The following is a 144,179-nucleotide window of genomic DNA, read 5'->3' on the forward strand; positions in this document are numbered from 1 at the left end:
TTTTTCAAATTACTTTGTGGAATCTCTTGAGATACTTCTCTCAAAAAATTTCTACAGGAACACCATAAGAAATTCCTGCAAACATTTCTGGAGCATTTTCTGAAAGATGTTCTTGATGAATTCCTTGCGGTTTTCATGAAAGTATCTGGAGTAGGAATCCCAAGAAGAATCGCAAGAAGAAACCCTGAAGGAATCCCAGTAATAATTCCAGGAGGAATTGCTGGAAAAACCTCTAGAGGAAATCCTCTAAAAATTCCTAAAGAAATGCTGTAGGACAATTGTATGAATTTCTGAAGTAGTTTGTGGTACGATCTCTGAAGGAACTTCCTGAGAAAACCCCGGTATCCTTGGAGGAATTCCTGAATGAAATTCCACTGGAAGTTTTAGGAGATCCTTGGAAATTGTTCTGAAAGGATTACTGAAGAAAACTTTAAATTAAACCTTGGTTTTATTTATGAAAGAATCTCTACAGGAATTTTTGAAACAGTTCTTAAACGATTCCTAAAGTAAACCCTAGAGAATTTTTGGGAGACATCCCTGAAGTAGTTTCTGGAAAAAGGGGAATTTCTAAAACATCCCTGGAAGATTTTCTGAAGACATTTCTCAATCCCTGTATTCACTGGAGGAAATCCTGCCGGAATTTATGTAAGAACCCCTGGAGACACGCTTGGAGAAAGCCCTGGAATGATTTCTGAAAAAAATCCTATGGACTTTCTGAAAAATCTCGAGGGGATTTTTTGACGGAAATCCTGCAGAAATTCTTAAATAAATCTCTAGAAGAAACCTTATGTTTTGAGAAATCCCTGGTGGAATAACTGAGAGAAATACTTCAATAATAAAATTGAATATTTGGAGAAATATCTGAAGGAATATTTGGAGAAACTTCAGGAGTAATTTCTCAAGAAATGTCTGGAGTACTATACGGGGTAATCTTTGCAAATATCTCTGAAAAAATATCTGGAGGTGGTCAAGATTTCCCGAAGTAATACCTCGAGGATTTCTTTTAGGAATCTATGAAATAATTTCTAAAGGAATTTCTAAGCTTACACCTTGAAGAATTTTAGGGTTTCTTGGAAAATCCATCGTGGAATTTCTGGAAGTTTGTCCAGACGAATATCTGAAAATCACTGGAGAATGTTCTGGACAAATCCCTAAAGGATGTTTTGAGGAATATCTGGAGAAATTTCTGAAGAGATTCCTGGAAGAGAGAATATTTTCAGAATCTCAGGAAGATTTTTTAAGCAATGTCTAAAGAAAATCCTGAAGGAATTTCAAGAGATACTCCTGATAGCAACAGGATAGTGCAGCTTGGACGAATTCCTGGAGTAATTTCTAGATAAATTTCTGAAGGAATGAAATATATAAATATAAATAGCTTAGCTTAGCTTAGACTGACTACACATATCAATGGTTGCTATTCCGTGATTGACCGAAGTCAGTGAAAATGCACAAAGAATCAACTAGAAGTTTGGCTGGGATTGGCCATAATCTTCTTCAATGTGCATAATTCAGTGCCTCTATTTATACAGGGTCAATAACGGCGCCGGCCACGTCCTTGCAGTCAGGTGGGATTGGGGGAAGGAATGTTAGTGTGTAACCTTTGCTATTTGGAGACCGTGTTTGCCTCTGCATCTCCACAAAGGTTACTGGGAGGGATGTTTGTTAATGGGAAGGATCGTTGGGTCACAGGATTCACTTTGATAAGCGATTAGACCATGATAAATAATGATTTGTGAGATATATACATGCTTATATGTAAATATAAAATTTTCATTTGATATGAACAATTTCTATGTAGTGGAAAATTATGCCGACACTTGAGGTGACGAACCATTCAAAGTTTGTTGAACAAATACCTAAATGTAACATTCCTACAGCTGTCAGGACGAAAGCATGTGTTATTATATTTTACTTATTTGAAAAGAAACAAAATACTTGATTGGTTGGAACATCATAGAACACTCTTATTCTTATGCCGACACTTACAGTGGCGAACCATCCAAAGTTTGTTGAATAAAGTGAACTTTTCGCAAGTCTACACTTGTAGTGTCGAACCATTCAAAGATTTTTTTTTAATTACAAAAATAAAGGTAAAAAGGGGTGTTCTGAAAATAAAAAAAAAATGTGAAACATAAATAATTCATGAATCAGAGTTTGTGTCGACACTCACAGTGACGAACAATTCATAGTTTATTGAAAATTCATATTTACGTCCCACAATTGTAACGATTAAATGTGCAGTCATACATATTTTATAGATTAGAAATAGTAGCATGAAACGAGCTCACCAATTGATTCTTTATCCTTCACTGTGCAGCTACAATCCACTCTCAGCCTCACTCGTTTGCTCGGCTATATAAAAGCACTCAGAAAAAAAAAGGCGCGCGACCCGAAAAGGAAAAAAAAACTTGGCTTTCTTGACGCACTGCCCAGCAGCAAGCGTCAAGGTCAAAGGATCAAAAAGAATTAACGGATCACGCCACTTTTTCACTTACTAGACCGACGCGCGACATGTTTGATCCTGCCTCCGTCGCTCGCCCCCGTAGGAGCAAGTGTCAAGGTCGAAAGATCAAACAGAACTCGGAATGAAATATATAAGTATAAATAATGAAAAAAATTGGGGTGGGTAATGTCTGTTACATAACCGCGGAGTTGACGTAGGACTACTATGGACTCAACTTCGATCAATTCTGGGTCAGACTCCAACAACAGTGCGATAGCTTTCTGCAGGTGATAGGATGTTTAATGATAGATGATAGGTGCTGTGATTGTGAGTATTCAATTACGTTATGGTTTTAAGGAAGATCTGTCATTTGGTATGAAAGCGTTTTCAGAGTTTCGGATTTGAAGACACGACCGCATGACTTTAACTACGCCATGTGATTTGCTGCTTTTGAATTTAAGTCAATTGTCATAATTGCAACCTTCCTTTTGTTATTTTTTTTTTATTTGTTTTATTTGGAGCAGGGAAAAGCCTCTCGGAGTGAAGTTCCTTTTGAACCTCTTCTCCGAAAGGCATAAAACCTCCTCTTCTTTTCTAAGTAATTTACAATTCATTAGCACTTACAGTGAGACTTAGTCTCTTTGAAGGAAGTGCCATTGCCACTACATTTAAATACTTTTCACTAAAGTAATGATCTGCTGAAATTAACGAAATTGACGAGGTGATAGATGCGTCCCATGTGACCAGGAGGTGAGTGACTGCAGAAGTTATCTGTTGTACGGTGACTAAGTTTGCGCATGAGTACGGAGCGGCGATGCAGTTCAAGATTCGGCTGAAAACTGGAGCAGGATTCAGAAGCAGAAAGATTAGGAAACTTCACGTTACTTGCCTGCAGTTGCAAACCCCTACTCCCTCTCCAAACCACGCAACCGGGAACGACGGATGACTGCGATGAATGCACTTCCGATGCAGATGCGGAAATGACTTGGTGTAGGTTGGAGCGAGCAAGGGCTCTCAAAGTGCCTGATAGATGCAGATGCGTAGATGGGTTGCTGTAGGTTGGAGTGAGCAGGGGCTCTCGAGGTGCCTGATAGATGCGTCTCGTGTGACCAGGAGGTGAGTGACTGCAGGAGTTGTCTGTTGTACGGTGACTGAGTTTGCGCATGAATACAGAGCGGCTTGAAATGGTTTGCTACGCCTTCTCCAGTTGGAATGTCTTGTCCATCAATTTGGAGAATAACATCATCGTTCGACTTATTGGAATTCCCAAGGGTTCTGTTGAGATTTTTCCACATTTCTTTTTGGCTGCTACCGTTGAACATAGTTACATAATACGCACGTTTAGCCTTTTCTTTTTCCTTCTGCACGCGTCTTGACACATGATCGAGCATCCGTTTAGCTTCATTATCGGTAGGGTACCTACGGAACCGTTTAATATAATTTTCTTTTGATCGTATCCATTTCCAGAGGTTTAAAGTCATCCATGGACAGAAACCTTTGATCCTTGCCTTCACTGTTACAATTTTTGAGAATCTGGCGCGGCAGTCGTTATATGACTGTACGACATATTTCAATTTGTCTTCTGCAGAGCCTTGCGGCATCTGATGCACAGAAGCAACAAAGGCGTTGTTCAGCCGCATATGATCCACAATAGTTGTTTTCAAAACTTTTTCCGACAGTGGTTTAAGCAGCGAGAATGTTGACAAGACATAGCAGTGGCCACTTATTTCACAGTACAGTGAATCCACAATTAAGAATCACCCACAATTTATGAATCAGCTGCCTTCAAAGGACAAAATAACAGTAAAAAATAGCACAAAACATCACGGAAACATTTTCGCTTATAATTTATTTTGAGTAAAATTGTTTACGTGATGTTTTGTGTTGATTTTTGTTGTTATTTTGTCATTTAAAGTCAACTGATTCATAAATTGTGGACGATTCTTAATTGTGGATCCACTGTATACAGTTTCATTAACCACACAGGACTGCAGAGCTTCTGAACATATTACATGGTCCAATATGTTGCTACTTGCCAGCCTGGTTGGGTATGTATTTGTAGGTGTGAAGTTGTAACAATTCAACAGACTTAGGTATTCTTGCACAATGCTGCACGTTGATATGTTGATTGGAATATTTATGCCCCGATAATCGCGCAGACGTAGGTCCTCGATGATGCAAGCATAGACTCTAATTTAGAGAAGAAATCATTTGTGTTATAGGATGGTGGACAGTAAAACAGCATGCAGCACAAACGGCGATCCAGCGACGTCCAGGCGAATTTGAAGATGATGGAACCCGTTGCAATGTTCATTGGATATTTCTCTATATGCAATTGATTCTCTGACATAAATAACCAAACCACCTCCTTGAGAACCTTCACGACACGAGAAAAGACTTTTGTAACCCTTTATAGAATAAATCCTTTTACGATCCTCCTTGATCCATGTTTCTCCTAACACCAAAACATCAATATTTCCACGAATCGTTGTCAATACTTCCTTAATACGGTCTAACTTATACAAGTTATTCATACCTCGTATATTTAACTGCAGGATTTTTAATTTAAAACGACAATTCATTACGTTCAGTTGATTTTTATTCAATTCAGAGTACTCATTATAAAAATAATTAGTCATTACAATAAGGAGTTCCGGTTTATCAGTTGTCGACTTAATTTAAGGCAGTTTTTATGCTTCAACTTATGAATGATGTTTGGGATTTCCTGATCCAGAATTTCCTGACTTGATGAACTCATGCAATTGTTGCTTAGTCAGAATTTGCTCAACATTAGAACCCTCATGACGCTTCATTAAGATTTTCCCGCTTCTTCCTGGCCAGATAAACTTCATCCCTAACATTTCTTGCTTCTCCCTGGCTTCTTTCAGTAGTTCTCTTGCATATGTGGTCATTGCATCTCGGATGGTTACTCTACTTGTCACTCCAGAAAAACCTCCTGCGATCTCCGATACCATCAACGTACCGTGCTTCCGCTTACCATCAAAGAACACGTTCTTGGCTTCCTCCGAATTAAATATGACGACTATTGGCGGACTCGAATTAGTAGATGAGACGGCCAAACGTTTAGCCTCAACGATCTCTTCGTTTTTCATCGGACAATCACAAGCTCTTCCTATACTGAACACAATATCCATAACATTTTCAGTCTCAACGAGTGGTATCCCAAGTATGACAGCATGTTATAATTCAGAATAAAATGGTTTGTGAATTTAAGAACAGTAAGGAGCTCTCCGTTTAGCGAAATGTCCCAGTCATCGATATCGTCTACGCCACCGTAAATTTCAATTTGCCGTATTGTCAATTCTTCTTCTTCTTCTTCTCAGCTTAGTGTTCAATGAGCCCAGTTATTAACTGCGAGCTTTCTTTGCCAAAGTTGAGATTTTCGCATTCGTTCATCGTGTGGCAGGTACCATGAGACTTTATGCCCAGGGAAGTCAAGGAAATTCCAATTACGAAAAGATCCTGGACTGACCGGGAATCGAACTCAGACTCTTTCAGTATGGCTTTGCTTTGTAGCCGCGGGCTCTAACCACTCGGCTAAGGAAGGCCCCAATTGAAAATTGTGAATTGTTCATAACAAATTAGATATTGTATGATGGTACGAGAAGAATTAAGAGATTATAGCAAGTATGTGGTATACACATGAGAAAATATTACACAATTAACTCTTTAGTACACATTTGTTGGCCCTGAAAAGGGCCAATTGAATTGTTGAATTTGAATAACACGGACTCCTTTTGACGGCACACTAGTTGAAATCCTGCTCGCTCGATGAGGTTTGCGGTGGCGATACGATGGGTGCTTCAACAAGCGGCTTTGGCTGATTTTCTACAGCCATCTCGTACAAATCTTGCGTTAGCGCATCGATTCCTTCAGGGCCAATTCTGGAAGCGTGAGTCAATTTAGAAATCTCGAGCGATTTCACAATCCAGACGCTGGATTTGCAGCAGCTTGATGATCAAGAGCTCTGTGACACAGGTAGCGAAGAGCTAAGCAGGTTCGGCGGAGCTCTTATCAGCCCGAAAGCAAAATTAGAATGAAACCGAATTCAACAAAGGAGGTATGCTTTATACCCTTAGAATATCAGATAATGCTCCTCCTTTTCGTATTCTTCGCTTTCTGATCTGAAGGGGGGTCCTTCGTTATTGATGTCTGTGCCTGAGAAGCACGCCCGGTCGGAGCATGCCGCTCTGTTGCCTGCTGAGATGCGATCCAAGTGGAGAGTCAAAAGCAAATGACGTCAACTTTTCTCTAGCACCCCTATTTATAGATTTGCTTGAAATCAACGCTCTCTTTTAAAACAGTTTTTTAAACTATTTGGACAGGTATGTGGGATTCAGTAAGTTAACGACATGAACTTTTGATACCTTTTCTTTCGATTGATGTGCTAATCAAGGAATTTCATTAAGCCAGCAAAAAGTTATGAACGTTTAAAATATTTCATGCCAACGTAACGCTCTGTATAGAGAAGAAATACGTAGTCCTACGTCAAAATGTGACTTCTTGATGCAAATAGTGAATAGTGACCCAGTCACTACAGAGGGAGTCGCTACCAGTCCTGAGAATTCTTGGAGGAATTACTGGAGTAATTTTTCGAGGAACTCCTGGAAAAATTACTCATAGAATACCTTAACCAGTTTGTTAAGAAATATAAAAGATCATTGAGTGATTATTTAATAAATTACGGGACATTATCGATAAAGTATTTCAATTATTTCTGGTACAATGAAAAATTTCTTGATTGCTTAGGAATCTCAGGGCCCTGCCGAACATGCTGATGGATGGAACAAAGTGGTGGCCAATAAATCCGGCGCAATCGAACCGCTCTACGAGCTTCGCGCATCCAACAAGATTAACCGGCATTGTTTTCCTCCTGTGGATTTTTAATCGAATTCACTTCTCGTGGATCATCGTCCGGATAGCCGTAGCGGTAAACGCGCAGCTATTCAGTATGACCATGCTGAGGGTTGTGGGTTCGAACCCCACCGGTCGAGGATCTTTTCGGGTTGGAAATTTTCTCGACTTCCCAGGGCATAGAGTATCTTCGTACATGCCACATGATATACACATGCAAAATGGTCATTGGCATAGTAAGCTCTCAGTGAATAACTGTGGAAGTGCTCATAAGAACACAAAGCTGAGAAGCAGGCTCTGTCCCAGTGGAGACGTAACGCTAGAAAGAAGAAAAGAGAAGGATCATCGTCCAAGTGATTTTTTTGCACCAAGGATCGTTTCAGAAACTTTATGCTGCTGCTGTTCCTTGCATTTGCAATTGCCATCGTAATTGGGACCGCGAACAATATCGAAAATATTCTGGCTCATAAACATCATAACATAAACAATCTGAAATTTGACAATTTGTTCGTACAACATTCCTACAGGCAGTACGATCAGTTCGCCAAACATTTGGCTGCGCCCACCGGTGCTTCGAGCAAAATCAAACTTGTTTGATTTTGGCCGTCCGATTCATCAACCGTCAAATCGTTTTTTTTTGACATCCCTGAGATATCTCAGGCAAGTGAGTTGTGAAAATATTGTATAACATTGCTGCCAAACCAAAATGCTGCCTTGAGGAACACCAGCTCTAACAGGAAGTCTTACAGACTTGAAGTTCTGATAATTAACCTGAAGTGTATGATTTTACAGATTATTTTGGATAATTCTAACAATGTATGTTGGAAAATTATTGTTTTTTAGTTTTTCAATCAATGTCATCATTACTTAAAAAATAATGTAAGAATTCGACTAATTCACACGTTTGGTTTATCTTCTTCATCAACAGGCAGTCGCAGTGCGATCAAGCAGAAGCTTGGCATAAAAGTGTACGACCAGGATCAGTGCCGCACCAAATTTGCTGCCCTAAAAGGCGAAGTTACGCCCAAACAGCTCTGCGCCGGGGGCGACTTAGCCAAGGATTCGTGTCAAGGTGATTCCGGTGGTCCTCTGATGAAGCTGCAACAAGTGTGGACCGTGGAAGGGGTCGTGTCCTATGGATATCGCTGTGGAATAGAGGACTGGCCTGGCGTTTACACCCGTGTGCAAGCGTACATAAACTGGATTTTGGACGAAATCAGGAGCTAACAGGTGCACTTCTAGTGCTGAAATCTGACCGGTACAATGTTTTATTATTAGTGAACAGGATTATGAGTGAGTGTTTCGAAAATAGAAATAAATCTTGATTATCCTCGATGTGTTTCTCGCCGGGATTTTTTTAAACCCGGTTTGAATTATTGCAGTTGGCCTTAGGAAAATAGAAGAGTCTTCGATGAATTCCAAGGTGTTCGCTGTGATCGCTGTATTGTATGCTGAATGGAAAATGTAATCAATAATTAAATCCAATAATATAAAGATGAACTAGCTTTTGTTTCATTCATGACGATCAGTCATTTTCGGTTATTGTTTTTTTTTTATTCAATGGTAATAGCGATAACAGTTAAGGTGAAGATGAATCGAAGCAAAAGTTCAAATTTTCAAGAGCACAAATCTAGAGAACTGACCACCTGTTTGAGTTGCAAACTTAATCGATTGGTCATCACCAGCTAGTGACCAATCGATTAAGTTTTCAGCTTAAACGGATGTTTGGTTCTCCAGATTTGTGCTCTTGAAACTTTTAAGTTTGGCTTCGATTCATCTTAATTCAATATTAATATAAAGCTAACAGTTCACATAACCAGTGGTTATTAACCACCCACTCAAAAAGTGTTATCACTTTTAAGTATTGTGGCATGTCAAGAGAGTATTTGATTTTTCTACATTTCGTGGCACCTTTCTGCTTATAAAGTGAAGAGTTATCAGCCTATGTTGTCATTCCGTGGTTGATCTGAGTAAGTTAAGATGGACAGACCTTTCAAGACAACCTTGAGCAAACGTTCAGTTTTATCGCCTTAAGTTTTAAAACTTGTGCCACTTCTCTTCAAGATAATTGAGATGAAGTTCAGGATCTCTAAATTTTTCCGGCGAAAACACGACATTCTTCCTAAGATAGGTAAGCACAACATTTCCTTTGGGAATTGAAAGAAAACCATGATTCTCTTAATGCAACTCAAGATCTCCTACCTAAATTCTCCAAGTTTTGAAATACTGATCACGAGCGGCGACTCCCTTTGTTTCCTCACTTGAATCAAAGAGCCTGGGCTAATGCATTAAAATGATTGCTCATTTTGACATTTCGCTGATTTTCAACATTATCCATTTTATCCTTAATGGAAAGCGCGCATGCCGAAGAAACATCTTATTTTCATTTTTATTCTTTCTAGCGACCTTTTCAGATATGTGGTCTTCGAAAAGGTTTTTTTTTCTTCTTAGAGCGGTGTCCAAGGCACAAATCCTAACAGGTATCGTAAAAGGATCAATAGCACTGAGAAGAACATTTTATTCCTTTAGATACTTTCAAAGTTTCCGTCAGCAGAGATAATTTGTGTACGCACGGTACGCACTAATTTTGATAGACAGATAGTTCAAGACTGTTCAAGATGCAAATCAAAGAAACTACCGCGCCACCATTACACGCAGAAGATGACCGTTGCGGTTTCAATTTGCAAACCAATCAAAACTTTGTCACGCCCAATCATCGTTTTCGTTTGATGCGGTCTATCGTTTTCATGCTGAAACGTGCCACAACGCCAGACGCACAGTGGTCCAAAGGTGGCCGAAAGTTAACCATCAAGCTGTCGCGCTATTGTACTTTGTACAACAGCTGTGATTTATATGTTAACATTTTACAACAAAGATTTCTATCGACATCAAACAAAAATGTATTCCTCAAAAATCTTCTTGAGAACAATACTCAACTATTTCTGTTTACAGTATGATCCTTTATAATGCGGTTGAAGCAGGTATCAGGTATCAGAAGGCCGGCTCCAGAGGCACGTTCCCCGCCATTTGGGAGATTTGTGCCATCGCCATATTTGAGCCTATTTCATAATCTACCCGATGGGAGAGGAAAGGGAAGGGAAAGATGGGAGGAAATAGGAGTGGGGTCCCTTGAAGAGGGAAAATCGCATAAGCGAATTGAGAGCATGTAGCTCCATACCACAATGGGTTCGAACAGCGCCCTAAAAAGGACACTGCAAAACACATGAGCGTAAGAGAGCCTATAGCTCATTACCACAGCGGGTTAAGAATAACAGAATGTCCTAAAGATTCAGGTTTTTGAAATCAGTTCCACTTAATAAGTGTTAGCCAATCAATTGGAATCGCAATAAAGCGAAGATTGGATAATTACATATCAGGTGATAACAAGTTCCATAATCGGAATCACAACTATCACACACAAATGTATCAACACACTGAATATTTGCCATGTGATAGTTGAGTCGGCAGTGACCAGTCAAGGTTGTAACCAAGAGACTGCAATTCTGCTTTGACAGATTTGTTAAATACTTAGCCACCTTTGGGATGGCTCAGTAATGTACAATTTTGTTTGACGACATGACTCAAAATTATTCCAATATTGCTGGTGCTGTGTTGCCGCCAGGCCCATGGCACGGGACGTAGCGTAGTCAACATCTCCATGTGTTTACTCATTTTCTGGTAATTTGAATCGAGAGTGCAATCAGAATGCGAAGTTTTGTTTAATGTTTATGATCCATAATCGAGCAAGTGTCGCAATCAAATCACTGATTGCTTGCTTGGAGGCTTGCAGGATGCCTTTTAATGTTTGCTCTCCATCCAAAACCATCGAAATGTTGAATATGCTTCAACTTTTTGGCACATTATTAGCTGATTTAACAATATCAAAAATTGATAATCAGACCACAACAAACAATTAAACAAAACAATGGTCTTTATTTTCACAGTTCTTACAACTGACAGTGGGCGATATTCACTTATCGCCCGGGACATGCTGGCTACGAAGAACACTGTGTATCTATATATGGTTGTCATGGGCCTGGTTGCCGCCCAAGAATTTCTGAAGCTTCACCCAGCACTTCGAAATTGGAATAGCTGCCTGAGAGCCAATGAAGTCATGCGATGCTCCATTGCGAGCTAATTCATAAGCCAATCAATTCCCAGCAATGGAAGAATAGCAATAGGACCCATATAAGTTTTACAGAGTTCACTGAATTCAGTTCCTCTAAGTGAGTTCGACGTGCGATACCAAGCTTAGACCTTGAGTTGGCTTAAGCAAGAGCTTTAAAAGCAGCCTGACTATCTGACATATTCCTTTACAAATAGCCAGACGTCAACTCGTCCCGCGAAGTGAGTTGTGAGGAACAAAGTGACAAGCAATTGTGGGATTCACTAGAAGCAAGGACAATTGTGTCCCAATTCGCCGGAAGTGGAAACATTCAAATCACTAGGATTTCCAATGGACGGAGAAAATTCATAGAATTTGGTCACAACCAATTCCCAGTTTGTGAAGTATAACAAATGCAAAGTCTGCGAATTTACATTCATATGTTCATATAGAGATGTAGCGATGATCAGATAATGATTCATCATCTGATACATGCCAATTCGTCAACTCGTGACTAATTCTGTTCAAGCAGAGCATTATGTCTAACATTTCTTCTCTAACAGATACCATGAAGGTTGGGCGATTCCCTAAAATAAGTAATCCAAGTTTTGAACTACTTAAGCATTCCATCAGACTGGAGCTTCCCTAATTGATATCTGAGCTGCTCCAGATGATGTGATGAGTATCAGTATCACTACCCACAAATCAGCAGAAGGCTTTTTCATAGGCAGTGAACGACAACTCGTTTGAAATCATCCATTGGGGATGGTTCATCATGTGGTAAATACACCACAAAACGAAACACGTATTTCCTATTGAGGTCACACTCAGAAATATCAATTGTGACAGCACATACATCTCTGGTTGTTAACTCAGAAACGAGTGTAGCAACGTCAGCGCTATTCACGAGCACGCATGCACGAGGTATAGCACGCGAGTTTGCCATTTCATGTATATGAAAGTAACAAAAACTGGGTCCACAATGATAATAAATCTTCCACAAGGTTACCTAGAAAAAATCATAAAAGTAAGGTTTTTGCGCCATTTGAACTGTACCATTTGCATGAGTATACAAAGATTGATCGTTGCTGATATTTTATGCTGAAGATTAGTCTAACTAAGCTATCCTAACCGTAGCCACTACCCAAACTAGGCAGGATTAAGCTTTTCACAATCTCAGCACGAAAAAGACCAGCAGCGAAAAAAACAGATCGGTATCTTTAAAAAGTCGCCAAAGGCGAAAAGCACAGAATACACTGTGTAAAACGCATAATGCGAAACCATTAAGGTGAAAATTTAAACTAAATTTCAACGTATTAATAATCCCACCCTTATTTAGCCTCAGGGTTGACACTGAAGAAGGGCAGCCGATTATCTCGGAGAAACACAAGGTCACCTGCACCATTGCTCCGGGTAGCACAGGAAGGGCATAATACTGTAGAGGGCGCCCTGGTACTCCACAGGCTGCGTTTGCGGTTAGGTTTTATTTAGACCCCCCTAACCATTCATTCTTAGGCACGGTAAGCTTAAAGCCGCATGAATTAAGGGTCACCTGTTAGGTAGACTTTTACCACCGGATCAGGCAGTCCGTAGTGTTAATTCTTAGCAAATTGAAACAACTACTACCGACACTACACGGCTATCTAGGCTGATCGGGAAAAGGAAGTTAACATTGATGATTAACTCCTGACGTGCCCAAACAGCCCCGAAAACAACAAAGATTTCTACCGACATCAAACCAAAATGTATTCCTCAAAAATCTTCTTGAAACAATACTCAACTATTTCTGTTTACAGTATGATCCTTTAAATGCGGTTGAAGCAACAAATGTATATAGAAGTCGCATAATAATGAACGCACTATATACAGTTCGAGTAGACTACTATTTGAAATCCAAATAATTTCAAAACATGGGGTCTTCAGTAAAGTTGGTCTGGAGGTGGTACCTCATTTAATTAGGAATTTGATCGCTAGTTTGCGCTAGTGTGCATGAAACTTTTTCTTGTGTTTTGCAGATATCTCAAAAGCCTTTCCATTCAGAAAGATGGCGTTTCAGACAAAGTTGTTAAGTAACTCAAGGGCTATCATTGTTTGAACAAGTTGATTCAGAATTTAGTTATCAGGCGACGCTAATGAGCATGAAATTTCTGTTTAGCAGATATCTTAGGAGCCGACTATTTAGAAAGAAGGCGTCTTTGGCATGGTTGTTCAGTGGCGCATAGACTATCATTACTCTAGGCCAGAGATTCGAGATTTTGCCACCAGGTGGCGCAAGTGGCCATGAAACTTTTGTTCTACGGATATTTCAAGATCCTGACCACTTAGAAAGATAGCGTCTTCGCCAAAGTTGTTCAGTAGCTCAAGGGCTATCATTATTTCAGCCAATCTCGAATTCAAAAACCCTACTAAATATAGCCCTTGAGCACTGCCTAAGGCGCCATCTCTCTAAGTGATCGGGCTGCTGAGATATTTGCACAACAATTGTTGCATGCTCATTGACGTTCTATGGAGGCAAAATTTAGAATCAACTAGCTTGATTCATGATTGCCCTTGGCTTATTAAACAAATTTGCCGAATACGCCATTTTTATAAGTGGTAAGCGGTTTAAGTGGTCAGGCTTCCTTGCTCACTATCGCTGCCTAATGCCAACATTTTAAGTCAACTACCTCTAACAATGATAATCCTTGAGCAGGTTAAGCCCTAGGATATCATCAAAATAGTTTCATGCGCAGTAGCGCCACTCGGTGGCAAAAACTCGACTTTGTTTGGCTCAAATAATCATAGCCGTAGAGCTACTGAACAACACTGCCGAAGACGCCATCTTTCTAAATGGTCAGGCTCCTGAAACATTTGCAAAACAAAACTTTCATGCACACTAGCGCCGCCTGGTGACGGAAAAACGACACTGAATGATCACCGCATGTCAGCCCTTTATCCCCTTAACAACTTTGTTGAAGACGGGAGTCAGTAGTGTTGGATCCGTTGAATCTTTTGCATGCTCCTTGTGAGCGAGCGACGGAATCCGGATCCATTGTGTCCGATTCGCGTTACGCGGAAGCAAAAACGAAATGCGCCGGAGTAAAACAAAAAAAAAACGCGTCAGTAGAGTTTGATACGTTGAACCTGTTGTATGCTCCTGTCGAGCGAGCAACGAAATCAGTATCGATTCTACCCCATTACACCGAATTCCATTACCCCGAATGCCATTAACCCGAACGCCATTACCCCGAATTCCAAAACCCCGAACGACCCATCACCTCGAATGACATTACCCCGAATTCCGATATGACGGGGAAATGTCATCAATATCATCATGTCAAGATAATTGTAAATTCGGGGAAATAGCATTCGGTGTGATGGAATTCGGGGCAATGGTACATTCTGGGTAATGGAATTCGGGGTGATGGCATTCGGGGAAATGTCATTCTGGGTAATGGGGTAGAATCATTAGTATCGTGTCCGGTTTGCGTAGTAACCGTACTATCAGTGTCGGTCATTCGAGTATATGCTCACGTATTCATTTCGAATTATATATTTATTGTTTGCCAAAACGAATCCTTTCCCATATCCATACTCCCAGTGTTTTCTTGTGGAAGTCCAGAGGACTCCTCGGCTTCTGTAAAGCAAGTAACACGTCAACATTTCCCTCCCATTCCCAAACTGACCTGCATTCGGACGCAGCCGGCGCCGGTATTGTTTATTATAATAATGAGAGCACCAGTACTTACACATTGAGGATGCTACTGATCCCGAGTAGTGTCTGTTGGTTCCCTGTGTAAGTACAGCTGTTCTTGCAATAACGGAGTAGCAACTGCGGGCGGTCAATCATGCTCATGCTCATGCTCTTAACAACTTTGTTGAAGACGGGTTTACTGTATTTAATCTAGATCACGAGGTATTGCATGTTGAACATGGAAAATCAAAGGTGTTGTGCAAAGTACAACGCACGACCAGGCTTCTTCCTTGCCTTTGACTTATCCTCTTTCTTCCCCTTTCAATGATCAACTACAAAAGAAAAGCGATATTACCCACACACAAACTGAGCGTACGAGCTCTGCCGGATGAAGAGTTTACTCGTTTGTGTTTGCTTATTTTCAATCCCACAGTAGTAAAGAGTTTGTTTTGACAACCTCAGTGCTTAAAAGAGAAAGAGATTATTTTCTCACTTTATCAGTTAGGGGGAGAGCATTTTTTCCTATTTCTCAGTTCGGAGAAGAGCATTTCCTGACAGCTCTTCATCGTCTCTTTGTAGCTCTTTGCCCAAAAGGGAAATCATGCTCTTGCGTTGACGGAGAAACCAACCTCAGTTCATCCCAAAAGCAATGATGATGTGTTTGCAAAGCTTCGCAGTAAGCTAGAGCTGTCAAATGGACGATGTGCATTTGGATAGAGCCAACGTTTCTCTCCACTCTCTCAGCCACGGATTATTCAACCAACATCGAATGCTGGAGCGAGATGGATCAACTAGGTCCGAGCTCTATAAAGACAGCAAAGAAAAAAACACATCGAATGCTGACTCATTATTGTTGTGAGCGTACGAGGTTGCTCCATCTATCAGATCGAGATGATCAAAATAAAGCCTGCGCACGACTACTCGGGTTACAAAAATTCACGCGACAACCGAAAGGTTAAAGGGCACAAGCACCATCTGGCATAGCGGAGCCGAACTCATTTAAAATTTTATTACAATTTCTTAGACAGCTTAATAAAAATAACATTTCTGCGTGTCTCAAGGATCAAATCATGAGTCTCCAGTAAATTTGAGGTTCCTGAATCTGAAACTGCTCTAAGAAGTGTTTCAGAACGTCAGGATTTCAAGCTACAAGTCGCCAAAGTTGTATGAAATACAGGTTTTATTAATGTTTATCTTCTTCTTCTTCTTCTTCTTCCTCTTTTTCTTCTTCTTCTTCTTGGCATTAATGTCCCCACTGGGATAGAGCCGGCTACTCAGCGTAGTGTTCTTCCACGGATATTAACTGAGAGCTTTCTTTGCCTTAGTTGCCATTTTCGCATTCGTATATCGTGTGGCAGGTACGATTATACTATATGCCCAGGGAGGTCAAGGAAATTTCCATTACGAAAAGATCCTGGACCGACCGGGAATCGAACCCAGACACCTTCAGCATGGCTTTGCTTTGTAGCCGCGGACTCGAACCGCTCGGCTAAGGAATGAATGTTTATATGAAATTTGAATTATTAGGCAACAATGAGTTCAACTACACATGTTTGTTTAAATTGCAATCACATTTTGTCGCTTCAAAAATCAATGTTGTTCAAATTGAACAAGTCATGTATTTTAAAGTTTTAGAAAAAATGCACAGTGTGCACACCAATAAAAACATCATTATTTTCATTGCATACAAATATTATAGTTGGTTTTATTGAATGCATAATGTTTTGAACCAATTAATGTTTATTAAGTTTGTGCACGTGCGGTTGTTTCCTGGGTTGAAGTCTCGAAGGGAAGTAAGCCACAAAAAAAATTCGAACAAAAAATTAGACCAAATATTCAGGCGAATGTATTGCCTAACTGATAGTTCCATAAAAAAAATTCTATCAAGCAAAAATGACGGCCAAAAAATTTGCGTGCCTACACAATAACATAAAGTTAAAGAATTGAAATAGGCATGATTTAAATGTATCTTATTTCAATATCATTATTAGAACGAATGTTTTATTATTTTTGAATGAAGAAAACAACATCAAAATGGGATTCAAACAATGCCAAATCTAACAGTTTAACATACAAGAAAGTCTGCATGACAAAAATAATTGTTGGATTGACAAACATGTCAAACATGTTTGCAAAATTGACAAACATTTCGAGTTGAATTCAATAAAAATGTTTGTTAGCCCAGAGGATGACAAACAGGTTTGTCGAGTTAGACCCAATTTTTGTTGACTGTGCAATCTATTTCTCTGTATCCAGGTCAATCAAATGTTTAAGCTATCTAATTCCCCTAGCATAAAGAATAAACTTAATCTTTCATGTAGGATATTTAGTTTGGTAAAACATGCGTACCAAATTATTCGTTTCCTTTATATGGTATGACACAAAACGTTTGTAAAACATCAAAGAATATCTTCTGAGCATCGGATGTATTATGAACTATATTTATCATTGATCTTTAAAGCATAGTTCTAAATTTAGCAAATAAATTGCCATAAAAGCTGGTAATTTTGCGTGCAAGTTGATTGAAATCGTTTAATAATGAATTTTCAACAGACAACAAGCATAAGCATAAATGACCGTAGTTGCTACTACGTGATTGACCAGAACAATCGAAGTTGCACAGAGATTTAATGAATAGGGCTTGGGATTAGCTTACCTTTCTCAATGGGCACAAATCGAGAGCTCAAGTTTTAAAAGTCAATAACGGCGCCGGCTTCGTCCTTACGGTCACCGGGGAAGGAAAGGAATGCTAGTTAGACAACCGTTGTTGCCGGGCAACCCCTGACTCACAAAGAGGCAAAGGCAGCACGCTGCTCTAGAGTATTTCACCGAACTCTAATGATTCTGAGGAGTATTATCAAGCCTGACAGTAGCTGCGCGTTTATCTCTACGTCTGTTTGAGCTCCTAATTTGAACAACATTTGTAACTTTGATCAAATTTTGTGTGAAGTGCGGCCACTGTGAGCCATTAACTATTCTTAGAACGTTATTAGCGAGCGAACGCTACTGAGAGAATCTCCATAAATAATTCTAGCGTAACACGACTCATTCATAAAAGATCAAAACACACATTGGCCGAAAAACCACTACTGATCAATCGTTTACAGTCAGACGAATGAGCGGGTTAGGAAAGGGGATGGACAACTAGCAGCAGGTGTTAAGTAGACGCCGCCAATTTAGCGAAACTACCTGGTACCAGGTGTCAGTCACCGGTCAAACTTCGTTCAAGGCAGATTCTTCGCGACTTTCGTTAGACGGAATTCGGTTGCTAAAAAATTCGCGGTTCACGCCTTTGTTTGCTTGTTATTCGATTGAAACAAAGCGGTGGTCGCTTCCCTTTCACCACTCGAAATCATAGTTTGAACGGGATTTCAACAAATGTGTTTGTGCAACGTGGTAAAGTGAATATGATGGTGTACAAAATAGTGACACTTTTATTAGTTGTTCCTGTTATTACAAGTTCACCGTGGGTGCCGTTATCAAACAACGGGTTTCGATTCCCCAGTGAGGTTCACCCACAGCCGGAAGTGTACATTGAGAGGATAAGCAGCTTTGACAAGTGGGCGAAGTATTATGCGAAAGAGCCGGTTCAACGAATAGTATTCTGGGACGACGATTTTGGTAGGTAACGTTGATGATAATTCACGTCTTGTATGAACAAGTAAATCATTAGAATTGAAAGCAGGGTTTTGAAAAATCTTGAAATTCACTCTACAGTAGCCAAGCAAAGCAAATCACAGTCAGCAAAGCCAGTGAATCTCACGCCCATCGCTGCTGTAGTCAAAAAGCCTTAAAAAAAACACCCGTTGCTAAGGGCAACCCAAAACTACTGTAGAAACACGGCATAAAAATTAACAAGGCAGGCTCTTTACTTATGTAAATATCGAGTTTGATTGTAAACATGTGACGTCACTCCTATCGTACCATATACCTGCCGGACCACTACATCATTTTTTCGTAAATTTGTTCGAGGTGGATAGGAATGACGTCGTCAAGTAGCTGTCAGTTTTCGGAATATATCACCTTCTTAATGTAGTACACCGTGCTGTAGAAAAATGTTTCATTTCCCGGATTTAGAACCTTTAATGAAACTAATGATTTAGGAAATTCATGCACGTAACATTGGCTACTTGATGAGATTCACACTCTTAAACTACTGTACCGGAAAGAACCACGGTAATTTTTCGAAATTAAATCATACTACTATTTCCATTCCCAGCACTGACTAATACCGTTCTCCGTGATAACATTGCACATTGGTCTCAAAGCCATATCTAGGAAGACAAAAATGATTATGCCTAAACCGTCAATTTTAGATATACTTTGTCTTCGACAAAGTTTCTCCATATTTTTCAGACATTTTTTTCAGTGATGTGAAATTAGGGTTGCCCACATGGTTTACGAGATCAGCACATAAACTTTTTTGCTGACACATTTAGGACTACACAATGTTCTACAATGTTTTAGAATAACCGATTTGGAGCAACTTTGCCGAAGAAGCCAAATTTCTATCTCTTATGGTTCGCGAGTTATGATTTTTTTTAACAGAAAAGTTAGGGTGGTACTGAAAAATCCGCTTTTTCTTGATAACTTATTATACAACAATTTCTCGCAAAAACTTTGTTCCGAACACTTTCAGAACTTTTGATTGCGCAACTTTTGGCCAAAGAAACTACAGTTCTATCTCTTATGGTTACAGAGCTATCAGAAATTGTCTTAGAAAAAAAAGGTTGTTTTCAAATGCCGAAAGGCGCTAACGGATCTTCAATCTTTTGTCGCCATTAGAAAGATTATCTCTTTCTCTGTTTATGGTGAAAAAACTGTGAGGATGTTTTTGTTTGAAAATATTGACAAAATTTTGAAAATAATATGTTTTTAAACGAAAATTGTCCATAACTTGAAAAATAATGGAGATAGCTCTTTGGTGCCTTTAGCAAAAATGTTCCATAATTGAAAGTTCTGAAAGTGTTTCAAACAAAGTATTCATTAAAAAACAACGCTTTAAGATATATTCACCGTAAACCGATTTTTATACGACAAAGAAAGCGAAAAAAGAGATATTTGCTAGAACAATCGAAATAACCGTATGGAAAGTCATTAAAAATTGAATACACATGTATTGATATCGATCATAGTAAGCGGAATCTAAGGAGTTGAAAGAAGGAAAATTATTTGCTGGAGCAGTTTTCAAGTGATCAAGGTCCACCTTCTGATTCGTTACCTTAGACAGACATTTGGGATTTATACCTGATTCTTGTTCAAGATTCATGCATTCTTCAACAGGCAAATGCTGCCTAATTTGTTGTGGCAGATTTATTGGATTTAATTGAATTGAATGGGATAAGTTGGATGCCCAGATAGAAAAAATGCAGATACTTCTATATTTCTATGAGAGGATATCACGGGAAGTAAGGTTTTGGTAATTTGAAGGAATTCTTCAAAGTAAACGTTTTGTTATCGTTTAGGGTTGCACATTGGTCCCAAAACCATATCTAGGAAGACAAAAATGTCTTCGGCAAAGTTTCTCCATATTTTTCAGACATTATTTTCAGTGATGTGAAATTAGGGTGGCCTACATGGTTTACGAGATTAGCACATAAACTTTTTTGCTGACGCATTTAGGACTACACAATGTTCTACAATGTTTTAGAACAACCGATTTGGAGCAACTTTGCCGAAGAAGCCAAATTTCTATCTCTTATGGTTCACGAGTTATACTTTTTTTTAACAAAAAAGTTAGGGTGGTACTGAAAAATCAGTTTTTTTCTTGATAACTTTGTATACCGTTTTGTTTCAAATTCCGAACAGACTCATATTTCGAACACTCGTCTTTTGTATGGAGATTTGGTTGAAATGTTTCGCTGAAATATGTCATCAAATTACAAGGAAATGGCAGTCAATTGCATTTCAATTTTAACGTCTTACAATCTATTTTATCCCTCGGGAGCAGTGATTCTCTAGTTCGAGACCAGTAGAACTAGCTCAGATAAATTTATTTACAAAATTAATCATTTGAATACGATTTATTCGTGCTGTTTGGAATTTGAATCAAGGTGTTCGGAATATGAGACAGAATGAACACAGTGTTCGGCATTTGAATCAAAATGTTGTTCCATACTTTTACGTAAAAAACAATACTGAACAAGTTCAAATTAACAATTTAATCGGCACACCCGACAGCTAACAGACTTTGCGAAGAAATAAAAATTTTCACAAATATCAGCTAATTTATCCCCATCAGATGCATTTGAAGTAACTGTTGGCCTTAAGTGTTCGGAATATGAGTCAAAACGGTACAACAATTTCTCGCAAAAACTTTGTTCCGAGCACTTTTAGAAGTTTTGATTGCCCAACTTTTTGCCGAAGAAACTACTGTTCTATCTCTTATGGTAAAAGAGCTATCAGAAATTTTCTTCGAAAAAATGGTTGTTTTAAAATGCCGAAAATCGTCCATAACTTGAAAAATAATCGAGATAGCTCTTTGGTGCCTTCATCAAAAATGTGCAAAATTGAAAGTTCTGAAAGTGTTTCATACAAAGTATTCATAAAAAAATCAACGCTTTAAGATATATTCATCATAAACCGTATTTTATATGGTAAAGAAAGCGAAAAAAAGATATTTGCTGGAACAACCGAAATAACTGTATGGAAAGACATTTAAAATTAATAATATGTATTGATATAAGATCGATCATAGTAAGCGAAATCTTAGGAGTTAGGGGAAATTAATTGCTGAAGCAGTTCTAACAGTGATCCATGGAACATTAATCCATAAACGAAGCCTTGTTATTTCACGCGACATAAAGTTTTTCCAGCTAACATATGCCGTAGTCGGTTAAGGCCCAAACGCAATGATAGCGGAACGGCAACGGAAAACGGAACCGGTTCGCCAGCATGAACTACAACAAGCGTGTCTACTCAGTGTTGGTTCAATTTCATTCGTTGTCAGCTCGGTCGAGATGGTGCTATTCATGCTGGCGAACCGGTTCCGCATTCCGTTGCCGATCCGCTTTCATTACGTTTGGGCCTTTATAAATTGCTACCGCTTCGGCTTACTAAGCAGAAGGTCGTGCATTCAATACCGGTCCAGTTTATCATATTTTCAACCTACTATGGGCCAGGAACGCAATCTGGCGGGACAAAATTAATAACACGGTAACGAAGCGTTTTCGGTATTTGGTGTCTTCGGCAAAGTATTTTGTAACAACGAGGACCATCTACTGACATAAACGGATAGTTCGTCAATCGTCCGCATAGGTGGCGCCACAATCTAACTTTTTACTGTGACGTTCTAGAGACTTGGCATGTTCGGCAAAGTTGTTCATTTTGATAAAATAAACAACTCTCTCGAAGACGTCGAAATTCCACAGCCTACTGTTGCGAGTAATTGGCAAAATTAGAGAAAATGAGTGAAAAAACGATTTTAGCACCGAATTTGACATTTTTCCTAAGAACCATGTCATATAATATATTTTGCTGATAAATATGTAACAAACACAAGCTCTGGTGGAAAAAAAATAATAAAACGACGCATAAAAATTAAGAAATTATGTAAAAACTTAAAAATAGAGCAATTTTTGAACCTTAATATCTCTAAAAGCGCAAAAAAACGCGAGCTCAAATTTTAAGGCAACATAGAACAAGACTTAATGAAACGGTCGTCAAAATTTTAAACAGGTATATATTGGTGTTTTTGAGATATTTCATTTTTAACAATGATTATATTACTCCAATACAGTTAAATTTCCTTGAGTCAATCTGAAGGCACGATCGACTTTCAGAAATAGCGAGTCATAGAACAAAAACTTCCAGAAAACTGTTTAAAAACAGCCATTATGGCAGCCATGAAATTCAGTTCAAGTGCATTTCCTTGAGTTGATATCGAGTAATGTAGATTAAATTGTAGATTAAAACTGGGTACATATTGTTTTTCTTTTTATAATTCACATGATATAGTATGCCATGAAAAACTTGATCATGTGTCAGTTAATTGTTGTCATCATGGCTCGATGTGAGCAATTTATTTTGTGAATGTGTTAGGGGGAGATCCCCCAGTACCGAACACTTAAGCCACTAAATTCATAATTCGAAAAATATTGGTTACATGTGCTCGTGTTACCCATTTATGATAAATATTATCATTTTTATAGTGTACAAAAATAAATTTGATAATATAAATATGAATTTTGACATTGCATTTTTATGATGTATTTTAGAACCAAACTAATTACAAAGATATCATATAACAAATCAAGCTGTCCGAAACTGTGGGACAGGAAGCGTTCAACCAAAATTGTAATTTGTCCATATTTAGTTCAATTATGGTACAAAATACATTCATACTATCAAATAAGGATTAGGTTCGAACATGCTTGCATGATTCAAATTTTTTTTTCATATCTTAAATAATTACTAAATAGGCTCAAAATTAAGGCAAAACGCCAAATTTTTCAAAATTTTCAAACTTTTTTGCTTTTTTAAAAAGGCATGCATATTTCAAGGATGTGTTATTCTACGCAAACATCAGTCTCCATAATAGCTACCTTTTCTACTAATACACCATCTTACTTGTACCATGATTTCTCAATTTTTCGACTTTGTCCGGTATTGGGTGCTGTCCGGCACTGGGGGACCTCCCCCTACTTTTAATACGGAAAATCAAATTTAAAAGTATAGCCATGTCAATATCTCTAAATATCAAAATTTCAGAGTGCACGGTCTCTTGTCCAGAGGCTTGTAGATTTGTTTTAAAACGGGAAGAGCGTTGATCCTTGAATGTTTCAAAACAGAGGATACAGATTAAAGATATCACTTTGGAGATTCCTTCCATTTTGAGAACTGTTATCTAATATGTGTTTAATCACCGGATTTGCTTAAATTTTGAGCTTCCGGAAAACTGTAACAGACGAATTTGAGATGAAATCCAAAGCCAGCTTGTACTGTGAGCAGGTATAATAATTTCATGAAATTTTAAAATGAATTTTCTATGAAAATAATGTAAAATTTAAAAAACATTTACGGTGTAGTATTGACAATCATCCTTAATCATCTAGTTCTAAACAAGGATTTGATCAGAGTATCAACCTGAAAGTTTGTAAGGATGCTTAAAATATATCCCGAGCCCGATTTCATCTTCTAAACTCGTACCAATTAGCTCATACGGTTGAAATAATTAAATTTCTGTTAGATATCAGGGATTTTCTTAGGAAATTGCCTACATTTAGGCGTTTTCATTGCAATTCTTAGAATTGACTATTCATTTATTTCTTTAAATATTGCATTATTAGGAATTTTGCAAGCATACTCGGATTTAGGGAGGTTATATTCATTATGTAGAGTCGTTTCAAAAAATAACAATAATCGCATTGACAAGTGATCAATTCCACCCCGAAATGGGATTCCCTGATTTTTTATTTAAGGGATGATTTTTAGCACTAAAATCACATTTGTTAGGAAATTTTGGCACATGAGCCAAAGAGGCTGACCGTCGTACTTGTTTTCCTGCATTCAGTTGTTTGGCATTTTCAACATTATTGAAAACAGATAACAAAAACCATGAAAAATGATCAATTTCAGCCGAAATTACGGTACATGTAAACTTCAACACGTCAAAACCTTACCAAACCAGCAAGCAAAAAGAGCTTTTCTATGGAAAATAAGACATGTCCCGATATATACCCATTTATCAATAGTTTAGTCATGAAAATTAAAAGTTTTTGTTATTGGAGTCGATTCGTAGAAATATTTCCAATCGATTGGTGCAAGAATCTCGAAAATCTATCCGGGCGTTAGTATGTTATTAACAGTTAAAATCTAACCACTTTTCGTAACGCGAGCGATTTTCGTTTTTCGAAATTGTACCTCAGTATGTTGCCGTAAGACATTATCCAACGTCATAAAAAAGAAGAACCTAGGAATTACCGGAATAATTGCTGTGGTATTTGCTAAAGCAATAAATAAAATCTTATTTTAAAGAATACATGAATTATACTTGATAAATCAATCGAGTGAAATTTGATAGAACTGCATTAGTAATAATATTTATTACTAGAGGAACTTAACAAGGATTCCCTGGTCGAGTTTAATTACGAGTTCTTAATGAATTTCCTGGAATAATCCTTGTAGAAAATGTGGAGGACTCACTCTACAAATGGCTTTTAGAGGAAAGGTATTCAATATCGGCAGATAGAGATATGTTTGCCAAATTAAGTGTATTTGTGATAATATTATGCTAAAAGACTATGTAGCCGTCGGGACTTGAGCCCACAATTTCCATTCTGTACACGGACGCATTACCAATAATACTACAGCTACGCTACGGTGAACTGAAGTATTTTGCTAATGACCTTTGTTGCATCCCAAGCCCCACAATCTTTCTATTCCAATATACCGCGCTCATATATACATATATTGCATACATATATTGGAATATGTATACATTGGTTTAGTACATAGGTTTAGCAGTGGTTTGTCGTACAATGCTGTTATCGGATTTTATCGCAAATCCGTTTAGGCGATAATATATCGTGGATCGCATCACCAACCATAGATTACTCCCAGATCCTTAATTTATCCCACTAACCCAATATCCTTTCCATAACAACTGTGGAAATGCAGAAGATTCTTCGGTCTCTAGTAACAATGATTGTCTAACTAACAAACCTTCCCTTCCCCGATGGCCGTAAGGACGTGGCCGTTATTGACTTCTAAAATTTGAGCTATCGATACGTACACATTGGGATTGGTTAGCTAATTCCAAGCCCCATTCAATAAATCTCTGTTTGTTAAATAAATTTCAGTTGTTCTGACCAGGGCTGTTAAAAGTCATGAATTTCGCGTGACTTTGACATTTGAATATTGCTAATATCATCGCTCCTAGTGGAAAAAGTCATCGGAAAATGTTTTTCCCGGTGACCTTTTCCGAATTACTACCGATTTCCAATATTTGCTGATGCGATATTTCGCATGCAAGGATGCTATAATAGAGTGATGCAAATTTCGAAATTTTTGCTCCCCTATGCTTAAACGATTTAAATTATGGTAAAAAGCATCCTCCCAAAATTTGAATGATTTAGAAGAAATTTGACTGTGCACACGCCATTTGAAGTTTATATGGAGATTACTATGGAAAACGCCAACCTTTTGTGTTCAGCCCTCTATCTCTTCGTCATAATATTTTATGGAAAAGTGAACACACTCTTCTCATGTGAAATTCTTCCAGCTATAACTTTGCCGAAGACCACATTTTGATTGGACGTCAAGAAAAATTGTTATTCATCATCATAAACTGGGTTTGCCTTCAGAAAGCTTCACCAACTATTCGGCAGGCAACAGTGGTGCGCCTGGCGGGAAGAATAGATCAAAGTAATCCAGGCTACTATGTTCTACAGCAAAAAAGCAGTGTTGCTCTGAAAGTAATTGAATGATCATCTCAGCATGGTTTAGACTTTGAAATCAAGAATAACAAATTATCCTTACGTCCCAACAAAATGTGATCTTCGGCAAAGTTGTAGCTGGGAAGATTTTACATGGGAAGAGTGTGTTCGCTTTTTCATATATTATTATGACGAGCAGATAAAAGACTGAACACAAAAGGTTTGGCTTTTCCATAGTAATTTCCATATAAACTTCAAATGGCGTGTGCACAACCAAATTTCTTCCAAATCACTTCAAATTTTGGGAGAATGATTTTCATCATAATTGACACCGTTTAAGCATAGGGGAGCAAAAACTTCAAAATTTGCATCAGTCTAATGCTATAAGCATTTTAATTTTTCCAAAATTTTGACATTTAACAGCACTGGTTCTGGTCCATCATGGAGTAGCAGCTACGAGCTGTAGGATCATCTGTGCTCATGCTCATGCTCAACATCGAGGACTCTTTAGACACGAGAGTATTACAAAAAGGTTTTTTTTTCTACATTTGTGTAGACGATATACTACTTAGCAATAGAAGCGTGGGCTATGCTATTTTTTTCCAAATTTAACTCGTAATTTCCCGACATTCCGTTTTATTCCGTTGATTTTTAATTTTCCGCGGAAGTATTTTTACAATTTGGAGAAATAAAACGAAATCGTGAAATAAACATTCCGCTTGTATGACTTTGGTGGAATTCCGCGGAATTTTCTTTCGAAGCGTGTTTGACGGAATCATTCGGTATTTCGCATATCTTTAATCGCCTTAATCGATGAAATATGTAATCTGAATTTGCTATTAGGCGTTTTTACTGTTTCAGAAGGGGTTATTCACACATAACGTAACCTTTTTAAACAAGTCTTTTTATTATTAAAATGATATCAAACTTGGCAGAAAGCACAACTTTTGTTTGTTTTTAACCGAGTTTGATCAAAATGTGTATGAAGAAAGGTTAACAATATTTTAAATGAACTTTGTACGAAAAATATGGTCAAAATATATGTAAATATTGATTACTCAAACAGCTCTTACTTATCAGCAAATTTCTGCAAAAAAAATTAAACGTTTTTTGTAAGATCTAAGGATGCCTTTCGATGTGCAATATTAGAAATGGCGGCTACATGACGCAACAAGAGTTGTTTTACATGTCCAAAATCTTCAAAATTGCTAAAATGTAATATTGAATAGTAATAAAACTTCGACCAAATATTTTTTCCTTCCCTCCTGCTCGATAAAAGTGTTGGACCATAAGCTTTCAGATAGTGTGAAATTTTGGGGAAATATTGCAATATTAAAATATAAATGGTGTACTCTATTCCATTGTTACATTTTTGAGTTTAGCGAATTTGACGTGATGAAAGTCAAAGTAATTTAGATTTTAGTTCAATTTCAGTTAAGGATCATAATAATACAATACATGAGGTATATTTTAAAATTACAAAAAAAAAATACAAATCTCAAAAAAGTGTTTGATAGTGTGCCCGACCATAGTGCATTGCATTGATCGATTGTTTTTGGGATATCGGCGAATCATCGGACAATAATTTATCGCAGAAAAAAGCCTAGTTCAAGTTGTACATAGCCGTTCATGTTCAAGGTAGGATGTTGCATATTGTTTCTGCCAAACACTATTTTGGAATACTAATTTGTTAGCTGCACCCTTTTGCCAATGGTGTTCCAGCTTATTTTAAAGTTCATCCACGTCTTTTATCGCTGATATAGCCTCACGTTGTTCTAATTATTCTGACGGCGTGTGGACAGTGATCGATTTAGGTTACTTATTCTGCCCACAAATGCATAACTGTCCCTTATGGAAAAAGTAGGCATTGTAAAACTAACTCTCAAAGTTTGAAGCTTGTCTTCTCATACAAATGCAAGTTTTCTTGTGCATTTCTGAATGCCATATTTTGCAGCTGTTATTTGGGTTGGAAGTACATATAGACACTGTTATGCATTTATTTATCAATATGGGACTACACTATCTTCATACTTTACCTTCATCATGGCCTCTTTGGCTGGTACTGGCGGCTACCCCACTCCACTGTCCATGCATTAAAGCCACCAGCTATCACTACTATCTGCCGATTAGCTAGTCCGGCGATCATCCTGTCGACCATGTGGGAAAACTGCTCAATCGACCACCTTGAGGGCTCGTAACAGCTTAAATAAAACACGCTATTAATTACTATCACAAAACCGTTATTTGAGATTGAGTCTACTTCTTGGATTGGCTATCGTCCTGTCACCCATATAGGAATTGAGATCTATCCGCCACCCAGTCGTTCTTCGTTCCCGAAACTGACTGCTAAAGTGTACCAAATATATTGTAAGCAAATCGCTGAATGCCTAATATGTGTCGACAGAGCAACGGACGCTTAACCTTTCGGTTGTCGCGCGAATTTTTGTAACGCGAGTGATCGCGCGTTGTACTTAGTACAACACATTTGGTTTTTCATGTTCAACATAATTCTTGATTTTAAATGAACATAAAAAAAATGTTTTGCGAATATCTTAGGATCCAGACCACTTAGAACGATGGGGACTGCGACAGAGTTGAAATATCAGGAAAACAAAAGTTTCATGCTCATTAGCGCCGCTTGATAGCAAAATTTCGAATGGCTTGGTTCAAATAACGATAACCCTTGAGCTACTGAACAACTTTGCCGAAGACGCTATATTTCTTAGTGGTTAGGCTCCTGAGATATCTGAAAACAAAATTGTCATGCTCACTAGCGCCACCTGATGGTAAAATTTAGAATCAACTAGCTCGAATAATGAAAACTTACTGAACGACTTCACCGAAGACGCCATCTTTCTACACGGGCAAGCTCCTGAGATATCTGCAAAATAAAAGGAAAAGTTCCATGCTAAATAGTGCCACCTAGCGGTCGAATTCGAAACTAAATGAAGTTGCATCAGATAGCTCTCCACCTCCAGAACAACTTCACTGAAGACCCCAAGTTTCGAAGTTATCTGGATTTTGAGATATACCGTTTCCAAATCGAGGTCTACTCGAACCGCATATAGTGCGTTCATTACTATGCGATTTCTTTATACGATTCTCGCATAACTTGTGTCGCCATAAAAGCCATTGGTAACCGAGTGTACTTACTTACTTATTTGGCTTTGCATCAATTATCTTGATAAAGCCTCGCCAACAATATTTCGCCAATTCCCTCGGTTCATGGCCGCTTCTCTCCATCCTCGACTGTGACCCACGCTCTCCAGGTCCTGGTGTACCTGGTCCATCCACCTAGCTCGCTGCGCCCCACGCCTTCTTGTTCCGACCGGATTCGTGGCGAACACCATCTTTACAGGGTTGTTGTCCGGCATTCTTGCAACATGCCCTACCCAGCGTATCCTTCCAGCTTTAGCTACCTTCACGATACTGGGTTCGCCGTAGAGTTGAGCGAGCTCGTGGTTCATCCTTCGCCGCCACACGCCGTTCTCCTGCACGCCGCCGAAGATCGTCCTTAGCACTCGGCGTTCGAAAACCCCAAGAGCTTGCAAGTCCTCCTCGAGCATAGTCCACGCCTCATGCCCATAGAGGACTACCGGTCTTATGAGCGTTTTGTACATCGTGCATTTGGTGCGGGGGTGAATCTTTCTTGACCGCAGTTTCTTCTGGAGCCCATAGTAGGCACGACTTCCGCTGATGATGCACCTTCGTATTTCCCGACTAACATTGTTGTCAGCCGTCAACAAGGATCCAAGGTAGACGAACTCGTCCACCACCTCGAAGGTATCCCCGTCTATCGTAACACTTCTTCCTAGGCGGGCCCTGTCGCGCTCAGTTCCGCCAACCAGCATGTACTTTGTTTTCGACGCATTCACCATTAGCCCGACTCTTGTTGCTTCGCGTTTCAGGCGGGTGAACAAATCTGCCACCGTTTCAAATTTTCTTCCAATAATATCCATGTCGTCCGCGAAGCAAACAAATTGTCCGGATCTCGTGAAAATCGTGCCTCGACTGTTAAGTCCGGCTCTCCGCATGACACCTTCAAGCGCAATATTGAACAACAGGCACGAAAGTCCGTCGCCCTGTCGTAGTCCCCGCCGAGACTCGAACGAACTGGAGTGTTCGCCCGAGATCTTCACGCAGTTTTGCACACCGTCCATCGTTGCTCTGATCAATCTTGTGAGCTTCCCGGGAAAGCTGTTCTCGTCCATGATTTTCCATAGCTCAATGCGGTCGATACTATCGTATGCCGCCTTGAAATCGATGAACAAATGGTGCGTAGGGACCTGGTACTCACGGCATTTCTGGAGGATTTGCCGCACGGAAAAGATCTGGTCCGTTGTCGAGCGGCCGTCGATGAAACCTGCTTGATAACTTCCCACGAACTCGTTTGCTATAGGTGATAGACGACGGAAGAGAATCTGGGATAGCACTTTATAGGCGGCGTTTAGGATGGTGATTGCACGATAATTTTCACACTCCAGTTTGTCGCCCTTTTTGTAGATAGGGCATATAACGCCTTGCTTCCACTCCTCCGGTAGCTGTTCCGTTTCCCAGATTCTGACTATCAGCCGATGCAGACAAGCGGCCAACCTGTCCGGGCACATCTTGATGAGTTTAGCTCCGATACCATCCTTGCCAGCGGCCTTGTTGTTCTTGAGCTGTTGAATAGCATCCTTAACTTCCCCCATCGTGGGAGATGGTTGATTTCCGCTGTCCGCTGTGCTGACGTAGCCATCGCCTTCGCTGTCCTGACCTTCTGTGCCTGTGTTCTCTGCGCCATTCAGGTGTTCATCGTAGTGCTGCTTCCACCTTTCGATCACCTCGCGTCCGTCCGTCAAGATGCTCCCATCCTTATCCCGGCACATCTCAGCTCGCGGCACGAAGCCTTTGCGGGATGTGTTGAGCTTCTGATAGAACTTCCGCGTTTCTTGAGAACGGTACAGCAACTCCATCTCTTGGCATTCCACCTCTTCCAGGCGGCGCTTTTTGTCCCGGAATAGGCGGGTTTGCTGTTTCCGCTTCAGTCTGTATCGTTCCACGTTTTGCCGCGTACCATGCTGCAGCATTGCAGCCCGCGCTGCATTCTTCTCCTCTAAAACCTCCTGGCACTCCTCGTCAAACCAATCGTTTCTTGAGCTCCGTTCCACATATCCGACAACGCTTTCGGCAGCGTCGTTAATGGCTGCTTTGACTGTCCTCCAGCAGTCCTCAAGAGGGGCCCTATCGAGCTCGCCCTCATCCGGCAACGCTGCCTCAAGATGCTGCGCGTACGCATTGGCGACATCCGGTTGTTTTAGCCGCTCGAGATTGTACCGGGGCGGGCGTCGGTACCGTACATTGTTGATGACGGATAGTTTTGGGCGCAGTTTCACCATCACCAGGTAGTGGTCGGAGTCAATGTTGGCGCCACGATAGGTTCTGACGTCGGTTATGTCGGAGAAGTGCCGTTCATCGATCAAAACGTGGTCGATTTGCGATTCTGTCTGCTGAGGTGATCTCCAGGTGTACCGATACGGGAGGCTGTGCTGGAAATAGGTGCTACGAATGGCCATGTTCTTGGAGGCGGCAAAATCTATCAGTCGTAGGCCGTTCTCGTTCGTCAGCCGGTGGGCGCTGAACTTTCCAATCGTCGGTCTGAACTCCTCCTCCTGGCCAACCTGAGCGTTCAAATCTCCTATGATGATCTTGACGTCGTGGCTTGGGCAGCGGTCGTACTCGCGTTCGAGCTGCGCGTAAAATGCGTCCTTGTCATCATCAGTACTTCCGGAGTGTGGGCTATGCACGTTGATTATGCTGAAGTTAAAGAATCGGCCTTTGATTCTTAACTTGCACATTCGTTCATTGATCGGCCACCACCCGATCACGCGCCTTTGCATATCACCAATCACTATGAAAGCTGTTCCCAGCTCGCGTGTGTTGCCGCAGCTCTGGTAGATGGTATGATTACCTCTAAACGTTCGCACCAATGCTCCTGTCCAGCACACCTCCTGCAGCGCTACGATGTCGAAACCGCGGGTCTTCAGTACATCGGAGAGTATGCGAGTACTTCCAATGAAGTTGAGAGATTTGCAGTTCCACGTACCGAGTTTCCAATCGCTAGTCCATTTTCGTCGCTGTGGTCTTTGCCGATTGTTCCGGTCCGTATTCTCTCGTTGACGTTCCTGTGCTGATGTGTTTTTACGGTTGGCTTGCAGGGCCTGACACCAACCCCCTAGATTTCCGGAGGACCATTCCCCCTAAATGTTCGGAGGGCCATAGTGCGCAGTTTAGCTTAGAGTCCTTCTCTGGCACTCGGACGATGATCAGCCGCCCCTGACATGGGGAACAGACGCTGTTGTGAGCCGCTCCTAACGTGGAGTACAGACGCTCCAGGTTTGCAGAAGGTAACCGAGTGTGTAGCTCCTTGTTTCTAAGAAAATGAATGGACCAGGATGGAAACTATCACCACTGGGAGATAGAGGAGAATCTTCTCTTCATCGTAGCTTTGTTTAATAACGTGTAAATCCATTCGTTTGCTTGGTAACAACAAGCTACACACTCAGTTACCAATAGCTTTTAGGGCGAGATCACGTGTTGTGCGAGATTTGTTGATTTTACCATATAATTATGAAGGGCCATACTGTTAACAAAAACTGTCGAGTATTTTTCGTAAGAAGATTCTTGAGTGATACATTTTAGTTTGGTGCCGGTAGATATCTTTGTTGCAAAATGATAGCATATAAATCACAACTGTTGTACAAATTACAACAGCGCGACAGCCGAAAGGTTAACGGATAAACCCAAATCTCGCATAACTTCTGATCTCGCCAACTAAATCTTGGTCGGCGCGCCATAGGCGCTGCAATTTTAACATGAGTGACAACCGTAGCTACTGCATTCTAGCAGTCAGTGTGGCACGACTTCGTGGGCGGTATGAATAAAATGTGGTAAAGTTGAATTTACTACATTCTCTGTAGTAAAGAGAGATTTTTGAGATATCCGTAGAAAATCGGAGATTTAAAAAAGAATTTTGAGATTCTGGTACGAATACCGTGAATTTTGGCATTGCGATAATTATGCTAAATCTTTGATATCTTTGGATGTCTGTGACAATTCAGGTATTTTAAAAGTTTTTTTTTTAATTTCTTTATTAGTATCATTCCAAACATTACATTCATTTCTTATATCTAGGTGTTCTGTGTTATTAGACAAGACAAGATTTAATTAACATTTTGTTAACAACATATTACATTTCATTTGCTGTAGCAGTTCAGTTTTTTTACAGGTGAGTTGATTTCACCTGCTTATAAGAGAAAAAAAACGTTTTTAATATACTTAACCTTACTTAACCTAAACATGTAACGCATTAATCGTGGCAATAGAAGATTGCAACGATTTTTGCCTGAAATTATTAATAATTGTATTTGACATTTGTTCCAATGTTTCAACATTGGATATTCTATGTAACTCATTGATACTATACCAGGGAGGAAGTCTCAGAATCATTTTCAAAATTTTATTTTGAATTCTCTGCAGAGCTTTCTTCCTGGTATTACAACAGCTAGTCCATATTGGTACAGCATACAACATGGCTGGCCTGAAAATTTGTTTGAATATCAAAAGCTTGTTCTTAAGACAAAGTTTTGATTTTCTATTAATAAGGGGATAAAGACATTTTACATATTTATTACATTTGGCTTGAATGCTTTCAATGTGATTTTTGAAAGTTAAGTTTTTATCTAGCATGAGCCCTAGATACTTAACTTCATCCGACCAATTTATTGGAACCCCTCTCATCGTGACAACATGTCTACTTGAAGGTTTCAAATAAAGAGCTTTTGGTTTATGTGGGAATATTATTAGTTGAGTTTTGGAAGCATTAGGAGAAATCTTCCATTTTTGCAAGTATGAAGAAAAAATATCCAAACTTTTTTGCAATCGACTACAGATGACACGCAGGCTTCGTCCTTTGGCGGAGAGGCCTGTGTCATCCGCAAACAAAGATTTTTGACATCCCTGAGGTAACTCAGGTAAGTCAAATGTGAAATTATTGTATGATATTGGTCCCAAAACGCTGCCTTGAGGAACACCAGCTCTTACAGGAAGTCTTTCAGATCTGGAGTTCTGATAATTAACCTGAAGTGTACGATTTGGCAGATAACTTTGAATTATTCTAACAATGTATGTTGGAAAATTAAAGTTTTTTAATTTTACAATCAAACCTTCATGCCAAACACTGTCGAATGCTTTTTCTATGTCTAGAAGAGCAAGACCAGTAGAGTAGCCTTCAGATTTGTTGGAACGGATCAAATTTGTTACACGTAAAAGTTGATGAGTGACCATGGCGGAATCCGAACTGTTCATTGGCAAAAATTGAATTTTCGTTGATGTGAACCATCATTCTGTTCAAAATGACCTTTTCAAAAAGTTTACTGATGGAGGAAAGCAAACTGATTGGACGATAGCTAGAAGCTTCTGCAGGATTTTTGTCTGGTTTTAAAATTGGAACAACCTTAGCATTTTTCCATTTGTCAGGAAAATATGCTAATTGAAAACATTTGTTAAATATATCAACTAAAAATGATAAGCTACTTTCTGGAAGTTTCTTGATGAGGATGTAGAAAATTCCATCATCGCCAGGAGCTTTCATATTTTTGAATTTTTTAATAATAGTTCTCACTTCTTCCAAATCAGTCTCCCAGGCATTTTCGAAAACGTTCTCTTGATTGAGAATATTTTCGAACTCCTGAGTAACTTCATTTTCAATTGGACTAGTAAGTCCTAAATTAAAATTGTGCGCACTTTCAAACTGCATAGCAAGTTTTTGAGCTTTTTCGCAATTAGTTAGTAATAATTTGTTTTGCTCTTTCAATGCCGGTATAGGCTTCTGAGGTTTTTTCAAGATTTTAGATAATTTCCAAAAGGGCTTAGAGCCAGGGTCCAATCGAGAAATTTTATTTTCAAAATTTTTGTTTCCTAATTGAGCAAAACGCTTTTTGATTTCTTTCTGCAAATTCTGCCATATAATTTTCATAGCAGGATCGCGAGTGCGTTGAAATTGCCTTCTCCTCACGTTTTTAAGACGGATCAAGAGTTTAAGATCATCGTCTATAATCACGGATTCAAATTTTACTTCACATTTTGGAATTGCAATGCTTCTGGCTTCAACAATGGAATTTGTTAAAGTTTCAAGAGCATTGTCAATATCAAGTTTAGTTTCTAAAGAAATGTTAACATCAAGATTAGAGTCAACATACGTTTCATATATATTCCAGTCGGCTCGTAAATAATTGAAAGTGGAGCTGATAGGATTTAGAATCTTGGGATATTTGAAATGTAACAGGGACATGATCAGAATCAAAATCAGCATGAGTAACTAATTGGCTACAAAGATGACTAGAGTCGGTTAAGACCAAGTCAATCGTAGATGGATTTCTAGAAGAGGGAAAACATGTAGGGCTATCAGGATATTGAATTGAGAAATATCCTGAAGAGCACTCATCAAATAAAATTCTGCCGTTGGAATTACTTTGAGAATTATTCCATGACCGATGTTTGGCATTAAAGTCACCAATGACAAAAAAAATTGACTTATTGCGAGTCAGTTTTCGCAAGTCAGTTTGGAGCAAATTAACTTGCTGTCCAGAGCATTGAAAAGGCAAATAGGCAGCTATGAAAATATATTTACCAAACTGTGTTTCATCAGAAACACCTAAAGTTTCAAAAACTTTAGTTTCAAATGATGAAAACAGTTGATGTTTTATACGCCTATGAATGATGATTGCAACTCCCCCACATGTCCCATCAAGTCGATCATTACGATAAACAAAAAAGTTAGGATCTCTTTTGAGTTTAGATCCAGGTTTTAAATACGTTTCGGTAATAACTGCTATATGCACGTTATTAACCGTAAGAAAATTAAACAGCTCGTCCTCTTTACCATTCAGAGAACAAGCATTCCAATTTAAAATATTTAAATTATTTTTTGGATCCATTAGAAAAACGTAATCCAATAACAATTTGATTTGTAAATTTTTCACCTACTTGGACTGCTTCAGTCATAGTGGTGGCTTTGAACATTGCATCAATCATTAGATTCAATTGTTCAGTTAGAAAATTAAAATCAGAGGCAGACATGTCATGTGATTTCCCATTGGAATTTCCGGTAGACGAAGAAGCGGAGTTACCTGTGGCGGTAGGGTTTTTTCCATTTGATTTGAAACAAGTAGAATGGGTACCCATGGATCGAACAGGGGAGGAGTTCGAATTTCCTGCTACGATATCGGCAAAGGATTTACCGTGGGTAGATACATTCGAAATTGAAAGATTCGAACGGCTACCCGACGGATTAAAATTAGTTTGTGAATGAGCATGATTATGATCTTCCTGATGGGTATGATTCATGATCAAGCGATCGTTAACTGAAAAATGAGCATTGTTCGATACTCTACCAGGCAAATTCCGGAAACGACCGTTATCGTAACGGATTTTATCCTTCATCTGCCTGGCACGAGCCTCAATGACCCTTTTGCGTGAAGGACAATTCCAAAAATTGGACTTATGGTTAGCCCCGCAATTACAGCATATGAATTTGGTGGTATCTTCCTTCACTGGACAGACGTCTTTGGCGTGAGAAGAACCTCCGCAAATCATGCATTTAGCTTCTTCTTCTTCTTTCTGGCGTTACGTCCCCACTGGGACAAAGCCTGCTTCTCAGCTTAGTGTTCTCATGAGCACTTCCACAGTTATTAACTGAGAGCTTACTATGCCAATGACCATTTTTTCATGCGTATATCGTGTGTCAGGTACGAAGATACTGTATGCCCTGGGAAATCGAGAAAATTTCCAACCCGAATAGATCCTCGACCGGTGGGATTCGAACCCACGACCCTCAGCTTGGTCTTGCTGAATAGCTGTGCGTTTACCGCTTCGGCTATCTGGGCCCCCATGCATTTAGCATCCATGCGACAATTTTTTGTACCATGACCCCACTTTTGGCACCGACGGCACTGAGTGGGGTTCTGGTAATTTCCTCCAGGTTTCTGGAAATGTTCCCATGTCACATGGACATCAAACAAAAGTTTTGCTTTTTCTAAAGCTTTAATATTATTTAGTTCTTTTTTGTTAAAGTGAACTAAATAAAATTCTTGAGAAAGCCCTTTCCGAACAATGCCAGATTGGGTTCTCTTTTTCATAATGATTACTTGGACTGGGGAAAATCCAAGTATATCATTTATTCCATTTTTGATCTCTTCAAGTGATTTATAGTCACTTGAGAGACCTTTCAAGACAACTTTGAACAAACGTTCAGTTTTGTCGTCATAAGTTAAAAATTTGTGCTTCTTCTCTTCAAGATGTTTGAGAAGAAGTTCACGATCTTTAAGAGTTTCCGGCAAAACGCGACAGTCTCCTTTCTTTGCGATTTGGAAGGAAACCTTGATTCCCCTAATGGAGTTCAAGATCTCCTGCCTAAATCCCCCAAATTCGGAACAACTGACCACGATAGGCGGCACTCTTTGCTTCCTCACTAGAATCAAAGAGCCTGGGCTAGAGGCTGCTTCGATTTGGTGTTCGGAAAATTTGTCTAGAGCATCGAACTGATTGCTCATTTCTATACAATTATTCATTTCACCCTTGGAAGAAAGTTCGCATTCCGGGGAAACGTCCTTTCTTCCATTCTTGCCACGTGTAGTGACAGTTTTAAAACCCACTTTTTTGGAAGGAAGTAGTGAATTCAGAGATTCACCCTTCCTTTTGTTTGTTGTTGATACCATGTTTAGTTAATAAACGAAAAAAGATGTGACCTTCGAGAGGTTTTTTCCCAAGACGGTGTCCAAGAAGGATTACCACCGCTAGCTTTCGCCAACGGGTCCAACGAAAAATCGAAGGCACGGGTCCAAACAAGGATCGTAAAGGGATCAATAGTAGAAAAATAGTACTGAAAAGTACTGTTTTAGTAGCACTGAAAAGTACCGTTTTTAATTTTAGCACTGAAAAGTACTGTTTTATTGCTTTAGGTAGTTTTTAAGAAAACTTCCAAGAGCAGAGAGAATTCGTGTACGCACAGCACGAAGGTACGATGCGCACTGGTATTTTAAAAGTAATACTGAACTTTACGTGATAATTGTGACATCCAAAATTCTCGGATTTCTTTTGGAATTCCGGAATATCTGAAGAAATTTTAGGATTCCGATAGACATTCTAGATTTGCTATCATAATTCTGGGATTATTCAAGCTATTCTGAGATTCTTGTGGAAAAAATCCGGTATTTGATTCGGTTATTGATCTTTTGAAATTATTTTGGTATCTTTAAGGGTTTTCTGTAAGAATCCATGAGATTTTCGGGTTTTACATCAGAATCTCAGTACTGATATCTGAAAAATCTAGTAATTTCGTAATTAAATGTTGATGTAATCTAAAGATATCTCCGTTGGGTACAGATGTTTAGCTGAAATTCCAATACTCTCAGAAAAATCTTTATTGTCAAATCACCATAAAATTCACTTGCACATAAAGGTAATGCCATATTTATCGCAAATTCACACCACAAATCATTAAAAATCACCTAAATGAATTTGTGTCCATGCTCGATTACGCAATGTTTATCATGAATGCAATAATATTCATAATTTAACATTATGTGTCACGTGAATAAGAGACAATTTTGGCATTCACTTTATATGCATTTTATTGTTGGTTTTACGCCGCACTTTGAATTGATTTTTTTAGCGTGCAACATCAGTTGACAGCTCACTGCTACCAGTATGTAGGGTAAACAGGTATAATACGCCCCCCTAAGGAAAAATTGCTCTAACGCAGTGGCAAATCCATTATTTCTATAGTTTTTGGTGTCAAAGTGTTAATTACTTAGTTAATCATGCTCTGCATGCAACTTTCTCTTGCCAGGTAGCTTCTCAAACGAGTACAAGACGTTTTCTGCAAACGGTCCAAATCTTGACGTTTCAAAACAAACCGGGCAATATGCCCTTCCTGTAGAAAAAGTTCCGCAGCGTTGCAGAAATGTTTCCAAGGAGAATTCCACCACTTGCTAAGCTTAAAAGGGTTCATTAGCAGTCGTCCTCCCGTAAAAGTTTTTGTTATAAGTACAATAGTAAAGGATGGGCTCCATTTACAACGAGGCTTGCCTATCGGACCCAAAATTTTACGCCAAAAAGCTGATTTTCAATATTTTTGGTATTTCTATTGGTTGTTTATACTTCCCAAAGATCTTATATGCGCAACATCATTTTTTGACGGTAATTTAAGATATGTAATCATATTTACGTGTTAAAGAAGCCTCAATCCCTTGAAAATGAAGTGGGGCGTATTGCCCGGTTGGGGCGCATTATACCAATTTTCCCTAGTACCAAGGATGGGGGGCGGCTGTCAAATTGGAGTAAACTTGAAAAGCCGACCATCCAAATCCAGAACCAGTTTTAAGGCTTAACGCAGAAAAGTGAACATAATTTTTTACATTATTTTAGCTAATCAATGCGCTTGAAAGATATTGTTTGAAATCAGTTAAATGCTTCGTACTACTGCAGGATGCTATTGTTGATTTTGTCAGAATATTCAGTTGAATGCACAAAATAGATGTTTTTGATAAAATCGATTACGCCTTTACCACTATTTGATCGTCATATTGTATGGCTGTTTACATTTCAGAGCCAGCGAAACGTTTGGGTAGCGAGAGATAGCTGCCAGTACCTTCTTTGTGTAGTACAAGCTCATGTTCGAAAGCAGTACGTACTACATGTTAGAATGTTTTTTATTCATTCCAAAAGTGTAGTAAACTTTGTGGATTTTGTTCTTGAATAGATGTTAGATTAGTGCGGTTCAAATTTTAAAAATGTTCGAAAATCTATTCTCCCATATGCTCTTTACCATCCTTATCATAAAAATAGAGTTCTGTGAAATTTTCAGCTTTCTAGGTGGTGATTTAAAGGTGGCCCAAAGACGATGTAGGTTTATATGGAAATTACTATGGAGAAATTTTGAGAAATGTCCCAAACACGTCAATACTTTAAGGTGAAACATCTCGGAATCCAAAGATGGCCGGCACAATGGCCGACTTCTCCCCCTACTCACGTTTTTAAAGGCACAAAACTGGAGAAATAGTTGGCAAACGTTCCTGATCTTCTTATTTTAAGCTTTCTGCTAGTGCACAAAGCCAAAATAAAAAGTTCACTGTTGTTGGATGCATTCTTCGCAAGATTTGTGCCTTTGAAGTTTCAGTGCAATCTTAAGAGTTGATTCCAAACTGTATCACCTTAAATCACCACCTAGAAAGCTGAAAATTTCACAATGCTCTATTTTTATGGTAAGGATGGTAAGGAGCATATGGGAGATTAGATTTTTAAACATTTTTAAAATTTGAATCGTCCTAATGTTACATCTAGTAAAATTAAACGCCTTTTATTCATACCACCCAGAATTATTTTCGGGCCCAGATAGCCGTAGCGGTAAACGCGCAGCTATTCAGCAAGACCAAGCTGAGGGTCGTGGGTTCGAATCCCACCGGTCGAGGATCTTTTCGGGTTGGAAATTTTCTCGACTTCCCAGGGCATAAAGTATCTTCGTACCTGCCACACGATATACGCATGCAAAAATGGTCATTGGCACAGTAAGCTCTCAGTTAATAACTGTGGAAGAGCTCATAAGAACACTAAGCTGAGAAGTAGGCCCGTACGATCCGAATAGCCTATTGGGTTCCATGGCCTCGATTAGTCCGGGCCATCGATCACCTCACATGTTGCACTGGAGCGGCCAGTGCCTTCTGTCATCACAGTGTCTGGGTATTTTCAGCAGGGAGGCCATGCTAGGGTTGACATAGTCCTTCATGGAGTACTATCTATGTTCAGAGCCGGATCGGCGCAAGTCAGGTAATGGCATCTGAGCTTAATCCCGCCGAGATGGAACAACCAGGCGACGGATTTGGAACTTACTCCAAGGTATGCCACAGTTTTGCAGGACGGCGGCACTCTACGTCATTATATCTTATTCGCCGTTTCCAGCCAGTGTCACCCGACCTGACTAAGGAAGTAGAATATCATCGCTGTCAGACTCAACGCATATTATCCAATACATATACCGTTACTTCTGCTTAGTCGTGCGCTGCCAGTGTACATACATTATTGGGGCCGTATTGGCGTTAATCCTAATGTGCCGCTTGGCACTTCTGTCAGTTTGGGTCAGACTTTCAGTCAGTTCGAAGCTTTTATGAAGAAAGTTGCAGTAGAAACATGTACATTTTAAGATTTTTTTGTAGGAAATTTATGTATAAATTTACTGTACCTTACCCCTGAGTGCGATTTATGAAGCCCAAGCAAGCGAGTTTGGTTTGTGCGTCGCCGGAATGATTTTTTTTCTCTCGGTTTTTGTAATTGCTGTTCAGTGCTTTGTGACGGGGAACCAAGCAGAATTCGGTGAATTTGTTCCAATATGAACCAACACCCTAAAATAATTCATATGTGCCAGAACGTCTATCAAACGTATTCTATGGCCTTTCCCATCCCATTAACATTCCAAAATATTCCGTAACACCTATGAGAGGTCGTAGTGTTCTCTGCATCTTTCTTAAGTAGGTGTTCAATTAATCATTCCTTTCAATTCCTCAGCATTCGCAAGGACGTGGCCAGGACAGCTCTCGACTGTTGGAGGATGCGTCAACCTTATCTAAGAGTCAAGAGTTAGTCCCAAATCTCTGACTTTGGAAACGGACGGCAATGAGGCAAGCCTCATACAACGGTTTAGGGCTTTACCACCTACGAATTTGTGAGAATTGCTCAATGCTAATGCTATGTTTACTTTACCCTTGCATGTATCTGCAAAATATTCAGTTTTTATGGTTTGAAGAATTCGTTTTAAATAAGAGATAATTTAAGCTTACGTATAAATTATACAATTTCCAGAACATTTTCCATATTTTTTCACTGTTGTTCCCAAATTATCACATATTTTACAGTTATATTACTGTTGGCCCCCTTTTAAAGTATTAAACGCTTAAAATTTGACAAAATATTCACCAAGTAGATATCAAAAAGGATATGAGAAATGATAGCTTTTTTTGATAATAGATTTTTTTTTCACCGTTGTCGTATTCTTTCAAAATCAAACACTTTTTTCATGGCGTCACCAAGTAATATATGTATTTTTTCCAAATTATTTTTTTTCACCTCGCGCGAACTGTACTCAACCGTCCGCGTCAAAAATCGTTATTAGACTGAGGAGCATGCGCAACGACATCGATCAGTCTTACTGCGTCACACACCCCTGTCTCTTTTCCTCCTTCACTTCGCATCATTCCATTCCATTCAGTATCAGTGCCAGTCATAGTGTCAATCGACGTATTTCTCTTCCGCATCCATTCAGCTCAACCCCTCTGTCTCGGAGCGGAAACTCTCCGCTTCCGTTCTCGTTCTTCGCATCGTTCGCATACATTCTCGTGTTCTGTTCACTTGCGCTGGAAGCGAATGCAAAACTTACGATTACACTGAACGAAATGTTCTAGAGATTGAAATATGCAAAGTTTTCTTTTAGCGACAAACTTAATAATTTTGTTTCCTTACGATAGAATTATTTTTATTTTCTAATTTACTCTATAATACTACATTCGCTCTCTTCTATACTCTTCGTATGATTGATACATAAACTGCTGTCATATATCTCTGCTACAAAAGTGTTAATATATATTTTTTTATATATCTCCTTCATTTTAAACTTATTATTTGATTTAAACAATAATTAACAAAACAATCATTCTATACGAATGAAACGCATGCAGTATCCCAACGTTTTGTTACAAAATCTTGCTCCAAATATATACATAAATACATGTGGATACATATGGATTTAACTATTTTCAAGAAAAATTGCGTGAACGATAATAATTGTTCAATCGTGTACAATCAGAACATAAAATTTGAAATTCATTCATTCTAATTATTTGTATCTATTATAAGTCTTAAACTCTTCGTTTTATCTTGTCAATTGTTGCATCTTTGACTTTTATTATTGTCAAGATTTGGTAATTTTATAGACATTATTGATGTTTGAAACTGTCCTTACGTGAACTTATTTAATTCAATTGTAATACCTTATTACTATGTTTCATAATTTATTTAACTGCAAAAATCGATTACATTAATAATTATTTATTCGAATATTTGATGAAAATACTATGAGAAACATGATCATCATAATATGCATCAGCAAAACTGTCCTATTTATATCAGACTTTTATTTGTTATTATATAAATTCAACTAAACAAAACATACTCATCGAAAAGTATCATCATTAGTTCATCTTATAAAACCATTATTGCCAAAATAATATCGTCTTCCGCATTATATTGTGTTTTCCGTGTTTTTTTTTTTTTTTATTTTCACATTTTGCTACAATCAAATTTAATCAATCTTTCATCGACTGAAAATCATTGAAATACAATTTAAATACAATTCAAAACAATTTAATATTATGTTACACAACACTGTTTTGCTTTTTTAATGTTTTATTTTTTTATCTTACAATTTTGGTCAAGTTCCTATTTTCGTGAAAACAACTGTGGCTTTTTTTTCGTACCTGTGTAACTTAACTGAAATTAACTGCATAAATATAACTATTCAATTTTTAAATACAAAATATAATATTGTTCAGTATAATGTTTTAACTCTGTAGTAAACATTGACCTTTAGTTTTGATAAAAGAAAAGACAAGATCAAAAATTCATGATTCATTTTCTATGTAGGTATTTATATATAGAGTTGTTTTTAATGCTTCGTATATTTTTTTATTTTTCAAATTAACCTTTGATAATATTTTCACAATAAATACTAGATTATTACATAATTCGATTCATCTCAATATTCTTAACAATGAACGTTTTCAATAACATATTTTAATGAGAATTTCTTTAGTGTTTTTTTTATGAAGACAACTTTTTTTACCAACATTTCTATACATCGTAATAATATGTTTCAAACTCAGATTAAACCTCGAGGAATCATTTGTTTTTGTTAAACGAACACTGGTACATTATTATCGGAGTAGTTTATTCACTTTATGAATTTTGAGCACTTAAATGTATCACCTTCGAATTTTAAAACATCCGTTTTTTTTTTTGCTATTCAATATTACTGTGATTTCCGAAGAAGTTCAAAAACCATTTTTTTTTGCACAATCAACATTTAAGAGTTTCCCACCCTTCATTTCCATAATACATTTTCTGTTCTTATAATATGTATCATATTTCTTGTCATATATTTTTTTAATAATATTTATCAAATTTACGAATAATAAGCCAGATAATTTCCAATAACCTACTCATTGAATGAATTTTCATGTTCTATATCTTAAGAAGCCCCTGAAAAATCTATCCAGTAAAAACAGTTAATTTACTATCAAATTTATACAAATTTTACATTTTCTATATCACAATACTAGCTAGTTTTCATCACTTCTCTTAGATGGAGCTGACCACGCTCCTGAAAATCCGTCTAGTAACCAAACCAGAACAACAAATTTTACAGGTTCAAAATACAAATAAGTATTACTAACTGATTTTCATCACTACTCTTGACTCATGATAAATTTTCGCGACAAATGAGTTTTAAATGTTCTAAATCTCACAAACTAGCTGATTTTCATTACTTCTTTCGAATATTGAAAATATTTCAATTTTTTTCAAATTCTTATCAATTTTCTAGATAAAAGGTTTTTTTTATGTTCTATTTCTCAATAGGTTCTGTTTGATTTTGATCACTTCTTTTGGATGCAGCTAACCAGGCTCCTAAAAATCCCTCCAGTTACACAGCCAGACAACCTGCAATCAACTTTCTCAACAAACATATGTTACATGTTCTATACCTCAATAAGTAATACTAGCTGGTTTTCATCACTTCTCTTAGATGGAGCTGACCAGGCTCTTGAAAAATTCCGTCAAGTAATAAAACCAAAAAAAAAAAAAAAAAAATTGATCATTTTTATTCACCAAACAAATTTTACATGTTCAATATTTTAATAGTTAATACTAGCTGGTTTTCATAACTTCTCTGGATGGAGCTGACCAGGCTCCTGGAAAATTCCATCAGGTAATAAAACCAAAAAAGTTTTTGATCAGTTTTCTTAACAAACGAATTTACATGTTCTATGTTTAAATAGGTAATACTAGCTGGTTTTCATCACTTCTCTTGGATGGGACTGACCAGGCTCCTGAGAAATTCCGTCAAGTAACAAAACCAAAAAAATTCTAATCAGTTGTCTCAACAAACGAATTTTACATGTTATGCATTCAAAAGGTTATACTCTCTGGTTTTTATCACTTCTTTTTGGATGGAGCTGACCAGGCTCCTGAAAAATTCCGTCAAGTAATAAAACCAAAAAAAGTTTTTTTGATCAGTTTTCTCAACAAACGATTTTACATGTTCTATATTTAAATAGGTAATACTAGCTGGTTTTCATCACTTCTCTGGATGGAGCTGACCAGGCTCCTGAGAAATTCCGTCAAGTAACAAAACCAGAAAATTTCTAAACAGTTGTCTCAACAAACGAATTTTACATGTTATACATTTAAAAAGGTAATACTATCTGGTTTTCATCACTTCTTTTGGATGGAGCTGACCAGGCTCCTGTGAAATTCCGTCAAGTAACAAAACCAAAAAAAATCTAATCAGTTGTCTCAACAAACGAATTTTACATGTTATACATTCAAAAGGTAATACTCTCTGGTTTTCATCACTTCTTTTTGGATGGAGCTGACCAGGCTCCTGAAAAATTCCGTCAAGTAATAAAACCAAAAAAGTTTTTTGATCAGTTTTCTCAATAAACGATTTTACATGTTCTATATTTAAATAGGTAATACTAGCTGGTTTTCATCACTTCTCTGGATGGAGCTGACCAGGCTCCTGAAAAATTCCGTCAAGTAACAAAACCAGAAAATTTCTAATCAGTTGTCTCAACAAACGAATTTTACATGTTATACATTTAAAAAGGTAATACTATCTGATTTTCATCACTTCTTTTGGATGGAGCTGACCAGGCTCCTGAGAAATTCCGTCAAGTAACAAAACCAAAAAATTTCTAATCAGTTGTCTCAACAAACGAATTTTACATGTTATACATTCAAAAGGTTATACTCTCTGGTTTTTATCACTTCTTTTTGGATGGAGCTGACCAGGCTCCTGAAAAATTCCGTCAAGTAACAAAACCAGAAAATTTCTAATCAGTTGTCTCAACAAACGAATTTTACATGTTATACATTTAAAAAGGTAATACTATCTGATTTTCATCACTTCTTTTGGATGGAGCTGACCAGGCTCCTGAGAAATTCCGTCAAGTAACAAAACCAAAAAATTTCTAATCAGTTGTCTCAACAAACGAATTTTACATGTTATACATTCAAAAGGTTATACTCTCTGGTTTTTATCACTTCTTTTTGGATGGAGCTGACCAGGCTCCTGAAAAATTCCGTCAAGTAATAAAACCAAAAAAAGTTTTTTGATCAGTTTTCTCAACAAACGAATTTTACATGTTCTATATTTAAATAGGTAATACTAGCTGGTTTTCATCACTTCTCTGGATGGAGCTGACCAGGCTCCTGAGAAATTCCGTCAAGTAACAAAACCAGAAAATTTCTAATCAGTTGTCTCAACAAACGAATTTTACATGTTATACATTTAAAAAGGTAATACTATCTGATTTTCATCACTTCTTTTGGATGGAGCTGACCAGGCTCCTGAGAAATTCCGTCAAGTAACAAAACCAAAAAATTTCTAATCAGTTGTCTCAACAAACGAATTTTACATGTTATACATTCATAAGGTTATACTCTCTGGTTTTTATCACTTCTTTTTGGATGGAGCTGACCAGGCTCCTGAAAAATTCCGTCAAGTAATAAAACCAAAAAAAGTTTTTTGATCAGTTTTCTCAACAAACGATTTTACATGTTCTATATTTAAATAGGTAATACTAGCTGGTTTTCATCACTTCTCTGGATGGAGCTGACCAGGCTCCTGAGAAATTCCGTCAAGTAACAAAACCAAAAAATGTCTAATCAGTTGTCTCAACAAACGAATTTTACATGTTATACATTTAAAAAGGTAATACTATCTGGTTTTCATCACTTTTTTTTTTGATGGAGCTGACCAGGCTCCTGAAAAATTCCGTCAAGTAATAAAACCAAAAATGTTTTTGATTTGTTTTCTCAACAAACGATTTTACATGCTCTATATTTTAATAGGTAATACTAGCTGGTTTTCATCACTTCTCTGGATGGAGCTGACCAGGCTCTTGAAAATTTCGTCAAGTAACAAAACCAGAAAATTTCTAATCAGTTGTCTCAACAAACAAATTTTACATGTTATACATTTAAAAAGGTAATACTTGCTGGTTTTCATCACTTCTTTTGGATGGAGCTCACCAGGCTCCTGAAAAATTCCGCCAAGTAATAAAACCAAAAAGATCAGTTTTCTCAACAACCAATTTTACATGTTCTATATTTAAATAGGAAATACTAGCTGGTTTTCAACACTTCCTTTGGATGGAGCTTACCAGGCTCCTGAAAAAAAAAAAACAGAACAAAATTCTAATCATTTTTTTCAACAAACGAATTTTACATGTTCTATATTTTAATATGCAATACTGGGTGGTTTTTATCACTTCTCTTGTGTGAAGCTGACCGGACACCTGAAAAATCTATCTAGCAGCAAACGAAATTTTAAGTTCTATTTTTCAAAAGAAATATCGATTTTCATCACTTCTTTTGAATGGAGCTGACCAGGCTCCTGAATAAATTCGTTAAGTAACAAAACCAGGAAACTTTCAATCAATTTTCTCTACAAACGGATTTTATATGTTCTATATAAGTAATACTAGCTGATTTTGATCACTTGTCTTGGATGGAGCTGACCAGACCTCTGAAAAATACCGTCAAGTTACAAAACTAGTAAACTTCCAATTACCTGTTTTTTTTTCAACGAACAAATTTTACATGTCCTATATCTCAATAAATAATACTAGCTGATTTTGATCACTTCTCTTTTATGGAGCTGACCAGGATTTTGAAAAACCCGTCAAGTAACAAAACCAGAGAAGTTACAATCAATTTACGTAAAATAAAACAATTTCAAAATTTTCAATAAATAATCCAAGCTGTTTTTCATCACTTCTCTTAGATCCGTCAACAAAATCAGAAAACTTCCAAATCAATATCTCAACAAACGAATTTAGCATGTTCTACATCTCATCAAGCCATACTATCTGATTTCTAGCACTTCTCTTTGATACGGTTAACCATCCTTTTGAAAATCTATAATGCAAAACCAGAAACTTTCCAATCAACTTTTAAAACAAACAAGTGTAACATGGTCTACGGTAACGCGCAATTCATTTATCTGTAGTTTTTCTTGCAGGACACCATATAATGAACAACAGCAAGTTGAAAAAATAAAGTCCCACGCATTTTTTCTTTTGAGTCTTAACCTCTCTCTTCATTCATAGTTATCTTTACAAACGCTCCAAATCTACTTCTTGGTGGCAGTAGCCCACTCGCTTTGCATTTTAATTATTTCCTTCAAATCTCATTTTTTTCGTCTAGCATATACAGAAATCACCTAATTTGAAATGTTAACAGTAGCCTACTCGCTTTGCTGATTCAATTCTTTATTTTAACTCTCTCGCTGCCTTATTAAGCATCATGCAGGAATCCGCTCATCTGCAGCGCTAGCAGCAGGGTTGCCAATATGCCAGATTAATCTGGCACTGCCAGACTTTTCATCGAGGAAAAGACAAAAAGACAAACTGCTCAATTTGCCAGACCTTTCCCTATGAAGCCAGACTTTGAAGCAGTAAACATTTTTTTAGGAATATCCTGAAAAATATGGCACTCTAAACACTTACAAGAGCGGTGTACAAACCAGGAAATAAATATGCTGGTATTGTAAACGAACAGCAATATTCAATAAGAATTGTATTTTTGTTTAATTTAGCTGCTTTTCATTATTATACGTTGATATATTGGCATTTAAAACTCATTTTTTTGTACACACTACTGCTCATTCACAACTTGACGGTTAGTAGTTCGAACTATTTTCAGATAAATTTTGGAGCGCAGTTCTCATTCATAAAGCGATTAAGATTTTTGTAAACAGACGCATGGCGAAACTTTTTGATGGTTCCATCGTTTGATCTAAACTTTTACAATCATGAGAATCCAAGTACCAGTATCTAAATCAAACATAAAGGACTCATTTGATAAATACCAAAGGTTATATACTAGAATGTTTTCCAATACAGCCTTATGTATTAAAAAAAAGGCCAATCTCAAGTTTCAGTGTTTTCTTCACTAAAATTCTGATTGAAGTGATATTAGGGTAACTTTTAGTTCATTTTCAGTTAATGGCGTATTATTTTTGTTTCGTGGTAATTTTTCATCTACTAGAATTTCTGAAAAAAGGTGTCTGCCAGATTTTGCAAGACTTTTTATTTTGAGCTCGCCATACATTTTCCAAAATGTACTGGCAACCCTGGCTAGCAGTAGCCCACTCGCTCTGCTGATTCAATTATTTATTAAAACTCTCGCTCAATTATTAAGCATCATGCAGGAATCCGCTCATCTGCAGTGCTAGCAGTAGCCCACTCGCTCTGGTGATTCAATTATTCATTCCAACTCTCGCTCTATTATTAAGCATCATGCAGGAATCCGCTCATCTGCAGTGCTAGCAGTAGCCCACTCGCTCTGCTGATTCAATTATTTATTCCAACTCTCGCTCTCTAACAAAATACTTTTTTTTTACAGTGTTTTCTCAAAGACATTCTCAAAAAAATTGCTGAAGTATTCTTCGTCAATGATAGATCTGCCCTTTCACATAATGCAAAGAATTCAAAGGCGATAGGCAGCTTATGATTGGTATTTTTTTGATATATATTTATATTTTTTTTTTTTACGATTATAAAGGAGTATTCTCATAAAATATATCACGATTCATGACATTCAAATCCGTCTTTTCAGCAGAAATATAAGAACAAGCAGAATAATATTTTATCTTGCTTCCGTTTCAGCTGCGGCATGACCACCCCGAATATCCTTTAACTATGTAAAAATTTAGATTTTAAATTTCGTAAATAAAAATCAATTTGCAAAATTTTTGCAATTTTACCTTCGATTTCTTGATACTTCTCCATTGTTCCCACTGAAAATCTTACCTCGAAATTTCAACCGCCATGTTCACTTTTACCTTTGATTACCAAATACTTCTCCACCGTTCTCACTAAACATCCTACCTCAACATTTCAAACGCCATGTATCCGATTTACTCCTCTGCTTTATTCACATCCGTCTTATAGCATTCCTTTCGTAGAAAAATAATCACATTTGAAATTCACACAATAATCAATAAAATAGTGCACAATTATATTGCCGATTGAAGTTAGTCACAAACAACACTAACGACTGCGCCATGTCGTATTCTTTCAAAATCAAACACTTTTTTCATGGCGTCACCAAGTAATATATGTATTTTTTCCAAATTATTTTTTTTCACCTCGCGCGAACTGTACTCAACCGTCCGCGTCAAAAATCGTTATTAGACTGAGGAGCATGCGCAACGACATCGATCAGTCTTACTGCGTCACACACCCCTGTCTCTTTTCCTCCTTCACTTCGCATCATTCCATTCCATTCAGTACCAGTGCCAGTCATAGTGTCAATCGACGTATTTCTCTTCCGCATCCATTCAGCTCAACCCCTCTGTCTCGGAGCGGAGACTCTCCGCTTCCGTTCTCGTTCTTCGCATCGTTCGCATACATTCTCGTGTTCTGTTCACTTGCGCTGGAAGCGAATGCAAAACTTACGATTACACTGAACGAAATGTTCTAGAGATTGAAATATGCAAAGTTTTCTTTTAGCGACAAACTTAATAATTTTGTTTCCTTACGATAGAATTATTTTTATTTTCTAATTTACTCTATAATACTACAACCGTAACTTGAATAATACCGAACAAAAACAATTCCATTTGACAAATAAATCATCGCCCTTCGACGTGAAGTGAGGGGAACGCGCAGAAATTAACTTACTAGCGTTTAATACACAAACAAGAGGAAGTTGACGCGAATACCGGCGAAGAAAAAAAAAAGACATTCGGAACAGAGAAAGCCATAAATTCTACAACCCTTTTAGCTCCCCCTTTGCGTGATGATTAGAATTTCGATTCAAAACTTTTTTTTTCCAGTAGCACTTCCATTCAACACCGCCAGTTGAAAATCATAAATCTTTACCACAATTGCAATAAATGAGCGTAGGATTTTTTTTAGCAGCTTAAAAATTTGTTATCAATTTCACAGAATTAGAACAGAAATTTGTTCTCATGGGTTGGAATGAAGCAACGGCAGATTTTTTTTCAGTGGTGGGAGTTGCTTTCTTAACAACTGGTGATAATTTATAGCGCTTCCACTGAAGGGGAAAAAGTTTTTCAATTTCAGTAATTAAGATCTATTTTAACCCAAGCAGATGCAAATGAAGATAGATTGAGATCCGGGCAGTACCGAATACATAAATTATTAACATTTTTCTATGAAGTCTTAAGATAATGTTGATCCGAAATGCAGCTTAGCTGCGTTACCAGGAAGAAAAAAAAAATACTTGTTATGTGTGGATTGAGGATGTGTGGTTTTAATCCTGGTCCAGTCGAGGATCTCTTCGGTTTGGAAATTTACTCATCATTCCAGGGCATATCTTCCTAGTGGCTATTTTTTCTTTTACATATCATATGGTAAGCAAAAAATATAATATGGCTTCAGAACAACTTAGTGTGGTTTTCAGTAAATTAAGAAGAATCCCCCTTACACAAAGACGATCAATCACGGCCGCCACTTTCAATAGAAGCTAATATTTGCAGCTGAATTATCAGCACTCCTCTTTAGCATCTTATTTGGTCTCAGGTTCCGAGAAGAAAGTGCTGAGATATTGGACACGCAGATATTAATCCGCTATTTTTATCCACTTCTTTCTGCTCGTTACCGTCTGCATTGGATATCTGGTTCAGGGGATTTTTAAACTAAAAATTGCAAGCTCATGATGATTTGGCTCGCTGACCAGCTCCGATAACCTTGATTATAATGTGAGTCGATGTGAGTCAATTGAACCCATTTTAGCTAAATGTATTCTTATTTGAAGAAATCATGAAATCATAATATTTTATGCTATCATGACGCAACGTTTCAAAAGTATCTATCTAATATCTGAGTCATATTGCCCTCTTCTGTTTCGTTTTTTTTTTGTATGAAACGCTAGTCAAAGAAATTGTCTTGCGATCTATAGTGAAAAACTTCCCATATGATTTAGTATTACACTGATATAATCGTATGAGAGCGAGAGAGGAGAGAATCTCCTTCGAGAGATATTCGAGCTGTGACATTGATGCATATTCACTTGAAGGGATCGTTTGGACTAATGCAGCCCACAGACGCTCAGACGGTTTGACCAACATCGACTCTGCCCCAGGTTTAAGCTCATGTTGGTGCTATGTTTGATCGTTTGTGATGCTGTTTTTCGAACTAGTCTTACAGTTTATTAAACCGATTCGATGGTTGGAGAATCGATCAGCCAAAATCAAACGAGTTTGATTTAGCTCAAACCACCGGTTGGTGGAGCCAAATGTTTGGCGAACTGATAGTATTGTCTGTAGGGATGTTGCACGAACTGCCGATGCAAATGGGTGGCAAGTCAAAATGCGTGATATCATGCAGAGTTGTCGTAATGGTTGTCTAGCAAACGTACGATGAGTTGTTTCTGAATATTCCACTAGCAATTTCCCACAATCTTCAACATATTTCTTTAGCAAATTCACCAGCAGTTCTACCTGTGATTCCGTCAAACGTTCAATAAGGAATTTCTCCAGGGATTGTACCAGGAATTCTTACAAGGAATGGATTTCATCGATAATTCCTTCGTGATTCCACCAGGTGTTCCTCCAAAAAAACAATCAAGTTTTTATTCAGTGATTTGAAATTCCTTTACGGATTCTATCAGGAGTTCCATCAGGAATATCATCAAGACTTCTTCCAGGGATTTCATCGGCAGATCCTATAAGAATTATATCAGGAGTTTTTCTAGGGAGTTCATCAAGATTTCCTCCAAAGATTCCATCAGGCGTTCCATGAAGAATATATTTAGAAAACCCTCCAAGGATCCCATCAGATGTTCCTATAGGCATTCTATCAAGAGTACATTTAGGGCTTTTATCAGAGCTCTTCTGGGGATTTCCTCCAGGTATGTCTTCAGTGATTCCATCTGGAATTCTTCAAGAGATTATATCAGGAGTTCTTCGAGGAATTCCATCAGAATTCCTTCTAGGGATATCATTAGGAATTGCACTAAGAGTTCTATATGAAATCTTATCAGGGTTACTCAATGGATAAGGAGTTCCTATAATGATTCCGCAAGGAGTTCTTCAGGGAATTTCATTAGGAGTTCCACCAATGATTTCTTCAGGATTGCCTTTTTGAATATCTTTAGGGATTCCTCCAAGGATTTCATCAGGAGTTTCTCAAGGGATTCGATCAGAAGTACTTTCGGGCTTCCATCTGAGTTCTTCTGGGGATTTCATCATGGATTCGTCCAGGGATTCCATCAAGAGTTCTTTCAGAGATTCTACCTGAAATTCCTCCAAAGATTCTAAAAAGAGTTCCACCACAGATTATATCAGAAATTCCTCGAGGAATTCCATCAATATTTCTTCTTGAAATATTATAAGGTGTTCCTCAAGGGATTCTATCAGGAGTTCCATCAGGAATATTATCAGGAATTCCTCCAGGGATTTCATCAGGAGTTCCTTAAGAGATTCCATCTGAAATTCATCTAATGATTTCATCAGGAATTCTTCCAATGATTCCATCAGGAGTTCCTTCAAGCATATCTTTAGGAATTCCTTCAGGGATTTAATCAAGAGTTCCTATTTGGATTCTATCAGGAGTACCTTTAGGGCTTACATCAGGAGTTTCTGCAGGGATTCCATCAAAAATTTCTACTAGGATTTCACCTGGAATACCTCAAGAAATTCCATCAGGATTTCTTCTAGCGATATCATAAAGAGTACCTCAAGAGATTCTACAAGGAGTACCATCAATAATCTTCTCAGGATTTCCTTCAGGGATTTCATCAAGAGTTTCTATAGGGATTCTAAAAGGAGTTTATCTATAGATTACATCAGATGATCTTTCATAGATTTCACCTGGAACTCCCCCTTTGATTACATCAGAAATTATTATTATTTTGGGAATTACTTCAGAACTTCTTTTAGGGATTTCATCAGCAGTTCCTTCAGGGATTTCATCAGCATTTTATAGATATTCCACCTGGAATTCCGCCAGGAATTCTATTGAAAGTTTCTGTAGGGATTCTATCAGGAGTTCCCCTGAGTCTTTCAACAGGAGCCCTTGTTGGGATTTCATCAAGAGTTCCCAAAAGATTCCATCAGGCGTTCGTATAGGGATTCAATTAGAAGTTCTTCAAAGGATTACCAATAGTTCCTCCAGTGATTTTATCAGGACTTCACCTGGAATTCTTATAGGGGTTCTTTAAGAAGTTTCTCTAAGGATTCCATCAGGTTTTACTTCGGAGATTGCCCCTGGAATTCCTCTAGAGATCCTCCAGGATTTTTTCTTGGGATTTTATAAGGAGTGCCGCCAGGCATATTATCACGAATCCCTCCAGGGATTTCATCACACGTTCCAATATGCATACCATCAGGTTTTGAAAACAAAAATCACTTTTATATGAAAATCCATCAAGTATTATTTAGGTATTACAATTCCTGATCTAGTTATCAACTTGGTATTTGTAGAATATGCATAAGGTATTATTTGAGGTATTTTACCTCTTATGTAGGGCTCATTCATACCTCATTCAGGTTGTAAGTATTGGAAATTATCTGGTATGGAACACCTCAATTTGGTATTCAGTACTTATTTTCTTCTGCTCGGGAGGGATTACATCAGAAGTTCTTCTAGGGACTACAGAAGGAGTTCCAGGGACTCCAGCAGGAGTTTTTCTAGAGTTTTTTTTTCAGGAATTTCTCCAGAATTTACATTAGCGGTTCGTTCTGAGTTTCTACCTGGAATTCTACCAAAAGTATCTCTAATCAACCCATCAGGAGTTCCTCCAGAGATTATATCAGAAGTTCTTCCAAGGATTCTATCAGAAACTTCTCTAGCGATTTCATCAGAAGTTTTTCAATAGATTTCATTGAGATCATTCTTCCAGGGGTTTCTCTAGCAAATTCTTCAAGAGATCCTCTCTTCTCCAGGAACTCTTCAAGAGAGTCCTCTCTGAATTCCTGAAGGGGATTTCTCCCGGAATGAATCAAGGGATGCCTCTCGAAATTTCTCAAGCAATTAAGCCTTAGGGATAGTACGAAAATTTTGTAAGGCTTGTCACGCTTGGCTCGACAACCTCCCCCCCCCCCTTGGAGCGTGACGTAATTTGTGCATGACCCTTTAAGAAATTTCTCCCGAAATATGTCTAACAAATTCCTCCAGGGATTTTACTAGAAATTTGAAATAAGGTTTTCATTACCTGAATTACTCAAGAGATTCCTTCCAAAATTGCTCAAATGAATTTCTCCCGAATTTCAAAAGGAATCAATCCCGGGATTCATCCGGATTTTTTCAAGGAATTCCTCACGGAATATCTTCAGGAATTCCTCCAGTTCCTGTTGTACTTAGTACAACAGTTGCGATTTATATGCTATCATTTTGCACCATGGATATCTATCGACACCAAACCAAAATGTATTCCTCAAGAATCTCCTTAAGAACAATACTCGATAGTTTCTGTTTACAGTATGGCCCTTTATAATGTGATGAAATCAACAAATGCACATGGAAGTCGCATTATAATGAACGCACTACATATGGTTCGAGTTAACCATAGATTAAAATTGGTATATCTCAAAATCTAGATAATTTAGAAACTTCGAGTCTTTAGTAAAGATGTTCTGGAGGTGTAGCGCTATCTGATGGTACCTTTTATAATTCGAAATTTGACCACTAGGTGGCACTAGTGGGCATGGAAATTTTTCTTTTGTTCTGCAGATATTTTAGGATCCTGACCATTTAGATGGATGGCGTCTTGGGCAAAGTTGTTTAGTAAGTTAAGGACCATCATTGTTCGAGATAGTTGATTCAAAATTGTGCCACTAGGCGGCGCTAAGGAGCGTGAAACTTTTTTTTTGCAGATATCTCAGGATCTTGATCACTTAGAAAGATAGCGTCTTCGGCAAAGCTGGTCAGTACCTCAAAGGCTATCGTTATTTGAGCTAAGAAATAGGCGGCGCAAGTGAGCAAGTATTTTTTTGTTGTGCGGATACTGCAGGATCTTGGCTTTTTAGACAGGCACCTTCGGAAAAGTTGTTCAGAAGCTCAGGAACTATCATTATTTTACAAAATCTCGAACTTCTAGGATTAAACAAAGAAAGAATTTGAGCTACTGAACAACTCTGCCAAAGACGCCATCTTTCTAACCCGAGCAGAAGAAAATAATTGCTGAATACCAAATTGAGGTGTTCCATACCAGATAATTTTCAATACTTACAACCTGAATGAGGTTTAAATGAGCCCTTTAAAAGAGGTAAAATACCTCAAATAATACCTTATGCATATTCTACAAATACCAAGCTGATAACTAGATCAGGTATTGTAATACCTAAATAATACTTGGTGGATTATCATATAAAGTGAATTTTTCAAATACCTCGAATACCAAAATGAAGAATTTTCAATTGTTTTAAACATTTTTTCAAATACCATTATAATACCAAAATTAGGTATTGACAACTGAATCATACCTAATTATGGTATGATACCAAAATGTGGTATGCATAAGTTATTGCGAGTCTTTCCTTCTCGGGAAGTGATCAGGCTCCTGAGGTATTTGCGAAACAAATGTTTTATGCTCACTAGCGCCGTCTAGTGCCAAATCCCGAATTTCTTGGCTAACATTATGATAGCCCTTGAGCTACTGAACAATTTTGCCTAAGACGTCATATTTCTGAGTGGTTAGATTCCTGAGATATTCACATAACCAAAGGTGTTGTACAAAGTGTTACAAAAATTCGTGCGACGACCGAAAATTGATTGTAGAAGCCCAGTGAACATGTTTGAGTAGAAATAATATGTTTGATTACACTCAAAATTTATTTCACTTAAAACATTGATATTCATAATTTAATGTTCACTTACCTGCTTTAAAGAAAATTATGTTGAAAAAAGTCAATGTCAACGCTACGAATTTTCATTTACAGGCAAACCATCTCATGAAATATTGTTGTTCGTAGTTTCTTAGATTGCATACATTTTGAGTGTAATCAAAATTCTTTTTTTACTAAATAATACATTATAATGTTCAGTTGGCTTCTACAATTAATTTAATGTCAAAAAAACTACATGTCATTGATTTAGAGGCATAAATTAAAAAAATGGGATTATTCATAGGTTTTTTAAGTATAAGAAATTATGAGGGCTCGGTTCTTATGTGAGATAAATTTTGAGTGTAATCAAAAATTTCCATTACTTCTTAAACATATTTACTTGACTTGAACAGTTTTATGTTGAAAAAACTACTAACAATCGATTTGAGTTATTATTTACAAGCATATATGTTTATGGAGCAGAGGTTTACGTAGTCTCTTAAGGAAAATAAATTTTGAGTGCAATCACAAGTCTCTATATTTACTTGAACATGTTCACCCAACTTCTATAGGCCAATTTATTTCAAAGAAAAGGTACGTGATATCGCTTTGAATTTTGATTTACAGGCAACCTATCACATGAGATAGGGTTTCTCGTAGTTTCTTAGATTAAATAAATTTAAAGTGTTAGAAGAACATATATATTACTTCTCAAAAAAGTACACTTAACTTCTATATGTATTTTCACGCCAAAAAACTATTTGTCATTGCTTAGAATTTCGATTTACAGACAAACAGACTCATAAAATAGGAGTTTTTGCTGTTTCTTAGGTAAAATGAATTTTGGGTATAATTAAAAAAATATATTTCTACTCAATAATGTTCACTCGACTTCTGCAATCAGAGTAAGGTAAAAAAAATACATATTTGATATGGATTTAGTGACAAATAAGTGAATTCACAACGAAAAAAATAAATGTGATTATTTCTTCACAAGTGTAAATGTCCATTGAACAAGGTTTGCTGTAGTTTTTCGGGTAGAATAAATTTTTAGTGTAATAAAAAAATAGTATAACTGTTCAAATATGTTATTTTCACTTCTACAATAAGTTTTATGTTAAAAAATTGATGTCTTATCGATTTGAATTTTTATTCACAAGCTTATTGAACGGGGTTTTACGTAGTTTCTTGGGCTAAATAAATTTTGAGTGTAATCAGAAACATATATTTCTACTTGAAAATGTTCATCTAACTTCTATAAGCAAATTTATTTCGAAAAATCTACATGTCATCGCATTGAATATTGATTTTCAGGCAAACATGCTCATAAACCTTATCGTAGTTTCTTAGGTTATATAAATTTGAAATGTTATAAGAAAATGTGTATTTCTTTTCAAACGTGTTCATTTAACTTCTATTAGCAAGTAAGGGGCCCAGATAGCCGTAGCGGTTAACGCGCAGTTATTTAGCATGACCAAGCTGAGGGTCGTGGGTTCGAATCCCACCGGTCGAGCATCTTTTCGGGTTGGAAATTTTCTCGACTTCCCAGGGCATAGAGTATCTTCGTACCTACCACACGATATACACATGCAAAAATGGTCATTGGCACAGTAAGCTCCCAGTTAATAACTGTGGAAGTGCTCATAAGAACACTAAGCTGAGAAGCAGGCTCTGTCCCAGTTGGAACGTAACGCCAGAAAGAAGAAGAAGAAGCAAGTTCATGCAAAAAAACACTTGTGATTGCTTTGGATTTCAAATTACAGGCAAACAGACTCATGAAATAAGGTTTTTAGTAGTTTTTAAGTAAAATAAATTTTAAGTGTAATCAGAAGTTTCTTTTCTTATTCAAACAGCTTCACTCGTCTTCTGATTTTATGTCGAACAAAAAACTACATGTATTAGCTTTGAATTTTAAGCTACAGACAAACAAGTGAAAAAAATAACTTTCTAAAATTTTGAGCGATTTTTTAATGGAATCCCCTTACGTCTGGTTTTCCCAGCTACGACCCTGTTTAGTATTTTTCTATTGAAGATCTACCCTAGAAGTGTTGAATCGTGGAACAAAATTTAAAATTGATTGCATAGCGGCATCGAAATATTTGTTTATGGGCTTAGTAAACATTCCAAATGGTAGCTCTTCATTCTCCATTTGCCTTGCTACGACTCTGTTTGATATTTTTACCTGCAATACTGGTGTTGAATGTTTCCAACGGTGAAATAAAATTATAATGTTTTTGTCCGATGACTGAGGTATGAGCTGTGAACCATTGTAACGATGTTTTTTTTTTTCTGCGGTTGATCATCTTTGCTGAGCCCCCTACGGAACGTCTACCATCCTACGACCATGTAAGTTATTTTTCTGTAAGCGTTTGACCACAACGTTTTCGTTAAAGAAAAACTTCCAGCATTTAGATAGTTATGATTTTTCGAGAAATCCGTGTAACGCTGTTTTTTTTTCTCACAGTAGGGTGACAATTATTGGGGCGATTCAAATATGACGTCCATCATTTTTCGGGATTTCTAGAAAACCCCTCCCCCCTGTCACGCTTTTTTCCAATACCTAATACATGCACTGTCACACTTTCTTGGATACCCCCCCCTCCCCTAAATTATGGACGTCATTTTTGGATGACCCCTTACGTCAGGTAAATAGGGAGTTGCATACTTCTAGGCGCTTAAAGTCATCTGAAAATTTCTAAGTATTCGGATATAAAGCCTTATATATTTTCGATTCCAACGAAAATAGATCCGGTATGAAGTACCATACTAATACTTTTTACTTGCGCATTGATTTTTCTTAACTTAGTAATAGAAATTATGTTATTTTGTTAAATATGTTTTTGGTCCTACGCTACCAAAGTTACTCGCATTGTCAAAGATACCCCGTTTTACGGTAATTATGTAGATTCTTACCTTTCGCTATCCCTACAGTGATTCTTCCAATTGTTGGTTTGTTGTTTTTGTTGATGATAAACAGTTCACGCAGCAGCGGAAAAATGAGGACGATTGCCGCTGAGTCGCGTCAGTTTGGGAGAGCCTTAAACTTCATCTATCTCAATGAAAACCTCATCAATGGCCTGGATAAAGCCAATGCAGTTTACAAAAAAAATCCCCTTCAGATATCACACAAGTCTGATCAACAACGCTATTGTACTCAGAACCTGTCCCATGCAAGTTTTGCTGTTTGTTGTATGATCATTCTATTAACGACGTCAGTCACCTGCAGCATCCATCATGTCGCGCACACCTCGCTGCTGTGGAAAAGAAACCGGCTCAGCGCCGTGCACACATACCGTCTTGAATGAACCGAAGACAACAGTAATTGGCCGCCGCAGTGATAATCTAAATTCGCAATACAGCGACGATTTAACACCGGCGAATGGACTTAGAGCTCAACAAGTTCGCTCAATCTTCCACCGCAGTCTCAGCTTTTGCAGGTTTCAGTTCAGGTTCATCTCTCGAGTAAGCCAGACTGTGCGATTCAAAGAATCAAGCTTTCGTTGATATTTTTAGTGGATCGAAAATCTAGTCTACGGGATGATCCTCCGGTTGTTATCGGTAGGATTTCTGGTTCTACTGGTTGTTGGAAGTTCCGATCAGCAAGGTAACTATCGCCGTTGGAAAGTGTGTTGAATGACAATCTGCGAAATTAACGGTTTTTTGAGATTCGAAACCGGTTCCATTCTCTCACAAGTTATAGCTCACTGAACGGTTCCAAAATTTGTTAACATTAACCTTGACTTTGCTAATGATATGATGAATTTCCGAAAATATATATGTGATAACAGGAAGGTCAAGGCCAAATAGCGTTGATTTGATTTATTTTCACTTTGTATGTGTAGGTATAACTAAACACGAGGTTCAAAACGGTTGTCATTCTTTGGAAAAAATATTCAAATCAACTAGAGTATATTTATGAACATCTCGATGGCAGGAATAATAATTAATAAGCTTGGCATTGGATTACGCTTTTAATATGGGGCATTTCCAGCACAAAATGCAAATACATTTTCAGACTGACTATTTTAATCCAAATGAAACTTTGCGCATGCATTGCAAAATATTCTATTTGGAATGTTAAATGAAAATTTTGCTGAAATTCTTAGACTAGGTATTGAAACGTGCCTTGAAATAAAAGTGCTTAATAATTGAAAAAAACATCAAAAACAGTGCATTTGATCAAAATAGTGCCTTCTAGGGAATAACATATGTTATGAAAAATACACTGGGAAATAATCATAATGATTCCACGTTTGCTCTATGTTTGTCAAATATACGATTATGATTGTTTATTTTTTTTATAATATTCAAAACAATTAGAAATATCAAATTGGTGATACATACATTCAATACCAAAACTAGATTTTAATCAAGATTCCAACTTTTTTGTTTATCATAATGATTTCCTGGATGAAACATGTGATGGAGTTGAACTCATCATTTTTTTGTGTGGTTTGAAACCAAAATTGTCTAAACTTTGGGTGTTTCTGTTAAACACAGCTTTGTTAATATACTTTCATAGCTGCCTATTTTCCTTTTCAATGCACTGGGCAGCAAGTTAGTTCGCTTCAAACTGACTTTTGGAATTTGTCTCGCAATAAGTTTTTTTTTTGTTATTGGGGGCTTTAATACAAAACATCGCTCACGGAATAATTTGCAATGCAATTCCAACAGCAGATTATTATTTGATGAGTGCTCTTTAGGGTAAGATCAGTATTTTTGAATCCATCACAATGATATCCCTATTTGTTTTTATTCTTCTGGAAATATTTCTAAGATTTTTCTTATAACTTGTTCGTTTATTTGAGGCTCAATTGCGATTACCTCTTTACGCTTTACTTTCATTTTTTGTATTTTTTACAATTTATTCACTTTTCAGTACTAGAGGTTAATGATTGTAATTTTTGGAAGGAAGGACATGGTTAGGATTGGGTCTAGGGTTCTCTGCAGCTCATATCATTGTTTTTTTATTCACTTGGTGTTACATCAATTAGTTTGACAAAACCACGTAGGTCTGCCACCGTTCCAAATGTTCTGCCGACAATATCCATATCATTCGCGAAGCAAACAAATTGGCTGGATCTTGTGAAAATCGTACCTTAGTTAGTGAACCCGGCTCTCCGCATGACACCTTCTAGCACGATGTTGCACAGCAGGCACGAAAGTCTATCCCCTTGTCGTAGTTCCCGGCGGGACTCGAACGAACTGGAATGTTCGCCAGAAATCTTCACACTATTTTGTTTTTAGTCTTGTGAGCTCTCCGGGAAAGCAGTATTTGTCCATGATTTTCCATAGCTCTTTGCGGTCGATGCCATCATAAGCCGCTTTAAAATCGATGAACAGGTGATGCGTCGGGACTTGGCATTCACGGCATTTCTGAAGGTTTGCCGGCCACAAGCTTGATAACTTCCCACAAACTTATTTGCTATTGGTGATAGACGACAGGAGATAATCTGGTATAGCACTTTGTTGGCGGCATTCAGGATAGTGATGGCACGATAGTTTTCACATTCCAGTTTGTCGCCCTTCTTGTAGATGGGGCATATGACCCCTTGCTTCCACTCCTCCGGCAGCTGTTCCGTTTCCCTGATTCTGACAATCAGCCGGCGGCAGACAAGCGGCCAACCTGTCCGGGCCCATTTTGATGAGTTTAGCTCCAATACCATCCTTACCAGCTGCCTTTTTGTTCTTGAACTGATTAACGCCGTGCTGACGTAGTCACTTCCTCCGCTGTCGTGACCCTCTGCGTCTGTTCTCCGTGCCATTCAGGTGTTCATCGCAGTGCTGCTTCCACCTTTCAATAACCTCACGTCCATCCTTATCCCTACACATTTTGGCTCGCGGTAGGAAGCCTTTTCGGGATGCGTTAAGCTTCTCGTAGAACTTTCACGTTTCTTGTGAACGATGCAACTGCTGAATTTCTTCACATTTAGAGGCGGGTACCACTTTTCTTACATCCGTATCCACTTCGAATATTGATCGTCACTTGGATTCCATGACATTCCCAGAACTCGCTTCGTCGTTTTCTCTTTATTGGCTTCGATCCCTGGGATCCAGAGTCCCCGACCCGTCGCAGAACGGTAGAAGATTATTAGACAGCCAGTTCATGATGGTGTAACCTCCATTTGCGTGAACTTGCTCTACCTCCAGTGCAACGTCGATTGCTTCCTCCTTGGTGTCAACACTGTCCAAGTAGTCATCGACTTAATGCTTGAACGCTATTGCTGAGGCTGCTATCAGGAAGGTTTCTCTGTGCTCATTGGCGTTTAGGTTTTTTATATATTAGGCCTGACACGGTGAGCATGTCGACTTAAAGGTCTCCACATCCATTGTGTATACCTCAATGGACTGAGTGGGGTCTTTACGGTATAGAAATCTCTGCGAATGTGTATCATTAGGCAAGATGCGAAACTGATGAAACATTTGTTTGCTCACTAAATCCGAAAAAGACTGTTAACAATTTACCTAGTTAGAAGATCAGGCCTCTTTTATCATGCTATTGAAAGAGATTCTTTTGACCTTCGCTGCAGCGTCCCACACAAGGCGTATTTCCCCGGCTTTCTGGCATTTTGCCACCCATCGGTAGGTACCAAACTCTTGCCGGATCCGCTGACTTCAGCTCCTCTGGAGTAGCATGGTGTATGTAGTCGTACTCAAGATACTAGCCGATTTGTCTATGGTCACTTTCATGCTAGACACCATCGAATCGTGGATGACTTGAGTCAATATGCAGTTGGCTCAGTTCGGACGAACGCGTTTTCAGTTCTGCGACCCGGATCGTTTTCGGATTTCTACTCCCGTATAGTACCCGAACGGGGAATTCGTTTTATGCTGTTGGACAAATGTTGCCTATGCTGTGGGCAAACGATAAAACGGAACACAGCTAATCCTTGAAAAAGGCACAATACATGTGTCCGAAACGTCGGATGTAAGCAAAAATCCGTTTTTGCGTTTTATTTAAGACTGAAAGCCATAACCTCAAACGTTAACTTCTTCCTAACCCAGTTTTTGGCAGGCTGTGGATGCTTCCGGAAGTATCTGCACAGATTTGGACACACAGAGTCTCTAAATTGTCCGAATATCAAGGAGACCCCGGAGCATGTTATATGCGACTACTCTCGATTCAGGGATGCCAAGCTAGATGATGTCAGAAATCGCAAGCGTCCTAAATCCGGACAACATCGTACGAACATGTGCCAGCATGAAAGCTCTTGGAATGCTGGTAGACAGGGGGATAATGCAGATTATGTCGTTGCTGCAAAAGAGATGGCGTGAAGACCAGAGAGCTCCGGGTCGCGATCGGAGTAGGCTAGATCCTCCACCGTGGACTAGACCAAGTAAAGCGGGAGCCTGCAAACCGGATGTCATCCTCCGACAGGAATTGCAGAACCGACCCTGGCACTTGGCCGACCAACGCCAAGTCGAAGTACGTTGAGTCCACCGCCGCGGTCTAGCTGAGTAATACGCGAAACAGCAACGGCAAATGGTTGTCGGGGCGTCTGTGAACCGGAAGTTTCCCTCGACCGGAATCGCAGGACCGACCTCGGCATTTGCTCGGATAGCATCTGTTCGGGAGATCTTACGCCGCCGAGGAAATCTTCATCGGAGTATGATAGATCCACCACCGGGGACTACTCTGTGAAGTATATAGCGTATCACTGGCTTGAGTCGTCGAGACGCCAGTGAACCGAAACTTATCCTCCAACCGGAATCGCTGGACCGAACTCTGCATCCAACTGGTCAACCAGGAGTGTTCGAACAGAAGCAGCGGAGAACGAGTCGTCGTAGAGCAACGGGATGCACATGTGCGTCCAGTAAAAGTCCAACAGGGCTTCGATGCGAGGCCAGCTCAAGGCAAGTATGCGTCGTCGCACAGAAAGCTGTCCAAAACCCGCCCAGTGAGATATTCAACCGCCAATTGGGCAAAACGAGTAGTCGCAGAGACACCATAGAAATGTCGTAGTAAGCAGCGTTTTAGACATTAAGCTCCAACAGTGAACTTGTAGAACAGCTAGAGGCTGAGATTGGCTAAGTACATGAGCACAACCCTCTCCCGATGAAGTTGCGTGATGTAGTTCCGGGGGAGATCGATGCACAGGAGCACTGTGCATAACTGCATATTTGTAACATTCGACAAACGTAGGCATTGAGTAAATGGAATACTTTTTTCTTCTTATTGGCATTAACGTCCTCACGAGGACAGAGCCGGCTTCTCAGCTTAGTGTTCTTATGATTCCGTAAGTTGATCGAAAGTATTTATCACTTGATGATTCTCCACGGTATGAACCCGGCATTGTCGAAAATGTCGAATGTGACAAATATGCAGTTCTTTCGACACCGTATTTTCTACCAGAGTCTTGGATGACTCATCGTCTAAAAACGCAAATGTTTCCGCCGATCTTCCTCTCCAGTACAAGCGCACAGGTAGATTCCTATTTTTTTTTACCTTCTGAGCGTGATATTCGTTTACCCGTTCGCTTGTTTCTACCGTTACCGCTGAGTCCATCGTTTCATCTTTCGCCGGCCTGTTTTGCTTGTGGAGAACAGCATGTAGAAGTTGACCCAAGCACGTCCGGCACAAATGGTGATCTTGGACGACCTTCCAACGACTTTCTGGATCTATTTTTTTAATATAGCACAATGTCTATTTTTTTACTGCGGATCCTCACACGCTAGACACCACACTAATGGAGAGGATCCGGATTCGATGACGCAGATCCCTTTACTGATTTTTCTACCCCATGAGCGTTCAGGAAGTTTTCTTTTATTTCCCCTTCTCGTTCCTAGTCGGCTTCGTTACAAGCCCTCAAGTTTTCCGAAATGACCGTGACGTCCACAGCCGCTACGACAAGTGTAGACAAAAAAGCCAAGAACGTGCGAAGATCAACTGCTGGAAACTGCCGCTTGTACAACGCCCAATCATGGCGCAACCGCCCCGGAGCTTTCTCGACTCTTGGAGTAACACTGGGTTGCACAAATGTGCCACTTGACCCGCAGCCTCGAGATGGTCGCAGAAATTCTGCACAACTAACATATCCGGCTTTGGAATCAGTACCTTTCTTACTTGATTGATTAAATTATGAATAATAAGCTCAGGGCGCATGAAAAGCACATATAAAGTGGGTAACATTTGAAGTACACATGCCGGTAGCAGTAACCGACTTTTAACTGTGTCGTACGCCTTACCTGGCAGCTCGTTACAAACGCACCAGATTTTAGACATCAGAATGGACCATACTGTTGGACTGCCTCCTTGTCCGTCCGTAGCTGTAAAATGCCCGAATTAGAAAAGGGCGAACGAGGGGTGTCCGCGGTAGTTCTGCTAGTTCCCGCAACAATAGGTCTTTTTCAAAACGTAGGCTAGAAAAAATTGCAAAACTTGATGGGAATTACCATATCGGATATCTAATAATACAGACGCATAGTTTCACTCAATTGGAAAAGGTTTAGATTTACTCTATTTTAAAGGCTCTCAGCCTTCTGCAGAATTTACTTCTTAATTCAAACAATCATTGACGCGTCTAAGCGATTTGAGTTTTGAGCTGGTATTGCTCCATGAACAATAATCTCGGAGCAAGAGTGTTCCGTGAAGCAATTATTATGTAAGTCAAATAATCAGCGGGGATTTCCCAAAATAATCTCTTTTCAGAATGTAAAACACCAACAAACAAACGTGGACTATGCGTCTCGTTCTATGACTGCCCCAGCATGCTCTCCTTTTTCGGCGATCGAATATTGACGTGGGAAGAACGGGACTTCCTTAGGCGTTCCGTCTGCACCGGAGCAACCTCCGGGCGTCAACCGTATGTTTGCTGTCCGGATCGGAAGACGGACAATAAAGATGCCGCTAGTACTACAACACCGGTTCCGGTTCTCACTTCTGTTCTGACGTCGGCGGACAAAGACAAACCCATAGAAAAGGAAAACCGCGTTGGAGGACTGCTTCCGGATCCGACCAAGAACGAGTGTGGCATCAGTATTGGAATGCGAATCTACGGAGGTGAAAATGCTGACATCGATGAGTTCCCATGGCTGGCGATGCTACAATATGAAAACCACCGAGGAGAACGTAAATACAGTTGTGGAGGATCGTTGATCAACAATCGCTACGTGCTTTCGGCGGCACATTGCGTTGTTGGCGAGGTGGAAAAGAAAGAAGGCAATTTGTAAGTGGCTATGCAAATCATCTGAGAAAAAACTTACGATCGTGAATCGTCTTTTTTTAGGGTCGGCGTCCGGTTGGGTGAATATGACACGACCACAGAAATTGACTGTATCACGCTGGACGGTGAGCAAATTTGTGCAGATCCGCCAATCGACGTCCCAGTGGAAGAAAAGCTCGCACATCCAGAATACAACGAAAAGTCGATGCTGAATGACATTGCACTGCTGCGGTTGGATCGGGACATTCAGCGAACGGATTTCATTCAACCGGTTTGTTTGCCCGCGTCCAACTTCAAGAACTCGCTGGCTGGTGATGTCAATTTCGTTACCGGGTTCGGGCGAACTTTGCAAGGTGAGTTGGAATGTTTGGCTGAAATTTGAAATCATGAATTTTTGACCGTTTTGTCTCATATTTCGAACAGATTAATATTTCGAGCACCCATGTTTTGTGTGGAGATTTAATTGAAACAGTTAAGTCACTGCGAGCCTTAACCCTTTGCCTGTGTTTGGGGACAATATGACTCCAGAGCACTTTAACGGGGTTGTATTTTTTTTGTTAGTGAAATTTTTTCATACTTTGATGAGTTTCCGCGATTTTTTTTTATTTGCGCAAAGGTTTTTTTAATTATCTTGAAAAATAGTTTTCTAGAGTAAATTTTATAAAAACAGTACGGTGTCATATTAACCCCAAATTTAAATCGCTGTAGCTTCGCGAAATACCAATGGATTTTCCATTTGTCTGCAGTTTTGAAAAGCGAATTTAATTGAGTTTTACAAAAATATATAGGATAATTCAGAAGGGGGTGGGGGTTAATGTAGAAAAAATGTCCGAAAACAGCGAGTTTTTGAAACCTTGCACGCTTTTATCTAACTAACAGTTATACATAAAATTACACTTTCGTCAAATAAAATTTTCATCAGTGGAAGGACTAATATAGTACACATTGATTAGTTTAGAAGAATAGAATTTCACCACAGGCGCTGGCTTAGAAAATGTTACTATATGGAGCTCATATATTTGTTATGACATTCTATATATCAAGATACTAAGTATTTGGAAGAATGCTCACTTCATCAAACTTGCTTTTTTAATCAAGGGCTATAAGCTGTAAGTCTGCTTAACTCAAAAAACTGCCACAAGGAGGCGCTGGTAAGCATCAAATATTCAAAACTTATAAATCTCAAGTTTGAGTTATGTTAGAATACTAATGTCTTTAGCAATGTTGTTCATTTGTTCGACAGCTGCAAAATGATTTTTCGTTTTGTTCCATATGTTGCCAGAAGCATGAGCTAGTTTTCAGTAAAGTTGCTATTTAAGCCATGAATTGGTTCGCTACCTGATTACCCGAGCAGAAGAAAAAAACTACTCAATAACAAATTGATGTATTCCATACCAGATAATTTCCAACACTTACAACTTGAATGAGGTATGAATGAGCCCTGCATAAGAGGTAAAATATCTCAAATAATACCTTCTGCATATTCTACAAACACCAAACTTTGATCAGGTTTGTAATAACTAAATAATACATAATGGATTTTCATATAAAAGTGAATTTTTTCAATAGTAGTTCAATACCTCCAGCAGTTCTCAATAGCTATCGAAAACCAAAATGAAGTATTTATAATTGTTTTGAACATTTTTTTCAAATACTATTTGAATACCAAAATGAGGTATTGATAACTGAACAATACCTAATTGTGGTATGATACCAAAATATGGTATGCGTAAGTTATTACGAGTTATTCTTTTCTTCTCGGGTAGTATGAAATAGTGTCAATAGGTGGCATTTATGAGCATCAAATATTTATAGCCCATTTGTCTCAAAACGGCACGGTAAATGGCTGGGAATGGCGTACCATTGATACCTCGCGTACCTACAGGAGTACAATAGACCCCATTGTGTGGTCCTTAGCCTCTTGCCTAGCAACTCCTTTCCCTACCTCCTCGTGGTACTGGCCGGGGTACGAGTAACCTTAGGGAAGATCGGGTAAACAACCCCGGTGGGAGCTTTGGTCGTATGCTGACAGGGAATGGGGGGTTTGCTTCTGCAAACCTGGAGCGTCTGTACTCCATGACAGGAGCGGCACACAACAGCGTCTGTTCCCCATGTCAGAGGCGACTAATCAACGTCCGAGTGCCAGAGAAGGACTCTAAGCTAAACTGCGCAGGTTCTCCGGAAATTTAGGGGACACGGAAAGTGTCAGGCCCTGCAAGCAACGAATAATCAACGAGAGAATACAAATCGGGACAATCGGCGAAGACCACAGCGACGTAAAGGAACTAGCGATTAGAAGCTCGGTACGTGGAACTGTAAATCTCGCAACTTCATCGGGCCCACACGCATACTCGCCGACGTGCTGTAGCGCTGCAGGAGGTGTGCTGGACAGGTTTGATGGTACGAACGTTTAGAGGTAACCATACCATCTACCAGAGCTGCGGCAACACACGTGAGCTGGGAACAGCTTTTATAGTGATGGGTGATATGCACAGGCGCGTGATCGGGTGGTGGCCGATCAACGCACTGCAAGTTAAGGCTCAAAGGCCGGTTCTTCAACTTCAGCTTCATGAACGTGCATAGTCCTCACTCCGGAAGCACTGATGATGACAAGGACGCATTTTACGCGCAGCTCGAACGCGGCTGACGAACGAGAACGGCATATAACCGATAGATTTTGCCGCATCCAAGAACATAGCCATTCGCAGCACCTATTCCCAGCACAGCCTCCCGTTTCGATAGACAGAATCACAAATCGTTCACGTTTTGATCGATGGACGGCACTTCTCCGATATAACCGAAGCCAGAACCTATCGTGGCACTAACATTGACTCTGATCACTATCTAGTGATGGTGAAACTGCGTCCAAAACTATCCGTCATCAACAATGTACGGTATTGACGCCTGCCTAGGTATAATCTAGCACGACTGGCCCAACCGAACGTCTCCGCCGCATACGCGCAGCATCTTGAGGTATTGTTGCCGGAAGAGGGCGAGCGACGAAGTCCCTCTTGAGGACTGCTGGAGCAACATATAAGCAGCCATCAACAACGCTGCCAAGAGCATCGCTGGGTACGTGGAAATGAGGACATGTAACGATTGATTCGACGAAGAATGCTGGCAGGTTTTGGAGATGAAGGATGCAGCGCGAGCTGCAATGCTGCAGCAAGGAATGCGACAAAACGTGGAACGATATAGAAGCAAATCCGCCTATTCCGGGACAAAAAGCGCCGCCTGGAAGAAGCAGAATGTGAAGAAATGGAACAGCTGCATCGTTCACAAGAAATGCTAAAGTTCTACGAGAAGCTTAACGCATGTTAAGCCGAAATGTGTAGGGATAAGGACGGAAGATCTTGACGGACGGACGTCAGGTGATTCAAAGGTGGAAGCAGCACTACGATGAACACCTGAATGGCACGGAGAACACAGGCGCAGAGGGTCACGACAGCGGAGGAAGTGACTACGTCAGCGTGGCGGATGAAGAAAACCATCCTACCATCCTACATTGAGGGAAGTTAATGATGCCATCAACCAGCTCAAGAACAACATAGCGTGTAATCAATGCGCTTGAAAGAAATTGTGGGCTTAGGCGTATTGTGCTACGGAGTGTGGGTTCGATTCCCGCCCCAGTCGGGAAAAGTTTTCGTCAAACGAAAAATTCTTCACTGGTCCACTGGTCGTTCCGTGTGTCCGTTGTCTAATGTTAGTAATGTTCAGTCTGTGCAGCCTTTGGCTGTAGATGGTGTAAATTGTCTTTTTCTTTTTTTGATTTTAATACAGGAATTGAAAAACCTTCAAAAGATCTCAGACTGAAACAACAGGTATACTCGGCGGGGGTAAGACATTCCGCATAAAGGCGTTTCGCATAAGGAGGATTCGCATAAAGACGTTTGGTATAATGAGATTTATATATATATTAATTCTACCTGTTCTTGTATGAAACTGCAATATGCGAAACTTCCTTATGCGAAATGGGTCACCCCCATACTCAGTAGGTGCACCAAAAAATGACATATGTAATGCACTACAAATAAGTCAAAGATTTCCTCGGGATACCCTTTTCCCTAGAAGTATTTCCCTACAAATCTACGAGGATGTCAACGAAATGTTTGCTTTAAAATATATTGTTAGCTATCCAGCAAAATTCTTCATTGAATATGCTGAACGAACAGCTAATATGAATATTTCTAGAAACTTGGTCGTGATCTTCTTCTTTGAAGTAAATTATTCACCAACATTCCAAATATCTTGGGGGCCGCCTATTTATAACGTAAAAGTTTATGGGAGAAGGAGGTCTGGTGTTTCTTATGCGCCAAACTTTTTTTTAATTTTCATAAAAATAAATCTTACTATGGGGGCGAGGGAGATTTGAAAACCAAAAAAATAGCTCACGTAATTAACAGACGGTCCCTTGTGAAATATTTGTCAAGAATCGTCTACCAAGAATCACTCATACAGATATCTGTCAAAAATCTCACCACAGATCCTGCTGATAGATTCGAAGGAAATTGAGCGGCAACATTGAACAATTTCGAATTTCTTCAATCTCGTCAATATAAGGACCTCGTCAGGAAGCTTACACCATTTCTAGAGAAAGCTTGCGCTGAAAAACTAAAGCTCGCGCTGAAAAACTAAGCATCGCTGCACATTGGGGAATACCGAACCCAAAGGTGGAAAAAATTGATAACTTCCACAATAGAAAGATAAAAAATAAGTTTTATAGCTCATTCGAAAGGAAATCGATTGGTGATGGTTTCGTGAATGTGGGGCCACTCTGGGATAAGCTATGGTGCCCGTTTTGCCCCAATTCCTTGAAAATTTTAGATTTTCATGTTGTTTTGAGTAAAACTATTTTATTGTGGAGATTATTTCCGATGAAATCCATCATTTATAGTCCAATCAACAATGTTTCACAGAGAACGTTATAAAAAGATGGAAATTTAGGGGATTATGGGGCCAAATGTACAATGAATTATTTTTGAAGAGGAATATTTGTTTTAAATTGTTTCAACGTGGTTTTTATTGAAATAAATTCTAAAATAGTCAAATAATCATGAATATAGTTTGCAGAAATAAGTTGTAGTAAAATTTGCAGAATATGTATGATAATTATGTATGCTCTATGCAACATATTGTGAATAATTTACCTTCTTATATCACAAATTCCAATCATTTCCAAACGATGTGCGATAGTTTGGGTAAACGATATTGATCTAAATGATCGATTGCCGTTAGCCTCATTGATAGGAGATAGTGGGAGCATATAGTTTTTTGGCTATTTTTGCCCCAATTCCCCTGAACACGATTTCTTTCGTAATTAATTCAACTTGTTTTCCTAAATCAAATTTATAATGTACTGAATTGTTTATTCTGTATCTGATACAGTATTTAAATCCTAGAACATAGGAGATTTTGGGGATCTTTTACACATAAACAAAAAAAAAATTACCAAATAAAAAAAAATCAAAAATGAATCCATCAATAAATCATCAGCCGTTTTTTTCTGATTGCAACAAATTTCTCAGGATCAGGTTAGTTATTCAATTATTACTGTAGCAATTTCGTGAGAGTCAAATTGCATTTTACAAGAAATTATTCGGGAAATAATTTTGTCTTTATATGGATATTTGGTATTCAATATTCCAATTGCCATCATACACTACAGAAAAAGTTATCATAAAAGTGATAATGCAGTTGTTAATAATGCTCAATTCTAGATTTTTCCAAAATCGATCATTCTTTTCATTAGTATAGTTTATAGTTACTATGTTTGTTATGTTGCCTCTACATTAGCTGTTAACAGATTGCTTGTTGGTTGACATCAATGTTCCTCATGGTGAACCTTACTTTGTTAATATTGTAAACAGTAATTATGGTTACATCTGTTTGACTGAATTTCAAGCATGTTCAAGAGCCTTCTAAAATGCATAAAATTGAAATTAATTAACTCATTACGCGTGGTAAAGATGGACAAATTATGGGTGAAAATATGAAAAAAAAAATCCACGAGCTCGGCTGGGATTTGAACCCAGGACTCTTGTATGCTAGACGAGCGCTTTACGGGCTCGGTAGCTTAGTTGGACCCAGATAGCCGTAGCGGTAAACGCGCAGCTATTCAGCATGACCATGCTGAGGGTCGAGGGTTCGAATCTCACCGGTCGAGGATCTTTTCGTAAAGGAAATTTTCTCGATTCCCAGGGCATAGAGTATCATCGTACCTGCCACACGATATACACTTGCAAAAATGGTCAATCGGCAAAGAAAGCTCTCAGTTAATAACTGTGGAAGTGCTCATAAGAACACTAATCTGAGAAGCAGGCTTTGTCCCAGTTGGGACGTAACGCCAGAAAGAAGAAGAAGAAGCTTAGTTGGTAAAGCACTCGTCTAGCATACAAGAGTCCTGGGTTCAAATTCCAGCCGAGCACTTGGATTTTTTCAATAATTTCACCCATGATTTGTCCATCTCTATCACGCGTAATGAGTTAATTAATTTAATAACCATGCGGATTGGATTACCAAACAGCTCAGTATAAGCATCAATTTATTTTGAATTAAGCATTATTAACTACTACATCTTCAATCAAAATATACCATGTTGAAATATAGGCAGAGCTACTTGGGCACTTCCACGCAATTTTATTCTCATGAAATGTCTTCAAAATGCAATTTTAATTTAACTAATTTAATTCTGAGTGATTTGTTTCAATCAGAAAAAAAAAACTGCAAATAGTTACTTAATGAATCATTTTTTTTTTTGTAAAAGATCTCCATAGTATCCCATGTTTTAGGATTTAAATACTGTATCAACTACTGAATAAACAATTTAGCACATAATAAATTAAATTCGGAGATATCTGTTCAATTAATTATGAAAGAAATCGTTTTTAGGGGAATTGGGGCAAAAATAGCCAAAAAAAAACTATATGCTCCCACTATCTCCTATCAATGAGGCTAACGGCAATCGATCATTTAGATCACTATCGTTTACCCAAACTATCGCACATCGTTTGGAAATGTTTGAAATTTGTGATATAAGAAGGTAAATTATTCACAATATGTTGCATAGAGCATACACAATTATCATACATATTCTAAAAATTTTAATACAACCTACTTCTGCAAGCTATATTCATGATTCTTTGACTATTTAAAAATTTATTTCAATATAAAAACACGTTGAAACAATTTAAAACAAAAATTCCTCTTCAAAAATATTGCATTGTACATTTGGCCCCATAATTCCCTAAATTTCCATCTTTTTATAACGTTCTCTGTGAAACATTGTTGAATGGACTAGAAATGATGGATTTCATCGGAAATAATCTTCACAATAAAACAGTTTTACTCAAAACAACATGAAAATCTTAAATTTTCAAGGAATCGGGGCAAAACGGGCACCATAGCTTATCCCAGAGTGGCCCCACATTTACGAAACCATCACCAATCGATTCCTGAGAAAATTTCCTTTCGAATGAGCTATAACTTATTTTTTATCTTTCTATTGTGGAAGTTATCAATTTTTTCCACCTTTGGGTTCGGATTTCCCCAATGTGCGCTGGTTAGGTAAATTTACTTGGCCTGCATTCTCTAAAATTTACAGTTGTATCAAAAATGGGGACGTACCTGGTGTAGTGGTTAGAACACTGCCCTCTCACGTCGAGAACCTGAGATCGAATCCCATCCCCGACATAGTACTTATGACGTGAAAAGTTATAGTGACGACTTCCTTCGGAAGAGAAGTAAAGCCGTTGGTCCCGAGATGTGCTAGCCCCATGGCCAAAAATCTCGTTAATAAAGATAGAAAAAAAATGCGGTCCGAAAATACCACTTTTGAAATACGAATAAGGTAATCGATTCGTTACGTTTAATTATGAATCAATCAATCACGACACTTATTTACAATGGCTTCGCAGACCCCCTGAAGGATCGTCACGACCCCCTGGGGGTCCACGGATCACCGGTTGGGAAACCCTGATATATAAATAGTAACCTATATTAAGTTAATGTTCATCTCGTAAAAAATGTTAAGAGGTCGTACACAAATTAAGTCACGCTCCAAGTGGGGGAGGAGGTCAAACATAGCGCGACAAGCCTTACACAAATTTTAGAGGACTCATACAAAAAGCGTGACAAGGGGAGGGGGGTTGTCGAAAAAGTCGAAATTTCGTGTGACATAATTTGGGTACCATCCCTAAATGAAATCTCAAATGCGATATCTTTTTGACCATTTATGACAATCAAGTCTAATCTCGGACAGATAACTGTTAAGAAAGATTCGAAATTACTGCAGTTCTATACATTCTAAATTCGCCTTATATGTAGATTGGTTAATATACACATGGAACGTATTTTCATTTCTAGTCTTTTTTATGACTAATACTTGTAGTTTTCATGTCACTTTAGGATCACTTTTTGGTCACAATTTTGACTATTTTGGTCACTAAAGTCACTATTATTTTGCTGTCTGACTGCTACCAGCCCTGAGCACAGTTTGTACGTTTAGAAAAAGAATCGAAGAGAAATCGATCACTGCAGATACAGTGCAGTGTGATAGGTACTTGATGCAAGAATTATGTTTTATGCATATGTAATACTATCGCGCTATCGTTTAGCCGTTTTTATTTTAAAATTGATCTGCGTCGTTTTCTATGCTTTTAATTGAAGATGATCTCATTTACCGGGGAATCTCCGAAACACTCATTGTTAGGCAAATAATTCTTAAATGACATCATTATTCAAAAACATGCAATAACAAGCGCACCTAATTGCAAGCGAATACCCCCTGCCCCTGTGCAATCCACCTAATTCACACGTTTTGTTTATCTTCTTTATCAACAGGCAGTCGCAGTGCGATCAAGCAGAAGCTTGGCATAAAAGTGTACGACCAGGAGCGGTGCCGCACCAAATTTGCTACCAAAAAAGCCGAAATTACGCCCAAGCAGCTCTGCGCCGGGGGCGACTTTGCCAAGGATTCGTGTCACGGCGATTCCGGTGGCCCTCTGATGAAGCTGCAAAAAGTGTGGACCCTGGAGGGGGTCGTGTCCTATGGCAACCGCTGCGGACTGGAGGATTGGCCCGGCGTTTACACCCGTGTGCAAGCGTACATGAACTGGATCCGAGACCAAGTCAGGAGCTGATGGGTGCGCTTCTAGTGATGTAATGTGACCGGTGATATGGTACAGTGATTTATTATAAGTGAACTGAAGTGAGTGTTTTGAAAATAAAAAGAAACTTTGATTATTCTCGGTGTGTTACTTTACGGGGATTTTTTTAGAACCTGTTTGAATTAAAGCAATCTGTCCTAGGGAAAAAGAAGACTCTCTGATGAATTCCAATATGTGATTGCTGTAATTTATGCTGGTAGAGAAATATAATCAACAACGAAATTCCATAATATGAAGACGGCTTCACAGAAACTGGTTGGTGATTCAAACACATTACTTGACGCAGAGAAGAGACTGTGTGAGAGGGGACAGATGAACCACCTTATGTTGCCTTCATTCAGTTGACGATCAGCCATTACGGCTTGTAGGCTTTAATTTGTTTATATATTTTCGTTAATAATAGTTAATACATATAATGTTAACAATTTACATAATAACTCAGATAGTGTTATCATTTTTCAGTATTGCGACATGTCAAGAAGGTATGAGTTCTTGAATTTTGTTCTGAAACCTTATGGAACTGTGTTATGTGTGATAATTTTTATAATAAACATGTACCATTTATGTTTGCAAGAAGCTGACCATTTGAATATGTGAGCAATTCATGATATAACAATTGTGCTAACAAAGTGAAATGAGTTATTATCTCAGCTTAGTTTGGATTGATTCTGTTATTTACATGCATCAGTAATAATGCACAAAAAATAATTAGAAGGTCGTTTGAGAGAAACCATATTTTTTTCTGTGCGCATTAGAGCAGTTCAAAATTTTAAAAAGTTTGAAAATCCAATCTCCCATATCTTCCTTACCATCCTTACCAAGAAAATAGTGTTCTGTGAAATTTTCAGCCTTCTAGGTGGTGATTTAAAGGTGGCCCAAAGATGATGTAGTTTTCTATTGAAATTAACATGAAGAAATTTTGAGAAATGTTTCAAACACGTTGGTACTGGAATGTAAATACAAACTTATAATCCCTTAGGGAAAACTCATTCTCTAAACAAAGCAATTCCCATATTTTCTTTACCATCCTTACCATAAAAATAGTGTTCTGTGAAATTTTCATCTTACTAGGTGGTAATTTAAAGCTGACCCAATGTAGTAGAGTGGTTCAAAAAATCGTTTTTGATCCGTTTTTGAGCTCATTTGGATGAAAACTGAGACTGCACAAGCCGTTTAAAGTTTATATGGGAATTACTATGGGAAACACAAGCAATTCATTAAATCGGTCATAGTGTTTGCCCATGTGCTCTTGGGAATTAGAACTACGTTGATACTATGAGATACAATAAGCAGCTACAACTTTCCCGAAGACCGTTTTTACATCTGACGCCCCAGTAATTAGTTATTAGTTTTTGAATAAGTTGTAAAACTTTGGCTATAATTATTGGACTGTTCTGCAGACATCACTGGATACATGCAGTAAAACATAGTAGCCATGATTTGTGCGTGCTATCTTTCACGCCAGGTGCAGCAATGTTGCCTGTTCAGAAGTTAAATGAGCATTGCTGAAGAATTTGTGACTGGATATAAATCAATAACTAATTACTGAGGCGTCCGATTTGAAAACAATCTTCGGCAAAGTTGTAGCTGATAAATGTATCTCACAGTATCAACGTAGCTCAAATCCCCAAGAGCACATGGGCAAACACTGTGACCGATTGAATGAATTGGTCGCTTTTCTCATAGTAATTCTCGTGTAAACTTTGAAGGGCTTGTGCAGTCTCAGTTTTCATCCAAATGAGCTCGAATTTAGAGAGGACACTCAGAATTCCATCTAGAACCACTCTAACGATGTATGTTTATATGGAAATTACTATGAAGACATTTAAAAAAAAATCCTAACACGTAAGTACTGGAATGTAAAAACAAACTTATCATCCCAAAGTGAAATCTTATTCTTCAAGTCATAATAAAGAAGTTTGTCTAAGAGTGTAATTCAATCTGACGGATAGGAGATGAAATATTCATGAGTTTGTTTGCTATTATTTAGCTTCATATGGGATTATAGCCCTAAAACATCTTCAAAAATCACAAACAAAACTAAATCAAAAGGGATTTATTTCTTTAGTAACATCCTTCATTAAGGTTTGAATAATGAGTTGTCACTATGGGATGTAAATTTTGTACTGTCATTACAGTACTGACGTGTTTGGAACACTTTTCAAGATTTCTCCATAGTAATTTCCATATAAACCTACATTGTCTTTTGGCCACCCTTAAATCACCACCTAGAAAACTGAAAATTTCACAAAACACTATTTTTATGATAAGGATGGTAAGGAAGGTATAGGAGATTGGATTTTCAAACTTTTCTAAATTTTGAGTTGCCCTAGTGCAGAATACCTGCATTAGGGCAACTCAACACTGTCATCATAGTTTGGTTAAACTTAATGTTAATCAGCATTTACCATTGGAGTAGCCCAGTGAGGGGGCTGGTTCCGTTGTCCCTCCCTGGTCGATGAAAAGCAAGATCAAAGTCAACTGGTTTGCTAAAAGGGTAAATATTTCGTACAGGTTTTCAAAAGATGGTCTTCAACAATCATTTGTATTCATAGTTGAATAGTTCTTGGAGTCCAACTAAGAATTAGACTTCTGCCAAAGATCTTACTAGAAATCATTTGGTTAATCAACAATCCGCAATGGATCTTGTGAGGAATCTTCCTCAAATCGGTTATGAAATTCAAAAGGTTTTTGTCAAGAATCTATTATGTTATCTTAAAATGAGTTCATACAAACATTCTTCGAAGAATTTGTCAAGGATTCCGATAGAAGATATTCATCAGTAAATTCTTATTGGATTCCTCTTTATATTCCACTATATGTTGTTCAAGTTTTTTTTTATTTCAATATTGATTTTTTAAACATTTCAATAATTTATTCCAGAAATCGTGCTTGGGAGTAGCTCGTATTTATCTAGCGAGTCCTCAGCAATATCGTAAGATATTTTTTGCAATTTATCATCGTAAAAGGCTGTTTTTCATCACGCCTATCTGTCATGAAACGGCCTACTTTCCTGCACCGAATTTTGCAGGGCGTTAATAGCCATTACGCAATTGAAATCAGTTGCGTAATGGCTATTACGTAACGCTTTTTTACGCAACCGTTTTGAGTTGCGTGATGAATCATGGTACAACAATTTTCAGAAATTGTAGAACAATGATGAATGCATTCCGATATAAATTCTTATACACTCGAGTGCCCTTCTACAAAACTGAAAATGTTGTAGGCAACTCGCTGCAGAATCAGATTTTTACAGCACTCGTCGTTATTATCTAACTCGGCAAGCCTCGTCGGATAAATGTACGACTCGTGCTGTAAATATCATCATTCTGCAACTTGTTATGTAAACTACCTACTATTACCTATTATCTCTTACATTTTTTTTCAGAAGATTATCCTTGATTCAACCGAGAATCTATATGAAATCTTTACAAATATTTCGCAAAAAATTTCTTTCAAGACGCCTCCAAGAATTCATGTATGGAATCCTGATCATTCTTTTTTTTTTAATGCGGTTGATTACATCATAAGCTGTTTCAGTAATTTTAGCAAAGCACAAACTGGAAAGCTTGTAAGGATTCCTCCAAGTATTAGTCTATGATTTGGGAATTCCTTTAAATATATTTTTTAGGTTTCTTTATGTTCTTCTTCTTCTTGGCATCACGTCCTCAATGGGACAGAGCCTACTTCTCAGCTTAGTGTTCAATGAGCCCTTCCACAGTTATTAACCGAGTGCATTCTTTACCAAAATTGTCATTTTTGCATTCGTATATCGTGTGGCAGGAAATTTTAATTACAAAATGATCTTGGACTGGCTGGGAGTTGCCTTCAGCATGGCTTTGCTTTGTAGCCGCGGAGTTTAACTACTCGGCTAAGGAAGAGTCCATATTCATGCATTCCCTCTCGAAGTTAATCGGAAATTTCATTCATAATTACGCCTTACAAATTAAAGTTTTTCAAGAATCACCTCAATTTTCCTTCAAAATTCTTCCAGTTTATTTTCTTGGGATATCTTTGGTAATAACTTACTGAAGTAAGATATTCTTTTAGTAATTGAACCTGATAACTCTCTTTAAACATTTTTAATTAACTTTCGCTGGAAATCCTTGATGAAATGCATCCTAAACAAAAAGTAAGTTCTGATATAAACGCGATAACTCCTTCAAGAAATCTTTTAGAAACTCTTACTGATTTTCCATTAACATTCCGGAATTACTTTTCATCAAACCACAAACTTCACCAATATTTCAATTAGGTTGTCTTAAGTAGTTTTAGAATATTATCCTAACAATTTCTTTAGCCTTTTTCATGAAAGTATGCGAAATTCTTCAGAGATTTGTTATTTGTTTGGGAATTTCCACTGCTTGTTTTTGTATTCCTTCTCGGATTTTTCTAGGAATGACTCAAGGTATCACATAAAACAGATCTTATAAAGATTCCTGCAAGAATTTCTTCAAGCACTTCTTTGGGGCTTTCTCGGAGATTTGTCCAAGTATTTTACTTAACAAGTCTCCCAGACGTTCTTTTGAAGATTTCTTAAAAACTCATATGAATTTAAAGAATAAGTACCTAAACTAACGTTTTGATTTCTTCCATTAATTATAACAAAGTAGCATATAGAAATGAATTAATCCTTTGACTTCCGTAGAATATTTTTTCTTAGAATTCCTCCAAATATTGCAGCAAGAAAATTTTCCAGTTTATAATTTTTTTCAAGACTTCCAATGTCTGTTTTGAGTTTCATTTAATCAATTATTATTTATTTATTTATCATTGAATCTTTCTGAGAACACTACCAAAAGTAAATCTACAGAATCGAAGGAACATTTTCATTATATTACTTCTTGGAATCCATAGATTTCTGCAAAGAATTTTTGGAAAAATCCCTGGATAAATTTTTGGAGCATTTCCTGAAAATTTTTTGAAGCTTTTTTAGAATAAATTCGTGAAGAAAACCCCTAGATGATTTTTTCAGGAATTCTCTAGATCATATACATGAGAATCTCAGGTTAATATTCTGGAGAAATCTCACAAATTATATTTAAATGAATGCTAAGAGGAGCTCCTGAGAAAATAACTGTCAGGAGTTTCCTTCAAATTACACAGTGAATGTCTCTTTAGATGTTTTGGTGATCTTAGGGTGCTATTTTGATTCTTGGAGAAGCTTGTTGTTATAAATTATTAAAGAATCCAGATAATTTTTTTGAAATATAATAATAAAAGCTATCGAAAAACAACGCATTACATATATTTTTCAATTGAATTAAATGGATAAATTGATGTGAAATTTGCGATAAAGTTAAAAGCGTGAAACGGTGAGAATCGAACTCACAACTAAATAGGGCGCGTTACCCCTAAGCCACGAGAGGACTCATGGACAGTGATGGAAAGTGGGGAACGCTTCATCTGAACTAGAACAAAAACAAAACCAAACGCTCCCGAGCGTCAGAGCGCTGGCTTACTCGCATCTGTCGACTCCCGAGTAACTGAAGCTAAAAGTGATTCGCGAACGTGTTCGGAGCTGCTCAGAGTCATATTGTGCTTTTGGGAAAAAGCTGCTTACCCTCCGAGATTTATGGTTTTCAAGGGCTTTTGACTACAAACTAGTAGTTTACTGTCGATATGATGGTTATACAATTAATTTGTCTGTCAAAACCATAATAAATCACACCTTGCTCGGTTACTCGCGAGTAAACGCTCGCGAGCTTGTTGCTACTTCTTTTGACATGTTCTCCCGAGCAGACGGGTGCGGGCTTACTCACACCTAGCCAGATCCCGAGTCTGTGATGTTTGTTATGCGTTGGTATACACTCGTGAGCTGCTTCGTGATGCGAATTTTTCCAGCACTGCTCATGGACGCAGCCGTTAACCTGAACTCAATTTCAGCTCAATAATCACGTGGTCCTCTTTCGCAAACCGCATCTCTTTCGGAAGAATTAGATGCCCATTCATACACAACGCTTTCTATTTATATCCAATGCCTAGATAGAGAGCGCATTATTTGTTAGGTATTGAAGTACCACCAGTGTGGTATTACCACACACTACCTACCAATGACGTGCTGGCTAAGATTTCTATAGTGCGGGCTTCCAAAGGGTCGTGACGTTCTCAAACGATCGGTAGCGGATAAATACTTGTTTAATTAATTATGAGTCGTGGTGTACGGCTAACCAGCCGAGTGAAAGTTTAACAACTACCAAAAATCTAAATATTACACGTATTTTGAAATTGGATGGAATATTTATTCCAATTGTAAAATATATGCAATGTTTAGTTCTCCGGTAGTTGTTAAACTTCCACTCGGCTGGTTAGCCGTAAACCACGATTCATAATTAATTGAACAAGTAATAATAAAAGATTTTTTACAGGTGTACAAATGACCCGATTTTGTCAGCCCCTTTTTCGAAACGTTTTTCAGCTCCCCTTAAAAACTAAAACAAATTAACAGTTTTCTTTCTCTACTATGTTATGCATATTCATAGTCTCTTGAACCGGGACGAAAAAGATTTGCGGAATATCCATTTTGAAATTATAGCAGCGAAAAGTTCACCTTGAAAAGGGGTTGACAAAATCGGGTCAGCACTGTGTTACTCAAAGATAACATTGGAAGAACTTTTGGAAAAATCCTTGGATCACTAAAAATCTCCAGAGAAATTCCTCCAAAGAGATTATTTGAAGAATCCTTGATAGAATTCAGGAACATGTATGCAAATATCTCAGGATCCTTACTACTTGGAAAGATGGCGTCTTCGGCAAAGTTGTTCAGTAACAATGGCTAACAAATTTTGATCCCAGAGATTCAAGATTTTGCTTATTAGCGCCGCCTGGTAGCGTGACTCCGTACCTGATTGACAACCACATGTTAGCTCTTGAACTACTGAACAACTCTTTCGAAGACACTAACCTTCCAAATCGTCAGGATCTAGAGATATCATATGTTACAAAGTTTGCATTCTTATCACTAAAGGTTCATATAGTGCAAGTTAGAAAAAGCGCCCCTACCGGCCAAGTTCTCAACTAAAAGGGTGATCCTCAATTTCTAAAGATAGATCGTACTGAGTGTTGAAACTTCGCTTAAGACAGTACTGTGCTATCTCTTGGGATATACAAGATATTCAACAACACTCCCAAATTGATGAAAACCCATAAGCCCTTGGTCTCCTATAACGCTCTACTGTGTCTTATAGGAGTACGTGTAATAGGAATGCGTGTTATAGGAATGCGTTTCATAGGACACCGGTCTGTAGTTCATTACATGCTTTGCAGAAATCACAGAAAATTGTGAACGCGTGATCAATTTGAGGTTCAAGAATCCATCATTTAATCACCAGCAATCATCAAACATGACAAACCAGATTTTCGTTCAAATTTGGAAAAATCATCATTGCATTAAAGATAACATTTGCCCAGGTTATGGACGTTCCCTTACAGTACTATAACAGCAGAACCAATGTGGGTGGTCTCGTTGGTGTGAACGACGCTGCATCTGATCGGGGGGTGGCTCGACCCATTGCGACGTTTAGTGCATCGTTCTACGCTGATCGCTTGTAGGTTAACCCACCAAATTGACGATTGCCTACAGCCCATCTCTGCGATGTCCGCAGCAATCGCGCCCGCGCTACGGCCGTCGTCTACGCCCAGGGATTGAATCCTGAGAAAATTGGGAGAATCTCTCACGTATCGCTCTCTGTAACTATGATAAAATGCAGCACATTATGAGATTGTGATTCTGCAATTCTGCAAACACGTTTTTTAAGAAAATCAAAAATCACTCGGTTACTTAAGGCCCAAACACAATGATAGCGGAACGGCAACGGAAAGCGGAACCGGTTCGCCAGCATGAACTATAATTTGCTTGTCGATTCAGTGTTGGTTCTCGTTCATCCATTGACAGCTCAGTCGAGATGGTATGATTATCGCTGGCGAACCGGTTCCGCATTCCGTTGCCGTTCCGCTATCATTGCGTTTGGGCCTTTACTTTTCTCTTTGACCAATCTTCTGAAACTCATCGGAAAATGGTTGAAATATAATGAGCTCAGTATACACAACACTTCAGGTTATTTGTAGTTCTTCATCCAAATTTCAATTCGGCCTACCAGAAGCTGAGATACAGATCCCCAAATTTTGGGCGATTTGTATGGAAAACAGCATTTGATTACTAACTTTTGTCACCGACTATATAAGGCTCTGGGACATTTAGAGGAACGGAATGGAGGAATATTTTTGGCACATGAACTCACTTGGTTAATTTCAAAGATTCCGGTAAATTATCACTGGAATCTCATCAGCTGAATACTTTGGTAGGCTAAACTACCGTACCGTAAAATTTCGTAGATTCCGGTTAATTTCTTCATTTGCAATACTCATAAAACCAGACGTGATCATAAGTTACGCGGCCGAGATTCGTAAGTTAGCACAAATCCTATGAAGTAGAAGTCTTCATTCGACCCGTTTTACAGAGAACACAATACAAAAATAGCCATCATAGAGAGGTTAATATCACAATTCAATTTAGCTGTATTTCAGTTCTTTATTGAATTAATCTTGGGTTTGGAATTCGCCAGCAATAGTTTTATCTGTGGCAAAGTTAGTCAGAAGACTAACAACAAATTACTTTATTGAATAATGATTCATTAGCAAATTGATTTGCATAGCAAGGAGTTGTCAAGAAAATCTCTAAATGTATATGATTGAATGATGGAATCTTTCCAATGCGCTCTTGGGTTGAAGACAATATCTTTCCAGCTTATGAGGATGATCTCTTCGATCAGATGAGATTGTAATGCCTGCTTATTACACCACAGAGCACATACTTGTTTACCAAAATATCCACATTCGCGCGATTCCTATTGCTATCACAATTTATCGGGATCGCAAACTACTTTCACTAACTAAAGAGAGAAATTGAATTTGAATCAATAAATTCGAAGAAATGTCACTATTGATACCTGATAAAACACCTAACGACGCGGAACTGAAAGTGAACTACACCCGATTCTTTTTTGCACGGGGGATGCGTACCGTGCAAAAAAAGTTTTCAGTTCAAAATTTCAAAAACCGTGCAAAAAAAAGTAACCCCATTTCTCGACATTTCGTGTAAAAAAAAAAAATGTATGGAAACTTTTTTGCACGACCATGTAAAAAAAAAATCCGTGCCAAAACAGAATCGGGTGTACTCTTGCCTCTTCTACAATACAGAACGAAGCAGTCAGAAACCCTCAGATATGGCGCAATTTTTCTGAAAATCGTCTCTACTGGATTTGACCTCCCAGGTCTTTAAAGATCATTCGAATTGCAACGAATATCACCAATCGAGCCTATCCGAAATTCTCTAATTACGAGCCAAAAGGTCAATAAATCCTGAATAGGGTTTCCCAGAGGTCGATGGCCAACAACCGACGCTATATTGTAAGGGATACATGCGCTTACATGCTTCCTTATGGTCCAAATCTTATACGCTACCGTAAAACGGGGTAACTTTGATAGCCGGATCGTATTCTTGGAACTTTTGATTCACCTGGGCAGTGGAGTTTTTTAAAAGCTACAGAGCTCATATTTGGCCACAATATGCATCGTACTAAAGCGCTTCTTATTGTAAATTTCAGAAATTTTAGTCGAGAAAACCCCCCCCTGCCAAAGTGAATCATGGAAATGCCCAAGTGGTTCTGCACCCTACTGATATCCTAGTTATCGATTGCACTTGATAGTTCGCCAAAAGATTTATTCAGAATGGATATATTATTTTTCATATACCGTAATCCGGGGTATCATTGATCAGCGGGGTAACATTGATCGGAAGGACTCATCTCGTAATAAGTTGGTTTCATCATTTATTGATGAAACATTTCCAAAGCATGAATGTGGCTTCTCTTTCTTATATTTATGAGCTTTTAAAAATTAAGATTTTTGCAAAAATTGCGTTAACTTTATGCGTAAATTTGTCAAGTTTGCGAAACAATGATTTCAATGGTTAAGGATGGCTCTACCGAAGATTCATGTCTCACATAAGTTCTGCAAGCGATATGAGCAAGGAAAATGCGGTTCTCACTAAAAATGGCATCGCCAAAAACGATTCCGCTGTCAAAACTTTTATAAGTATGTTCAATTAGGCAACATTAACGAATTACTGTTAAGAATGTAGAATTCCCTTAGGAAATTGCCTACCTTTAGGCGTATTCCGCTGTTCGAGATGTTTTTAATTCTAAAATAACTCAAAAAGTAAATGAGATGTAAGCGTTTGGACACCATATTCGGCTTCAGGGGCCATGATTTATGTAAGTAACGTCATTTTAAATATTACCGAACGTTGTTTACATGGATGATCAATGTTACCCCATATTAGCTAAATGAAAAAAATCACATAAAACATTTTTGTGAACGTGCTTATATCTTTCAAAAACCAAAATACAGTATATAGTCACGAGCTATAGGTGGCAGTACTTGTTTTAAAAAATTAAAACACAACATTTACATATTTGGATGAAATATTTAAGAATGGATTACGGAAATAGAAAGTCGGTTTTCTGTTTTGAGGTAACTTTGATAGTGGAGTATACATCGAACAAAATTGAACGAACTACGGAAAATTTATAGGGCGTTGCATAGCTCTAGGCGTTTAACGCTATATGGAAATTACTGACTTAGATTATAAAAATGGTCCCAGTTTGTGAAAATGATATTCGCTAAGAGATTTGAGACCATATTGAAGTTCTATGATAACTAGGTTTTAAAAGACAAGTGACCAACAATTCAAAACTACATCAAATAGTGATCGTAGATTAGATTGCATTGAAAACGCTTAAATTGTAGCATTTTTTAATATTCGTATATAAAGTTCCAAATGTTCTCAATTCAAATGAAAATAGCTCTTACATGATGTGTGTTACTAATATTATTTAGTTTTGCATTAGTTTTGCTTAACCGATTAACAGTAATTATGATAGTTTGTTTAGTATGTTAAAGTTACCCTTATTATCAAAGATACCCCGTTTTACGGTACTCTTCTGTTTATTCTTAAAATTCGCTTGCTCGATTCTGTTTGAGCGCGCATGAATATATAGTTAGAAGAGCTCTTGTAGGGAATACAAATTGCGGTGTATGTAACGGGGAATATAAATTCAAATTTACTTCAATAATTTATTTACCTAGGCTAAATTTTTACTTGTATAATTACAAACAATGTATCGAACTGTAAGTTCATTACACTTACATCCTTCTGTGGTATTTCTTATTTCTCTCTTTCTTCTTCGCTCTTTGTCTTCTACAAACATATAAGTTTTCTTAAACTGTGTCTATAGTATTGCTTTTTAACAGTAGTTAGGCAGAGTTACCGCAGGGCCAAACCCGCATTCTAAGAAAACGTTTCATATTTTTTTTTCGTCATTTTATTTTGAGGTGATTGTTTGTCCTGAAACAATCATCGAAATAAGCTGAAAAGCACACCAATTTTTTTCTGAGTCACTTAAATTGAGAAACTGCACATGCTTTTTGCGTCACCTCTAAATCTTTACAAAAAATCTATTTTTTACACAGAATGTTATTTTGAGACCGATGATCATTTTCAACTTTGTAAATTTAGACTACGAAAGATTTTGGGAAATAACCTTCACACTAGTGATTTGTCATTTCGATGCAATTTAGAAAATTATCAATTAACCCTTTGATGGAAGGTCGCGTGCCAAAGAAATGCCTTTTTACCATTTAAGCCCTTTTATATGACAATTTTTATACCCACTAGTTAGAAAGAAAGTTGTTATTGCAGAGATTTCTTTTTCTGTTTCTTCGTGAGAGCAATCATATCCATTGTATATTCAAAAGTAACTTTCTAAGAGGGTTTGTCTAAGAACGAATACAACCGCTAACGAAATATAATTTCCGCCATCGGGTCATCGACAAATCTAAGGCACGGCTCCTAACAAGGATCGAAAAGGGATCAATAGGTTCATAAAACAGCACTGAAAAGTACGATTTTATTGCTAAAGGTAGTTTCAAAACTTTCGTCAGCAGAAATAATTTGTGCAAAAGAGTAAGATGCGCGATGAAGAAGATTCTGTAGTTTTAAATGGCGAACTCACTAAGAGCATAAAGCCACTATAAAAAAGACAACAATTGTAATAATTTGTATATCATTTTCAGCCTGCGAAACCCCGAATCGACGCGAAGGGCGTTGCGTACAACGGCAAGAGTGTCGCAGTTTCAATGATTACTTCACTGAAGATCGTATTCTCAACCAAGATGAGCTTAACTTTGTACAACGATCACGATGCAGTCTAAACCCTCCGAAAATTTGTTGTCCTGATAGAGTTAGACATGTTGCGAACACCACAACGGAGACATCTACATCAACCACCACCGCCAGGACTACTCTTGCTGTATCGAGTGGCTTGCTACCGGATCCGTCCCAATTCGAATGTGGACTGGACATGTTGGTAGACAAGATTCTTGGTGGCTTCGACACCAGCTTGGAGGAATTCCCATGGTTAGCCCTGCTCAACTATGTCAACCGAAAAGGCGTTGAGGCATTCAAGTGTGGTGGATCGCTGATCAACCGTCGGTATGTTCTTACAGCGGCACACTGTTTGGACAATGAGCACCTAGATGCTGGAGAGCGATTGTAAGTTTATTGCTTCCAATGGATTAATCGACAATAAAAGTTTAACTGACCGTTGCGAATCGTTCCAGTGTCAACATACGTCTTGGAGATCACGACACTTCTAATGAAATAGACTGTGACGAAGAAGATGAACTCTATCGCATTTGTGCCGATCCACCGCAGAATATTGGCTTTGAAGATATTATTATACACCCCGGTTACAGTAAAACGGACCCCAATCAGCACCATGATATCGCGTTGATCAGACTGGAGCGAGATGCCGTGTTGAATTCATTTGTAACTCCGGTTTGTCTGCCAGATGCATCCTTTGCTGGCTCTCGACCAGGCCGGAAAGTGTCTATCACAGGATTTGGTCACACCGGGCAACAACGTGAATATTTTCATATTAGTTCAAAACTTCATACAGATGTAACCAATCAAATTAACCAATTGCAGGTTTTAGCGGGATAAAACAGAAAGCTGTGGTTCCGATCGTTGATCAACAGCAATGTAGACAAAAGTGGTCAAAGATTACAATCGGCGAGGGGCAACTGTGTGCTGGCGCTGAATTCAATATCGATTCGTGTTCAGGAGATTCAGGTGGGCCACTTATGAGCCAAAAGCTGTACTGGACCATTGAGGGAATCGTTTCGTTTGGTCATAAATGTGGACTGGAAGGATGGCCAGGAGTTTATACGCGAGTGACTAGCTATGTAGACTGGATTAAGAGCATGATAAAAGAATGATCGCAATGTTATTTATAGCGAGAAATTGTCGAAACGTTACCTTTATATTGAAATTTAAATAAGCATAAGCATAAGCATAAGCATAGATGACCGTACAATTCGTAGTTGCTACTCCGTGATTGACCAGAACAATCGAAGTTGCACAGGGAATTAATGAATGGGGCTTGGGATTAGCTTACCATTCTTCAATGTGCACAAATCGAGAGCTCAAATTAAAAAGTCAATAACGGCGCCGGCCACGTCCTTACGGTCATCGGGGAAGGGAAGGAATGTTAGTGTGACTACCGTTGTTACTAGAGACCGAGATCACCTCTGCATCTCCACGGTTGTCATGGAAAGGATATTGGGTTAGTGGGATAAGGTAGAGATCTGGGAGTCACCAATGTTTGGTGATGCGATCCATGATATAATCACGCCTAACCGGATTCGCGAAATAATTCGATAATCGCATTGTACGCCGAAAAAGTGTTCGTCACTCGCCCACGCAAAAGCAAGCGACACGATCAATAGATCAAACACTATTAACGATCCGCGGCGCTTTTACATTTCTCTGAGCGAACGACGCGCGACAAGTTTGATCCTGCCCTCATTGCCCGCCCCGCAGGAGCAAGCGTCAAGGTCGAAGGATCAAACACTACTAACGAACCGATCACTTTTTCACTGCTATACTACCGACGCGCGACATGTTTGATCCTGCCCTCATCACTCGCCCCCGCAGGAGCAAGCATCAAGGTCGAAGGATCAAACACTACTACTCCCTTTATATTGAAATTTAAATAGAGAAAAAAATCAATATTTTGTAATTGAAAAAAAAAAAAAAAAATACAAACACTTTTGTCACTATAGTTGTACATAAAAAAAAATGTGGACAAAAAATTGACTAAAGTCTGGCATAACACATTTTATGTAGAATGATAATAAGTAGTGGAGCACACGCCGAGAATCAGAGATCAAAGCCCATCCCTGAGATAATCATCTACACAGAAAGAAAAATCCATGTAACGCTCAGCGTAAAATCATGCACATAAAGGCAATGCCAGATTTCATGGATGCTTCATTCTCGGTCATAGCCTGAGACGTGGGGTTATGCTACAATATGCTCATTTGACGTTCACTTCCGCAGGTTGAACGCAATTCAGATTCAAAACAGCGTCGACTTACATTGATTTTTATTTATCTGTAATGCTGGGCCCGTCAGTCATTCTAAATATTCCCCTTTTCTGTGATCGATCCTTAAATCTCATGTGCGAGTAATGAGCCTTAAAATGCGAGCCCCGGACATCTGTTGGAAGGTCTTCGAACGAGTTCAATGTTGCAGACACATTGCTGCGGTTCTTAAGGATGCTGGCTTTGGCTTTCGGAATATGGTGATTAGATGAAAATTTCCGGTGTAATGTATGCGATCACCTGGGAGGGAACATGAACGACGTAAGAACAAACAAGTCTAGTTTATGCATGCGTCTCGGAGAAAAAGTCTATTTCAATAGTCACCAGTCGTTTCACTTCACTCTTTCCATTTGTGAATATTTATACGTTTACTCATGAAAAGTCAAATTCTCAAGAATGCTCTTTATCATTGCTCGACTACAGCTGTCTACAGCTCAATTTACCACCAAATGGGCCACACACTCTGCTTAAGTTTTAAATAATTTGTATACATTTGAAACAATTTGCGTATCGAACGCCTGATCTTCAGAACTTCCATACCTTCAATCAGTTGTTGGAAATTCATTTCCCAACCGATTTTTTCAGAATAAACGGCACCCTATCCAGATTTGTATTGATTTGCAAGAACCACATTCATCCGGTTAATGGTTCTGAAGCTGTTGCGGATTTCATTGGGGTCTAATGATTCGTCAAATGTAATGCTCTTAGTGTATTGCATAAAAAAACTCTTCCAAAAATTGATGTAAGACAGCATTTAAGAACTTCCATTGCTGATATCTTCAGTAATATCCACGAGCTCCCAATAATTCTTTCAGTGGTGTTCAGTGATTCTTCTACTGATTTCTTCAGTTGAAATTGTTTCCAAAGATTCGTACAGGATTTTTATAAGAAATTCTACAAAGTCATCCCTCCTATGATTATTCCTTTATTAATTTCTTTGAGGTTTCCGCTTACGAGTTTCCACGAATTTCAGAAGTTCCTTCTGAGGAGTTTACCATGTATTTCACTAGGTGTTTAATTAGTATTCCCATAGAAGTCCGACCGGATTTTTACATTAATTATTTGAGGACTTCTCTGAGAAATAAATCTAATAATTTAAATTGAAGTGATTCCTGAACGTATTTCCGAACGTATTTGGCATGGGGGATTTTTCTCGGTCGAATTGTCTAAAAATTTGCAATAAGTAAGAAGAACAGAGTCCGGCTTCTTACTGGCTATGGACTTGGTAGATTTTTGATAAAATTATAGGTAGATAACTTTACAAATCCACAGGTGATTCCTACTGTGATTCTTAGAAAATATTCTTGCTGATTTTCTGTAGAGATCGAGATGAATTCTCTAATCAAACCATGTTGGATTTCTGGTGACAAAGTTGAGAAATTCTTATATAGATAATTTGAAGACTTCTGCAGTTATATTTTATAGATATCTAACAATTTGTCCAGAGTAAGCTTCGGGAGGATTGTTGACAAGATCTTAGCAAATTCCTGGGAAAGTACTTGGTATGATGATGATATTCGTAGCGAACTTCATATAAGATCCTGGGCAGATTCTTCTAATGATATCGAAGAGAGGCAGTGCGCATCGTACCCTCGTGCTGTGCGTACACAAATTCTTTCTGTTCTCGGATGTTTTTTTAGGACTACGTCTTTCTTCTCTATACAGGAATGAAATTGGAATTTCAAAACCAAGAGCGTTACGTTGGCATGAAATATTTTAAACGTTTACAACTTTTTGCTGGCTTAACGATATTCCTTGATTAGCGCCACAATCGAAAGACAAGACATCAAAGGTTCATGTCATTTACTTACTGAATCCTACATACCTGTCCAAATAGTTTAATAACTGTTTTAAAAGAGAACGTTAATTTCAAGCAAATTTATAAGTAGGGGTGCTAGAGAAAAGTTGACGTCATTTGCTTTTCACTCTCCGTTTGGATCACATCTCAGCAGGCAACAGATCGGCTAGCTATGACCGGGCGTGCTTCTCAGGCACAGACATCGATAGCGAAGGACCCCCCGTTTGTCTTGCTTCGCTCAAATCAAACTGTCGAGCGAGCGAGAGAAGATGCCGTCCGAAGCCAAACTTTTAGCAACTTTTTGCGTAAGAACGATCAAAATCTGAAATGGCCGTTTTTTTTTTAACCGTTTTTATAATTTTGAATCATTGTTTTTTCAGTGTAGAAAATGTTTTTTTTTTTCAATATTTTTTTCTAAAACTTCAGGAAATATCACGACAGTCCCCCATACAACACTTTTTTGTAGGTCTTACCATTTCGAATTATACGGCTTAATACAAAAGAGTAAAAAAAACTTTGATCCTTTCCAAATATTAGTCAAAGCACCCCAAACTTGGGCATTTTGTATGGAAAAACAGCATTTGGTTACTAACTTATGTCACTGACTGTATATCAGATTTATGCATAAAAATTGAAAATCAAGAAAATCAAAAAACAAATTCCTTATAATTGAGTCTAAAATTCTGGATAATCGAATCCCTGATAATCGAGTCACTAATTAATCGAGTCTCCGGATAATCGAGTCCGACCTGTAACTTCAAATTACTCAAAATATAATGATGTTATATTTGGAGACTTGGAGTTTGTAGACCTGATGTCTTCCACTCAGTGGTAATTATATTTTGTAATTCACTCACCAGATGGCACCACAGCATGATCAAATGTACCTTACTTGTGCACATCCAGCCTCCTGAAACAGTCGGAACTCGAACTTTGACAAAGCATACATTGTTTTTTTTTTGCGAGGCGATTTCGAAAATTCTTTCAGCATTTAGTTATTTAACAATAGACACTTCCTAGCATATTGGAAAATACATTTAACATTAAAACATGACATTAAGACATGAAAGCTTTTGTAGCAGTACAGTGAAATCGTTTTAGTAGAAACAGCATATTTTGACTACACTAAAAATTTATTTTACTGAAATATAATTACAAAAACTATTTATTTGAAACTGTTTGCTTATTAAACAAAATTCAAAGCGATGACATGTGATGTTTTTGACATCAATTTGACTGAAGTAATCCAGTGAACATTTTAGGTAGAAATATAAATTATAGATAACACTCAAAATTTGTTTTACTCTGAAAACTGCGAGACACGTTAGGTTTCCGATCTGCTTGCATATAAATCAAAATTCATAGCGATGATATCGAGCTTTTTCAATATAAATTTGCATGTACATGTCCAACGAACATATTTGAGGAAACATAGTTATTTTGAATTAGGGAAAGTGTACCAGGTATGGCTATAGTGGTTTTCTATTTGGCCATATGTGTATTCTCAAAAAAGTTCACATATTGAATATTTTTGAATGTTTTAACATCAAGATATATTTAATATCAAACTACTTAAACACACAGTATGATTAAAAATTTGGAGATAAATAAATGAGCACGTATGGCAAAGTAGGGAACCATTATGTTCATAACACCTACCCTACATATAAAACATTTTTTACCAAAAAATTACGAGAAACCCTAATTTTACAACCTCATTATCTAAAAATCAATATACAAAGCAATGACATATATTTTTTTGGCATGAACATGCTTGAAGAAATACAGTGACCATCTTTGGGAAGGAATAGTATTCTATGAAAACACTCAAAATTTATTTTACCAAAAATAAACATTGAAAAACTTATTTTGTATAACTGTATGCCAATAAATCGAGTTCCAACGCAATGCCATGTAGTCACAGAACAGATAGCTATCCTAGAGCAATAAGCAGATTTCGTCTAGAGTACGAGAAAATATGTAGCAGAGTAGGCGAATAAAACATTGTTTACCCAATTGGAATTTACTGTACAGAATATTGACGTTAGTCTCGTCTAAAAAGATCTCCTTCGCTCGTATAAGTTGTTTGACGTTATGTAAACTTTGTTGATTCGCCGGCACAGTAAGTCTTGCAGTCAATTAGGTAGGGTAGGTGTACCAGTATTCGCCACCCTAAGGAAAAATAAATCGAAAGACCCTTGATCCCTGTTGATATGAACGAAAGCTTCCAATTCATGTTTAGAAGGAAAACTGAAAAATATAAGCACTGGTCAGATTGTTTGTTGAGTTCGCCATTTACGTAGATTTCTTATTGATGGTGGTGAATTCAGGAACACTATGGTGCAAAGAAGCAAATATTTTGAGGATTTTTTCCTATTATTTTCTGAGAAAAGGTTGAGATTTCTAAGAATCTTTCCGTATAATTGTAAAACGATTTGACTAACACGCTACGGTTTTTGCCTATATGTTTCGTACAACGGTATATAATTCGGCGTGGCGAATACTGGTTCATCTTCCCTACATAAATCAAAATATATGCCTACAAAAACCGGATAGGCTCCGATAGGCAAACATGAACGATTTTTCGCTGATTATTGACTTAAGCATCCTTTTGGGTTTAAATTTTCTTTGGAAATGTGTAAAAAATGGTATGGTAAGTGGTAACATCCTTTATGGGCGACCGGTGAACCAACCATTTTCAAGTACCCCCCGCCCCTTTGCTTCACGGGGAATGAATTTGTTATTTAACTTACAAAAATATCGCTAATTTTAATTTTCTTCCATCCTGTAAAGAAAAAGATGTCAAAAAAAGTTTCCCTTCATGCAAAGTGTGCCGCAAACACTGTTTTTGCTCAACAAGTTTGATTTTTCTGTTCAAACACAAACTCGTGCCCCAAACCTCTTCCAACACATTATTTTTTTGTTTGTGGTGTCACTTGGACGGCTAAGACCGCTCATGGTCCATCTTGCCACCAACACATTATTTGTTTTGTTTATTATTTTCACCAAAGGTTTGCTATGATGTAAGAGAAGCAGGAAAAACAGCTGTCAGTTTGATGTGGAAATTTTTAGACGAGTGCAAATTAGTTTGACGTGGTTCAATGCTTTTTCTTTTCGTTGAAATGAATCAAATGAAATCTACTTTGCTACAGCACCACTAGTGCATGAAAAAGATTTTTCTCCAAATCCTCAAACTAAGCACTCGATATGGCGCATCAGATCCGCTATCCAGAGTAAATAACTGACGTCTGGGTCATAGCCAGGGAAGAGAAATTATTAGAAATTCCGGTATTCAACCAATGTCGAGTTCTACAAAATCAGAAAAAAACGAGTGAATTTCTAAGTTGTTGTTTGTTTTTCCAATGGGATTTATACTAACTTTTGTCATTTATCTCCCAGATCTTAAATAGTGTGGATCGTAGTACGGGATGTCGAATAAAAGTGTGGGAATAAGTCGGATCGATTAGGTGTCTTAGGGTCGATTTCTTTACGTTCGCTTAAGCCGTAAGCCACGTTTACTAAACGGGGGTGAAGAAATCGGCCACTTGTAGCGTGAAATTACGAATAAGCGCGGTGTAGACAACAACCTGATCCGAGTAATCCCGATATTTGACTTGATAAATGCAATTATTGGTCAAATGAATTTATATTGCTTCATTAGTTAAAATAATACCAACGTGAATTAAGATGATGATAAATGACTATATCAAGGTTTTTTACTGAAATATGACCTGCGATTGATCATAATGGTCGCAAACTCTATAAAAACTCCTTTGAACTTTTTTTTATTATTTATGGAATCATTATTGTTTGTATGGTATCATAGTTTTAAATCTAATTCCATAATTTTTCAACAAAAGTACCATATTTTTTTACCTAAAGCTGAGAGAGAGCAGACAGCTCATTGACATTTGGTATGTTTTCTTGCCTTCTTTCTTTAATTCTTGGGTTGTGCACAACGGTCAGATGAACTTGTTTTGGTCAAAACCATATTCACTTCCTATTGTTCGCTATGAAAAAGGATATGAATTTAAAAAATCAATAGCAGTTCGCCAACACACAACTATATTTAGGTATTCAACTTTTTAAAATTTGAAATCATTGTAAAACATCTAAAAGTTTACGTTGACTTTTTATTGAATTTTTACGGTATTTCGCGCTCTGCCCTTCAAATGTGCGGTTTTTCGGTAACAGTAGGTGACTTTTGAGGGCTCGCAATCTAAGCCAGCAGTCTCCTCTCTCTCTGACCCATGTAACTGAATTTATCATGGATGACCATGAACCTAGTTCAAAAACAAGCAAGCTGATGAAACGTCAAAATGTGTCCGAGACAAAGTATCATTTTCTTACATACAATACTGCACAGAATAAAGTACGCGTTATCATCGCAGCAATCGAAAAACGGTCAATGCGAGCTTAATTCTGCCTAGTAATGTAAATTAAATTTCCGGTCATTAGTTATATTCCGGTCATTAAAGTCATTAGAAATGAAGAATAATTGATTTCTAAAATATTTGAACACAAAGCGCGTGGGTTCACTCTTACTTTTTCTCTATGAGGATATAAAATATAATACAAAACAACTAAAAAAACTATTTTTCGAATTCAATTAAAAAAACTATTGTAGAATCTGATTACTAAAACAGAGAGAAAGTGCAAAACCATTTTTCGATACCCTTAAAATAAATGAATATATTCCACTCCCTCTGAAGATTACCTTCGTTTTGCAACAACCTTGGAGTAGAAATCCTAAAAAAGATTTAGACGAGTTTTCTTGTCTAATTCTGTACATTTTTCGAAAAAAATACTGTGTAAAAAGCTTGCCCGCCGCCACCAGGTGCGCTAGTGTTCGCGTTTATTTTGGCAGCTGTTTTTGCTGTCATCATTCCTATCTGTTCTGTGATGTAGTGCTTAGAGATAAATTTGATTGTACAAGCACAGTCATTATATTTGAGCAGAAAGAGAAATTTTTGATTACACTCAAAATTTCTTTTGCTTAAAAAAAACTACAAGAAACCCAAGTTTTGAACTTATTAACCTATAAATCGAAATTCAAAGCGATTACACTTTTTTCATTTATTTGCTTATAGAAGTTTGGTTAACCTGTTTGGGGTAAAATTAAAATTTCAGATTACACTAAAAAAATATTTTCTTTTAAAATTTAGAAAACCTTCATTGTTTTATACAATTTGCTTGTAAATATAAACTTGAAGCGATGACATTAAAATTTTTTCGACATAAATTTCATTCTGGAACTCTTGAAAATAAGTTTGTGCGGAAATATAATTTTTGGAACACACTCAAAATTTCTTTCCCTAAAACAACTAAAAATCTTTTTTTTACTGTTTGCCTGTAAATCAAAATTTATGTAAATAATATGTATTTTTTCGACAATGCTGATTGATTGTTGAAATCTAGTCAACGCGTTAGAGCATAAATAAAGCTTTTTAATTGCATTCATTTTTTTACCTGAAGAGTTTCTCAAACTCAAGTTAGCCTGTTAGTCTGTAAATCTTCCATCTTGAGCAATGATATGTTGTTTTTTGGCAGTAATTTGCTTGTAGATGTCTGGTGAACATGTTTGAGCAAGAATTAAATATTAGATAAAATAATTTATTTTACTTCCAAAACTAGGATTGTTTTATCCAACACACGGAATGCCGTATTCGAATCAGGGTAAGGGTAAGTAAAATGCAATTTACTCGCGAGCACTAACTTGCACTTTATTTTAAAACACTTTAATTTTTTTCTATTTATAACTATTTATTTTTCTTCCACAGGTTCAAAGGTTCCGAAATACAAAACTGCGATCTTGCCCGGCCGAATGGATAAAATTAACTGAACTGAATGATCCAGCGAGTAGCAGAAGAACAGAGGCAATCAACTACATTGATAGGGGGTATGTGTATCTGTGGCCCTGGCCAAATGCAATAGGGTTCGGCTGGATTGGTCGAGACCTATGATGATCGCGAAAAATAGAATGTTCAATTTACAACAAGGATACATCCTATTATTTAACCTTTTCTTCTTTAAATCAAAACTCGAAGCGATGACATGTTGTTGTTTTTTAACCAAATGTCATAGATTCAGAAAATGTATGGCTTGAAATAGAAATTTTTTATTATACTTAAATTTATGTTGCTAGTATTACGAAAAAAGTATTTTCGTATCTGTTTGTTTTTGAACCAAAATGTAATGTGATGATTTGTGAATTCGTTTATTTATGTCGACACAACTTATGCAAACAATCTAAGGTTGAAAAAAAAAACAACATGTCATCGCTTCGAGTTTTGATTTAAAGAAGAAAAGGTTAAATAATAGGGGATCTATGACATTTGGTCGAATGACATTTGGTCGAATGACGTTTGGTCGAATGACATTTAGTCGAAAGTAAATTTGGTCGAACGGACATTTCGTCGAATGGACATTTGGTCGAAAATAATTTATTTGCTTTGAGAAGTGTATGATATTTGGTCGAAAGGGCGTTTCAATGGGAATTTGAAAGATTATTTTACAGAGTGACATTTAGTCGGTAATACACAGTGATTGCTTTACTCACTTTTTTTTACGTTTCTTGCTATTATTTCTTATTTAGGCTGATTCTGCGAGTCGGATGAATCGCAACAAGCTGATCTCAAATGAAAATACCCCAACTTTTGTCACATCAGTCAACTTTTCTCACCTCACCCGGTACCGAGAATAATCACGAGGCTCTAGTTTGATTTTCTTCGTTTGAATTATTGGTCCACTTATTGTCATTCAAAGTCGTCGACACCGTCATCATATTTGCTCTTGGAATATATTTTAGCTGAAAATCACAACAACCTGATTCACGATGAGCAGAACAACGTATCTAATAGACGACCCTTCTGATGCACTTCGTCATATTTAAGCGTTTCGTATTTGCAATTGTCAGCGAAATTGGCCCCAGATTCCACATCATACGTCCAAATAGGTCTATGCCCAAGTCGGGTACCCGCATTCTATATTCTTAACCAAGTTCATACGCTTTAAGATCTGAAAATAAGACAAGTTTCCGGTATTGAATATCATACTGTCAGCTCTACCTTCAATAATTGACGAGCCGATTGGAAAACATATAAATCTTGATGATGAAACATTTCTTTGCAAATAATACTTATTATTGACAATGCTTTCGAAATTTTATCAGATTCCATTGAAGCAAGAAGCATCACACTACCAAAATGAGAAGTGAACTTCAAATCTGTGATTATAGATGATGATCTTTAACTCTTGAAACGTTTTTGAAACGTGAGGAGAAGGCAATTTCAACGCACTTGCTATCCTGCTTCAAAAATTATACAACAGAGTCTGCACACAAAAATTTAAATAATAAATTTTCTCAATTGGACCCTAGCTCTAAGCCCTTTTGAAAAATATCTAAAATTTTGAAAATAAAAACTAGGAGCCAATACCGTTATTGAAAGAGGAAAACAAATTATTACTAAAAAGTTGCGAAACAGCTCAAAAACTTGCTACGCAGTTTGAAAGCGCGAACAATTTCATGTAAGGACTCACTAGTTCAATTGAAAATCTGTTTACTGATCACGAAACAAGAATCAATTTATTCAAGTTTACGGAATACTTTGTGTTTCGGAAACAAAACATTTTATTCACAGACGTGTGATTTGATTCGTTAGTGCATATAAATGTGAGATATCTATCTGCAGAACAGAATATAAGTTTGATCAATGTAAATATAGTCGATTTACCACATTCGTTGATTTTCAGATGAGCGCATGTGTTATCCTTCTGAATTCATGTTTCAATGAATATGCTTTCCTGTTAGTTGGAATGTTAATTAAATCACGGCCCACAACAACCTCCCCTTATCTGCGTCTATCTTCACCTCTGTGAACGATCGTTTGTTTTGGCACGAATAAACCACCATCGGTTGCTCGTTCTTCATCCCGATCGACTGCTCTCCAATACCAAATAGTGATTTTCAGCTGCTTGTTCGCTCTCCGTGTTGCTCTCACTTCTCAATCTCACTTTCTTTCGGTTCTTCACTAAGATCCACTCAGCCGAACAGAAGTAACCAGTCAATCGGCGGCTTGAATCACAACACATTCGGAAGCTTATCAGTAAACCTAATTAGTATATTCGGAACAGTCACCCGGTCAAGATCGCCGTCGCGCGCAGAAGCGATCGAGATGCGGTTCATGGTTTCGAATTTAGTGACCTTAGCAACAGTGGTGACACTTTCGGCTCAATTGCCACAGCCAGGTCGGTACCGGTGATCATGACTCTAATTGAAACTAATTCCGAATACACGATTTGATAAAAATTTCTTATTTTTTTTTGTTTTGGTTTCCACTAGCCCTTGAAGATGTAGGACCCGTTTGGGAAGTAACTACTCAGTGTAGTATTCCAAATGAATCTAACAATGGTACATGTACATCGCCAACCGAGTGCCCGGCTTACGCTACTATCAACAATCCGGAAGATCTGAGTTCTGTAGGTCGGTTAAGTTTTCTGAAGAGAATCCAATGCAATTCAGAAGGAACCGGTGGGATTTGCTGTCCTCTAGCAAAGCGCTACAAGTGAGTAATAACGGTCAGTCCAATCATTATCAGGTCAACCCAGATAAGCCTGGATCGAGCATGGCGGTATGTGAAAGCGATCAAGTAGAATTCAAACGTGCATTATCTTCTTTTCAGAACTCCAACGTTGAACGAGACGCTTCCCAAACGCATTCGTCACAAGACAACACGCGTCCATTCAAGATTCGGGAATGATGACGAAGTCTGTGGGTATCAGAGCTTTGTGCCGAAGATTCGTGGTGGGGAGATTGCAAACATTGATGAATTTCCCTGGATGGCAATGTTGTTGTACGAGCTGAGTGAGTTGTCGAATAAATAAACAAACCCAAATCTTGCGCCTTCCCACACATGGAGAGGCTGCACGAGAACAAAACATTTTGCTAACGTGATATTTGTTTCGTTTTTCCGCAGAGGAATCCCAAAAGATTGTTCACGGATGCGGAGGAGCGTTGATTAGCAAGAACTTCGTTATTACGGCTGCACATTGCGTAACGGGGAAGGATTATGACAACAAGGGACCACTGTAAGTAAATATGCTGGCTGTGCTGTTGTGCTCAAGGTTAAAGGCAATTCGAGATTTGTTGTGTGGGACGTGATAGATTAACACGTTTGCCAATTTAATTACACGTTCAGTAGGATTTCAACAGTTAAAACTCCGTCAATATTTGTCTAGCAAATACAAATACCTTAGTTGAAAACAAGATGTTCATCTACATTGTGTGGGTGTATGTTTTACAAACCATGATTCACGTATAACATTCTATACAAGTGTTATAAGTTTGAAACATTCTACACTACGAATAATCATCATCTAGTTCCTATGTGCTGCAAACAGATATTTTTGCAATCAAACTTTGTATTCGCATTTTAAGAGTTAAGAACATATTTTTCAATGATTCTCATTCAATATATGTGCTACCACACATATTTCCTATTCAGCTGACAGATTTTGTATGGAATATTGCTTGGAGAATGATAGTAGTAACAGTTACTGGAATATTAAGCTTAACTCAATAGTCAACTTATTTTCCTTTTTAAGAATTGTAAATTATCAATTACAAAATTTCAAACTAATATTTGACTGATTTTTAACAACAACGGTTGTTTGTGCAATAAATAATCGCTATTATAGTATGGTAGCATTCATTATCCACGATAAGAATGGCTTAACAATTCAAATGGCTTCACTAAGCCCCTAGAGATTAATACAGTGCTCGTTCGCTTTCTATACCCAACTACCATTTACCTATGTAAATCGATAAGTTGCCCAATACCTTATTTTACATTTATTCCAGAAAGTACGTTCGCCTGCGAGAGTACAACGTCTACGACGATCCCGATTGTGTGATCGAGCACAACTTCCAGGACTGCTCGGAGGAGAAGATCGACTCGGAACCGGTGCGGATTATCGTTCATCCCGAGTACGATCCCAACTTCCGGCACAAATACCACGACATCGCACTGATCGAGATAAGCCGGGTGCCGTCGTATACGGACTTTTTGCGTCACATTTGCCTTCCGGAACCGAAGCTGGATAATGGCGTTGCTCCTGGAAAGCGGTTCAGCGTTTCCGGCTGGGGAAGAACCGATATCTGTAAGTATGGACTGAAATATGTTCTACGGTGGGCTGCCATTGGGTTAACCTAAGGACCTAAGACACTCAAATTTAATGTTCTAGTTATCAATTAACGGGAAATAGGATATTCAATTCGAGGAGAATGCTTTCGTCCACCAAGATCTTAAAATTTGTTTGTTTTCTGGATCTGGGATGCATTCTCTCGTTCTTATATCATTTGGAAATAAACTGCGGAAAACGTTAGTCCGTTTTGGTTGACTTAGGGTCTGAAGGGATATTGATCGAATCCTAATATATCCTACATAAATTCAAACTGTTTGACCAACATAGATTCAACATCGAAGTCAAATGCAGATCGAAGACGAATGAAGAACCTGAAAAAAATAATTTTTCCAGGAGTTTCCAGGAATTTCTAGACAAGTTGTTTTCTAAATTTCTAATGATGAACCTTATAAAAGGATTCTAGGAATTCTTTCTGTATTTTTTCTCTATAGATTTTTTCAATCGTTTCTAAAAGTTGCTACTAAGTTTAGTTTTTAAAACCCTACTGAAGATACTTTCGGGATTACCCCAGTAGATTCTTCCAGAATTTTTACAGGACTGGTTTTCCAAGAACATATGTTTGGAACTTCACCAGAAACTTCTGGAATTCTTTCGAGCATTCCCGCAATGAGTTCTTTCTTGTGTACCTCACTGATGTATTTGTTTAAATAATCAAATATTTCTTTCTACAAATTGTATGAGGGTTCCTAATTGGATCCGTGATGAGCTCCTCTTTGATATTCTACACTTAAATAAATGTAGCAAGCATCAGTTGTACTCAATCGCCTGTTTTATTATCTTAGCAGGTAGAAGAAATTTTCATGGAATTCATCTAAATGTTCTTACTAAATTGCTTGAACAATTGTCTTGTAACTTTTGCCAGTTCCTTTTTGATATTTGTTTAGAGAAGATTATCTTAACAGTGACGTACCCACGAGGGTGGTTATGGTTAACAAGCACCTCCCCCCCCCCCACCCCGAAACCAAACTTTTGATGCAAATTTTTGATATGAATCAGGCAGCGAGATAATAGCCACTTATAGGTTATAGTGACGACTTCCTTCGGAAGGGGCTCGATAAAAAAGAAGGAAAAAAATCAGAAAATGAGAAGAAAATGCAACAAACAGCGTTTCAGTTTTATCTTTAGATTCTACAACCTCTTTGTTAAAAAAAACTTTAAAACTGCAAGTCAGTTATCATCAAGTGTCAACTCTTGTAAGCTACCGTCGATGGGGGTGACAATGGGTCTGGGGGGTGAGATTGGGTCAAAACGGGAAAATATGATTTATGAAATATGTCAGCTAATAACGCTGATATTACTAAAATTATTAATTCATATGTTAGGGAACATATTATTGCACGTAATTCATCACAATATACGTTTTTAGAAATAGTAGTTTTTGTTTACTATATCAATAAACTTGTATGTTGAAACTAGATAAAATTTACAACATTAAATTTCTCCTGTGCAAAGTATCACGCATGTACTTTAACCTCTATCATTATATTTGTAGAAGGTTGAAAGCCTTTTCATTACACTTCACACGTATTTTCCGGAATCTATTTGATTTTTCTACAAAAATTTCATTTTTTTGGTACGGTGTCTAAAACATCAAAAATGGGGGTGAGCTTGGGTCAAGCAAGAACGATAGTAAATGAAATTGCAAGTCCACTTTTTTGTCGTTTGACGGTGCCGAGTGTTCTCTTTTTTCATTAAGATGTGTTTATGCTTTCTAAACACAGCATCTCTGAAACAATATATAAGTCTACTTGAGTAGTCCGTGCATTGAATAACAATACAACGCATTTTGACAACTTCTCAAACCAGCAACTGTGTTCCGTGCTCGGCAACATCGTAAAATTTTATCAAATGGATGTATATTTTGGAATACATTATAGAAACATCTCATCTCATCTGCCTGAAATGAATTGATCGTGGAATGTCGCACCGACATTCAACTATTTGCGAAGTTTTAAAATAATCACTGTTTCAGTACACCTTTGGGGAAACTGAATAGGCTTTATGGCAATGGAGATGAGACTTTGAAAACAATTTGAGGGAAAAAAACAAGAAAATTTATGTAAATTTGACGATAAATGTTGGGTTTACATAATTCTTCTCAAAGATCTTCAATGTTTTGGTATAATCGTTCTTTTAAGTGGGTTTATCAAACCTGTGAAACAACTAAGATATCTTTTCGTCTTATTTGCATCATATTTCATCAATATTTTTTAGCTGTGAATGGTTTTGCAATCATATTCTCAAAAGCAAGTTATTTCAATTACAGTGACCCAATGTCACCCCCTCTATGGGGTGAGATTGGGTCATTTTTCATTCACTTGTGGTGCCGCTGTGAATTAACCTTTTTTTTTAATTTTTTGAACAGTTATTCATGGACCGTCAAAGTTCATACACACCAAATTTGAAGTTTGTTGGAGTTAAATTGCGATAGTTATTCAATAAATAAAACGTACATATCCCTTTTTGACCCATTCTCACCCCCAATGACGGTACTAAATATTTTTTGGTATACTTCTATTCTCATTTCGCTTACGCTATTTTGATATGAAAACACTGAATTACTTAAAAAAAAGCAATTGAAATGCTTACTCTTGCAAATTATTAAATAAATTTTAATTCAAATTTAAAATTAAATATAGAATATCACATTTCTTTTCTTACGTTAATGCATAGTCTACCAAATTGTGGGTTGCAACCCCCTGGGGAAACAATTTTAAGCGGAAAACATTCTAATTTCGTATTTTTTGTCGGAGACTCCCGACTTAGTGATATGCCGAATTTCTGACACCCTGTCAGCAACTAACATTTGCCAACGAGACGGAAATGATGACAGCCTGCACTTGGCTACCATGGAGTCCGTCCAGAAGTAGGCATTGGCTGAAAGTTAGACACTATTCCGGAATTTCTCGTAGAGATGGTTCAGAACTTAAGCTGAAGATAACTCCAAGATTAGGCTGACCATAAGCCAACCAGATAAAAACGGGACAAATAAAAAACAAAAAATTTAAAAGACATAGATTATGCGATTGTGCTACTTTTCCGCGAATGGCCCGTTTCTCTGAGGCCATTTCCCCGAATGGCCCGTTCCCTTGTAAAGCAATGCAGCTCAAAAAAGTGCAATAATAGTCTTTACCCGAGCAGGCGAAAAAGCTAAGTAATAGCAAATTTTGATATGGACATACAAAAGTGATATTAACTTGAAAGTTATAAAAGATAAAAGATCCGAAAATAATATCTTAAATTTACTCCTGGAATACTTTTTTATTTTATTTTATTGATGTACAAGGGGGTCAGGGGCCAAGTCTCCAGCATAAGTTTGAAAACTCACACCGTCCATAATACACCGAGGGGGTTTTGGAGTTTGGGAAGTAGGCAACGCAACATCTTTGACCAGAAGGTTCTTTAAGTTTTGCTTCTACTCTTGACTTCCAATACACGTATGAATGATGCAAGGCCAAAAGAACATGAATCAGTCATACATATAGCGGTAGTGAAGTATTTTGCCTAAGGATATGGAACAGGAGATATTTTGTGTGGTTTTTTGTAAATAGCTCTGTGGAACAAATTTGTTATTAGTTAAAAATTTAGTTGATCTTATTCACCTTGCAATCAGTAATAAGAATATTTACAGAAACATAATACTTATCTTTTCTCGGCCAATACGCTGCCATGTCTTTCCTCTCGGATGATTTTCTCGTCGTTGTAATGGCGGGTTGTAACGTTTTACGTTTTTTGTAGTTTAAAAACATTAATAATAAACAAAAAAGGATTTTAGTTTTTTATAGCGTTGAATAAAAATATTTTGTTTGCGTTCGTAAAATGCAGCGATCCATGTAGCGTAAGCGTATGTGGATTGCGTTTGCCATAACGAATTATGAAAGCTTCGCAAAGCGCCATGTACACATTTTGGCGGACTACAGGCGTAATTCAGATTTGTCGCCATACCTACCATACGCCATGCAAAAGCAGTTGGCGCGATTTTCTATAATAGTTGCTTTTTGTTTGAATAGTTGGACGGTCAGAATAGGCAGTTTCTTGGCGCAAGAGTTTCTTCGACTCAATCATTTCGCTACGAAGTTGGCTGGAGAGCAGAAGTGCGCGAGTCGTGTGATAAAATTAAGTTCAGTTGCAGTAAATTTTAAAAGTTGAAGTTAAATCTGGTGAAATTAAATTTGAAGTCTTAGGTAAAAGTTAGTGAGTGAGTCTGAAAGTAACAAGTTGTGTTAAACGTTTTGTGTATTTCTTTCTTTAGAGGACTGAGGTCCGTGAATAATTCGCGTTTCTGCGCAAAAGGTTTTATTAAGTTTATCTCAACGGAAAAAGGTAATTATAATTAATTAATTGCATGAAGACTTAAAAACTAATGTGATTTCGCGTTGGACATGCAGCGCCCTGCGCTTTTTCCGTACGGCTGGATTTCTTTCCGTTGGTATTCGGCATTCGTTCCCGCCGAACCGTGAATTGTGAGTCCGTTCATCGAGGATTTGGAAGTCCGTTCTTCGTCGAGACCCGTGTGCAGTGCAAAAGGCCCGCCTTTATCAGGTAGTCAAACGGAGGCGCGAGTGAAGTCGCTAAAGTTATTCTGTAGCGAATTTTCCCTCCTTCAAACGTCAATTACTGAAGGAGAAGGTCCAGTCACGTTATTCCATTTTGGACCAATTTCCGAGAGTTCGGTTCGTTGTAGCGTGACGTCAATTACACGCCGCGAACCTCGATCCTAACCCAAAGATAGGGCTGCATTACTCCCCGCTCGGATTAGCGGACAGGTACGCGAAGCCGGGTCGCTGGGTACGTGCTTCTCTATTGGAAGGAGCGGATCGTCCCGGGTATTAATAGGCGAAATCGCCATTTCACTCTCGTTTACGAAATCGGAAGCTTCCGTTCCAGCCGCCACTCCCTCCGCAACGTTATTTCGGCCATTTTGCACGCGGGTCAATTCTTCGCTGCCCGCCAATTTGCAGCACGGACACGCCGGTGGTCGCCATCTCGCTACCGCCATCGCCGAGTTCGATCGTCGCCATCATCGAGTCTGCGGAGTCAACGTTCCGTTCCCCGTCAACGAGCCTTCATCGAGTCAACGTAAAAGCCTGCGCAGGTACGTCAAGAGCTTATTTTACATGGCCATGTTTGCTCTTTTCCATTCCGTACGGTTTTTGCTAGTCCAACCCGAATGAATGGTGAATCATTTCCTAAAATAAACAGTTTTGAAGAAAGATTAGTTACTTTTTCCGTTACGTTTAACTATGCTTAAATAAAACTACTCGCTAACTTACATTACGTTTCGTTCCGTTTATTAGCTCTTTTGAGTAAGCATCCTCTTCTGAATTCCCTAAAACTTTAAGGCTGTGGAGGAGTAAAAGCCATTCTTGCGTTTGATTTTCTAGTGTTGTTTACCAAGAACCGTTCAAAACTCTCCCAGAGAGAAAAAGTCTCTAAACGTCGGGCAAATCTGAACACGACTGGTGGTCTCTCATTGAGAGTGGCGCTTAAGCCACCGAGTTTGCTAAAAATCTCTAGTAAAGTTTTACGAACGGTTACAGGGTTAGATATGAAAACAAGGATAAAGAGAAAATAAATGTTAGTGATTGTTACATGCTTTATTGCTGTATTGACCTACAATGAAATCATACAAAATTTGCTCTTTGGATTCCCATGATAACAATCCCCATGCAGCTTCCGAGAAACTCCATGGCAATGAGCACTGTACGCCATGTGCGGCATTCAGGACATCTCAACACTACTGATGACGAACAACAAAAAATGAATCCAAAAGAGCAAAAACCTTAATGTCTCAATGTAGGACAATCCAGCTTTATTGCATGTGAGAAGTTTTTAGTGATATTCTCACAACGGCCATTCAGAATGGTTCGACGGATGTAGATAAAGATTATTATGATTAACCCTCTAATACCCAACCCCGCCTTTAGACGGGGTACACTTTGGAATTTTGTGTATTTTTTCGTAGCTCGGAAATCAAAATGATTTTATTTTTGACTTAAACCTGGACTCATAACACGCATATGAGAAAAGTTTTTTATGACTTTTGAAACTTTTTTGTATTTTTGAAAATTGTTTCAAAAATTGTTTTTTAATATAACCTACCAATGGCTGGGGTTTATTTAACGTGTAATATAAAAAATCGTACCTTTTATATTTTTCTACTATTAACCTATAACAGAAGAAGGGCTTGGTGGTATTAAAATAATTCCAAACCTGTGTTCCCGTTAATTACACGGAAAATAAAAATATTTTCGGAAAAATATTTGAAATTTATTATTTTTAAAAGTACCGTGAAAACTTGAATTTTTATTGTTGCCAAAAATCAGTAACTAGAAGAGGCTTCATGAAAAAATGGAAAAGGATAGGGATGTTCAAAAATAAAAATTTTAAAAATCAAAAACCAAAATTCATAGATTTGCGAATAAAAATAAATCATTGACCAAAACGTGTTTAGAACGATTTTAGATAACTAAAAATGATATTTAGATCGAAAATAAAAATTTGGGTATTAGAGGGTTAAATTAACGCGACGACATGTTAGTAAGCTTAAAACGATTATTGTAGTTGCAACTTTTAATTTAAATAGTTAAGCTAATTGTCGGTTATTGTATATAACTTTACAGATAAGCAGAAGTATAGCACGATCGCGAAGTAACCCAGACAACCAGAAGTCGCATAACAGTTTACAAACAAAGTCGTTTATTTGCACAAATTTCATCACACCCGCACTACATGGTGGATGATATCGTTTGATCGATGAGTTTCCTCGCATAAAACGCCAATTTCGGAGTTCATATGAACATTTCGTTTCGTTCCTTATACTCGTACAAAGTAAGTCGGATCAATCCGTAGCAGCTGTCAAATCAATTTTGTTATGATAAAATAAGTCGCATAAGAGTACAGAGTAGCTCGCAAGAAAATTTACATACTCGCGTAGCATGTTTTTTTTTCATCATACACAAAATATGCACGTATAGCGCCTCCACTTTTGTACGTATAAGGCCTTTTCGCATCATCTTATACGTGAAACTTTTCGCATACAAGCATCGCATAACGCAAAAAGTGATTTCATTATGCGTACATTCTGGTTGTCTGGGAATGACCTTCCATCCCATCTTCAAGTGCTCCCCACAAGCACAACACTTCATTCTGGCACTTTAGAACGTCCATGTTGTAGCTTGTTCACACAAGAAATCTGCCTCGACCGAGTACTCGATATTTCGTATCTCGATATCGAGTTAGAGAACCATAGTAAAATTTGATTTTCATGGCTACCTCGATGGTCCCTTGAATCGCAATTTCACTGGTTTTGTGTTCTATAACTCGATACCTCTCTAACTCGATGGTCCCTTCAATATCGAGTTAGGGAGAGTTTACTTTAGCATATCATAATTATCTTTTATGAGATCTCACCAATATCAGCGAGCTTTTCCTTAGATCTTCCAACATCAAATTTAGCTATGGCTCAGAAGTTCCAGGAATAAAATTTTGATATTATCTTCAGATCTTTTATCTCTTATGTCTATCAAATCAATATCTCGATTTAATGGTCAGAGCTTTGCTTCTGCTCGGGTAGTGAGATAGTGTTGAGTTAGAAAGATCGATAAGCTACCAAAGAAGGAGATATTTGATCATTCTCGACTAAATACATATTGCCAAAAATACATATTGTTCACCACCTTGAAATGCGAAAGGTTCTGACAATTATGAGTGTTATGACTTTTCGGAGAACTGAGCTGTTCGGGGAAACGGGGTTTTCGAGGAACTAGCATTCTGAGAACTGGCGGGAGAACGACATTCGGGAAACCACCATTCGAGGGAAAGTAGCAGAACCAGATTATGCAATCCCAAACTACATGTCTGTATGATTTAATAAAAATCACTTAAAAACCTTGAAGTGCAATCTTTGATTTCCGAGAAGCAGCGTTTTTTAAATATTTCCCAAAAAAAAAAATCGATACACTTTTCAATTTTTCCAATTCAAACGTAAACTTTTCTAATCTTTCATTACTTTTCTGAAATATCCACTTTTAAAACAGATAATTCAATCAATTGCGTATCAGAAGTAAACACATAGTTGTTCTTTATAATTTTAGGTATTATAGAATAATTACCTTATGAAGATCCGTATTTTGGAAATCCTCCAAAATTTGGCATAAATATGAGTAAAGAAATGCAAAAAGTTAAGCGGAAGCATGTACGGATCAAGTTTAACTCTGTTTGAGAAACTAATAATTGCTTGGAAAGTAGATGAGTAAGACAATATACTCTGAAATATTTCTGTTTGTTATGTTTTTAATGTTATTGTTTTACTGGTGTTGAAAATTATGTGCCAATTCTCCATTTCCTAAAATACGGGACAATTCGAGCATTTTCCATAAAACGACGGGACAGCCCGTCGAGGAGAAGAAAACGGTACTGTCCCGTTAAATACGGTACGTATGGTCAGCCTATCCAAGATAACTCTTCTTTTTTCGGGAAGGTCTTCCAGCGGTGCTACGCGCGATTTCGAAGTGATGAGGTGAACGGTGACTGACCCGTCCGATGATTCGCACCGCAAGTACAGGCAAGCACCATAAGCGGCCTCCGATGCATCACAGAACCGATGTAGCTCCACCGATACCAAACTGCTTCTGAAGCCTGTCCATCCAGGAACCGAGAGAGATTCGAGTGAGCCAGCGTTCCGAGGAAACTCGTTCCAGAAGGCCTAAAAGTTTTCTGGTAAAGCGTCGTCCCAATCTGATATCTACTTCCAAAGCTGCTGAAGCGGTGTCGGATAGAACAACGCGTTTGATAATGGTTGACTTAGTACTCCAGCATGGTACGGCGAATGAAGATCTTTAGCCGGTTCCCAAGTAAGCAAAAGGGTTTTAACAACTAACGTCGACGAATCCAGTTCAAGAGTGGAGCGTTCGTCTCGAAGCTCTGCTGGAATTGTGGACAACAACGGAACTGTTCGAGCTCCGCTTGCGCAGTATGAAGTCTGCTTAATTTGCCAGCGAGGTGAGATCGGTGTCGAGTGCCTTCCCATCTTCGAGATTGTCGGTACCAGTTAACAAATCGTCAACGTAAAAGACCTTGCGGACGACTTTCGCAGCTTTCGGATGCGAAACTTCACTTTCCGTTGCTAGCCGCTGGAGGCATTTGGTTGCGAGGTATGGTGCTGACGCCGTGCCGTACGTGACCGTTGTCAATTCGTACGTTTTACAGGCTGATCGACTAATACGAACTCCCAAAAACGAAAACGCAGAATTATGGTGAGAAAATCATCCTGCACCACAGATCCTACAATTAATCCGTCATTCAAGGATGTCGACTTTCGACAAGAGGCGTCGAACACAACACGCAACTTCGTTGTCGTGCTCTAAGGCTTGAGAACGGTGGATGAAGTAGATAGTATGACAGTTTGCTTCTTCTCGGAAATCAACCTCGCGCATATGATTCATGGAAAGATATTCCTGGACAAGTTCAGTGTATAGTTTCCGCAGTATTTCGTTTCCAACGAAGCGTCTCTCCATCCCGTGAAGCCTTTTCAACGTGGTGACCTTTGAGTCTCCCAATTGGTTGATTACTTACCTACTTATTTGGCTTTACATCAATTATCTTGATAAAGCCTCGCCTACAGTATTTCGCCAATACACTCGGTTCATGGCCGCTTCTTTCCATCCTCGACTGTGACCCACGCTCTCCAGGTCCTGATGCACCTGGTCAATCCACCTAGTTCACTGCGCCCCACGCCTTTTAGTTCCGACCGGATTCGTAGCGAACACCATCTTTACAGGGTTGTTGTCCGGCATTCTTGCAACATGCCCTGCCCAGCGTATCCTTCCAGCCTTAGCTACCTTCACGATACTGGGTTCGCCGTAGAGTTGAGCGAGCTCGTAGTTCATTCTTTGCCGCCACACGCCGTTCTCCTGCACACCGCCGAAGATCGTCCTTAGCACTCGGCGTTCGAAAACCCCAAGAGCTTGCAAGTCTTCTTCGAGCATAGTCTTCGTTTCGTGCCCATAGAGGACTACTGGTCTTATAAGCGTTTTGTACATCGCGCATTTGGTGCGGGGGTGAATCTTTCTTGACCGCAGTTTCTTCTGGAGCCCATAGTAGGCACGACTTCCGTTAATGATGCGCCTTCGTATTTCCCGACTAACATTGTTGTCAGCCATCAACAAGGATCCAAGGTAGACGAATTCGTTCACCATCTCGAACGTATTCCCGTCTATCGTAACACTGCCTTCCTAGACGAGCCCTATCGCGCTCAGTTGCGCCAACCAGCATGTACTTTGTTTTCGACGTATTCACCATTAGCCCGACTCTTGTTGCTTCGCGTTTTAGGCGGGTGAACAAATCTGCCACCGTTTCAAATTTTCTGCCAATAATATCCATGTCGTCCGCGAAGCAAAAAAATTGTCCAGATCTCATGAAAATCGTGCCTCGACTGTTAAGGTGAAGATGGATCAAAGCCAAAGTTCGAATTTTCAATTTTCATCTAATCGATTGGTCACCACCAGCTAGTGACCAATCGATTATGTTTTCAGCTTAAACGGGTGTTTGGTTCTCCAGATCCGTGCTCTTGAAAATTTGAGGTCTGGCTTCGATTCATCTTCACCTTAAGTCCGGCTCTCCGCATGGCACCTTCAAGCGCAATATTGAACAACAGGCACGAAAGTCCGTCGCCCAGTCGTAGTCCCCGCCGAAACTTTAACGAACTGGAGTGGATCTTCACGCAGTTTTGCTCACCGTCCATTGTTGCTCTTATTAATCTTGTGAGCTCTCCGGGAAAGCTGTTCTCGTTCATGATTTTCCATAGTTCCGCGCGATCGATACTGTCGTATGCCGCCTTGAAATCTATGAACAAATAGTGCGTAAGGGTCAGGTACTCACGGCATTTCTGGAGGATTTGCCGCACGGAAAAGATCTGGTCCGTTGTCGAGCGGCCGTCGATGAAACCTGCTTGATAACTTCCCACGAACTCGTTTGTTATAGGTGATAGACGACGGAAGAGAATCTGGAATAGCACTTTATAGGCGGTGTTTAGGATGGTGATTGCACGATATGCACACACTTCAGTTTGTCGCCCTTTTTGTAGATAGGGCATATAACGCCTTGCATCCACTCCTCCGGTAGCTGTTCCGTTTCCCAGATTCTGACTATCAGCCGATGCAGACAAGCAGCCAACCTGTCCGGGCCCATCTTGATGAGTTCGGCTCCGATACCATCCTTGCCAGCGGCCTTGTTGTTCTTGAGCTGTTGAATGGCATCCTTAACTTCCCCCATCGTGGAAGCTGGTTGGCTTTCACTGTCCGCTGTGCTGACGTAGCCATCGCCTTCGCTGTCCTGACCTTCTGTGCCTGTGTTATCGGTGCCATTCAGGCAGGGTTGCGACATATACAGATTTTCATGGCCAAGAATATGTATATGCTGATTACAGATATTTTGGGAAAATACAGATACACAGATTCTGTATACAGAGAATTATATACCAAAATTATACAGATTTTTGAGCAAATATAATAAATTAATATTTCTAGAAACCTTAAAATTCAAGCTCAGTTGTGACTATTCTGCATTTCAGTTACAAATGATTGGTATTTTCTTAAATTTCATGCTCAATCATCATGATAATATCAATTTTTAGGGATACAGATTTAAGAAACAGATATTTTATGCAGCCGCGCTACATTCTTCTCCTCTAATACCTCCTGGCACTCTTCGTCGAACCAATCATTTCTTCAGCTCCGTTCCACATATCCGCCAATGCTTTCGGCAGCGTCGTTAATGGCTGCTTTGACTGTCCTCCAGCAGTCCTCAAAAGGGGCCTATCGAGCTCGCCCTCATCCGGCAAAACTGCCTCAAGATGCTGCGCGTACGCATTGGCGACATCCGATTGTTTCAGTCGCGCTAGATTGTACCGAGGCGGGCGTCGATACCGTACATCGTTGATGATGGATAGTTTTGGGCGCAGTTTCACCATCACCAGGTACCCAAGTAGCACACGAAACATCTTCCAAAGAAATGCTTTTCAAAAATGGTTTCAATCGCGTATCAATAAAAGCATCTGTAACTTATCTGGTTCTAGTTCGGTTCCATATCAATATTAAGGCTCATAAAGTTTCATTGCCGTTCCAATGAACATGCATTTCTCTCCTTGTTTGACGTTCAACATAATTGAAATGAGAAGATTTGCTGCGAATGTCCCTTGCAAATAGCAATAAAGTCAAATTTATCAAGATGTTTTCAGCAACATTTCAAATAAACTCTTGAAACGTCTCCCAAAATGCCGGTTTTAATGTTATGTTTCACATTACTTTCATTTAAAGCATCCGCAACTTGCATTCAATTTTCGTTCCCATAGAAGATTCATCTCAGTTGCGAAAAAGTTGCCCTAAACTTCGTGTATGACAGCTAGAAGTTTGTTTGTTTCAATCCAGTTGCAATATGGTTGAGTTGCACCTTACGTATCATCTAACAAAGAAAACATGGTCTAGCAACAGTTTGTTTGTTTAAAAGGTGTTTCTCAACTGTTGCGTGGAAGTTTTTGCGAAAAGTTTATATTATTTCAAGCGTGGTCTAATTTCGAACTTGTATTCCGAAAGGTGCACTCAAGTTATAAGCAACAAGCTTTGATCAATGGGCCATATGGTCGCTTTTATAGTGCATTGGCGAAGCAATTGTTCGAAGAGCTGGTGGAGTAGTGAGTAGAGGTGAAGATTGGTGATCTTGAGATCGGAAGTTCGATTCTCGTTCATGTTTTTGTTTTCATTTTTTTTCTTTTAAGTATTTTGCAACAAATAAGCAATTTCGATATTACTTAAATATGTTGCAAACAGACTCCGCCTCTTGCGCTTTTTGCGTTGCTATTCAGTGCAATTGTAAGTCATATTTTCACCAATTGACAGCTCTGATTAGTTTCGAGAGAGAATTTTATTCTTGAGTTGCAACAAACTGTGCTGCTTGGGTAGTGTCAATGTTAGCGCCACGATAGGTTCTAACGTCGGTTATGTCGGAGAAGTGCCGTCCATCAATCAAAACGTTAACGATTTGCGATTCTGACTTCAGAGGTGATCTCCAGATGTACCAATACGGGAGGCTGTGCTGGAAATAGGTGCTACGAATGGCCATATTCTTGGAGGCGGCAAATCCTATCAGTCGTAGGCCGTTCTCGTTCGTCAGCCGGTGGGCGCTGAACTTTCCAAACGTCGGTGTGAGCTCCTCCTCCTGGCCAACCTGAGCGTTCAAATCTCCTATGATGATCTTGACGTCATGGCTTGGGCACCGGTCGTACTCACGTTCGAGCTGCGCGTAAAATGCGTCCTTGTCATCATCAGTGGACCGTGTTATTTTTCCTATCTTTTGTCTCACTCTAAAAATTATCATTAAAACTTTGTGGAAGCAAATTTCTCGTTTTAGTGAACCGATGAAGCTGAAAATATATTGGGTTGTTCACTACATATATAGATTCATAGTGATACATTTTTTGCAACGATATATGGATTGGTCTTGGGATTTGCTTCTTCAAATGGATAGGGTGATTATGATGACGCCCCGTGCGGCCTTAATAACTGTGGAAGTGCTCATAAAACACTTAGCTGTCCGTTTTGGGACATAACGCTATAAACGAACCTTTATTTTATTCTAATATAACACTTGTATTTAATGATGACACCTTCTTTTTTGAACGATGTTCGGTATTGGAAGCTCTTCCTATAGGTAGTAGAAGCTGTCTATCCATAGTTTTTAACCTTTTTGGTTCGCGGGTCACTTTTTGAAATAAAATTGTTGCGCCGAGCATTTGTTCTACATCAGCACCCTGTTTGAAATTCTGACTTTTTACAAGCCTTAATTTACTCTATAATTTATATGAAAATATTGAAGTAAGCTGTATGTTGGCCAATCTTTCAATAATGTTAATTTTATTTCAAACTTTTGAATCTAATTTAAAAAGATTTGTTGTACATATTCTATTGAGCAAGCTATTTTATTACAGACTTAAACTGTTACAATAAGGTATTTAAATGAAATCATTTTTGAAATTACGTCAAAAATTACAATGTTCGTGACCTGAAAATGCTTTGATTATGAAATTTTCCGATTTTTATTTTTAGTCCGAACGACTGAGCGATTTTTGGCAGCAAAACATTTGATTAGGCTTTATTAATGTGTTTGAGAGGAATAATCACAAGTTCAATATTCACGGAAATATTTATATTCTTGATAAGACTCGTGAAATGTTTCTAATTGTGTATCAAGGTGTCAACATTTTGCCTTAACTCCTAAAGATAGGCAATTTCCGTGGAAAATTACGGAATTATTTATAGTAATTCGTTAATTTTGATGATTTGAACAAGCTTATGAATACTGAATCGTCTCATATGAAGTATGCATTTTTGGTAGAATCATCCATAATAAAGAAAATCATGGTTTCGAAAAATTGAAAAATTTACTCACGTTTTATGCAAAAACTTAACTTTTATTATATAATCTTTTGAAATAGTCATATAGAACAGAGAAGCTCCATTGAAAATGTTCAAAAGAAAACTGATGATTCGAACTTTTTGTGAAAAAGGTTATTCCGAGCAATGTTACCCTTTTTACGGTACCTCACATTTTTGACGATCAGGATTAGTATCCCGACAATACTTTGACGCTCAGAAAGGAGTATCTTTCCGGTTTTATTGTATTATTTGAATTTGCAGTTGCTAATTGATCTTAAAATTTTGTATATGATTTCATGTTCAAGACGTACATCTATTTGTAAGATTAAGTCATAATAATAAAAACCGCATCATCAATTCACACGCTAATCACATCTCTATGCTCTTTCCCCTTCACGCAGTCCGCCAGCAGCTCGGAAATAATGCGCTCAGCCCGATCAAGCTCAAAGTGGTTTTACCCTACGTAGAACCCGAACAGTGCCGGAGGGTGTTCCGCGCCCAGCAGTTGGAGATCGGGCCGGGTCAGCTGTGCGCCGGAGGTGAGAAAGCGAAAGACACCTGCGGCGGTGACAGCGGCTCGCCACTCATGTTCTACGATGTCAAAGCCGGTGCCTGGGTGTTGACGGGGATCGTTTCGCTCGGCGTTCGTGACTGCGGAACTGAGGGAATCCCCGGCGTTTACACAAACGTGCGCCAGTATCTGGATTGGATCAAAGCGAATGCTCAAATGTGAAGACCCGTTTTGGCTTGATGGGCAAACCAACGAAGGCTACGATAGAGAGTTAGGCAAATAAACGAAAACCGCAAAAACGTGACTCGTGTTCGCAATCGACCAGTGAAGAGGAAAGAAATGCAAACATTGATGTTTTCGTTTTAGAGACGGTTAGAAGCGAAAACATCGCAGGAATCAGCTGAGAAGAAAAACGTGGGTTTTTGCTCAAATCCGGTTCGTGTCGTCAGATTGAAGAAGTAATGTTTTTGTCCGAAGAGTAAGATTTGGAGAGCATTATCATTGTCGTAAGGAGAGCATAAATATGCTGCTCAGAGAGAATCTCTTCGTTCACTAGGGTTGTCTGTTTTAGGGTTAATTAGGCGGCATCCACAAATTACGTAACGCTCTAGGGGGAGGGGGGAGTAGGCTCAAGCGTTACGGCTCATACAAAAATTTGAAATTTTTCATACAAAAAGCGTTACAGAGGAGGGGGGGAGGTGGTCAAAAATTTCCAATTTTAGTGTTACGTAATAAATGGATGCTGCCTTATTCATTTCGGCACTATTCCTCTCTGACGCATGGTTGTAGCTTAGTTGATATATCGATTTCACTGCGGAACACGTTTTTGTCTCCAGCACCAAAATACCGCTATTCACTTAATTAAGGGTTGCTGAATCCATTGCCGTTGTCAGAAATATCATAGCACGTCTAGTTTTTGAGATAACAACTGTTGAAAATGCAAAAAATGTTTATTTCAGCCAACTTGCATGCAAGTTTGCCAGCTTGTAAGATAATATATTGGCTTAATTTGCCACAGAATTCAAACTTTATGTGTATAACAATACTTATCATTAAAGTTTGTAATACTTTCAATACTGAAAAATTATTTTTTGATGGTTTAGAGAATTGTTGTATTTTGCCATATAGAAGAAACGAAGAATTTTGTATGGAGACTGCAAGCATGTTGAAAAAATCGATTTAATCGAAATTTAATCGCGCAATTTCAATCAAATTATGTCTGAAATGAAAGTTCAAGTTCTATTTTGCATGTTTGGTGGATAAGATTACAAAAAAGTTTGATTAATTGTACTTTAAATTTCATGTAAACATTAATAAAACCAGTGTTTTATACAACTTTGGCGACCTGTAGTTAAAAATTGTGACGTGCTGGAACATTTCTGAGAATGGCACCAGATTCAGCAATCCCAAATCTACTAGAGACACATAATTTGATCCTTGAGACACGCAAAAATGTCATTTTTGTTACGCTGTGTTTTCAACGAGCGACGGCAAGGCTGTATATCGGGTCAAACTTTTATATTAATAATGTTATTTCACGGCTTAGGGACCGTCCATAAATGGCGTGACATTTTAGGGGGGAGGGGGAGTCTACGATTTTGCTACGAACCATGTACTACACACTCAATCTGTTCGGTAAAAATTACTGGGCTTTTGCACTACCGAAAAAGTCAATAAACTTAGAAAATTTGTTAAAAATCGAAAAACGGGAATTTTTATTTGAAATTTTGCGGTTTGCTATATTTTAATACCAATTACCAATGAAAAATGATATTTGCCATTCAATCATGCATGACGATAGTTTACATATTACTGACTTTTTCGGTAGTTCAAAAACCCAGTAAAATTTTACCCACCCCAGTAATCTAAGCTGAGTGTGTAGGTATGGGAAAATAGGCTATGATGGGGGAGGGGGTTGTCAAAAATTGCCCAAAAATGCTACGTCATTTATGGACGCTCCCTTATCGGCATTATACCACACGCTATGTCTGAACCAGACGATTATAAAGATCGAATGTACATCAGATTTTTTCTCGCTAGAGTTTAGTATTTGGGTTGTATTTTCATAATCGGAAAGTTTAGCTTTTTAGCTATTTGTCATACTAAATCCCATGAAAATCAAGTTTTCGACGCATTTCCGCCCATACAAAATGTATGGAAAAAATTTCACCGATAGAATATTTTAAAACCTTCCGATTATGAAAATATAGACCAAATACTGATCTCTAACGAGAAAAAATCTGATGTACATTCGATTTTTATAATCGTCTGGTTCAGACATAGCGTGTACCAGCCATAAATCAACATTTTGGTTCAATATACGGCTTACTCCCAATTAGGACTATTTACTTAATTTTGGGTTGCTGAATCCATTCAAAAATATGATTATACGTTTAGTTTTTGGAATATAAGTTGTTAAAAATGCATTATTTAACAATTAATCAGTCAAGCTCTCAGTTAATAACTGTGGAAGTACTCATAAGAACACTAACCTGAGAAGCAGGCTCTGTCCCAGTGGGGACGTAATGCCAAGAAGAAGAAGAAGATCAGTCAACTTGCATACAAGTTTATCAGCTTGTACCGTTTTGTCTCAAATTCCGAACAGACTCATATTCCCAACACTCGGTTTTTGTATGGCGATTTGGTTGAAATGTTTCACTGAAATATGTCACCAAATAACAAGGAAATGGCAGTCAATTGCAATTCAATTTTAACGTCTTTAACGTCCAATTTGAATCAAGGTGTTCGGATTATGAGACAGAATTAACACAGTGTTCGACATTTTAATCCAAATGTTGTTCCAAAACTAATTAAATCAACATTATTATCGGTACACCCAACAGGTAACAGATAGACTTTGGGTAGAAATTAAAATGTACACAAATATCAGCTAATTTATTATTCGTTTTGTTGAGTAATAGATGCTCGGCCACATTTTGAACGTGGAAAAATAAATACTAACACGTCAGTTTCTATGGCAAATCAATAGAAGCACGCAACTTGTATGCAATGTACAATCCAACATAATGCGTTACATGTGCGTTACTTGTTGGTTTTGTTAGCTACGACGCCATCCAATGTATGGCAAACATGGTGGGAGAATATTATGGTGTGACAAAATTATTGTGTGAGTGGTGTGAGTCTATTAGAAGGCAAAATCCTCAATATGTCAATCAGATGCATTTGAAGTCACTGTTGGCCTTAAGTGTTCGGAATATGAGTCAAAACGGTATGGAGATTCATTTGCTCAATGTTACACAAAACTCAAAGTTTATGTGAAGAATACCTAACAACAATGTTCATTGCACATTTTAATTGTCAAGTTCTAGGCTATTCTTGCCTAAGGAATTATAATGTTGTAAGGTTTTGGAAGTTTACATGTACACGGCGAAAACCTGTCAAATTTACAAATTGAAATAGGAACAGCGAAATCTCATCTCGTACATCCAAAGGAGGCCTAAACTGCGAAATGATGATTCCATGTGCTTTGAGTTCAGTTCTGCTCCGAGCATCGGGGTCTCTCAAGTGGCTCGGCAGCTTGTAGGTTGAAGCACCCATCTAGCGAATAGAAAATCGTGGGTTCGATCCCCACTGGAGCATGTGCTTTTTTTCCGCAGTTTTAATTTCAATTTGTACATTTGACCGTAGAATACGTTCGATGCTCGAAAGTTATTTATTTAAAGCTTTGGAAAAGTGTACCTTGCCGTATATTTTTTCTGGGGACAGCACTGCCCATACAGGCATATCTGTCCCATATGGATTTGCTAACAAACATCTTTTTTTTATCGCAAATATCATGTCTTCATAAATGCTCCGCTACACTGAAAATATGTATTGTTTTATATTACGAAATCGTTCGTTTGAACTACGAAATTATTCGTTGTTTTCTGCAACGAAATAGTTTCGTAAAATGTATGCAACCAGCTTCGTAATATGATTCAAGCTCGAAATCAAAACAAACAATGATTGTTATAATGTACGAAACATTTCGTAATCGAAATTCGTTTGTTTCGTATTCAGAACGAACATTTATACGCGCTTCTTCTTACCTCCATTGGCTGCGGTCGTGTCATATTGTATTGTACGAAATGTGTCTACGAAACCTTTCGTTGCAGAAAACAACGAATGATTTCGTAGATTAAACGATCAGTTTCGTAATACTAAACAATTCGTAATTCGAACAGCACGATAACGCACATCTACGAATTATATATCGTACATCTTACGATTATTTCGTAAAGTCACTGAATCGCGAAATTCTGTCAAGTACAAATAATTCGTACAATGAATGAAAATAGCGTCATATGTACGAAATCTTGTTTCACGAAATGGATTTTGGATAAAATACGAAGAGATGTTTTCAGTGTATGCATATAATCATATAAAACTCTATGATGATAATTAATCTTGGAAGTGGAAGTGGAATATTTGTAAATAAATGAAAACCGAATTTAGTACTGTACCATTTTATTCTAGATTTTGTATCCTTTGACTGATACGCGTATTTCGACCTCCACTGTAAGGCCGTCTTCAGTGTCGTGTACTAGACTCGACTTAAAGAGATCCATCGTATGCACACATTTTATATCACGGAATCGATTAAATTCTATTACGCGAAATTGAACAAGCTGACGACGAAGTGCTATTCCCTGCATTCAAAATTGACTCAGGAATATCCGGAAGGATTCCCATAATTACTGACCAAGATTAAACAAGCGGAAGAGTGCGAAGTAGACAGTACACCGAAAAAAAAACTAGCCAAACTGCGATCCAAGACGACAATCGATTTAGTGTTTTCCAACGGAGACAACCTACCTAAGACTTCATTAGGCTATATCAAGGATCCGGTTATCACACTTAACAAGGCTGGCGTTTACAAAATCAGTTGTCCTCACTGCAACAAGGTCTACGTTGGTCAAACAAAGCGATCTCGCGATAGACAAGGAGCTGAATCACGATTTAAACCCTAAGATAGCAGCACATGTCTTTACAGTGGGTCACTCAATTACGACGGTAAATACACAAATACAAAAATACAAGGTAAATACATGGTTTTTCAACTTGAAACCTACAAATCGTTCCCGTGATGTACCCAACAGCTCTTAAATTTTAAGTTTCTACAAAAGTGTGAAGGGAATAATGATTATACCTAGTTTAAATATATAATGTGTGTATACGATGGATATCTTCAAGTCGAGTTTAATACACGACAATGAAGAGGCCGTTTACAGTTTTGGTCGAAATATGCGTATTTGTCAAACGATACGAAATGTAGTGGAATAAAATGGCGTAGTAGTTAGTTCGGTTTTCATTTATTTATATTTATTTATATAATACTTCTATTGAAAATGGTATAGAAAATATGAAGTATGTTGAGTCCCACACTGAAACATACAGGCAAATTAGTTTCTATATGAACTCTCAACCCAAATAGCAACTGAAATATGTGAAAAATCTGGAAGTTTTTGACGTAGGACTATGACTTTCTTCTCTATACAGGAGTGAAATTGGAAGTTCAAAACCAAGAGCGTTACGTTGGCATGACATATTTTAAACGTTCATAGCTTTTTGCTGGCTTAACGAAATTCCATGATTAGCACCTCAATCGAAAGTCTAGGCATCAAAGGTTCATGTCGTTTACACGACCGCCCCCCCCCCCTTTGCCTTGCTTCGCACAAATCAAACTGTCGAGCGAGCGAGAGAAGATGCCGTCCGAAGCCACTGCCGCCAAGAGGAAGAACAGGAAGCAGCCCACAGGAGAATAATATGGTTGTGGCCGCCATCGCAGCCCTAAACGAACGGAAAGAGTCCTCCCTGCATGTGATCGAGAAATACATCGGCGAAAACTACAACTGCGATGTCGGCAAGATTGGCAAGCGTGAAGTGAAATCCACAGAAACTGTTGTGGCTGGCATCTGAGAAGGAGGATATGGAAAAGAAGGCAGCTCCTAAGCAAAATCCTACCAAGTTTCGAAGACCACCACGATGAAGGAGACTCCGAAGAAGCCGCCACCGCAAACCTCATCGTGCGAGGAGTATTTCAACAAGTGCGCCGTCAAAATGCGTCTGTGTTACTCGAATTCAACAATTCAATCAGCCTTTTTCAGGGCCAAGAAATGTGCACTAAAGAGTTATTTGTGTAATGTTTCCTAATGTGTTTACCACACTCAATCAAGAGAACGTTTTCGAACATTCCTGGGAGACTGATTTGGAAGAAGTGAGAACTATTATTAAAAAAAAAAAAAATTCAAAAATATGAAAGCTCCTGATGGAATTTTTTACATCCTCATAAAGAAACTTCCTGAAAGTAGCTTATCATTCTTAGTTGATATATTTAACAAATGTTTTTCAGTTGGCATTTTTTCCTGACAAATAGAAAAATGATAAGGTTGTCCAATCAGATGACTTTCCTCCGTCAGTAAACTTTTGGACATCGGATAAAAAACTATGATAGGCGTGTGGTGTGGGTTAATGTTTTGGGGCAGCAGGGACGACAGTCTAGGGGCTTAACGGACCCCCCCCCCAGGACCTCTGCGAGTTGGGGAGTTGCCCAGGATGTGGTGAAGTTCGCCGTGGGCTCTGATGCACCTTCATAAAAACCACAAAAATCCGAATGCAACTCTGTCACAGCGACCGGTGCCGCTTAAAGTACCCTGGCCCAAACTAACAGGAGTGCCAACCGGCACATCAGGATTGATACCAGTGAGATCCTGATTATGGCATACTGGTCGCGATACAAACGGACAAGGCATGGAATTACGAGTAGGAGTGCTTCGAGCACATTGGGACCAACGCCAGTACGGCCCCAATTATGTATACTGGCAGCGCACGACAAAGGACAAGTAACGGTATATGTACTGGATAATATGCTTTGAGGCTGACAGCGGCGACATTCTACTCCCTTAGTAGGGTCGGGTGACACTGGCCCGAAACGGCGAGTGGGTTAATGGCGCAGGCTGCCCCCGTCCCGTAAAACCGTGGCAGGCCTTAGAGTACGTTCCAAATCCGTCGCCTGGTTGTTCCAACTGGGCGGGAGTAGGCTCAGATGCCATTACCTGACCTGCGCCGATCCGGCTCTGAACATAGTACCCCATAAAGGACTATGTCAACCCTAGCATGGCCTCCCTGCTTGCATAGATAACCATGGGATTATAAAGGCGACTATTCCAGCGGAGATGGATAGCGGCTCTTAGGAGGACCCATAAGAGATGATCAACCAAAACAAACAACTAGCGGAATGTGAAGGAGAGGCTTCTGGACCTATCAGTAACCGGCTAAGGTTCCCGCCAAGGAAGGAGGCGACCAACTTTATTGAAAACAGTGTGGGAAAAAGCCTAGATACTGTGACGACGGCAGGCACTGGCCGCTCCAGTGCAACATGTGTGGTGACCGATGGCCCGGGACTAATCGAGGCCATGGATCGCAATAGGGAGTACCTCCCTAAAATGCAGGTAGCTGCTGAGCAACTTGATGTCATCATCGAATATGTTAAAAGCAAAACAAATATCAGCAAAGACTTGAAAACAAGTCTACTGACACTAGCTGCAAAGCAGGACTACGAGAAAGCCAAGGAACAACTGGGCAAGATAGAAGGCCAAAAAGACACTAGGTCGTGTCAGACCGAAGTGTTTTCCTTCACAGGCAACGCGAATATATCTGATGATATTATTCGATACGCGATGCGGAAGAGGGAAGCTTCCGGGGATGAATACGTGGCGAAAAGACGTATAGTTGCTAAGGGAAAAGTGACCTACGCGGCCGTCCTCCAAAGCGGAAAAGCTGGCACGAGCCAAGCCCCGCGATCAAGAGGACATGGCAACAAAGGAGAGGCCAACACCAATCCTAAGGCCAAGAAAGCCAAGAAAAAGGAGCCACGGGTTAACCGGAACCAGGCAGTGCATCCACAGGAACCACGGGCGCAAGGCAACAGCAACCCGTGGATACGAGTTGGAAATAAGAAAAAACAGAGGAATCCGAAAACGGAGCCCAAGGAGAGCGCTAAACCGAAAACAGCGAAACGTAGGAATTTAGGCGAAGCCCTCGTTATCAAAACGGAGGAAGCAAAATACGCCGAGGTTCTGAAGGCGATGCGAAGCACAGAGAAGCTATCGCCATTGGGCGCAGACGGCGAAGCATAAGGCGAACTAGGATTGGTGAAATGATCCTAGTCTTAAAGAAGGACGCCAAGGAAAAGGGTGCAGTCTATAAGCAACTGGCACAAGAAGTACTTGGTGACGAGGTTGATGTAAGATCCCTTACTGCTGAAGCGACTCTCCAGTGTAAAAATCTGGATGAGGTCACCGATGCAGCGGAGGTCTCGGCTGCCCTCAAAGAGCAGTGTGACATCGACGTAGCCAGTAAGGCCATCCACCTTAGAAAGGGCCCGCAGGGCACCCAGGTGGCGGCGATCAGGCTGCCGGTCGCAGAGGCCAACAAAGCGAAGAACTTGGGCATACTCCAGGTAGCCTGGTCGGTTTGCCGGCTGAGCATACAACAGCCTCCTGAAATTTGCTTCAAGTGTTTCGGGAAGGGCCATAAGTCGTGGAATTGCAATGGTCCCGACAGAAGTAAGATGTGCAGAAAATGCGGCGCTGAAGGCCATAGGGCAAGCGATTGTAAGCAAATCGCTAAGTGCCTAATATGTGTCGACAGAGCAGACAACGGACAGCGTTGATACTCCGCTGATAGCAGCCAAAACGGAAGTAACACAGTTAAATTTAAACCACTGTGATGCAGCCCAGCAGCTGCTTTGGCAGTCAGTCTCGGAAACCAAGACTGACGTGGTGTTATTATCGGACCCATACCGCATACCAGCCAACAACGGGAACTGGGTGGCGGATAGGTCTCAACAGCTAGCAGCTATAGGGACGACAGGACGATACCCAATCCAAGAAGTAGTCTCTAGCTCAAATGACGGTTTTGCGATAGCAAAAATCAACGGCGTGTTCTATTGCAGTTGTTACGCGCCCCCAAGGTGGTCGATTGAGGAATTTTCCCACATGGTTGACAGGATGATGGCCGAACTAGCTAATCGGCAGCCAGTAGTGATAGCTGGCGACTTTAATGCATGGGCAGTGGAGTGGGGTAGCCGCTGCACCAATCAAAGAGGCCAGCTATTGTTGGAATCCCTGGCCGCATTAAATGTAGAGCTGGCAAATGTGGGTACAGTGAGTACCTTCCGCAGAAATGGTGCAGAATCGATCATCGACGTGACGTTTTGTAGTCCAAACCTTTTAGGTACCATGAACTGGCGCGTTGATGACGGTTATACTCATAGCGATCATCAATCGATTCGCTATAGTATAATACCAGGCGGGCAGAAGGCAGCGCGATGTAACTCGACCCAAGCCCGAGGATGGAAAACAGCGCGCTTCGACGGCGAAGTATTCACTGAAGCCCTGAGGCGCGAACGAGCGTGTGATGCTTCCATGCCGAGAAAAGCCCCTCCTAGAGAGAACAGGCCGCCAGTGTATTGGTGGTGCGAATCAATTGCAAATCTTCGAGCAATCTGCCTTCGGGCTAGACGAAGAATGTAACGCGCACGCACAGAAGCACAAAGAGAGGAACGCGGTGCAGTATTCAGAGAGGCAAAGTTGGCTCTCAAAAAGGAAATCAAGAGTCGAAAACGGGCATGCTTTGAAAGTCTATGCGAGAGTGCCAATTCTAGTCCATGGGGTGACGCCTACAGAGTGGTAATGGCTAAGACCAAAGGAGCCATAGCGCCCCAAGAGAAATCGCCCGAGTTGCTGCGATCGATAATCGATGTACTCTTCCCGCACCATCCCATAAGCCCATGGCCCCCAGCGCCGTATGCGGCAGATGAAGGAGAAGAAGTGGCGAGAGTGACGAACGAAGAGCTGGCAGAAGTCGTGAAATCATTCGCGTCAAACAAGGCACCGGGACTTGATGGTATCCCGAATGTTGAGAACCACGATGCAACGCTGCATTGATCAAGGAATCTTCCCGGATGTATGGAAGCGACAGAAATTGGTGCTACTACCAAAGGCGGGGAAACCACCAGGTGACCCGTCGGCGTATAGACCTATCTGTCTACTAGATACGACGGGCAAGTTATTGGAGAGGTTGATTCTCAACAGACTAGTACCGTATACGGAGAGTGCGGACGGCCTGTCCAACAACCAGTTTGGATTCAGAAAAGGTAAATCTACTCTGGACGCCATCCAGTCGGTCGTTCAAACAGCTGAGGTGGCAATCGAGCATAAAAGGAGCGGCATCCGTTACTGCGCGGTTGTCACTCTGGATGTGAAGAATGCGTTCAACAGCGCAAGCTGGGAAGCAATAGCACACGCGCTTCACCGCCTCAAGGTACCGGTGCAGTTGTGTAAGCTTCTAGAAAGCTATTTTGATGGTAGGATTCTACTGTATGACACAGAGGAGGGGCAGAAAAGCGTTCGAATTACCGCGGGAGTACCTCAAGGTTCAATCCTGGGCCCGCTGTTATGGAATGCGATGTACGATGACGTACTGAGGCTGCCCCTTCCGACGGGTGTTAAGATTGTTGGCTTCGCCGACGATATCACCCTAGTGGTCTATGGTGAATCGATGGAGGAAGTAGAGTTGACAGCAGCGCACTCTATTTCCCTGGTTGAGGAATGGATGAAGTCTAGGAAACTAGGACTGGCCCGTCACAAGACTGAGGTGGTGGTGGTCAACAACCGCAAGTCCGAGCAACGGGCGCTTATCTCGGTAGGTGATTGCACCATAGAGTCCAAGCGATCCCTTAGGCATCTTGGGGTAATGATCGATGACAAACTGAGCTTCGCTAGCCACGTTGAATATGCCTGTAAAAGGGCATCTACGGCTATAGCGGCGCTTTCGAGGATGATGTCTAACAGCTCTGCTGTAATTGCCAGCAAACGCAAGCTGCTGGCAAGCGTGGCGCTATCCATACTAAGGTATGGAGGACCAATCTGGTCAAAAGCGCTTAGAACGAACAGAAACCTAAAGCGGTTGGAAATCACGTACAGGATAATGTGCTTAAGAGTAGCAAGTGCATACCGGACGGTATCTAAAGAGGCCGTGTGCATCATAGCCGGGATGACGCCCATCGGGCTCATCATCAAGGAAGATGTTCAATGCTTCAACCAAAGGGGTACCAGAGGAGTCCGCGACACGTGTAAAGAGGAAACGCTCAGAAGCTGGCAGCAGGAATGGGATAACTCCACTAAGGGTAGATGGACCCATCGACTAATACCAAATGTGTCAGATTGGTATGGTAGAAGCCATGGGGAAGTGAACTTCCACCTGACGCAGTTTCTGTCAGGACATGGTTGCTGTAGACAGTACCTGCATAGGTTCGGGCACTCAGAATCTCCTGCGTGCCCCAATTGTGCTGGTGTAGAGGAAACAGCGGAGCATGTCGTGTTCGATTGCCCCCGTTTCATTGTTGTGAGAGGTCGCATGCTCACTACATGCGGAGGGGACACGTCCCCCGACAATATTATAGAGAGAATGTGTGCGGATGCCGAGTGCTGGAATGCAGTAACTACGGCTGTCACTCACATTATGTTAGAATTGCAGCGTCTATGGCGCGCCGACCAAGAGTTGGCTGCAGAGGATTAGCCCTGCCGAGGCTGGTCCCTTGTAACATTGTTTAAGTCGGCTAGGAGAAGCAGTTTGCCTAGGCTACTTCTGCTACACGTGTTGTGCTATATGCACTGGTCCCTTCCCGAAGAAATACCGTAAGGTGGTTCCGGGGAGATGAGGGTCTGAGTCCAAGGGTCATGTCGATGCACTGTTCACCACTTGAGCAATTCTAAATGAATTGCTCATGCACAGTACATAGGCTGGTTTTATCGGGTCGTCGTTGGTGCGTCATCCCCGCATTCCCTGAGTTATCTTCTCAGGGGATCAGTTTGCAGATTTCCCCCTTGTAAAAAACAAAAAAAAAAAAAACTTTTGGACATTCAACATTAACTTTTCGTGTAAGAAATTTGATTCGTTTCAACAAATCTGAAGGCTTTTGTACTGGTCTTGCTCTTCTAGACATAGAAAAAGCATTTATCTAATGCTTCATGGTTTGATTTAAAATTAAAAAACTTTAACTGTCCAACATACATTGTTAGAATAATCCAAAGTTATTTGTCAAATCATTTACTTCAGGTTAATGATCAGAACTCCATGTCTAAAAGACTTACTGTAAGAGCTGATGTTCTACACGGCAGCATTTTGGGACCAATATAATACAGTATTTTTACATCTATCTTACCTGAGTTACCTCAAAGATGTCAAAAATCTTTTTTGTTTTCAAACATTTCATTCATTTCTTATATTTAGGTGTTCTGTGTTAGACAACACTATCATCCTAATTTGGTAAAACAAATTTAAGATTTTATTAACATTTTGATAACAACATATTAAATTTCACTTGCTGTAGCAGTTCAGTTTTTTATTACAGGTGAGTTGATTTCACATGCTTATGAGAAAAAAAACACGTTTTCAGTTTACTTAACCTAACTTAACCAAAATATATAACGCATTGATCGTGGCAATAGAAGATTGGAAAGATTTTTGCCTGTAATAATCAATAATTTTATTTGACATTTGTTCCAATGTTTCAAAATTTCAACTATGTAACTCATTGGTACTATACCAGGGAGGAAACTTCAGAATCATTTTCAAAATTTTATATTGAATTCTCTGCAGAACTTTTTTCCTAGTATTACAACAGATAATCAGCCCGCTAAATCACTTGTCGGGGGAACTAGGATCGCTGATAACAATGTTGTTGCAACTGTACCAGTACCCTCCACCATGTTTTGGGTTTACTTGTCTCGCTTACATCCCAGTGTGAATTACGAAGCTGTTGAAAAATTAGCACGAGAGTGCTTACAATGCGAGGCGGCGAAGGCTGTGCCATTGGTTAAGCAGGGAACCGATGTGAATTCTTTGAACTTCATTTCGTTCAAAGTTGGCGTCGATCCTAAATTTCGTGCTGTAGCGCTGGATCCTTCTTCATGGCCTAAAGGTATTCTCTTCCGAGAATTTGAAGATAGTCGTCGTGGAAACTACTGGATGCCTGAGCCAAGTACTCCTTCTATTATCGTTACGTCTGACGCTGAAGAAACTCCTCAACAAGCATCCATGGAGGCCACCGAGAATTGACCTCTTGGTACACACTCTACTGGACGAAGGAAGCAACCGCGACGCATCGTAGAAAGCACTTTGGAGACCTCTTCTCAGTACGACTCAGTCCTGCCTTTTGCTGTCATCGGTCTTCAGAGTCGTCGCGGTCCTGATGTCGAAACTGTTGAAGAGGTTCTCCAGTCTGCATCCCCAGGCAAGTACAACTACTTTCAAGAGCAAGCACTTCCTGATCAATTTCCCGCTTCCAGTAGAGGCACATCCAGTCGTCGTATTTTACTATCACCTGACCTTATCAACCATGTGTCCATCGTTTCTGACCCGAACTTCAATTTTAATCAATTTGACGAAGCATCATTTACTCCGGGACGCACATCCGCTAGTCTTATGGAAGGCCCTAACCAGCCCAGTCGAGCCTTTGCTGCCATCGATCATCAGCCGTCCCGGTCCTGTGACTGGGTTTGGGATAGGGCTCTTCCAAGCCGCCTACTCTGGCAAGTATACATCCAACATGTGCAGTATGATTCCTGATGCGCTCACCAATTCTAGCTTTCCATCACCGCCTACAACGCTACTCGATTTTCAAATACTGGGACGCACTGACACTAGCATCGTGGAAGCCCCAGAGCCCCCCGCCACAGTCGAGCTAACTCAGCCAGCGATCGACAGCCGTCTCAGTCCTGTGTGTGGGAGTGGTGCAGGGGTCTTCCAATCTTCCGTCAATGGCAAGTACGCTACTTTATCGAACAATGCAATCGTTGATGTAATGACCGCTTCTAGCTCATCACTCCCTGTCGACAATACTATCATCGCTACCAGTTCTCCGTTTCAAGCTGACAACATTTGGCTGTATTACCAGAACGTTCGTGGGTTAAGAACGAAGATTGACGATTTCTACCTCGCCACCAATGACTGCAACCTCGATGTCATTATTCTAACTGAAACTGGTTTAGACGATTGCATCAACTCTATACAGCTCTTTGGTACTATCTACAATGTATACCGCTGTGATCGCAGCACCAGAAATAGCCATAAGACATGTTTCGGTGGCTGTCTCATTGCTGTTGGTCAGCAGTATCCTAGCTCATTGATTGAACTAAGTAACGGCCATAACTTGGAACAAATTTGCGTATCATCTATTATCAAGGGACAAAAGCTGAAACTGATGGTAGTCTACATTCCCCCTGATCGAAGCCAGGATGTTTCAACCATTGAGGCACATATCGCATCTGTGCAAGAGCTGTGTGACAAAAGCTCCTCGGATGATAAAGTTATAGTATGCGGGGATTACAATCAACCGCGATTGTCATGGACGGTTGGTACCGAAGGTCTTACCCCCAATGGTTCTCGTGTCCTACCCCCTGCCGCCGCTGCTTTAGTTGACGGTTTCGACTTCCTCAACATGACACAAGCTAACAACCATCTCAATCATCTCGGCAGAGTTCTGGACCTTGTATTTTCCACTTCCGGAGACATCAACGTCTTGAGAGCTGACTTCCCGTTACTGCCTATCGATCCTCATCACCCTCCGTTAGATATTTCCGTGGCTGCTTCATCAACGCAACGTAGCATTTCTAGTCATCGAGAATCCAGAGTGCTAAACTATCGTCGGCTCGATTTTGTTGCGCTTACCGAGTACTTGTCAAACGTGAATTGGAACGAGTTGTTGAATGTACAGGATGTGAACGAAATGACGGAGCGTTTCTGTCGCGCTATTTGCTCTTGGCTTAATGACAACCTCCCTGTAAAAAGGCCACCAGTTCAACCAGTATGGAGCACTTCAGAACTGCGTAGGTTGAAGCGTGATCGGAATGCCAAACAAAGAAAGCTTCGTAGACATCGGTCTGCCGAAAATCAACGAGCCTTCAAAACAGCTGCTGACTCTTATCATCGGTTGAATACTCTCTTGTATAAGTCACACGTTTCGCGTGTTCAAGCTGGCATTCGTAGAGACCCGAAAAATTTCTGGGGATTTGTGAATTCAAAACGAAATAGTCCGTCCATCCCGTCCAACGTTTATCTCGACGAAACTGAATCGGCTTCAGTGGAAGAATCTTGCGAGTTATTTGCCGAGTTTTTTTGCATCCGTTTTCTCACCAGGTAGTACTTCTCAACAGGAAGCCGATGCTGCAGCGTCGAATCTTCCTACTGACGCTGTCGACATTGATATCTTCAATATTACGTCAGATATGATTATCACCGCCTCCAGGAAATTAAAAAGTTCGTACTCACCAGGTCCAGATGGTGTGCCTGCAGTAATTTTTCGTCGCTGTATTGCCTCTCTAGCCGTTCCCTTAAGTCGTATATTCAATACGTCTTTTGAGCAGAAAACTTTTCCTGATATGTGGAAACAATCTTTCATGTTTCCCGTTTTCAAGAAAGGTGATAAAAGAAATGTGAAGAACTACAGAGGAATAACAAGCCTTTCTGCCGGATCGAAGCTGTTTGAAATTGTTGTCAGCAGTGTCATTCTCAACTACAGCAAGAGCTACATCTCAGTGAATCAGCACGGATTTATGCCAGGGAGATCTGTCACATCAAACTTGCTCGATTTCACCAGCGCATGCATCTCACAGATTGAAACTAAAGCGCAGGTTGACGCTGTGTATACGGACTTGAAGGCCGCCTTCGACGTTATAGATCACCGTATTCTTCTGTGTAAACTTTCTCACATTGGCATATCTGATCGACTTTTGTCATGGTTGGAAAGCTATTTATCTAACCGAATTCTGCGAGTTAAGCTTGATTCCGCTGTTTCGCGTGCATTCAGCAATAGTTCAGGTGTCCCACAAGGAAGCAATCTTGGCCCTCTGCTTTTCGCATTGTTCTTTAACGATGTTGCACTTCTTTTGGGTTCCGAATACGTACTTATATATGCCGATGACCTAAAAATTTATCTTACTGTCAAATCTGTTGAGGACTGTAGGCGGCTTCAAGGTCTGATAAATACTTTTGCAGACTGGTGTAGATTGAACAAGCTCTTAATAAGCGTTTCTAAATGCATGGTTATAACATTCCACCGATCAAAAAATCCCATCATCTTTGATTATCGCTTTGAAGGGAACGTACTTGAACGAGTCGATCAGATAAGTGATTTAGGTATCATCCTGGATGCTAAACTCAGCTTCAATCAACATATTTCGAGCATGATCTCAAAAGCATCTCGTCAACTTGGCTTTGTTACGAAAGTTTCTCGTGAGTTTACTGACCCGCACTGCCTCAAAACTCTCTACTGTGCATTAGTACGTCCAATACTCGAAAATGCTTCGATTATATGGACTCCTTATCATCTGTCATGGAATATCAGAATCGAGCGTATTCAGCGCAGATTCATCCGTATTGCGCTACGAACTCTGCCTTGGGCGATGCCGGCTTCTAGGACTTGATTCACTGCAGCGACGGCGAAGTATCCAACAATCTATTTTTGTTGCTAAACTGCTGAATGGAGAGATCGATGCACCTGCGCTTCTAACTCGTGTCAACTTCCGTACAATGGGCAGGCAATTGAGGTCTTCAACTATGTTGACAACAAGATTTCACCGCACTTCTTATGGCTGTAACGAACCACTGACCGCATGTTTGCGAACCTTTTCTTTAGTTGAAGAGCTGTTTGACTTCGGAGAGACTACTGGATGCTTTAAACGGAGGGTGACTAGTTCAAGGATACTACAATAACTATTAAGTATATTCATGTAGACAGCTGTCAGATGAATTAATCAAATAAATAAAATAAAATAAAATAAAATAAAACAGCTAGTCCATATTGGTACAGCATACAACATGGCTGGCCTGAAAATTTGTTTGAATATCAAAAGCTTGTTCTTAAGACAAAGTTTTGATTTTCTATTAATAAGGTATGTATATGTATATTTATTAGAGACCGTTTAACCATTTGGTCATTCCGGTTATTAATAACGTGATAGAGACATTTTACATATTTCTTTTATTTGGCTTGAATGCCCTAAAGGTCTATTCTTGAATATTCGTCAGTTGTTTGGGCACCGTACTATCAAATTAACATATTTCGTATTGAAGCAATTCAACGAAAATTTTTGCGCTTTGCTCTGCGACATCTCCCATGGAACGATCCAATTAACTTGCCCAGTTATGAAGATCGTTGCAAGTTAATCGGCTTAGAGTTGTTGAGTGTTCGCCGTGAAGTTTCAAAAAGTCTCTTTGTTTCCGACCTTCTCCAATCGAGAATAGATTGCGCTCAACTATAATCTCTCCTCAATATAAATGTTCCATACCGTCAACTTCGATCGAACTCCTTCCTATTTTTGCACGGTTCTCGCACAAACTACGGGCATCACGAACCATTTAAAAGTATGTGCCGATCGTTCAACCGTTGTTTCAATGAATTTGATTTTCATCTTTCCCGTTCAACTCTTCGTAAAAAATTCCATCTGGTTCTGGCAAGCTAGGTTTAAATTAGGCATAGTTATTAAGTAGATTTAAGTAATCTTTGTATCAGTTGGAAACAAATGTAATAGTCTGTTGATACGAAAAGAAGCTGGGCGCAAAACCGCCCATTTGAGAAAGAGCTCAATATTGCTCAGCTCAAATGGGCTTTTCCCTGCTCCAAATAAACAAATAAACAAATAAACAAATGTGATTTTTGAAAGTTAAATTTATCTAGCCTGAGCCTGACCAATTTATTGGAACCCCTCTCATTGTGACAACATGTCTACTTGAAGGTTTCAAATAAAAAGCTTTTGGTTTATGTGGGAATATTATTAGTTGAGTTTTGGAAGTATTAGGAGAAATCTTCCATTTTTGCAAGTATGTAGAAAAAATATCCAAACTTTTTTGCAAGGATTTTTGACAAGGATTTTTGACATCCCTGAGGTAACTCAGGTAAGTCAGATGTGAAAATATTGTAAAATATTGGTCCCACAATGCTGCCTTGAGGAACACCAGCTCTTACAGGAAGTCTTTCAGACCTGGATTTCTGATAATTAACCCGAAGAGTACGATTTGACAGATAACTTTGAATAATTCTAACAATGTATGTTGAACAGTTAAAGTTTTTTAATTTTTCAATCAAACCTTCATGCCAAACACTGTCGAATGCTTTTTATATGTCTAGAAGAGCAAGACCAGTAGAATAGCCTTCAGATTTGTTGGAACGGATCAAATTTGTTACACGTAATAGTTGATGAGTAGTCGAATGTCCATGGTGGAATCAAGAGGAATAGCAAACTGATTGGACGTTAGCTAGAAGCTTCTGCAGGATTTTTGTCTGGTTTCAAAATTGGTACAACCATAGCATATATCCATTCGTTAGGAAAATATGCTAATAGGAAACATTTGTTAAATATATCAACTAAGAATGATAAGCTACTTTCTGGAAGTTTCTTGATGAGAATGTAGAAAATTCCATCATCGCCAGGAGCTTTCATATTTTTGAATTTTTTAATAATAGTTCACACTTCTTCCAAATCAGTCTCCCAGGAATTTTCGAAAATGTTCTCTTGATTGAGAATATTTTCGAAGTCCTGAGTAACTTCATTTTCAATTGAACTAGTAAGTCCTAAATTAAAATTGTGCGCGCTTTCAAACTGCATAGCAAGTTTTTGAATTTTTTCGCAATTGGCTAGTAATAATTTGTTTTCCTACTCTTATGCTGGTATTGGCTTCTGAGGTTTTTTCAAAATTTTAGATAATTTCCAAAAAGGCTTAGAGCCAGGGACCAATTGAGAAATTTTATTTTCAAAATTTTTGTTTCTTAATTGTGAAAAAAGTTTTTTGATTTCTTTCTGCAAATCCTGACATATAATTTTCATAGCAGGATCACGAGTGTGTTGAAATTATCTTCTCCTCACGTTTTCAAGACGAATCAAGAGTTTAAGATCATCGTCTATAATCACGGATTCAAATTTTGGAATTGCATTGCTCCTGGCTTCAACAATGGAATTTTTCAAAGTTTCAAGAGCATTGTCAATATCAAGTTTTGTTTGTAAAGAAATGTTAACATCAAGATTAGAGTCAATATATGTTTCATTTATATTGCAGTCGGCTCGAAAATTGAATGATAATTGATAATTGAAAGTGGAGCTGATAGGATTGAGAATCGCTCCATGAGATACTTGAAATGTAACAGGGATATGATTAGAATCAAAATCAGCATGAGTATTTAATTGGCTACAAAGATGACTAGAGTCGGTTAAGACCAAATCGATCGTCGATGGATTTCTAGAAGAGAAAAAACACGTAGGGCTATCAGGGTATTGAATTGAGAAATATCCTGAAGAGCACTCATCAAATAAAATTCTGCCATTGGAATTACTTTGATAATTATTCCATGACCGATGTTTGGCATTGAAGTCACCAATGACAAAAAATTTGACTTATTGCGAGTCAAATTCACAAGTCAGTTTGGAGCAAATTTACTTGCTGTCCAGAACATTGAAAAGGCAAATAGGCAGCTATGAAAGTAGTTTCAACTGAAACATCTAAAGTTTCAAAAACTTTAGTTTCAAATGACAAGAACAGTTGATGTTTTATACGCCTATGAATAATGATTGCAACTCCCCCACATGCCCCATCATGACGATAATTACGATAAATAAAAAATTAGGATCTCTTTTGAGTTTGGATCCAGGTTTCAAATACGTTTCAGTAATAACTGATATATGCATGTTATTAGCTGTAAGAAAATTAAACAGCTCGTCCTCTTTACCATTCAGAGTACGAGCATTCCAATTCAAAATATTACAATTATTATTTGGATCCATTAGAAAAACGTAATCCAATAACAATTGGATTAGCAAATTTTTCACCAACTTGGACTGCTTCAGTCATAGTGGTGGCTTTGAACATTGCATCAATCATTAGATTCAATTGTTAGTTAGAGTTAGTTAGAAAAACTAACTAACTTGTAGGGGCCCAGATAGCCGTAGCGGTAAACGCGCAGCTTATCAGCAAGAACAAGCTGAGGGTCGTGGGTTCGAATCCCACCGGTCGAGGATCTCTTCGGGTTGGAAATTTTCTCGACATCCCAGGGCATAGAGTATCTTCGTACCTGCCACACGATATACACATGCAAAAATGGTCAATTGGCATAGAAAGCTCTCAGTTAACAACTGTGGAAGTGCTCATAAGAACACTAAGCTGTGAAGCAGGCTTTGTCCCAGTTGGGACGTAATGCCAGACGAAAAGAAAAGAAAAACATGTCACTTGAAGTGGGTACATTATCTGATGATTTTCCGTTAGAATTTTCGGTAGACGAAGAGGCGGAGTAGAAGTTTCCCGTGGCGGCAGGGTTTTTTCCACATGATTTAAATCAATTAGAATGGGTACTCGTAGTATGAAAAGGGAAGGAGTTCAAATTACCTGCTACGATATCGGCAAAGGATTTTCCTTGGGTAGATACATTCGAAATAAAAATATTCGAACTTCTACCCGACGGCGTAGCGGTATTCTGAAATTAATGAAATGTATTAGTATTATTGCAGAATAGAATAACGAATAGTAATTTGATTCAGTCACGTTTGAAAAAGAACAATTCAATAAGTTGATAATCTTGCATACAAAAATGAATCCATATAGGGTTTCAATGCTAGTAATGGACCCCTTAGTAGCCGAAATTCATTCCAGACGCTTTCCCGCAATGATATCTCAAACGCATATACGTTTTGTGGAGCCTAACAACAAATTCAATGTCTTTACTTCATAGTACGTTTGTGGAACATACAAAATCATTCAATTTTTCCAGTGAAATATGCATTTAAAAAACTGTTGTCCGAATGCCTATTATGGACCCTCCCGGGGTCTATAATAGGATTGTTTACAAATTTGACGTTGCGTATTATGGACCCTCCATTTGATTCCCATGTAATCCGGCTCGCTGCCGACGAGCCTATTATGGACCCACCTGGAAATGCGTATTATGGACCCTCTTGTGCGGTTTCATTTACAAAACTGTTCAAATATCTGTTTTTATGTGTTTCAAACCAAATATTTTGCCTGAAACTGCTGACTAACAATGTAATCGAAATTCCCCCGGTGGATTTTCATAGGAATAAAGTTGCTTTGAGTGTTAATTTTATGTTTTTCTGTAGGAGGTCCATAATACGCAAAGGATCCATAACCGGCATCGACTCCCTAGCTTGTAAGTAAATCCTGCATAAAAGTTCACTCATTTTAAGGTCGGTTCACTCACTTGGTGCGCAAATTACTCATTTCACGAAACATGCGTTCGGATTCGTTGGTTTGAGATTTATCTCCCAACTGGAGCACTTGTCGTTGTAAGAATAAGAAATTACGTAATCGATAAATGATTTGAACGGGCTAGCTAGATGCGAAAAGTTTGGAAGGGAAAGGGACAAAACAACTGATCGGCTTATAAGGTAATAAGGACTCGTATTTGATAAGATCGGTCCATGATTTCCGGAATGAAGACCAAAACCATCTTGCAACCTATCTGAGGATCTACCAAAGTCTATCTCGTCCACTTTAATCTGACCCGTGGAAGAGGCAGCAGCGTGAAGTCTTTCTTTTAGTTTCGCTGTGTGTGTTCTAAGGTTTGTAAAACGTGAGAAGTGTCCCAAGTCAGTGTAATAAGTGTTAGTTTCTTCCTTTCCGATAGGTAGGTATAGTGCTAATTTAGCTAATTAGTAATTAGCCAGTGCGGTACTGTGCGTGATCTGGAGAATTCGATAAAAGGTAAAATTCAGTGCTATCGATTTATAATATGTAGCTAACCGATCCGAACAGCCGTTCGACGGCTTTTATTGTCAGCTTTTGTTCGTCCGCTTTACCTCACGCTCCACACCCCGCGCCTATCGACAAGCCTTCCACGTCATCTTATCACACTGCTGACCCCACGCGCCAGCATTAAAGGTCCCAACTACTGGCCGGAGTTGGAAGGGAGTTGCTCCGTCAACCAAGCACTCCGGAAAGAGCTAATTTCCCGCCAAATCTCATTACGCGCCGACGGCGGATTTGCCAATTCAGCAGCAAAGCGAGTGAGATATTCATCGTGTTCACTTGGGGGCCGTTCATTAATTACGTAAGGGTTTATGGGGGGAGGGGGGATTCGAGATTTCTTACGCGTCAAACAAATTATTTTTAATTTTCATACAAAAAATCTTACCATGGGGGGGGGTCTAAAAACTGACAAAATTGTCTTACGTAATTAATGGACCGCCCCTTGGGTGAATCAGCACCGGCGACGCGACGAAGCAGACAGGGAAACGTCGGTAAAGCAGAAGACAAAGTGAGTAGAAGCCTGATAATTGTTTGTATGCATGCAGAGCTTTAGAGAGTAGAAAAGTTTGATAGCATGAAGGAAAAGTAGGTAGAATCGAAATCCGCACAGTTGAGTTCAGGAGAGAAGAGAAGAAAGCTTGATGAAACAGGAAAGGAAGTAGGGTACCCGAGTAAGATGTGATGGCAATATATGTATGTTTGAAATTGAAGAGTTTGTTGTTAGTTTTCATGTGGACTGCTTGGGAATCTCAGTCCCTCGTTGTTACTTGTGAAACGTGTAGATTGATGTCTTCGAGATAGTTTGGCCTTTTTTTTTTTATTTCTTTATTAAGGTGAATTTTAGCACATTGACGAATGGCTAGTTCTTCACCTAATAGTTTGGCCTGTAATGAGAACTAGTCGCCCTTGTGTCATCGTTCGGTAGGAAGTCGGGTTCTTGATTACCTTTGCGTTGGTTACGAGTAGCGTTCTGATTACTTGAAGAACTTTAAGCATCTACTAAAACGTTCGGGTAGTTGAGGAAAATTGAACTCGCCCTTGGGTTTGAGTTTTGCCGGGCAATTAAACGACAAGTGGTCCTCTGGCTACAACGGTTTGAAATTAGTTTGTGAATGAGCATGATTATAATCTTCCTGATGGGTATGATTCTTATCAAGCAATCGTTAACTGAAACATGAGCATTGTTTGATACTCTTCCAGGGAAATTCCAGAAATGACTGCTATCGTAACGGACATTATCGTTCATCTGCCTTTCACAAGCCTCGACGACTCGCCTACGCGAAGGGCAAGTCCAAAAATTGGATTTATGATTGCCCCCGCAATTTACGCATATGAACTTATCGGTATCTTCCTTCACTGGACAGACGTCCTTAGCGTGAGAAGAACCTCCGCAAATCATGCATTTAACATCCATGCGGTAATGTTTAGTTCCATGACCCCACTTTTGACACCGACGGCACTGAGTGGGATTCTAGAAATTTCCTCCAGGTTTCTGGAAATGTCCTCATGTCACACGGACATCGAACATAAGTCTAGCTTTTTCTAAAGCTTCAATATTATTTAGATCTTATTTGTTAACGTGAACTTAATAACATTCTTGAGAAAGCCCTATCCGAACAATGCCAGATTGGGTTCTCTGTTTCATAATGATTACTTGGACTGGGGAAAATCCAGTTAAATCATTTATTCCATTTTTGATCTCTTCAGGTGACTTATAGTCACTTGAGAGACCAAACTTTGAACAAACGTTCAGTTTTGTCGTCATAGGTTACAAATTTGTGCTTCTTCTCTTCAAGATGTTTGAGAAAAAGCTCGTGATCTTTAAGAGTTTCCGGCAAAACGAGACAATCTTCTTTCTTTGCGATTTGAAAAAAAAACCTTGATTCCCTTAAGGTGATTATAAAACGAAGCCAAACTTTGAATTTATAAGTGCACAAGACAGAAGAATCTGACAACAGTTCGCGTTGAAAATCAATCAAATTGCTTGCTTGCTGGTTGTGACCAATGGGATAACTTTTCAACGCGAAGCGCTGTTTGGTTCTCAAGTCTTGTGCTTTTGAAAATCTGAGTTGTGGCTTCGTTCTATAATCACCTTAATGGAGTTCTATTCTTTTGTTGCCACTATTAATGCGTTATATATTTAGATAGATTTAAGTTAAGTAACTTGAATGCGTTTTTCTTTGCTGTTTTTTTTTTTTCAATACAAATTGGCGTGCAATCAACGATAATTTGTGTGCATGTGAAACATATATTGCACTTCTCTGTAAAAATGTTATTGAACGAGTTTCGTTGATGATGCTTTTTATGATTACCCATCCACATCTTATGTGATTTCCTTAGCACTGCAATAAATCTTTTTAATGATTAAAGACAAACATTATTCGTAACTGCTGTCAGTGTCATTAAAAATACAGATTATTGACCATGGGGTTGTCAACCTACATCATATTTCAATCTTGAACGCATCTAACCTGTTCCAAGAGAAAGCAAAGATTGAATCAAAACGCATGTTTGACACACCCCCCACGCTTCAACATAGAGCGCTGCGCCGCAACGTTCATCCATTAGTTAAGGTCATAGGCATGGAACTATCCCAACCCGCTGGAAATCCCACTTTGAGATCGTGCCCTACATTTATGTCATGTTCACCGTACAGCTGATCAACCGTTGTTTCGAATCAGTCCATATAAGAGGTGGTCAATTACTCTGTTTTATGTGCCATAACAACGTAGCAATAATATACATAACTATGTAGGTACTTGCGAAAAATCCTGATCGGAAATGCCTTCCTCGGTAAAACTGGGGAAACCCGCTGCAACGAATCACCACCGTTCGGGTTTTGTAAACATAAACCCGACAAAGCGCGAATGACGAATTTCGAAGAATGGCGACGTGCGGAGCTGATTAAGCAACGTAATCGCCTGATGTGGAACCGATCGGGGGATCGTTCAAATATTACCTAACGCAACAGGGGGTGAGAGAAGGTTTTCCATCATGGTATGGTTTATACAAAATGTAAAATTTTACATACAAAAGCTATAACGTGGAAGAGAAAGGGGTCGGAAACTGGCATATTTTGCGTTACGTAATATTTTGAAGATCCCCCGCTGGACGGATAGAAGAGAAGGTAGTAAATACCAACAAAAACAAACCCCTCTCGCACCTTCTTGACTGGGTATCAGGTTCTTCGCGTCATCACAACTGGACGGTATCGCGTCGTTAAGCGGTTCGTTGTGGAGGGCCAACGGCTAGCAGTAAATAGGAAGGTATGTAAGTCACCGTTGCTGCATTAGAACTGTGATTCTCAAATGTTTGAATCATAATCGGTGTTAGGCCAGACCACATCAGTTGTTTATTTTCAATTTTGGAAGATTGTTCAACTACCATTTGAGTAAACAAAATAATTTGCTTTAATATTGAAATTTATCTTTTTCGAGTAGTAAATTTTTATTGTGAAGGATTGGTGTACAGTCTTGATAAATATAATGTATAAATTCGATTCAAAGTTGGTTATTACACTTTCGTGTCAATATTAGTCTTGCAAAATGTATTTTCTTTTATTAGGGTCTGTAAAGATCCGGTGTAAAAATTGAATCTGGAACGAAAGAAAAGCTTTCGAAATTAAATTCACAACAGAGCGATAGAAAAGTAGATGGAGGTTAATAATGACAAACCATTTTGTAAAAACACTGGTTTATCAAATATCAGCTAAAACATGAGATTCAAAATACATGCCTATATTTCAACTATCTATTGTAACAGTGTGCCCAGTCTCATTGAGCAGATGAAGGAAATCCGCCAAGACCAAGATGATCAATATATTTAACTTGTTATTGACGGTGAAGGCGGGTTCTTCAAGATTACCCTCTCCGTTCTCTCTCTCGAAAGGCACCACCTCATTCTGGAGTCAAGTGTTTACACATTATTGCATTGGTTCCCAATCTTCCGGAG

The 144,179-nt window shown here is 38.8% G+C and overlaps 4 protein-coding genes across 6 annotated transcripts in view; all 4 read left to right on the forward strand.

Moving 5' to 3' along the window:
* Nucleotides 1-8,812, forward strand: part of LOC5578694 (serine protease 7) — a 14,755-nt gene extending 5,943 nt beyond the window's left edge. The window contains exon 4 of the mRNA XM_021855312.1: nt 8,247-8,812. Coding sequence (XP_021711004.1) covers nt 8,247-8,545 — 299 coding nt within the window. The 3' untranslated portion in view covers nt 8,546-8,812. The remainder of the gene's footprint in view (nt 1-8,246) is intronic.
* Nucleotides 8,813-18,295: 9,483 nt separating this feature from the next.
* Nucleotides 18,296-77,215, forward strand: LOC110679707 (serine protease 7-like). Of its 3 annotated transcripts, XM_021855327.1 has the most exons (5): nt 18,296-18,717; nt 67,286-67,802; nt 67,863-68,152; nt 76,638-76,946; nt 77,115-77,215. In XM_021855327.1, exons 1-4 carry the CDS (start codon nt 18,504-18,506, stop codon nt 76,934-76,936), a joined length of 1,320 nt encoding a protein of 439 aa, XP_021711019.1. In that variant the 5' UTR covers nt 18,296-18,503; the 3' UTR covers nt 76,937-76,946; nt 77,115-77,215. The 3 variants fall into 3 exon arrangements, with proteins under 3 accessions (XP_021711019.1, XP_021711014.1, XP_021711027.1); XM_021855322.1 differs by lacking the exon at nt 77,115-77,215 and having other exon boundaries at nt 76,638-77,042; XM_021855335.1 differs by lacking the exons at nt 18,296-18,717; nt 77,115-77,215 and adding an exon at nt 61,055-61,240 and having other exon boundaries at nt 76,638-77,042.
* A 118-nt stretch (nt 77,216-77,333) lies between these two features.
* Nucleotides 77,334-90,362, forward strand: LOC5578693 (serine protease 7). The gene is made up of 4 exons (XM_021855366.1): nt 77,334-77,445; nt 89,099-89,576; nt 89,645-89,946; nt 90,012-90,362. Exons 1-4 carry the CDS (start codon nt 77,379-77,381, stop codon nt 90,299-90,301), a joined length of 1,137 nt encoding a protein of 378 aa, XP_021711058.1. The 5' UTR covers nt 77,334-77,378; the 3' UTR covers nt 90,302-90,362.
* Nucleotides 90,363-101,329: 10,967 nt separating this feature from the next.
* Nucleotides 101,330-118,716, forward strand: LOC5578692 (serine protease easter). The gene is made up of 6 exons (XM_021855341.1): nt 101,330-101,513; nt 101,608-101,830; nt 101,948-102,129; nt 102,242-102,353; nt 103,126-103,424; nt 118,303-118,716. The coding sequence occupies exons 1-6, from the start codon at nt 101,441-101,443 to the stop codon at nt 118,632-118,634; spliced, it is 1,221 nt and encodes a 406-aa protein (XP_021711033.1). The 5' UTR covers nt 101,330-101,440; the 3' UTR covers nt 118,635-118,716.
* Nucleotides 118,717-144,179: the final 25,463 nt, after the last annotated feature.

This window comes from Aedes aegypti, chromosome 1, assembly GCF_002204515.2.
Source record: "Aedes aegypti strain LVP_AGWG chromosome 1, AaegL5.0 Primary Assembly, whole genome shotgun sequence".
In the NCBI taxonomy this organism is placed as follows: Eukaryota; Metazoa; Arthropoda; class Insecta; order Diptera; family Culicidae; genus Aedes; species Aedes aegypti.

What these genes read in the sequence shown, in the direction of transcription:
- LOC5578692 (XM_021855341.1), top strand. Translation starts at nt 101,441, where the DNA reads ATGCGGTTCATGGTTTCGAATTTAGTGACCTTAGCAACAGTGGTGACA. An exon ending in AATGTTGTTGTACGAGCTGA is followed by an intron (nt 102,130 to 102,241) that starts GTGAGTTGTCGA and finishes GTTTTTCCGCAG; the next exon opens with AGGAATCCCAAAAGATTGTT. An exon ending in CTGGGGAAGAACCGATATCT is followed by an intron (nt 103,425 to 118,302) that starts GTAAGTATGGAC and finishes CCCTTCACGCAG; the next exon opens with TCCGCCAGCAGCTCGGAAAT.
- LOC5578693 (XM_021855366.1), top strand. Translation starts at nt 77,379, where the DNA reads ATGTTAACAATTTACATAATAACTCAGATAGTGTTATCATTTTTCAGT. An exon ending in CTAGATGCTGGAGAGCGATT is followed by an intron (nt 89,577 to 89,644) that starts GTAAGTTTATTG and finishes GAATCGTTCCAG; the next exon opens with TGTCAACATACGTCTTGGAG. An exon ending in TGGTCACACCGGGCAACAAC is followed by an intron (nt 89,947 to 90,011) that starts GTGAATATTTTC and finishes AACCAATTGCAG; the next exon opens with GTTTTAGCGGGATAAAACAG.
- LOC110679707 (XM_021855327.1), top strand. Translation starts at nt 18,504, where the DNA reads ATGATGGTGTACAAAATAGTGACACTTTTATTAGTTGTTCCTGTTATT. An exon ending in ATTCTGGGACGACGATTTTG is followed by an intron (nt 18,718 to 67,285) that starts GTAGGTAACGTT and finishes ATCTCTTTTCAG; the next exon opens with AATGTAAAACACCAACAAAC. An exon ending in GTTCGGGCGAACTTTGCAAG is followed by an intron (nt 68,153 to 76,637) that starts GTGAGTTGGAAT and finishes CTTTATCAACAG; the next exon opens with GCAGTCGCAGTGCGATCAAG.